This window comes from Pogona vitticeps, chromosome 1 (assembly GCF_051106095.1).
Source record: "Pogona vitticeps strain Pit_001003342236 chromosome 1, PviZW2.1, whole genome shotgun sequence".
NCBI classification, from domain to species: domain Eukaryota; kingdom Metazoa; phylum Chordata; class Lepidosauria; order Squamata; family Agamidae; genus Pogona; species Pogona vitticeps.
Window position 1 is genome coordinate 303,641,628 of NC_135783.1, and position 103,379 is coordinate 303,745,006.

Sequence of the window (103,379 nt, forward strand, 5' to 3'; positions counted from 1 at the left end):
GCAATGGGGTAGAATTATTAAATAATTTCTTAAATACATGACCATATAAATCACTGTAATGAAACCGTATAAGAAGAACCAGTTCAACAGATTGCTTTAGTTCGTATCCTACCGCATGGAAGGATACTTTAGAAGGTATCTGAAGTAACACGTTTTGTCTTGTACAGCCATGATTGGTGAACTACTATTTCTCCTCATTGCTTTGAGGAGACTTCTCTGAGTTTCTTTCCACATACAGTATGCTCTTTGCATTGCTGAAGAGACAAGCTGCATTTCATGGTAGTTCGTTCGTTCGTTCGTTCGTTCGTTCGTTCGTTCGTTCGTTCGTTCGTTCGTTCTTTCTTTCTTTCTTTCTTTCTTTCTTTCTTTCTTTCTTTCTTTCTTTCTTTCACACAGTTTTCCCATGAGCATGAGAGAATTGTTGCCTAATTTATAAGCAGTGTAGATTGACTTGGCCAAAATTGTGCCATGAACTCTAATCATAGGGATAGCAAAGAGCAAGTTTTCTGACACTAACAGACCTCTGAAAAATGATGTGATGCCTAACTCACTCAATGGTCTGGCTTCCTATGAATGTTCACCCACCAGCCAAATTGCTGTATCTTTTAGACATGATGCAAGCAAATCTCGTGATGCCCAGCTGTTCAGAGGGAACACTGCCCTCTGGTGCCCCACAAGATTTCCCCATTCAGATGCACATGGTGCCACAAGAGTGTAAGGATTTCACACACAGGGATTAGCAAAGAGGTTCAATCCTGCCGGAAGGTGAACGAAAGCGGGGAGAGGAGGACACCCTGGCGCTCTGACTGCCTGCCTCTGCTTTCGTCTGTTAGACAGCCGGAGCTTTTGGCTGGGAGCCCAGAGAGGGCTTTTGTAATCAAAACATGATCTTGTATGCTGTGCAACCAGTACTGAGACAGGCCGACGGATGGCTCTCCTCTTTTAACTCTGCTGTGGAATCCACCGAGCTTCACCTCTGATGTCCAAAATGCACCGACCTGTGAGTGCTGCCTTTGCTGTAACAGGGAGGGGGTGTTGGGGAGTTGCTTCCAGTATTCAGGAAACTAGGAAATGATTTTATGTTTTGATTTTAAAAACTGCATTGTCGTTTGGGGTGTTTTGCTTTTGGCCAGCAGGTGTATATCTGAATGACAAAGTAGGGGGAAATGGTTTCATGCCACAGGTCAAGAGGTAACTGGCTTATCCTCTAGTTATGGGTAAAGGAAGTAGTCAGAGGAGCTTCCCTCCCTCAAGGAAGGAGGGAGGAGGGAATTAAAAAGCAAAATACAAAGCAAAACCCCCGAGTGCTGGGTAATGATGGACGTTTGCCATGCTAAGACCCAGAGCCCGGAGTTGCTGTCTCTGTCGGCTCTATGGCTAAAAAGGCTTGCTAGTGAGTTTGTGTGTTGGTCTGCACAGCAAAGTGTTGGGCTGAGGCCTTATCCTTTTCTTTGATTCCCCCCCTCCCACACACACACCCAGCTTTTGTCTCTCTTGTGAATCTTGCTCCCACCCTGCTCCTCTCGGAGTCTTTCATAGCATAAATTGCTGCCATGAAAAGCATGCGGGGAAATGCTGGAGCCAACACGATGAGCTGGTTAAAAAAAAAACCCCATACGCCTAAAGCTGATGGCAGATGGTATCAACTCCAGGGGACAAATGCACAATATGAACAGTTTCCACACAGCTTCTGTTTACTCGCCCCTTGTTTTGCTGACTCTTTTTCCCCCTGGTTGACTTATACCAGAAAAAGATCCCCATGTCTCTCTCTCTCTTTCCCTTCCCCCCGCGCTGTGTCTTCACACAACCAGGCATGTTTCCTGATTCACAGGCACTGCACGTTTGCTCAGCTAATGCCATTTATAACCTCCTTGCTCCCGCTCAGGTGCCGTGCGGGTCCCTGGCTCCCCGAGAGAGAGCTGTATGCCAGCGGGGTGGGGGTGGAAAGGAGCGTCACTTTCCATCCAAAGTGGGAGCAGAGGCAGCATTCTTTCCGGCAGCTTGGCAGCGAGGATCTCCTCTTGTTCCCGAATGCCTGCAACGCAGCAGCAACAGCTAGAAAGGGAAATGCTGACTGGGCTTCAGCATGCCGCTGGACAGTGTTCACTGGGGGATCTGGGTTAGGCTTCAAAGTGCTGCTTTGCAGTTCTGGGGCAATTCATTCTGGCTGTTGCGGCCATTGTGGTGGTGCTAGGAGTGGTTCCAATGCCATGCTCAAATAGGCAGAAAGAGAGGAGAAGCATGACCTCTTGCACTTTCTTGTTCACACCTGAATTCCGCCTGTTTTTTTTTTTCCGAACAGCAGCAACATGTGAGATGTGCAAACCATTTTGCTTCACAAGGGGACGGATAAGATGGTATCTAAACAGCCTTCTCCACCATTGAGTCATGGGCTAAAGTGGTTATTCATGGGCTAGAGTGTTATTTCAAAAGTGCAATGGGAGAACCCGATATACTTTAACATTTTTATTAATGACTTGGATGAGGGAATGCAGGGAACAAATTTGCCGAAAACACAACATTAAATGGAATAGCTAATGCCTTGGAAGACAGAAACAAAATTCAAAAAGATCTTGATAGGCTTGAGCACTGGGCTGAAAACCACAGAATTAAATTTAACAGGGACAAGTGCAAAGTTCTACACCCAGGGGAAAAGCAAATGCACAGGGGATACTTGGCTCAATAATACTATGAGTGAGAAGAGTCTTGGAATGGTTGTAGATCACAAGCTGAATAGGAGCCAACAATGCAATGTAGCTGCAAAAAAGGGAAATGCAATTTTAAGATGTATTAATAGAAGTATAGCCACAAAATCCCATGAGACACTAGTCCTCCTCTAGTCAGCACTGATTAGGCCTCACCTTGAGTACTGGGTCCAGTTCTAGATACCACACTTCAAGAAGGATGCTGACAAATTGGAACAAGTTCAGAGGAGGGCAACAAGGATGATCAGGGGGCTGGAAACCAAGCCTTATGAGGAAAGGCTGAAAGAACCAGGCATGTTTAGCCTTGAGGAAAAAAAAGACTGAGGGGAGATGTAATAGCACTTTTCAAATACTTGAAAGGCAGTCATACAGTGGAGGGGCAAGATTTGTTCTCAGTCATCCCAGAGTACAGGACATGTAATAATGGACTCAAGCTACAGGAAACCAGATTTTGGCTAAATATCAGGAAGAACTTAACTATTAGAGCAGTACAAAAATGGAACCAATTACCCTGGGAAGTGGGAAGTGCTCCAACACTGAAGGCATTCAAGAGAAAACTGAACAACCATCTGTCAGATCCGCTTTGATTTGGATTCTTGCATTGGGCAGGGGGTTGGACTTGATGGCCTTATAGGCCCCTTCCAACTCAATGATGCTATAATTCTATGAATGCCCAAGCAAACAACAGTTTTGTTCAGTTGTGCAATAAGTGACAAGAAATCTTCCTTCAGGCAAGGGAAATCTCTCAACATGCTAAGAGTAGCAGTCAATGAAAGATAGATGGTTACTTAGGGATACATGGATTGATGCTATTACCAGGGCAGTATGTCATCCACAGGTAAATAGTAACAGCAACAGGAAGGGCACAACATTTAACTGGAGGACAGGACAAGGTTCAATTATGACCATCACCAATGAACATCTTGGCTTCCTACTCTTTGTCTTGTTTCTCTCTTGTGACCACAAAGACAGTGACACAGAAAATGTCTTGTGCACCTCAGTCTTGTCTTTCCTTCAGACGTGTCCTGCAGAAATATTGTTTATTCTCATTTTGTCAGAGTGCAGCACAGAGAGAACCCAAAGTGCAACTCAGATAACTCCTCTCTGTGAAAGAGAGGAGAGGGAGTAGAATGTGTGTTGTGAGATTATATATGTAATTATTTGGATTGGTGTCCCTCCAGAAGCAGGAGCAGCTAGCTGGCATGTCAATACAAAGCTTTGTTTCTAGAGGAAGCAAGAAAGGATGGCCAACAGGGACATAATGGCTGTGCTTTGTTTCTATGTCATCTTTCATTTTCTGTGGGTTTGCCATATGAGTGAATGGATTTCTGCCCCAGTTGAATTGATGGTTCCCTGTAGGGTGTGTGGATTTCCATTTAGAGCTAGATGTTAAAAATGAGGAGGTAAACAGCCCTATTTCAGTTTATGGAAAGATGATGCCAATCCCTACATGATACTGAATCAAAGACAGTAGGGTTTAGCAGCCCATTTGGATTAACCCCCAACTAAATTGAACCAATCAGGATCAGGACTGAACTGGATCAGGGTCTGAACTTGATCAGATCAACTCCCTCTTGGATTGGTTCACTAACCCACATGTTCAACCACAGTAAAAGAAAACCAGGCCCCATGTCTCCAAAATGCTGCAAAACAGCACCGTAAAAGGCAAATGCCAGGGTAAGAAAAGTGGTTGCGGGAGGAGGAGAGCTGGAATGTAGACACACACAGAGAGCTCTGGCTTTCGATCTGGAGCAAGAATCTCACGGGTACTTTTCAAACATTGTACGCAGGGCATGGTTGGTGAAGAGTATCTGTCTTGTGTTCTTTTGATTGTACTCTGTGTGCAGAAAGAACTGTTTTGAAAGATCTTTGTGGAATTTGGTGACAGTTTTGAGTTTACTAGAGATTATGTGCAGCCTTCCGCCAGCCTATTAGCGCCTAAACTGCAGTATCTTTCTTAATCCTTTCCCAAACCAGTTTCATCTTTCTTTCCTCTTTATCTGTTGTTAATTTTGCTGAATATTTTCACTGGCCTCAGTATTATTTTAACAGTAATTTTATTAGGCAGTGGTATTTTCCCACCCTAGGATTATAGGGTCCTAAACTCACAGGTTAGATTTTATTTTGATTTCAATCTGCATTGTTTCTTTAATGTGTTTTTACTATCTTTAGTTTTTCTTACACGTTCCTTACTCTGTAAGAAAATATACTGTGTGTATTTCACGTAAACATGCATGTCTATGCACATGCGCACGCACACACGCATGCACACACACACACACACACACACACACACACACATCTTAGTGTATAGCGTATACAAACTGCAGAAGCAGAGGAAAGCAGAATGCAGTGTTAGATACACTAAAGCAACATTTCAAGATGGCCTGCATAAAACCCCATAGACTTACATGTCTGCAACCAATCTGAGTTAATTTGCACTTAATGGGCCACCATCTCTCCCAAATTCCATGCATTTTTGTGAGTATACAAAACAAAAGCTTTGGCTGCAGTGAAAGTGTGATGATTCAGAATTTCACATTTTGTTCTTCATATGAACTGCAATAAGGTCATATAACATCCAAATTGGTCCAAACCAAATTGAGACCCATTCTGAAACACAAAATTTTGATACAGGTTGAATTTGGAGTCACAGTGTAGCCCTAAACCAGCTCAATGATCTCACATTATAATAAAGCAGTTTCTTATGTTCCTCTTAGCTGGTTCCTCAGCGGTTTAGGTATCTGGCTGAGGAGGCAAAGATTAGGGGTTTGATTCTTCCCTGTGCCTACTGCAAGTAGAGCCAGCCTGTGTAGCCTTGGGCAAGCTGCACAGTCTCAGGATATCCCCAGAAGAAGGGAATGATAAACCACTTCTGAGTATGCTGTACCTGGAAAAGGGTCACCATAAATCAGAACTGACTTGATGGCACAAGATGTTGATATTCCTCTTAGGACCTGCTATTGTAGGACTTCAGGAATTATCTCCATGCAAAGGTACAGTGACTCCTACAAGTATAGAATGTGGCTTGGTCTCCCCATGTAATTATTGCAACATATTACATTAAAGGTGTGTATGAGCAAGCGCCACGGTTCCAGGGTGCCCCGAGAAGAAGGGAATGAGAAACAGTTTCTGAGTATTCTCTACCTTGAAAATCCTGAAAAGGTCACCATAAGTCAGAATTGACTTGATGACTCAATTATTATTATTTTAGAATGCACATTGGCCTGATTCCATTCTGAATATGAATATTAGCTTTACATCTAATTATGCATATAGCTAAAACATCTAAAGCAGAGGTCCCCAACCCCCAGTCCATGGCCCCAGTGCCAGTCCGTGGCCTGAGCCAGACTGCGCTGCGGAGACAGACCTCCCGCTCCCCCTGCACGCACTCACCCTCTCACAGCTGATTTGCACATGCGTGCATGCTCCAGCATGCCCGTGCAAGTGCCGCACCACTGTTTGCGCATGCACATACTCATTTGGACATGTGCAAGAGCGTGAGGTGTGCCCCACCTTCTCCAGATGGTCTTCAGGGTGAAAAGGGTTGGGGACCTCTGATCTAAAGAATACATACAAATCAGTACGCACCCAGAAAATTCTAATCAAGTACGTTTCAAATCTAACTAAAACCGTTTATGCAAAATTCAATTGTCTGAAAATTCATCCAGTTGCAATACTTGCTTTAGCTATCAACCTGTACCTAAAGGAAAAGTTGGACTTCACAAACAACAATTAGAAGTACTAGAGTATGTACTCCCAGAATCTACCCTAGGAGAACTCTGTCTATTCCAGGCACCTTCTCATAAATGATCCTGGTTGCAAATGACAACAAAATTAGAGATGACAGAGTGGCAAAATTAGTGCACTGGTCATTATGCAAAAAATATAACTTTCTAGCCTCCAAAAACCCATGGGAACATCAGGTAGAGAAGGTGTCAGAAAACGACAACATTAAGATCTTGTGGGATTTCCTGATCCAAACTGATAGACACCTTGAACATAACACACCAGACATAGTACGGTAGTAATAGAATGAAGAAATGTCTGGATAATTGACATTGCAATTCTAAGGGATACCAGAGCTGAAAATAAGAATTTGAAAAAGTAATAAAATACAGAGATCTGGTAATCAAAACATCTTGCTTGCAGATGAAACACATTTCAGTGGTCCTCGCAGTCATCAGGACTTTGGGAACAACATCAAGAAATTTCACACAGTACTATAAGCAGTTGAAGATCTCAGAAATAATACCACCAGAGCTATAAAAATGGCAATATTAGGAACAGCATACACACAGTGCCAATATTTAAAGATACTTAGGTTTTTGGTTAAAGCTTGTTGTGGCGTTCACCCTAAGTTATGCATTATTCACAGGTCATATGTTAATGTGGTTGTGAGGTGGGGCCAAAAGAGCTGCTGAGAGGTGGAGCCTGAAAGAGGACGAGTCAGTTCACAGAGAGAAGAGAAGGAGTTTGGGATATAGTTCTGAATATTGAAGAAGTTGGAGGAATGTAACAAGGGAAGGGAATAGTGCTCCCCTCTTAGCATTGTTCACAGTACCTGGTTGAAGAAAAACTGAACAGAGTCAGAATTGTGTTCATTTGTGCAATTGTGGAAGGACTATCACACAACTGTCCCCCACCCTCCACTTCAGGAGGTTCTCCTTCACCTGACCAGCCGCACGCTGCTTGCAAAGCTGGGCGCAAGACCACTTGCATGATTGATAGCATGAAGGACAGCTGGAGGGAGGGAAAAAAGCCCCACGGTTTAATTGTCTTTGAGCATGTGATTTTTTTAAACAGAATTTTGTTCTAGACTGTATTATTCTGTTCCCCTTGCTGTGTTTACTCTGGGTTAAAGTGCTAGACCTACTTCCCTTGCAGGAATTTTGGCCTTTCCCCTGCTTTTTAAAATATATTTTTGTTAATAATGATAATAGCAGCAGTAGTAACACTGCAATATTTTTGGGGTTCTTTTTAAAACCAATAATCAATAATCGTGAAATTAATGAAAAAGAATACGTATGAAAGACATGCTTTGGCTTAGCAGTACTGTATACAAATTGCTCATGGTGCAGTGGTTAAACTGCTGTACTGCAGCCAAAACTGTGCTCAGGACCTGGGGTTCAATCCCAGGTAGCCGGCTCAAGGTTGACTCAGCCTTCTATCCTTCCGAGGTCGGTAAAATGAGTACCCAGCTTGCTGGGGGGGGGGGCAATGTGTAGCCTGCATAGTTAACTTGTAAACTGCCCAGAGAGTGCTTGAAGCGCTATGGGGCTGTATATAAGCAGCACACTTTGCTTTTTTTGCTTTATTATTGTTGTTGTGACATGAAAGTTAGGTTACATTTAACAAGCCTGTTCTTATAAAAAGAGTTTTTAAATTTTCACACCCCACATTATCAAAGTAAATATTACATGAAATAAAAGAAATAACATTTCTTTTATTTCACATAATATGTACTTTGATAATATGGAGAGTGAAATTAAATTAAAGAATAACAATAGGCTAACCATTTGTTATCCCCTCATGTATGATAAAAGTCTCATATTTGACTTATGAATTCTCTTTGAGTTTCCATAAATCAAAATAACTGATTAAAGAGTAGTACCCAATATTTTATAGATTTATATCATTTCTTTTAAAAGTTGCTAATTGAAAAAACATTATTGTTAAAAAGATTGAGTTTAACAGATCTTTTGTATTTATTTTTTCATTACTAGTTTTAATTTAAATAACACCCTAGTCTGTTCAAAATAGGGTGCTGAAGTCCAATTTTAAAAACATTGTACATAGTTTGTAATTGGCATGCATCTATCGCTGCCTTTGTTCCTAACAATGAGAAGAGGATAAAAATTTCTGTAGGGTATAAAGCGCCTTTGGAACTCTACTAAAGCTTTTTCTTTTGTAATATTAGGATGCTACTGTGGATGATGCAATGCTGCGGAAAAAAGAGCAGAAAGATGTCGAACTGGATAAGAAAATAATGGCTTTAAGGAAAAAGAATGAAGCTCTTATGAGACGATATCAAGTATGTTTGACTCTAGTCTCTTAGATAAATGCGGGCCTTCTCTGCTTCATTTCAGATCCTTCTCAGCTAAACTTTGAAGTCTTTATTATATTACAAACTTGATGTTAATTTGTTATTGCAAGTTTGCTTCCAATATGCACATTTGTTTAATTGGCAGCAGTAAACTGAAATATGGTTCCTGAAACAGGATTTATGTAAGGGATGAGCATTTCAAATTGAAATTCTTTTAATACTGCTCTACATGAAAAAAAAATTAGAAATGTGAAAAGTATTTGTCAGCATCACACTTCTTGAAATCCAAGCAAGCAGGTTCATGGGATTTCACCCCCTCCTCCTTATCCATATTTACAACAGTACTTACAGTAACTGGTATGATCACACAGTAAAGGGTAAATTTGGAGTAGATTCTGGAACTGATAAGAGCAGCATAGATTTTTTTTAAAAAGTCATCCTCGTCTACTCGTTTAGTCGTGTCCGACTCTTCGTGACCCCAATGGACCAGAGGACGCCAGGCCCTCCTATCTTCCACTGCCTCCTGTAGTTGTGTCAAATTCATCTTGGTTGCTTTGATGACACTGTCCAACCATCTCATCCTCTGTCGTCCCCTTCTCTTGCCGTCACACTTTCCTAACATCAAGGTCTTTTCCAAGGAGTCTTCTCTTCTCATGAGATGGCCAAAGTATTGGAGCCTCAGCTTCAGGATCTGTCCTTCCAATGAGCACTCTGGTTTGATTTCCTTTAGAATTGATAGGTTTGTTCTCCTTGCAGTCCAGGGGACTCTCAAGAGCCTCCTCCAGCACCACAATTCAAAAGCATCAATTCTTCAGCTTTCTTTATGGTCCAGCTCTCACTTCCATACATCACTACAGGAAAAACCATAGCTTTGACTATTCGGATTTTTGTTGGCAAGGTGATGTCTCTGCTTTTTAAGATGTTGTCAAGGTTTGTCATCGCTTTCCTCCCAAGAAGCAGGTGTCTTTTAATTTCGTGGCTGCTGTCTTCATCTGCAGTGATCATAGAGCCCTAGAAAGTAAAATCTGTCACTGCCTCCATATCTTCCCCTTCTGTTTCCCAGGAGGTGATGGGACCACTGGCCATGATCTTAGTTTAGTTTTTTTGATGTTGAGTTTCAGACCGTTTTTTGCACTCTCCTCTTTCACCCTCACTACAAGGTTCTTTAATTCCTCCTCACTTTCTGCCATCAGAGCGGTATCATCTGCATATCGGAGGTTGTTGATATTTCTTCCGGCAATCTTAATTCCGGCTTGGGATTCCTCCAGTCCAGACTTTCACATGATGTATTCTGCATATAAGTTAAATAAGCAGGGAGACAATACACAGCCTTGTCGTACTCCTTTCCCAATTTTGAACCAATCAGTTGTTCCATATCCAGTTCTAACTGTTGCTTCCTGTCCCACGTATAGGTTTCTCAGGAGATAGATAAGGTGGTCAGGCACTCCCATTTCTTTAAGGACTTGCCATAGTTTGCTGTGGTCCACATAGTCAAAGGTTTTTGCATAGTCAATGAAGCAGAAGTAGATATTTTTCTGGAACTTTCTGGCTTTCTCCATAATCCAGCACATGTTAGCAAATTGGTCTCTAGTTCCTCTGCCCCTTCGGAATCCAGCTTGTACTTCTGGGAGTTCTCGGTCCACATACTGCTGAAGCCTACCTTGTAGAATTTTGAGCATAACCTTGCTAGCGTGTAAAATGAGTGCAATTGTACGGTAGTTGGAGCATTCTTTGGCACTGCCCTTCTTTAGGATTGGGATGTAAACTGATCTTTTCTAGTCCTCTGGCCATTGTTGGGTATTCCAAACTTGCTGGCATATTGAATGTAGCACCTTAACAGCATCATCTTTTAAGATTTTAAATAGTTCAACTGGAATGCCATCACCTCCACTGGCCTTGTTGTTAGCCAGGCTTTCTAAGGCCCACTTGACTTCACTCTCCAGGATGTCTGGCTCAAGGTCAGCAACTACATTGTCTGGGTTGTCCGGGATATCCAAATCTTTTTGATATAATTCCTCTGTGTATTCTTGCCACCTCTTCTTGATGTCTTCTGCTTCTGTTAGGTCCCTCCCATTTTTGTCCTTTATCATGTCCATCTTTGCACAAAATGCTCCTCTAATATCTCCAATTTTCCTGAACAAATCTCTGGTTTTTCCTTTTCTGTTATTTTCCTCTATTTCTTTGCATTGTTCATTTAAGAAGGCCCTTTTGTCTCTCCTTGGTATCCAATTTTCTGTAACTTTTCCTATGTCCCTTGTATTTTGTTTCCCTTCTCCTCTCTCCTATTTCTAAGGCCTCATGGACAGCCACTTTGCTTTCTTGCATTTCCTTTTCTTAGGGATGGTTTTTGTTGCTGCCTCCTGGACACTGTTACAAGCCTCTATCCAAAGTTCTTCAGGCACTCTGTCCACCAAATCGAGTTCCTTAAATCTGTTCTTTACTTCCACTGTGTATTCATAAGGGATTTGGTTTAGATTATACCTGAGTAGCCCAGTGGTTTTTCCCACAAACTGTCTTCAGTTTAAGCTTGAATTTTGCTATGAGAAGCTGATGATCAGAGCCACAGGCAGCTCCAGGTCTTGTTTTTGCTGACTATATAGAGCTTCTCCATCTTTGGCTGCAGAGAATATAATCAATCAGATTTTGATATTGGCCATCTGGTGACTCCCATGTATAGAGTCGCCTCTTGTGTTGTTGGAAAAGAGTGTTTGTGATGACCAGCTTTTTATCTTGACAAAACTCTATTAGCCTTTGCCCTGCTTCGTTCTGAACTCCAAGGCCAAATTTCCCTGTTGTTCCTTTTATCTCTAGGCTCCTTACTTTAGCATTCCAGTCCCCTAGAATGAGAAGAGCATCTTTCTTTGGTGTCAGTTCTAGAAGGTGTAAATCTTTATAAAATTGTTCAGTTTCAGTCTCCTCAACATTGGTGGTTGGTGCATAAACTTGGATTATTGTGATGTTGAAAGGTCTGCCTTGAATTCGTATTGACATCATTCTATCATTTTTGAGATTATATCCCATTAGAGCTTTTCTCACTCTTTTGTTGACTATGAGGGCTACTCCATTCCTTCTACAGGATTCTTGCCCACAATAGTAGATATGATAATCATCTGAGTTGAATTCACCCACTCCTGTCCATTTTAGTTCACTGATGTCCAGGATGTTGATGTTTATTCTTGCCATCTCCTGCTTGACCACCTCCAGCTTCCCAAGGTTCATATATCTTACATTCCAGGTTCCTATGCAGTATTTTTCTTTGCAGCATTGGACTTTCCTTTCACTTCCAGGCACATCCACAGCTGAGCGTCCTTTTGGCTTTGGCCCAACCACTTCATTAGCTCTGAAGCTACTTGAACTTATCCTCTGCTCTTCCTCAGTAGCATGTTGGATGCCTTTCGACCTGAGGGGCCCATCTTCCAGTGTCATATCTTTTAGCCTTTTGTTTCTGATCATGGGGCGTTCTTGGCAAAGATACTGGAGTGGCATTGCCAGTTCCTACTCCAGGTGGATTGCGTTTAGTCGGAACTCTCCACTATGACCTGTCCATCTTGGGTGGCCCTGCACGGCATAGCCCATAGTTTCTCTGAGTTACTCAAGCCCCTTCACCATGACAAGGCAGCAATCCATGAAGGAGTTTTAAAAAGTAGGAATGGTCTTATTTATTAAATTTAGACCAAAACAAAAAAATAATGTTTCAGTGCCTTTTCTTTTCAAGTGTTTGCTAAAATACCATCAGATATAACTTTGCTTTGCATGGTACTTGCTTTTGAGTAGTCACAATCAGAGGTTCTAGAGACTGAGTCTAAAAGTGGAACTAAGTCTGCACGTCATCCAGACCTAGAGCCCAGCCATGTATTATTCAGGGAAAATTCAGCATCTTATGATTGAGTGTCTATGCAAATTTATTTCTTAATGTTTCCATAGGGCATCCAACTCTTTTAAGATTTACTCGACTCGATTAGAAACTGCAAAATAAACAACATTATGCTGGACAAAGCTTTCCACATTATGTCCACAGAACATAAAGGTGATCTCCTTTAGACATCACCAAAAAGAAAGTCAAGAGAGAATAATGATTTTCATAAAACTCTATATGCTGTTCAGATACAACATTAGGAAGAATTCTTATAATTGAAACAGAAATATAGTGCAGAAGATTGTGGCAGGGGGTCTTTCAAAACTGCCGTAACTGTTCTTGAGATGCTGCTAAATGTGGTTGGTCTTGGTCTCCTTCCTTATGGTCCTTAAACTTTAAAGCAGACATACCTAAATCCTCCCAGAGGGAGGGATACCTTCAGAGAGAGGGTTATCATCTGGTAAGTCTTCCAGCGAAGGATCATCTTTCTTTAAAAAGGACATGTGGCCACCTTGTTTCCATTAGAACAGACAACATGGACCAAACGCTACAGGATTAGTCATTTCAAAATGTTTCTTCCAGCTGAGGAGTCCTTCAGTGGCGTTCTAGATCCAGACATGATAGGAACTTCTCTGTAGTGGAACCCTGGCTTTGAAATGGTACTGTATTCCATAAAAGAGATGCCTGGTGCAAACACTATATTCTTTTTGGTGTCAGGTTAAAACCTCCTTGTTTGCACTGACATTCCAAATGAATGAATGAATGAATGAATGAATGAATGAATGAATGAATGAATGAATGAATGAATGAATGAATGAATGAATGAATTCTTTCAATTTTCTATTGTTAATCTTAAGGTGACAGAAGGAATTCTGAGCCTCTTACTGTTTTATGTTTCTGTTTGTAGATGTTATTTTAAATTGTGTTGGTTTTTAAATTAGTGCTGGATGTTAATTTCTAGGTACATCACCCTGCAATTTTATCTCATTAGAGCATAAGATAATTTATATGAAAGTTTAAATAAATGAATAGATACATAAATGACATATATAGAAGTCACTAGGATATATTACTATTGTGAAATCGAGGGATGGTAACAACCCTCTGCTGATGAATGTCCATTTTCTCCAAGCTTCTCTATGTTTCTCCCTTTGTTTCAGACAAATTGTTCTGTTTTTAGCTTTCAGCCCATTTTATTGTTATGTTGTAAGCGGATTTGATAGAGGCTCCGGGTGTCACTTTTTCCAGGAAATAGAAGAGGACAGGAAGCGAGCAGAGCAGGAGGGAATGGCTGTTACCTCAAGGAGAGTCAGGCCCGATGGTCTCACCATTACTATCACCAAAGCCCATAATGTAAGCATTTGTTTCCTTTTGCTTCCAAGAAAGCAGTTTTTGAGCAGTCCCATTCTTAGCAGGTCAGAACAATGTCTCAAGCTGAAGTGGATGGTTCAGCCTTCCAAATCTGGTGCCCTCCAGAGGTTTTGTCCTCCAGATGTGTTGGGGGTGTGCCGCTCCCATAGCCCTCAGCTAGCATAACTATTGGTACTATGCTGCTTGGGTATCAAGGGAAGCATGCCTATGATATGACCACTACTTGTGAAGAATTATTTTAAAGTAATACTAAAAATCAATACTTACAATGTGTGTACCCACTGTCCCGACCAGTGTCTCTCAACCTGACCCACCTCACAGGGTTGGTATGAGGAGAGCACTCAAGCTTAGCACTGTGTCAGATAAGTGTTGCACAGTTTTGATTTCTCACCCTTTAGAAATCAATTTGTTATGTGAAAAACGGGGATTTACACTTCCCAAGATATGCAATTAAAGCCCTGATGGCTGACATCCACAGCAGCTAACCTGAGAGGGCAGAGGAAGGAGGCATGATAAAGGGAGGGGTGAGGAAGAGGCAGTATTAATAGAATAGGTCTATAATTCCAGGGGGAACCCTAGTATGTTCACTATAAGTAGGATGCCATTTTATGGCATATAGCACGTAACAGGTAAAGTGCCCATTCATATATACATGAATATTGAAATGCCACAAAACAGTACTTTGGAAGATAGATGGCCCATGATTGAGACAGGGGCTGCCCCCTCCACTCCACAAGCTGCTCCTGCCAGGGCAGACTAGAGCTGATGAAAGGCATCTGCAGAGCTGAGGGCATTAATTGATTAGATCAAAGCAGACAAGAAGAGAGAAATTAATTGCTCTTGTCTCTGTGTGGTCCAGAGAAAAAGCCCTCCTCTGAAGCTAATACATGCTATGGCTTCCCCTTCTCTGCCTCATGCAAATACAGAAAAAAGATTCAGTTCTATTGTTAAATGTTAAATACCTACTGCAATCCTGATCATTACTAACCCTATCTCACCAGATGATTCCAGAGATACTGATTTCTTATTAATTAGTTTTCAGAGGAAGCATTTATCAAAATGTATTCTCAAAGGCTTTCACAGCCAGGATCTGATGGTTGTTGTGGGTTTTTCAGGCTCTTTGGCCATGTTCTGAAGGTTGTTCTTCCTGACGTTTTGCCAGTCTCTGTGGCCGGCATCTTCAGATGACTGGAGTAGGAACTCTGTCCATGCTCTGATGCTGTTTGTTGGATAGCTGAGTATTTATAGCTGTGGGAACAGCTTTTTGTCCTTTTCAGGAGTCAGGGTGATCAGTGTGTTTTTGTTGTGATAAGGGGGAGACATTATCTGTCATTGTGATTGATGGGTATTGTTAGCTGGTCTTTTTTGTGCAATGATCCCTGGTCCTTGTGGCTGGGTAGAGTTCGTTGAGCTTTTGTAGGCTGTATTTTTCAGTATTGGAAGCCAGGCCTTATTTAGTTTTAGGCGTTCTTCTTTTTTGTTGAAGTTCTGTTAACGTTTATGGATTTCAATGACTTCCCTGTGCAGTCTAACATAATGATCATTATGTTAGCAATCATTATGTTAGACTGCACAGGGAAGCCACTGAAATCCAGCCACAAGGACCAGGGATCATTACACAAAAAAGACCAGCTAACGACACCCATCAATCACAGTGACAGATAATCTCTCCCCCTTATCACAACAAAAACACGCTGATCACCCTGTCTCCTGAAAAGGACAAAAAGCTGTTCCCACAGCTATAAATACTCAGCTATCCAACAAACAGCAACAGAGTATGGACAGAGTTCCTACTCCAGTCCTCTGAAGATGCCGGCCACAGAGACTGGCAAAACTTCAGGAAGAACAACCTTCAGAACACGGCCAAAGAGCCCGAAAAACCCACGACAATAATCATTTATCAAAATTCTCGAATTTCCTCATATTCAAAACAAACTTGAGATGTTAACAATTTGAGTGCAGAAGAAAAGCAAACGGGTGCTTTGCCTTTCCTTAGGGTTCATTTGAATCATGTTGTCATGGTGTCTTCCTCAGTGTCTTAAACTTTTAACATTTAAGTAAAATGTCAGCTTCATAAGCATGTGATAACTGCTAGATAGCCCAGTGGTTTACGTAGGTCTCTGGCTGTGGAAGCCAAGCTTGGGAATTCAGTTCCCCACTGTGCCTCCTTGACTATGGCTGGACTCAGTGATCCACTGGGTCCCTTCCAGCTCTGCAGTTCTAAGATTCTTAGAACACACACACACACCAGTTGTATGGGTTGCTCTGCACTTTGGACAAAAGGATCCGTTGTTTTCCTTGGAAATAATTTTATGGAATTTGTGACACTGATCCATCCCCCCAAAAAGTCTATTGCCATAAATTGTTTCTTGAATTTTTCACAGCTTCTGCTCTCTAGTTATTGAATCTGATAAAAGGACTTAAATGAACCTTGCCACCCTTTTTTCCTAAGCCAGGCGTGTCCCGTTTTCCAGGAGAAAAGAGTTGTGAATGAGAAATGGGGAAGCTCTCCTGCCTCTAGTTTTGGGATTGGGAGTGAGGAAGAGGAAGAAGAAGCTGACCATCTCTTTACATTCAGGATGGGGAAGAGGGTCCAGCTGGCAGTGACCATGGACAATAAAACCAAGGTGAGTGCTTTAAAAAAAAAGCAAGGGGAAGGGAGGTAAAATCTCTGGAAATGATATCACAAAAAAGAAGGCTGAGGAAAGTCTGTTGCTTTCTTCCCCTCCAACAAAATGGCAAAATTTTAAATAACATTATTCTCTTCACAGCTCATTAATAAATTAGTTACTAAGAATGTCTGTTATACAGTATATTGCAGTGGGCAAAGCAGAGGTCTGTGGAGATTTTGGACTGCAACTCTCATAAGCCTCAGTCAGCATAATTAATGGTGAAGCATGCTGGGAATTGCAGCCACACACCCCATCATTGTGTATTAATAAAGATTTGTGGTTTTCACTTCCCATGTTTGGGTGTTGCATATTCAGAACAGCCACTGATAATCTTCCTTCCTTCCTTCCTTCCTTCCTTCCTTCCTTCCTTCCTTCCTTCCTTCCTTCCTTCCTTCCTTCCTTCCTTCCAGCTGTTTAATGCTAAAATGTCTTCTCTCCTGCTTTTCTTTCATCAGCACAGCACTTTGCCGTCCAGCCTGTGGGATGTTGTCAGACTGCAACTCCCAGCATCACTTCCTATTGGCTAGGCTGGCTAGGGCTGATGGGAGCTGCAGTCCAGTTACCCCTGGAAGGCTGCACTCAGCACCTCTCTGCTTTGGAGAAGGTTATCTTAACGCAAGGATTAGAGTCTTGCATTTATACAGATTCACACATTAGCATCACATGTAAATCGTAATAGAATTAAGGAGAGATTAAAAAAAGCATACATGGTGCATTTGAAAGACTAACTTTCAAAGACTAAAACAAGAATTCTTTTGTTATTGTGGAGTTTGAGGGTTGTAAGTGTAAACACTACCCAGTGTAGTGCTCACACTTTTTTTTCTTTTCTTTTCCCGGCCTCTGTAGTTCTGTCAACATGCTGAAAAATATTAACATGGTGGCTTCTTTGGAAAGTGTGAATGGGGCTGCCAGATCAGCAATTCTCTGGCATTTCACAACCAAAACCTGAAGGGGGGTGGTGGGAAAACTCTTGTGTATCAATCATAAAATGTGGTGCCTGTGTGAGAGAGAAAAGAGAAGGAATGTGGACTCCCTGAAGTACTTCCCAAGGAAAGACCGTGTATGCAATACAACAAATACATTTGTGCTGAGGCAGTGAGCTTAGTGTCACTTGGGCATGGGGAGGGTATGGGCAGCATGCAGGCATGAAAGCCACCAAGCTGACAGTCCAAAAAAGAGCATCTAGGAGCAGGATCTGTGGATGTTATTCTGGTGACATACTAAGCTAAGGTTTATGTTTTGGACAGCAGGAATACCCACCCCTGTAATCTTCCTCCTAGTCACCCAGAAGTACCTTTTGAATTTTTTTTTTAAACAAACAACTAGATCATCTATGCATGGACAAAGGGGGGGAGGGAAGAGAAATCAGTATGAAATAGAAACAACTCCAACGAACTAAAGCAGGCTATGTTTCTGGGATATGTGTGCATGTGTTTGTGCGTTATGGAGAACTCACGGAGAAAATTCTCCTTTCCTCCTTGCACCATGCAATATTTTAAAAAGCCCACCGTCTCTCGGCTCTGGTGGGGATCAAACCATATCAAATGGAGGGGGCCAGTGTGAACATTTGCATCAAAACAATCTACAGCCTCTGTGTGATCATCTGGTCTGAACAAAAGTGTAAAACATGCTGCAAATCAAGCTGCAGTGGCATCTCTCTGATTTGACTTGCTAGTGTAGTTGCAGCCTCAGTAAACAGTTCCAGTTAGGTTGGTAGGAGATCAGTTAGGTAAGGGAGACAAGAGTGTTGAAGACTGGGGATAAGAAGCAGAGAAGAAAGAAATTTTGGGTTGGGATTTGTGTTCTCATTCTGGCATGAGAAATCACTTCCACATAGGAAGTGATTTCCCCATGCCAGGTATTCGGTTATTTCTTACAGCTGGGCTGCTTTTTCTGAAGATGAATGCTTTGTTTCAACAGTGCTTTCCATGTTCTTTAGGACTTGAGAAGCTTCCCCCATCATCTGCAGAGATGGGTCCTCTCTGGAAGGGCTAGGTCCTGCCCCTGAGTCTCTGAGAGGGGCCTTCAACCTTGGAGAAACACTCTGCTAGGCATAGAGTAACTCAGAGATTAAAATATACCCACTCTGTATAGTTGTTCCAAATTGTTGCTTCTACTGCTGTTCAAAATTGTTGATTTTATTTAACATTTTAACGAACACAGACTTAAGCTATTTCTGTTAACATTTTTTAATATTATATATCCCCTGAGTATACTTCCCTACAGAAAAACAAACTCCAATATTGTTGTTGTTGCCGCTGTTACAAAATACGTGGTATGATATAGTACTAATAAAAATCACATCCAGGGTCAGATTGCTTTATTCAGCCAAAAGGGCATGAGCCTATGCCAGAGGGGAAGAGATGGTGACTCTCTCCTCACCCGACCAGATAGGCGGGATATAAATAAAATAAAATAAAATAAAATAAAATAAAATAAAATAAAATATAAATAAATAAATAAATAAATAAATAAATAAATAAATAAATAAATAAATAAATAAATAAATAAATAAAATACATATCGTTGGGCTCTAGCTTCAATCACTCCCAACTATTAGCCACATTAACTGGAGTTCATAGAGGTGGAATCCATGATATCTAGAGGCCCACAGGTTCCTCTCACCTCTGCCTTAGGGTGAACCCCTGAGTCCTGTAAGAAAATTCAGTTGATCATAGAGGGACTTGTTTTAAAGCAAATGTGCATAGTATTCCATTGTTAATAAGTGCTTTGACCAGTAACCATGAGATGCAAGCAGTTTTTTTGCATTTGGTTCTCCATACCCAACCCAGGGGAAATTCTCAAGGCCACCCCAATGAGTTTCAGGTCTGGATGGCTACTTCACTGGGTTCTCCCAAAGTTGCAATCCAGCACAATTTCCAAGGCCACCCAACTAGCTTCTTGTGCAACCAAACTTTTTCATAGTTCATATGCCCTTTATTCCATAGTAATTGACCTTTTTACTAATTCCACATTATTATTACTGCTGAAGAAATCAGGATCTGCATGGCAGTCTTTGTGAGCATCTTCCTTCTAGAAGCTGCATATTCCTTCTAGAAGTTTTCAGCCGGATAGAGTCTCATTGCCATGAATAGTCAACCCTAGCAATCCAGTGAAACAGCATGCACTCAGACTGATGTGACTCTTCAGTCTTTTACTGTCAGATCAGATTGAAAATTCATTTCAAGTACTTCAGAAACCTCTCTAGACACATCTTTGGGGATAGCTTGTGGAGGACATCTGCTCTGTTTCACAGCCGCAGTCAAAACACTATATCATATTAGGCAATGCTGACATATGAGCAGAGAATTATATAAGTGTATCGGAACGATCTTCTAGAAAAGGATGGCAGTTCCTTGGCATGTTTGGGGGCAGGTATCTAAGGATCAGAAGTGATAAATCAAAGACAAGAAATACTAGGATAACAGAATAGAGAAAGATGGGGTGTGGCTTGAACACACACACACACACACCCAGGCTAGGCAAGGAAGGGCTAATCCCTGCCCACTCTCCAAATATAATAAGACAAAATTGGACTGAAATTCCTGTGTACTTGGATCTGCTCATAAATGAGCCATTAAAAGGGCATTAAATGATTAAAGGCACACACATGAACAAGCACATATGCATGCACACACACAAACACACATATGCACATACACACCAGTATTGTGTTCAGGTTACCACATGAACAACTGCAGAATGCAGAAGCGGCTGCAGTGATGTCGGGAGGTCCAGTTGCCTACCTCTCTGCCTACCTATGTGGCTTCTCTAGCACCCAATCAGGCCATGCAGTCAGGCATCACTGCATCCGCTTCTGCATTTGCAATTGCATGTATGGTAACCTGACGGGTATATTGGCTTGTTGCTGTTTTGTGCTGTCAAGTTGGAACTGACTTAGAGCAACCCTAACAGAACTTTCAAGGTAAATGAGATATTTAAGGAGTGGTTTTTTTCCAGTTCCTCTCTCCCAGTGAGTTTCCATGATCAAGGGGGGCGGAATTGAAACCTGTTCTCCAGAGTCCTAGTCCATTACTTCAACCACTACAACACACTGGGTATCCCTTATTGTCTTAAAACTGCTATTGTACTTGAGCCCAACCAAGAGTAAAGCCAAAACAAAACTAACAAAAACTAAGACTCTGAGCAATCATTGTATTGGTTTAGCTCATCAAATAATCAGTTGTAAAATGCCTTTGCAAGGAGGCAAAATTCACCATGACTTGCCTCCAGTCTTGCACCTTCTCCACTTAAAAAGAGTGCTAGAGTTCTTGGACAGCGTGTCCAACTTCCTGTAACTTATATTTTTTCTTGGAGACAATCTGGCCACAGAAAGAGTTCAGGGGCTGGGTGCTCACAGCCTTTTCAGGCACAATAAACGCTGGTGCTCTGAACACTCTTGGAAAGGAGAACCTAAGTCTTCCACCTCTGTCCCAGTCTTCCTGATTTTGGTGCTACTTCTGAAGCAGAGGAGGGTCCTGCTCACATTTAAGGTCTCTACACACAAGCAAGAACCCCAGTTTTCCAGGGTTCTTCCTCACCTACACGTGAGCAGCAAACTGCCCTCTTCATGGGGGTTTACTTCGATGAATATGAAACCATGAAGAAACAACTACAGGGTGTATTGCGCCCCCCCCCCCCAGCTTCAAAATGACAAAGGAGAGAAGGAATAGTCACTGTGCCAAGATAATTCAGGGACATTTCCAGCCTATTTGTTGTACTAACTGTGCCTAGTGTGCTCCCAAAGAAGTTTGTCATCAGACAAAAATAGAATGCATATCCCAGTTTGTTCAGTGAGGTTTACTTCCAATTTCAATTTAGACATGAACAAACATAAAGCTCCCTTTCATAGGTAGTGAGTAATGTCATTTGCTGCACATCCGTGATCTTCAGAGTGTGTTTTCTGAGGCAGCCAACTGGCTCTGCCTAATATTCTGCCAAAGTTGTGTGCAACTGCAGGGATGAAGCCTTGATCCCAGCTCTGAGTTCAGGAGGCGACTTAAGACTAGATATGTTGGGCTACGCTTTGGTTGTGACAGAGCGTAGAGTTTTCTCCTCCTCCAGGGCTGGTTGCCATGCTGGCGGTGGGATCCTGAGTGTTGCAGTCCAGAGATGTAACTTCCCCACACTTTTAAGTGGTGTTCTTTGTGCTTTAGAAAGGGCAGGGCAGAACCCAAGCTCGGAGATATAAAGTACACAGTGTGGACTTTTGTGGTTGGTTGTTTAAAGCTGACCTTCTGCCAATTTCAACTGAAATGTTTAGTGACAAAAGAAGGTGAAGGTCAAAGAAAAAGTGGCTTGGGTTTGGGGTGTCCATGCAGATTCCATGGGCCTAATGTGATTTGTGTGCTGGCTCCAGAGCTTAGCATTGTTTTCAATAACATGGAATAAACTTCAAATTCTGTTTTTTTGCTTAATAATGGTTTCATCCAGAAAAAATGTTTCAGTGCAAGTAACATTTTGGCTTGAACACAGACAATTCACCAGCCCCGATAGAAATCTGCTGACTTTTGCACTGCCATAGTAGATGCCTAGATTAGAACGAGGAAAACTATAGGCTGATGAAAGACTGCACTATAAGTTTCAAACATACCTCGTGATTTTAACGCGGCCTGATTTTAAAAGTCCTCTTCAAATCCATCATTTCAGATCTCTGAAAAAAAATGATCTCGACCTCTCGCCAAAAGGAGGGAAGATGTGTGTGAGAGAAAATGAGAGAGCAGAGGTGGGACAGAGAGAGAGGAAGTCTGAGAGTTAAGGGAGAGGGAAAAGGTGGTAGTGGGAGGGAAGAAAGGAAGGGGGTGGTAGAAAGAGCGGAGGGAGGGAGAGGATGATGGGGCAGAGGCATAGAAAGAGAGAAAAAAATCGAAAGAGTGTGGCCAAAAGAACGGAAAGGGATACCAAGCCAGCTTTGCCTTTTGCCACTAACTGCTTTCATAAATCTCCTGCAAATTAACCCCTGATGGAATGGGGTGCTACAAATGTACAGTGCTATGTGGTACTATATGCTACATGCATTTGTTTACAATACAGCATTTGTTGCAAAATTATTTGTCCTGCAGAATAAAATTGGGTATGAGCAGTCAGCAGTGTCAAGTACTACATGCCCAAATTCTAGTTCTATCTGTTACTGGGGTTTGTTTAGCCCTAAAGGCAAACCCTTATCCTCTAAGTGCTCATCTGGATTACCCAGGGCAAAAAATATGAGCTCCTGTTTGTGTCTTCCTAAGAACGTGCATCTGTCATTCTGCCTTTGCTAGGGAAAGCGGGTTGTCAGTGAGAAGCGGGGATCTGAATGTCTCGTGAGCCCAGGAGAGGCTCCAGATATCAGCGAAGATGAGGTGGAACAGCTGGTTGCTTTCCGCAGAGGAAGAAGGATGCAGATTGCTATTACAGTGGACAACAAAGGCAGGGTGAGTGTTTTCCAAAATGGCTCCCAAGAGCTGCAACTCACTGACTGGAGGACTGTTGTTTTCTTTCCATAGTGTTGCTTTTGTGTATGTTTTCATTACATTTGTATATGCTTTTCCTCCAACGAGCTCAAGGGAATAGTCATGGATGTACTCCTCCCCGCCCTTATCCTCTGACTGGAGTTTAGAAGTAGCTCAAGACTAAATAATTTGTTCAATGTTCCTTGAATCCCTGACACCAGTACGTATTGCGCACAAGGCTGAAATAAGTCTCAACAGAATCAAAGTGGGATAACAAACCTTGCTTTCGGGATCTGAACATGGTGCGTAAAATAAGGAGGAAATGGACGCAATTTGGCTGTGACTACGTGGTCAAATCCTGCAGGATTTTCTCTGTTTATAAAATAGATGAATTTAAATTATTTTTTACTGATCACATGATGCAAAAGCCGATTCAAACCAGGCTGGCCTTTTTTTGCTCCCAGTGTAGCTATTTTTTCTCTCTTGCCACTGGGGGCTTCTAATGTTTTTCAAGCTGGAATGATTCATACTGATTTTTACCATGTAAATCAGGTGATCCATTCTTATAAACATGGGGGCATGTCTGTGGGTGGTGTTTTGGTGATATAGGCAGTTGAGGAGTGATGTTCAAGACCGTGGGACCATCTCTCCCTGCGTGATGATTCACCCTCTGATTTTTAATTTTTTTTCATATATGAGATTAGTGCTAGAATAGATGATCACATTATCAATAACTAGTGTTGATATACTCGTCTAGCAATAGACCACCTCTGGACAAGAACATTTTTAATCCAAAAGCAACCCAGATGAAAAAAAAGTATATATTATCCATAGTATGTAGTATTCTGTACATTGAGAAGAACCTTGGAGTGCTGTCACCTTTTCCGAAGCCCTCTACAGCCCTTTCAAAACCAAGCAGCTTGACAACAAACCTTAAAAGCATCCGCAGAGATGGGACCAAAGGAAAGAAGTAGCACTGTGGATTGAAATGATTTTGTAAGCCGCCCCGAGTAGACACTGTCTAGGGGGGTGGCATATAAATCGAATGAATGAATGAATGAATGAATGAATGAATGAATGAATGAATGAATGAATGAATGCATATTGAACCTCATTGAGTGTGAACACTAAACTCCTGAATCAATCCACAGCCCCTGTGTGAGTGTCGACTACGAATTTAACCACAATATGGGCTGAGAATTAAAATCGCAGCAAAATTGAAATCGGAGTGATTCGGCTTGCCAGTATAGTGCCAGCCTCAGAATGAAGTAGGCAGGAAGTTGGTGGAATAAATAGACAACAGGGGATAATGATCCATGTTACACATCTGACCTCAGGGAGCAATTCTGAGAGGGTGTGGACTGGCAGTACTAGGATGACCTGAAGCATTCCAGCGTATCTAGCAATTATACTCTCCATTATATGGATGCTAATACTGGGATCATCCATTCAAGTCTGCCACCAAATAAATAAATACCAGGATGACCCTAAACAAGAACCAGATACAACACCACAATGTGGACGAGCCTTGCTTTTCTAATAAATTAATTTATGTTTTGCAGTAAGAAGCTGAGATAAAGTTATTGTTATCATTGTGCTGCTTGTAACAGCCGTGATGATAACTTACTACTTTTCAATGGAATGAGAAGTATTAGGTGGCAACCTAATACTTATTGTGGGGTGGGAGCGTGAGAAGGAGAAAGAATCATGGGATGGGCTCATGTAGTGCTGCTGCCTCACCTGCCTGGCATTGTTAATAAGATGTGCAGAGAGTAAGGAGCAGATGAGGGTGACAAGAACCAGGTCTTTCTCCCAGGCTGATGTGGAAGTTTTGTTTTGTTCTGGTTTGGTTTGGTTTTAAGATTTTTGCATTGCATTGCCAGTATTCAGAACTATACCCCAAAGCAAATCAGAATCTTTACTTTAAGGAGTGGACAGTTAATACCCAGACCTCTAGGATGAGAGGGGTGTGTGATGAAAGACTGAATTCAAATCCTGTCATGTATACTGGGAGAAGCCACACACACACGCTAAATTCAAAGGGATTTGTTTCTGTACAGATAATAGGATGGGATGGAGTGTAAGGGCTACCAAACCCACAAGGTTGTGTGAAGGAAGTTCAGGTGCTTTGCTCATCTTTGCAATATTTTCTTGAAAAGCAGTATCTCGACACTTGCTGGGCAATACAGTATTGTAAGACAACATCTACAGTATTTCATCTGTTAGTTTCTTAATTTTTAAATTCATTTATGTTGCTAACAATGTATGTATAACCCATTCTATTAGAGATGGGAAGAGGTGCTTGAGGGATTTTCTTCAGGGAACTGCTAAGCATTTTCCCTGCCATTTTCTGTGGTGTAACGATAAAGAAAACATGTTCACAACAACTTTCCTGAATGGCAGCAAAACTCACAATAAAACTCACAATAACAGCCTGAAGTACTCGTAAATAACGAGTAACTCAATGGATTCCTTTTACAAAGTAATACTCCAAGCTCTGCCTCCAACGAGCCTGTGAGGTAGGTTAGGCTGACTGAAAGAAAGAGAGGGTCTCCACCAGGATCACCCATTGAAGTTTACAGCTGAACAGGCACTTCTAACTGTTCCAAACTGTGGTCTGCAGTGAAGTGCATTATTTTATCCTTTCTGGGCCAAGACTTTTAAGTAAATTTAGAGCTGAGCTTCAGCAGCTCCAATGGGCAGTGCCCAAGTGATGTTGTGCAGGCAGAGGCAGGTGTTAACAGGAGAAGAACAGCACAGCCTGTGCTTCCTATTCAGTCAGCGTCAGACTGCAGGTCAGCTGCCAGGCCTAGTCTCTGCCCTGCTGTTATGAAGGGAAGTAAAGAAAGCCTATTGTTGACATGGTGATTGGAGGCATTCAAAAGTTTTACAGTCCCAGATGGGGAAAGGCTGTTTTCTCAGGCAAGATGGATGGTGGGCCTACAGAGAACACATGGACACATTGAAATGGAGAGTGTTAATCATGCTGGGAAAGGCAGCCAACGCGGCAAGTTCAAGGCTCTTGTCTCACAGCTGACACTTTCCCAGTAACAGTCAGCCATTGTCCTCCAGTCCAGGGTACTGCAAGGCCTCCCATTGCGTGTGCGCACGTATGAGCCTTGAGCTTGGAAACTGTTTCAATAGCCCGTTTGGCAGAAAGGTCCCTTTTTTGTGTGTAGACTTTGGCACAAGGTGGATGCACATAAATGAAACACAGAAATGGCAGTGACTAAAGTGGGGAGGGGGGAGTGATTAAGTGATAAAGTGGGGAAAGGGCAACAACAGCCAGCGGAGGGAGGTGATTTCCTGTCTGTATCCTAAGTGGGATTCTGGTAAATATCCTAAATAACAAATGTTTCTATTTGGGACAGCGTGTTCCAGAACCCCCCAAGCAGTACGGCTACTCAGTTCTGTCTGGGGGATTCTGGAAAAGGTAGTCCATGGAAGTGACTTTTCCAGGCCCTGGGACTCTATAACCTGCAGTAGAATGAATCTACAGGGGCATCATCTTTTTATGAGAAGGATGCCGTGAAATGACCTTTCACTTTTCAGTCTAGGCCAAGTTTCCACACAAAAGATGTCCTTGGGATATTTGTTATGTGACTCTGAACAGAATGACAAGATGGCACCCTCTTCCCCCATGTCCACAGATATTGACTATACCAGTGGTTCTTAACCTTTGTTACTCGGATGTTTTTGAACTGCAACTCCCAGAAACCCCAGCCAGCACAGTTGGTGGTGAAGGCTTCTGGGAGTTGCAGTCCAAAACTCCTGAGTAACCCAAGGTTAAGAACCAGTGGACTATACAATCACTTGAACACTTACAATGAGATATCATCCTTTTCACACCTGAAGGCAGCAAACTAGCTTTGGGGATGGGAAATGAATCATATGGCTCACACAACTCTGTCCACAAACTAAAGGAAACAGTACAGAGAAAGGGTGAGAGTCTCTGGCTCTCCTGGGTCTCCAGTATCTTCCTCCTGAGATGGTCACATTTCTCTTCCTGATAGCAGGGCTGGCACCGTCCACAGATATAATGTGTGCATCATGGAATTCTTCTGCCCTAGAAGATTTAATGTGCCGTCGAGTCAACTACTTTTAGCAATCTGCATTATGCATCTGGTGTCTCAAGACTGCATTGGAATAATACACTCCTGCCCAACAGACTTACGAACATTTGTGCTTGTACAGAACAAAATGTGACATCCAAATTTAGGGAACTATAATTTTGTCAAGATGTAGTTAATAAGAATGAGCCAGGATTAGACTCTGGTTTCAAGATTCTGGCTTCTTAGAATCATATAATCATAGAAAAGGGAAGTTGAAAATGGGCCTACAAGGACATCAAGTCCAACCCCCTGCTCAATGCAGAAATACAATCAAAGCATATCTGCCAGGTGATTATGTAAGTTGTTCTTTAATGCCTCCAGTGTTGGAGCACTCACCCACTCCCAAGGTAAATGGTTCCACTGTTGTACTGTTCTAACAGTTAGGAAGTTTTTCCTGATATTTAACTGAAATCTGGCTTCCTTTACCTTGAGCCCATTGTTGCGAGTCCTGCACTCTGGGGTGATCAAGAACAGATCCTGCCCCTCTATATGACAGCCTTTCAAACTTTTGAAAAGTGCTATCATAAAACAGTTTCTTCTAAAATCATTCAAGCAAACCACAATTAACCAGATTTGGACATCATAGGAAAGTATGATGGTGGACGATCTTTGGCTCTCCGGATATAGTTATAATACAACTCCCATCATTCCTTATCATTGGCTATGCTGGCTATGGCTGATGGGAGTTGCATTTCTACAATAGCTGCTGGGCCACATTTTCTGCATGCCCAATTTAAAAGCAGAAGTGACTGGTTCTGATCTTCTCTTTTGCACACAGATGAGGAGAGATGGTTAACTTAGGTGGGCTCATGCATCTAGCAGGGCTCAATCTTTTCCAGTATGTCTTTTCCAGGTCATCATCACACTGTGTAGGCTCACTCTGGAGAAAACCACCTTCCTTGCCAATGCAAGCTTGTTTTCTGACTCCTGAGAGATTGTGATGTCCCCACAAAGAAAAGAACTAGCTTGAAGATATGTGGATCCTCACCAGCTAGAGAACAGAAGCCAAGTAATTACTGTGTGAAAAACTGATGGTCTAGAAGGGCCCTGATGAAAACTCTAGGCTTGTTATTTGTCAGTAATGAGGTGTCATGCCATAATCTCAAAAGAGAGCTAAAGCAGTTGAGCCAAAATATTTGGAAATTCAATTTTCTTCTGTTAAATTGCTGTGTCACTAAAGTACCCGCTGCTTAAAGGACTCAGCCAATCTGATGTTGACATTGAGCAGAGTTGGCAAGTGGGAGGCTGAGGAAACAAAAGATGAACAAGACAGATATGCCAATACTTTCAGCTGAAGTTAGAAGTGAAGGGCTGACAAAGGTAAAAGTAGACATGGTCTAGAGGGGCAGGGTATAAATTAAATAAATAAATAAATAAATAAATAAATAAATAAATAAATAAATAAATAAATAAAAGTAAAGGTAAAGGTTCCCCTTGACATTTAGTCCAGTTGTATCCTATTCTACGGCATGGTGCTCATCCCCGTTTCCAAGCCGTAGAGCCAGCATTTGTCCGAAGGCTGTTTCCGTGGTCACGTGGCCAGCGTGACTAGACATGGAAGGCCATTACCTTCCCACTGTTGTGGTACCTATTTATCTAGTCGCATTTACATGCATTAGAACTGCTAGGTTGGCAGGAGTTGGGACAAGCGACGGGAGCTCACTCTGTCACGTGGATTCGATCTTACAACTACTGGTCTTTGCCCTCCCAACCCTGGAATAAAACGCGAGACAGTGATATGGGTTAAATATGGGCCACACTTTATTAATATACATTCATACTCAAAATTGCCATTCAGAAGGAGGGGACCTGCTGTAGTGTGGAAACATTTAAATGACATGAGTATCTAAATACTCCTAGATCAGTGAAAGGGCGAGTCCCCGACCCCCAGGCTCCAGCGATCTTAAGGATAGCAGGAACCTGGCTGGCCGCTAACAAACACCCCCAGACCTCGATCCCCTTTTATTCGAGGGTTGCTAGTCTGGACGTGGCCCAGCTCATCTTCCCACCACAGGCACTGTAATCACACAATCTGCGGTGCCAGGCAGTCATATGTACTGTTGGCTTACTTCAAATTACAGCGGGACCCACTGTAAATACCTGTTTTTTCCGCACTACCTGCCAGTGTGACCGAAATTTTAATCCACCAAATTGCCACAACCCTCTTCTAGCGTGGGATAGGCAAAAAACTCCCCCATCCACAGGCCAGTCAGGATGAAGGCCAAAATTCCTATCCAGCCCCATAACAGCAGCCAGAATAACTCTCACTAGCAATAGGGAGGGCAGGTGGGTGCCCAAAAAGAAGAGGGTGTTCCAGAGAGGAAAGCCTCTTTAAATACCCTGGCTTTCCCCTCCCATCATGTGAGACTAATCCGTCTCGCGATATCCCGGGTGGAAGGCAAGGCCAGCTTCGCTGTTCGAGGTCCAGGGACCTTCCAGCAGCTGGATCATTGGACCCTGCAGCACAGAGGCTTCTGCAGTTTAACCCACACCAAAGGATTTCACCAAAAATATGAATTTTGAGGACCACTGTGAAGGAATATAGGGAAAACATCACTAAAATCATTTATTAATTGTTTTTCAGTATTTTAATCTCATCCACTAGTAAAACAAATTAAACAACACATTCAAAATAATTAAATTCACCAATTGTATTATTTGTTTGTTTGTTTATAGCCAACCCATTTAATGAGCATGCCACTGCTCTGGGAGGCTTATAAAATATTATAAATCATACAACTGAAAATATTAAAACTATATAAGACAGGGGTCCCCAACTTTTTAAACCCCTCAGACTTGTGCTTGCGTGCATGCGCAAACAAGTGTTCTCTCACATGGGTGCACGCACACTCGTGCACATGCATGAAGGAGCGGGAGGTTGATCATGTAGCCAGGCTCGTGCGCATGTGCAAATGGTGGCATAGCTGCTTGTGTGGGCACTAGTGCACATGTGCAAAAGGGTGTTGGCGTGCCCATGCATACACAAAGGGGCTGTGTGGGGGGAGTGTTGCGGGGTGGGTGGGAGGTCTGTCTCCGCAGCCCAGTCCAGCTCAAGCCACAGACCAGCACCAGGCCGCAGACCAGGGGTTGGGGACCTCTGATATAAGACATATAAAGCATATTAAAAGAAAACAAACAAAACTCTAAACCCCCCCTCCCAATAAAATCACCCACCTGGGGCATAAGATGGCAGACAATGGGTCAGCATAATTATACAAAAGAGTGGTGCTTGGGAAGACTTGGTAAAAAGCCAGGTTTTAATTTGCTTGTGGAAGCTCATGAGGTTGGGGCCAGTCGCACCTCCACAGGAAGAGAGTTCTGGAGTGGAGGGGCAACTACCAAAAAGGCCTGCTTTCTGGTTGATGTCTTCCCGGCCTCTTTTGGAGTGCCCACTCGCAATATTAAAGACTGGGAGGTGTGGGTGGGATGTGAAGATGACCTAAGGGAGAGGTGCTCTGATAGGTAGCAAGGTCCTAAACCATAAAGGGCTTTATAAGTTAGCATCAATACTGTACCTTGAATTTGGCCCAGAAGCATACTGGTAGCCAGAACAAGCCAGACAGGACAGACGCAATATGGTCAAATTTAGATGTATCGGTAACCAGTCTGGCTGCTGCATTTTGCACTTGCTGCAGCTTCCAAGCCACCTTGAAGGGCAGCCCCATGTAGAGAGCATTATAATGGTCAATCCTTGAGATTAGCAATGCATGAACCAGTGTTGTTAGGGATCTCCTGTTGAGAAGGGGACGGAGGCGTGCAATCTGCCTCAAATGGAAAAAGGCAAATTTGTCCACAGCCAGGATCTGTTTCTCCATCGAGAGGGCCGGGTCGAGAAGCACACCCATCTAGAACAGCATAAAAAATTAGAAAGAGATTTAAACATCAGCAATCAGAATCCTCTTGAAGGGATCATATGTGAAAACTTGCTGCTGCTTCTGCATGCACAGCATCCTGCTCCTCCTCCTCATCATCATCTTAGAACTGCAGAGCTTGGAAGGGAACTTGGCTGCCCATTGCAGAACAAAAAGAAGTGGGCCTGGTGTTTCCTAAGACAAAACATGTGCATATGTTGTCACAGAAAAGTACTGTGAGAGTCTGACCTCTAGAGATGGCTGGCAGATGTAGAACAGGGTGTCAGAAGGAGACCTAGAGTTTGGGCAGATTTGTATACAGTATAGGAGGAGCAGGGAATGTGTGTTGATGGACTCTATCAGGGCTAGCCAATATAGCCAATGATGAAAGAACATGGGAGCTGCTCTCCATCTTCATCTGAAGGGACATGTATTGTCTACCCTTGATACAAAGGAAGCGTTCTTTGGATTCATTTTGTCTTTACAAGAACCCACAAGACCAGGGCGAGAGAGAATGACAAGGCCACCCAGTGAGGTTCATAACAGCAAGCAGAATTTTGAAGCCAGAAAATCTCTTTCACTCATCTCTAACTTTCTGTCCCTTTACTCTAGCATATTGGTCACTGAAAGCAACTATACAGTACGTGATGCTTAATGCAACACTTATTAAAATATATCCCTGGCCGATACTTGTTCATCTGATACTTGTAGTCTCTCTGCAAACCAGTGAACCAAGGAAACCTCTCAATCCATCCATCTCTCTCTCTCTCTCTCTCTCTCTCTCTCTCTCTCCCCCCCCCCCCCCCTGCACCCTTTGCTTCAGCAGAGACTGAACAGAACTGCTGTCTCATTTCTTATTTCCCTAAAAGGTGATAAAGCAAATCCCACGGCCCAAGAAGCAGAAACCTTATTGCTATAATATCCTGCACAATTTTATTGCCTGCCCAAGATTTTCCCCTGACACCAATATATTTCTTTGTCAACAGAGAGTTGGGTAATTTCTTTCGTTCTGGGTCTTTCAGTGCCATGTCCTAAGAGACCTCTCTGTATGCAGGTGTTTTTGTTTAAAGTCTGTGCTTAATGAACCTACTTTTATGCAACAGAGTAGTGCCTTTGAACTTCATGCTTGGGTATCTGGATTCAGTGAAGCATAATAGTTAATTAGTATCCCATAAATCATCTTTAACATCAGACAACTTACATGGTTTATATTGGCTTTTTATGAGCACAATTTATAGAAATAATGTGAGCCAGTGTGTGAAGGAGACAGAGAAATGGACTAAGACACTGGAGACCATCAGTTGGATATGACGTGGTGGAAAAGAACACACACCCCATGAGTTAATACACAACAGGTTCCCCATTTAAAGAAATAATTATCACTAGATGGTAAGGATGTAATAAAGTTGGAGTCTGGAAATGTTATTTTAAAAAATTCTGCTATTTCCAGAATTTCACAGCCAGCATTATAAGTGAGCTCTGATGATGATGATGATGATGATTTAAATTTTAATCAATTAGGTAGAAAAGAAATTCCCTTTCGAAATAATTTTCAATGAGGAGACATTTTGGAGAAATTCTTACAGGTGAGGTTCAAGATTCTTGTGCTTTTCTTACTTATTAGGTGGCTGAAAAGTGTGTGTGTGTGTGTGTGTGTGTGTGTGTGTGTGTGTGTGTGTGTGTGTGTGTGTGTGTCCTATCTTTTATTAAATATTGCAATTATCTGTGTGGCAGCCGGCAGCCTCCCTAGTTTCCCCAATTTCATAAAAGTCCAGAGGAAGATGTCATAAGGAAATTCCTTCCACAAGGAGGGACACCAATCAAGAAATGTGAGCAGCTAGGGAAACTGTGGAGGGATAACAAGATGTGTAATAGAAAGGGAAAAAATTAATGCAGCACTCTGTGTTGTTGTAGCAAGCTCAAAAATATAACCAAAATAAACTCTAAAAGGCCCTCAGAATGAGGCAGAAAAAGAGAAGGCCTGTTCATGGGGCGATACTACTTTGGGGATATTAGAGTACAGAAGCAGCTTCACCTTTTTACTTGAACTGGACACAACATAATACACCTTCATATCGATGACTGGGCTTGCAAAGAACAAGATGTATTAGAAGCAACAGTGTGGCCAAATGGCACCCAGCCACCAAATGCAATATTTGGAAGACTGGTGAAAGCGGTGAATTGTGGCTCCATGAGTGCGGAGACACAATTCCTCTGAGGGCATTTTTCTGCCCTAGAAATGTTCTGAGATTCTTTGCTTTACATTCCTAGAATTAAAAGGCCATTCCAATGTTTCTCCACCACTGTCTCCCCTCCACCCCCACCATGACTCAGAACAACACTAAATAGAAGGCATTGTGGAGGAAGCGGAAAGGGGTCCAGGGTATCAGAAACTTTTCAATACCACTAGCAGAGCCGGTGAAAAACTGAAAATCCTTTGGAGGGAAAGGAACAAAGGTGTGCTACTAGTGTGTTAACAGTGAGAAATCACACATAAATTGTCACAGATAAATTCTCCATGTTCAGGAGAAATTCTGTGAGCTTGTCATTCCTCACCACAAGTTTTCCCAATAAACAGGGTGGAGAATTTTGAAAGGCCATTTGTGCACAGCTTACCACAGGATTTGTAATCCAAATGACAAAATAAAACAAAAATAAAGATATTGTAGCACTTTAAGAGATTTATTTTGCTGTGAGCTTTCATTATGGGCTGCAATACCCAGTAAAGGTGCCATAGTAAAGGTAAAGGTAAAGGTTCCCCTTGACATTTTCAGTCCAGTTGTGTCCAACTTTAGGGGGCGGTGCTCATCCCGTTTTCAAGCCGTAGAGCCAGTGCTTGTCCAAAGACAGTTTCCGTTGTCATGTGGCCAGCGTGAGTAGGGAATGCCGTTTCACCTTCCCACCGAGGTGCTACCTATTTATCTACTCGCATTTGCATGCTTTCGAACTGCTCGGTTGGCAAGGAGCTGGGACAAAGCAACAGGCGCTCACTCCATTGCGTGGATTCAATCTTACGACTGCTGGTCTTCTGACCCTGTAGCACAGGCTTCTGTGGTTTAGCCCACAGCGCCACCACGTCCCTAAAGGTGCCATATAACTTCCATTTTTATTTCATTTTGTTTTTTGTTATACATTCTTATAGAGACTATCATTTACCACTTTGAAAGTTGCTGTAATCCCCTCCAAAAAAAATATTTTGAATGAATAACGTTGGAGTCTTTGGCTGTGTTCTGATGGCTCTTGTGATTTTATTCATGGAGTAGCCATTTTCCTGTAGGTCCCAATTCAGATGGTTGAGTTCGGTGCTGAGAAATTGAGCTTCACAGTTCCGATTTGCATGGTCTACCAGTGTTTTGATTACGCCTTTTTTGCTGTGGGTGGTCGTTGGAGTTTTTGTGTAGGTACCGGTCCGTGTAGGTGTGTTTTCTGTAGACCTTGTGTCCCAGTCGGAGGTCAGTTTTGTGTATGAACATGACATCTAAGAAAGGGAGCTGGCCATCTATTTCTTTTTCCATGGTGAATTGTATATTTGGGTGGATGCTGTTGAGATGGTTGAGGAATTCTTCCAATTTTTCTTCACCGTAACTCCAAATTGCAAAAGTGTCATCCATATATCGGAACCAGACTGTAGGTATGAAGGTTGCCGAAGCCAGGACCTGTTTTTCGAAATGCTCCATGTAGAAGTTTGCTATAAGCGGGCTGAGGGGGCTCCCCATGGCCACTCCATCTGTCTGTTCATACAACTCCTTATCCCACTGAAAATAGCTGGTCATTAGGCAGTGTTGGAAAAGGGCCTTGATGTGTCCTGGAAATATCTCCTGGAGGAGTGTCAGGGTGTCCTTTATCGGTACTTTGGTGAATAGGGATACTATGTCAAAGCGGATCAGTCTGTCCTCGGGCTTAAGTTTTGGGGTGCTGATCAGGCTTATTAAATGTTCTGAGTCTTTGATGTAGGGTGAGGTTTGTCCAATGTGGGTCTGTAGGAGGGTAGCTCTGTATTTTTGCTAATTCATATGTCAGGGAGCCGATGGCACTTACAATGGGCCTGAGTGGGATTGAGTCTTTGTGGATTTTGGGGAGTCTGTATAGTCTTGGTGGGATTGCTTCTGTCTTGCAGATTCATTGAAAGATGTTGGAGTGCAGGGAGGAACTCCTGCTCAGCATGTTTGTTTGTTTTGTGATTTTATTGGTTGGGTCGAGTTTCTGTGGTGGGGTCTAGAAGTTCCCTGATTTTGTCCTTGTATTCTTCAGTTTGCATGATTACTTTGTCTTTTGGCAGAATGATGATGTCCAGATCTGAGTTTAGGGACTTGATAGCATTTCTCTCCTTTCTTGTTATGTTGCTTTTGGGGGTTTTTGCTTTTCGTCGGATCCTTGTCACTACACTTCTTATTTTGTCTGCTTTTTCTTCTGGAATATGATATAATGCTGATTCACGTTGGCAATGATGTATTCCACAGGAATTTTACTGGGTGTAACTGCAAAGTTTCCTCCCTTGGCTAAGACCAAGGTTTCTTCCAGGGAGAGTTGCCGTTCAGATAGGTTGATGATGATGTGCGAGGTGTCTAGTGTATGTTTCTGTTGGCTTGTTTGGCATTTGTTGAATTTCTGTTTTTGTCTGGCTGTGTGGTTCACCATTTCTTTTTCTATCTTTCTGTAGGAGAGGGTATCAATCTTGTCCCAGTCTTGACTTCTCATTTTTTGGCTAATCCAGTTGTTTAGCAGTAAATTGGGGAGAGCAGATGCTCATTATAACACACCCATAACTACTCGCCCCATAAGAAGAATCCAAACATGCATGCAGTTGGATTGATCTATGTCAATAAGTGAATAACAGATACAGTATTTTGTAAGGCTAGTGACTATCACCCATTTAAGACTAAGTGTTCTCAAATACTTTGCATCATAGCATTGATAGCTTGCAATAGTATCCTGTTCCTGGGAAAAATTTATTACTCTTCCACCTACACTGTGAAGGTTGTAGTTAAGCTCAGATGGACCAGGTATGTCTGGGAGGGGCAGATGATGTAATAGCCCCTCCTACACAGAAAGTCCCAGTATTTTAACTCTGCCAGTCCAAACTGTGCTATACTGTCACCTTCTCTGCCATTAATATTTGTAGAAATCAGCAGGTAAATGTTCAGCAGCGTAGAGCTCCTCGTTTATCAGTAATTGTTAATACAGTATCTACAGATCACTCTGCTGTTAAAAGCATGGGAAGAGAACACACGGCAGGTTGGAAACCGTAGGCCATAAATAGAAACGAGGAAAAACTTCTTAAATCAGAGCATTAAATGACTTTACATTTATCTGTGTATCTAATTTATTGTAAATATGTTTCTGCCCTTTGTACTTCAAGAAATTATATGTTTTTGAAATAAAACAGACAAGCACATAATGTAAAGCATCCGTGGTGAAATCTGAACTTCCAATTCATGCAGAAAAGGGGAATGTTAGATGTCACCCTGATATGAAGAATGTGCCTGCGCTCTTTCTCTGTGTATCGTATCTCTGAGTTTTGATGTGCGACTGGAAAAGGCCCCAAGCAATTAGCAGGAAGAGCGTCTGCTCTTTCAAGTTCAGATTTGCTTTCACAGCATTCTCGGTTTCTTTGAACACCTCCAGGGAATTGGCTTCTTTGTATTTGAATCCTCTCTTCCTGTTTAAAGCTGGGAAGAACTATGGATTTCATGCCTAAGGTGTCATTTTCCAAAGATACAGCCTTCAGAAGACATAAAATCATCTCAGAAAGGCACCTTTCTATCTACAGTATATCACAGAAGTGAGCACACCCCCTCACATTTCATAAATATTTTAGTATATCTTTTCATATACAACAGTGAAGAAATGACACTTGGCTACAATGTAAACAGTGAGTATACAGCTTGTATAACAGTGTAAATGTGCTGTCCCCTCAAAATAATGCAACACACAGCCATTAATGTCTAAACCGCTGGCAACAAAAGTGAGCACACCCCTAAGTGACAATGTTCAAATTGGGCACAAAGTGTCAATATTTTGTGTGGCCACCCTCTTGGGCATAGAGTTCACCAGAGCTTCACAGGTTGCCACTGGAGTCCTCTTCCACTCCTCCATGATGCCATCACAGAGCTGGTATATGTTAGAGACCTTGCGCACCTCCACCTTCCATTTCAGAATACCCCACAGATGCTCAATAGGGTTTAGGTCTGGAGACATGCTTGGCCAGTCCATCACCTTTACCTTCAGCTTCTTTATCAAGGCAGTGGCCATTTTGGAGATGTGTTTGGGGTCGTTATGTTGGAATCCTGCCCTGCAGCCCAGTTTCTGAAGGGAGGGGATCATGCTCTGCTTCAGTATGCCACAGTATATGTTAGCATTCATGGTTCCCTCAATGAACGGTAGCTCCCCAGTGCCAGCAGCACTCATGCAGCCCCAGACCATGACACTCCCACCACCATGCTTGACTGTAGGCACGACACACTTGTCTTTGTACATCTCATTGTTTGTCACCACACATACTTGACAACATCTGAAACCAAATAAGTTTATCTTGGTCTCATCAGACCGCAGGACATGGTTCCATGTCCTTAGTTTTAGTCTGTTTGTCTGCAGCAAACTTTATGCAGGCTTTCTTGTGCATCATCTTTAGAAGATGCTTCCTTTTGTGATGACAGCCCTGGAGACCAATCTGATGCAGTGTGGGGCATAGGGTCTGAGCACTGACAGGCTGACCCCCACCCCTTCAACCTCTGCAACAATGCTGGCAGCATTCATATGTCTATTTCCCAAAGCCAATCTCTGGATATGACGCTGAGCACGGGCACTCAACTTCTTTGGTTGACCATGGCAAGTACTGTTCTGAGTGGAACCTGTCCTGTTAAACCACTGTATGGTCTTGGCCACTGTGCCGCTGTTCAGTTTCAGAGTTTTGGCAATCTTCCTATAGCCTAGGCCATCTTGATGTAGAGCAACAATTCATTTTTTTCAGATCCTCAGATAGTTTATTACCCTGAGATGCCAAGTGGAATTTCCAGTGACCAGTCTGAGAGAGTGAGAGTGGTAACACCTACTCCCCCTTCACATCTGAGACTTTTGACATTAACGGGTCTCATGACACCAGGGAGGGAAAACGGCTACTTGGGCCCAACTTGGACATTGTCACTTAGGGGTGTGCTCACTTTTGTTGCCAGCGGTTTAGACCAGGGGTGTCAAACTCAAATTCATCGGGGGCCGCATCAGCAGTTTGGTCCCCATCAAAGGGCCGGTTGTATCTGTACTGATGGCCTTGCAAGGACCCCATCCGACTTGGTGGGAAAAGGAAGGAAGAGAAATTGTGTGTGTGTGTGTGTGTGTGTGTGTGTGTGTGTGTGTGTGTGTGTGTGTGTGTGTGTGTGTGTGTGTGAAGGAAGAGAAAGTGCCTGTGTGTGTGTGTGTGAGAAAGAGAGATACAGGAAGAGAATGTGTGTGTGTGTGTGTGTGTGTGTGTGTGTTTGTGTGTGTGAAGGAAGAGAAAGTGCCGGGTTCTGTGTGTGTGAGAGAAAGAGAGAGAGAGAGACAGAGAGAGTTACAGGAAGGAAGAGAATGCGTATGTGTGTGTGAAGGAAGGGAAAGTGCCGGGGTCTGTCTGTGTGTGTGTGTGTGTGTGTGTGTGTGTGTGTGTGTGTGTGTGTGTGTGTGTGTGTGTGTGTGTGTGTGTGAGAGAGAGAGAGAGAGAGTTATTTAGTATATGCAACTCTGCTTGGATCTCGCAAAAAAAAACGCCTTCTTCGGTCCTTTCAAATCCTCAGGCATTCCAATCGAGCAAGAGTGAGAACGGAACGTCAGGGAAGGGAAGGGAAGCGAGCAACCAGCCAGCCCTCCCTCCCTTCTCTCCGCGGCTGGGTCGAACGGCCGCCTCCGACATTACCCAACCGGGCCGGCGCATCGCTCCGCGTTCCCTCTTCTCTCCCTCTCCTCAGGGCCGCGCTGGCCGCTGCCTCCCGCGTCCCCCCAGCATCTCCTCCCTCCGCCTCGGAGCCCGGCCAGGAACTCCCACCGCTCCCCTTCCCTTCCCTTCCCCTCAGGGCGACAGAGGCGGCGCGGAGCCCCCTCCTCGCGCGGCCTTGGGAACGGCTCTCGCCTCAGGCCGAGAGCGAGCGAGGAACAGGCACGGGAGGGAGGGAGGGAGGGAGGGGGAGCGGGGGGCGGAGGGAGAGGAAAGGAGTGACAGCGCCACAGCCTTCAGCTTCTTTATCAAGGCAGTGGCCATTTTGGAGATGTGTTTGGGGTCGTTATGTTGGAATCCTGCCCTGCAGCCCAGTTTCTGAAGGGAGGGGATCATGCTCTGCTTCAGTATGCCACAGTATATGTTAGCATTCATGGTTCCCTCAATGAACGGTAGCTCCCCAGTGCCAGCAGCACTCATGCAGCCCCAGACCATGACACTCCCACCACCATGCTTGACTGTAGGCACGACACACTTGTCTTTGTACATCTCATTGTTTGTCACCACACATACTTGACAACATCTGAAACCAAATAAGTTTATCTTGGTCTCATCAGACCGCAGGACATGGTTCCATGTCCTTAGTTTTAGTCTGTTTGTCTGCAGCAAACTTTATGCAGGCTTTCTTGTGCATCATCTTTAGAAGATGCTTCCTTTTGTGATGACAGCCCTGGAGACCAATCTGATGCAGTGTGGGGCATAGGGTCTGAGCACTGACAGGCTGACCCCCACCCCTTCAACCTCTGCAACAATGCTGGCAGCATTCATATGTCTATTTCCCAAAGCCAATCTCTGGATATGACGCTGAGCACGGGCACTCAACTTCTTTGGTTGACCATGGCAAGTACTGTTCTGAGTGGAACCTGTCCTGTTAAACCACTGTATGGTCTTGGCCACTGTGCCGCTGTTCAGTTTCAGAGTTTTGGCAATCTTCCTATAGCCTAGGCCATCTTGATGTAGAGCAACAATTCATTTTTTTCAGATCCTCAGATAGTTTATTACCCTGAGATGCCAAGTGGAATTTCCAGTGACCAGTCTGAGAGAGTGAGAGTGGTAACACCTACTCCCCCTTCACATCTGAGACTTTTGACATTAACGGGTCTCATGACACCAGGGAGGGAAAACGGCTACTTGGGCCCAACTTGGACATTGTCACTTAGGGGTGTGCTCACTTTTGTTGCCAGCGGTTTAGACCAGGGGTGTCAAACTCAAATTCATCGGGGGCCGCATCAGCAGTTTGGTCCCCATCAAAGGGCCGGTTGTATCTGTACTGATGGCCTTGCAAGGACCCCATCCGACTTGGTGGGAAAAGGAAGGAAGAGAAATTGTGTGTGTGTGTGTGTGTGTGTGTGTGTGTGTGTGTGTGTGTGTGTGTGTGTGTGTGTGTGTGTGTGTGTGTGTGTGTGTGTGTGAAGGAAGAGAAAGTGCCTGTGTGTGTGTGTGTGAGAAAGAGAGATACAGGAAGAGAATGTGTGTGTGTGTGTGTGTGTGTGTGTGTGTTTGTGTGTGTGAAGGAAGAGAAAGTGCCGGGTTCTGTGTGTGTGAGAGAAAGAGAGAGAGAGAGACAGAGAGAGTTACAGGAAGGAAGAGAATGCGTATGTGTGTGTGAAGGAAGGGAAAGTGCCGGGGTCTGTCTGTGTGTGTGTGTGTGTGTGTGTGTGTGTGTGTGTGTGTGTGTGTGTGTGTGTGTGTGTGTGTGTGTGTGTGAGAGAGAGAGAGAGAGAGTTATTTAGTATATGCAACTCTGCTTGGATCTCGCAAAAAAAAACGCCTTCTTCGGTCCTTTCAAATCCTCAGGCATTCCAATCGAGCAAGAGTGAGAACGGAACGTCAGGGAAGGGAAGGGAAGCGAGCAACCAGCCAGCCCTCCCTCCCTTCTCTCCGCGGCTGGGTCGAACGGCCGCCTCCGACATTACCCAACCGGGCCGGCGCATCGCTCCGCGTTCCCTCTTCTCTCCCTCTCCTCAGGGCCGCGCTGGCCGCTGCCTCCCGCGTCCCCCCAGCATCTCCTCCCTCCGCCTCGGAGCCCGGCCAGGAACTCCCACCGCTCCCCTTCCCTTCCCTTCCCCTCGGGGCGACAGAGGCGGCGCGGAGCCCCCTCCTCGCGCGGCCTTGGGAACGGCTCTCGCCTCAGGCCGAGAGCGAGCGAGGAACAGGCACGGGAGGGAGGGAGGGAGGGAGGGGGAGCGGGGGGCGGAGGGAGAGGAAAGGAGTGACAGCGCCACAGCCAATTGGAAGGAGGACGTAGCCTTGTTAACTTGAGCCATTTTTTCATTGAAAAAAAAAGGGGGGGAGGCTGCAAGGCTGGCGGCGGCTCCACGGGCCATCAGTCGAGGTCTGGGGGGCCGGATTTGGCCCGCGGGCCTTGCTTTTGACACCTGTGGTTTAGACATTAATGGCTGTGTGTTGCATTATTTTGAGGGGACAGTTAGTGAGAAATAACTCACCCTGAAACATTTGTGGGGGAAAGGGGGGAAAGTTTCATTGCTTACAGTTGTGAACAGATCAACAGCAAACTAACAGCCAACAGATGAAAGAGAGGGAAAGAGAACAGTTGGCAGAAGGGCTCTCTTTGAATGCAGAAGAGGGAAGAAATGATTGGTTAGTGATGGACAGATTGGCAGTTACCCCCAGCCCAGAAAGCTCCCTCCCAGTCACACCTACTAGAAGCAGTATGCAAGGTTTATTTCTCCTTGAAAGGATCCATAGAATAGTGAAGTTGGAAGGGTCCTATGAGGCCATCAGGTCCAACTACTTGATGAAAGTTGGCTTACATTATTTATACGATATTAAGGCCAACAACAGTGACTATACAAATACTAATAAGGATCAAACAAACACCATTAAAAAAAAAAACAAAAGTAACACCAAAACATATTCAAATCAGTAAGGTACAATAACCTATTTAAAAATGCTACTCAGGCAGCCAGCCATTCAGGGAAAGTTTGCCTGAGGTTATAAAAACTCCAACAATATAATGTATTTTTAGTTATATATTCACTAATATAATCAGTTAATCTTCACTTTCAAATGTACACTGTATGTTTCTTCTGTGCATTTTTTTAATATTGAAGAATTTCATTGCAAAATTTGGAGAGGAGTGAATTTCGACAGAGAATTGTGTTTTGGTTAGTTCAAAGGTGCAACATTAGGTAGATCTCGATTAAAATGTGACTCCAACAAATCTGTCTCTCATTCTCTGCATTTTTGCTTTAGAATGTGAACCAAACAAATGTCTTCCTTTCCCCCAAAGTACAATTCCACTGAGTAGATCTACATGGGATGCCTAGATGAAGCTCATTTACAACGAAGCAGCTCAACGCAGATTGCCCATTGGACTTCTTTCGTCCTCAGTGTTTATGAGAAGCAAAACACAGCCAGCCTGGGGCAATTTTGTGAAGTAAATAAATGTGTTAAAATGAAAATTAGAGGAAGAGAGGGATAGTGGTGGATGATATTTCTGAAAGCTCTTGAGAAGGCTTTTGCTTCTCACTTACTGTTCTGTCTCTTCTGATGAGACACTTTCCTCCCTGCACAGCTGTTAAATACTGATTCTTTAATCAAGTCACCAAATTGCTTAAGCCTCTGCAATGTGCACTTACAGAACTGGAACCTAACTGAAGTAATAAACAGCAAGCAATAAACAGTCTTGGCACTCAAAGTCCATGTGTTGATAGGATGCTGCATGAATGGATAGAGAGCGTGATATGCTACAATTCCCTGAACCTTCCAACCAGCATTCTGGCAGCTGGGTTCTGGGAAGTGTGAACCATAAATTTAATTTTTTTTTCTAAGACCTAGACAGGGGCCAGTACAGTCAAGAATGAATGCTTCAATGTACATAGCATGAAGGACAGTTTTCAGAAGTTCGATATCAGAAAATATAGTAGAAGAACTCCCTTTCCAATGGGTTTTTCTCCCATGAATTTCAATGAAAATAAAAAGAATTAGGTTTTCATAGTCCCCAATCTGTCGTTATTCATTTGGGATCATTTGTCATTGGTTCCCTTCATTCAATGCAAGTAATAACTTTTCAGCTCATTAAGAATATTGTACACATTAAATAATTACAGTATAGACTTTCTGGAGCTGATCAAAACATCTGTTAATGTGACTTCAGGTGGGCATATTCATTACTTGATTAATATTTATAGCACTAGTGATCAATATTGCAGTTCTTTGTTAACGGCTCACGAGAACTTAATCATCAGTAAACGTATGTACATTTGGAATCCATGAAATGTATGGTTTTTTGAAATTATGTTTAAACTTAGATTAGAAGTGACACACGGAGTTAATTGCTTTTTTTCCTCTTTTTAATCAAAAACAGTTATTTTTATTTTTAAATGGTTTCATAACAATGAATCAAATATGGAAGGATGCATAAACACTCCCATTTTACCCATGATAGCAAAACCATTATGTTGGGGTTTGTATGTGTGTTATGTGCTATCAGGATGGAACCAATTTATAGCAACTCTAATAGGACTTCCAAGGTACGTGAGATATTTAAAGAGTGGTTTCACCAGTTCCGCTCCCCCATGACCAAGTGCAGATTCAAAGCCTGTTCTCCAGAGCCCTAGTCCATCACTCTGTCCACTACACCAAACTAGGAAACCATGTTGTGGTTCAGCTCACCTGTTCTTTGACCTTCTTTGTTCAGCCTGTTCCTCAAAGGTGGTCCTTGAGTTTCTGTGGCAGGGTCCTGTGGTCATTATGGCGTGTACTGAAGCTTCTTGGATCCCTTTCCATGTCCTTATAGGTGGAGGAGAAGAGAACAGTGGAGAGGAGGTGGTCAGAAGGTGACAAATACTCCGAAAGCGCGCTCATCAGAAAGGTGAGAGCATCTCTACTGCTCCTTGGCTTCAGCAAATTGGGGAGAGGATGGATTGTGGGCTAAGGACTTAATTGACTAAATGCCAGGGATACCTTTGGATATCCACAGTTTACAAGAGAATACATTTACGCTGGAAGCAGCGAATCTGTGAAGTTAGGCAGACAACTTTTCTGTTTTAATATTTTTCACCAGTTGATAATCCATGAACTGTCAATTAAAGTTAGTACCCAGTTGTGCTACAGTTGTGCTCATATAATCATCATCATCATCATCTTAGAACTGCAAAGCTGGGAAGGACGATATGAGTCATGTAGCCCAGGCCCTTAAGAAGGGGGCACAGTGGGGAATTGGGCTCCTAGTCTCTGTCTCTGCAGCCAGATCTCTAAACCACTGAGCAATCCAGTAGTTATGCATGACTGGTGGTTTAGGGGGGGGCTCAGTGCCACGGGCCAAAAGGCCATGGATTTTTTAAAAATAACAGACAGAAAGGATGACTTCATCTGCCACTCTCCGCTGGCTTCCGTGCTCCCTCTAAGCTTAGCTGTAATCCTCATAGTAGCTGAAGGAGAGGTGGGGGAATGGAGTTCTCACCAAGAGTGTATTGTTTTGAGCTATTCTGGTATTAATTCAAAATATTTACAGTCCCAGTGTGTGCAACACCTACCAGAGCTCCAATGATAAAAGGTGTAATTGGATGACAACCCCCCCCCCCCAAATCACAGGAGAGGGCCTTGTACTCTGATTTGCAACAGACTATCCAGGCACAGTTCTCACACTCAGTTGTTGGCCCAGCTTTTGCCACCAATGTCAGCAGGCGAAAGATGGGGGAGCTACATGTTCTACCCTCTGGAGTTGTGACCAAACTCTCATCTGTAACCAGACACAGCAATTTTCATGTCCTTTTCCCACCTGCACCAGTGACTTGTAGAGAAGAGTCACATGATCAGCTCACTACACCGATGTTGCTGTCAGAGACGGAAAAGGAATGCCAGCAAGAGCTTGGTGGCTGGCCAAGACTCTGGTCCTGAAGACCAGCTGTCAGCCGGGACACAGTGCTGATTAATTCAACTTTAGTGGCATGCTGTTGCTTTGTTGTTCAGCACACAGTCCACCAGAGGGCACAATAAGCACAGCCTGGAACCAGGAAAGGCATTTTTTTAAGCTTTTCACACAACCGAAGGACACTTCCTTACTGCTCTTAATTTGACAATGCCGGAGCAAAGCTCCATTTTATTTGAAGTGAAAAATCAAGCCACGCATACCACTGGGCTGGAGGTTTAGCATATTTGGGTGTCATAAGCCACCAAGTGGCAACATAAAAGCTGGTCACCTGTAGCTACATCACAGTCTTTGTGAAGTCTTTGCCTGTTTTTGCCAAGCCATGTGACAAAGATCATCTGGAACAAGTGATTTCACTTTCACTGTTGCGATCTCTTTGAAAAGGACGGGGGAGGGTATTTTAGAGGGCTGATCCAGAGGCTACTAAATGCTGATGCCAGCAAACTGAAATGAAAGTTTGGAAAAGTTGCTATTCTAACTGGTCCTCCTAGAACTGCCCAGCCAGCACAGCGGATGGAAAAGTTACTTTTTCCGGACCAACTTCCAGAATCCTCCAGCTAGCATAGCTGGTGGCAAAGTTATTCTTTGACACCACCTCCTGGAATGCCCCAGCCAGAATGGCCTGGGAGCCGGAATGAAAGCAAACATGCTTTCTCGAGGGGGTAGCTGTGACCCACCACTAGTAGCTTAGCACAGACCCAGAAGGAAAGAAGGCTTGCTCCCTCGAGCCAACACATGCTCTTAATTAACAGAGCATAAATTGAATCAGCTTCTCTTTCCCAGTGATACAGTTCATTAGGCGAAGACAGATGAGTTCCTTTGCGTTGGCCTCAGCTGCAGCCCAGGGAGCACAGGGGGACTGGCTCACTTCACTCCCTTACGGGGATGAGAAGCCCAGCTGCCGCCAAGCTAAACAGATCCCCAAGGCAGAAGGGTAAACAGCTTCCTGCCTGATTGGTGACGATTATTTGCTGTTCCCTGAACTGACCGAAAGCTCAGGCCTCAAAGTTGTTGATATCTCATATTGCCCAGCAGATCTGCAGCTCAATGGACTACCTGTTCAGAAGGATGGGATCCCATCCCCATTCATGACAGTTTTTTAGTTTTATATGAGACTTTCATGGGGGTGAAAAGTGGTGGAAGAAACACAATAATTTAAGATATGCAGATGGCACCATCTTACTGGCAGAAAGCAGAAATCGCTTCTGATGAAAATGAAAGAAGTACCAAAGCAGGACGGCAGATGAACATTAAGAAGAGAAATATGATGACTACAGAAGAGCTAATCAACTATAATGTTGACAATGAAGAAATTGAAATAGTGAGGTTGTTGTACACTTTCATTCAATCCAAGTGGAGATTGCAGCCAAGAAATCCAAAGAAGATTGAGACTCAGAAGGGCAGGAATGATGGAATTAGAAGACCATCTAGTGTAAGGACGTGTCACTAGAAAGCAAGACCAAGATCATCCACACTCTTGTATTTCTGATCACTAGCTATGGGTGTGAAAGCTGGATGGTAAAGAAAGCTGGCATAGAAAAAAATATTTGTTTGAAATATACGGTAGTGCTGGAGTAGAGCTTTGCAGATACTCCAGACTGCGAGAAAGATGAACAAGTGGGTCCTAAAACAAACCAAGCCTGAACTATCTCTGGAGGTAAAATGATGAAACTGAGGCTGTCACACTTGAGCACATCATGAGAAGGCAAGATTATCTGGAAAAGACAATAATGCTGGGGAAGATTGAAGGCAGCAGGAAAAGAGGGAGACCAGATATGAGATGGATTGACTCAGAAGTTGAATGGGACTCAGAAGACAGAACAGGGCATTATGGAGGTCACTCAATCATAGGGTCACCATAAATTGGAGAAAACAATGACAACATATGTAACTATGTGCCAATAGCAACAATGAAAAAAATATGTAACTATGTACCAATTTACTTTTAGGAGCAGCTTCTACAATCTACCAGCTGGCTTGTGGATTTTGGCAACTGTAGTCCAAATCCATCCATCCAAGTTCTGTGATCTGTCCTGGCAGCAACATATCTTAGAGTCAGTTGGCATAGCAGGAGTTCTGCCAATTCATGTAGAAACTTTAGCTAACAAATCCTTAGTAAAGGATTACTCTCACAACCATTATTTAGATGAGTCCACAATATATAAGAAATGGCAGTACAGCCCTGTTGAAAGTTCAAACTTATATCCCCATATATTTAAATTAATCTACTTCTGTTCTGTGGTATCCTCCATGCGCAATATATCCCATTAATAACATTGCCACATTTCAAAGTCTTGGCTGAAGTCGCAGGGAATTGTTGAGTTTCTGTGGGTCTCCAGGCAGGAGCACAAATCTCAGGGCAAGGAGCCATAATGAAAAAGACAGTTTAATTCTGATGTGCTTGGGTAAATATCATCCACTCTTCCCTTGCTAGGGTGACTCGATGTGAAGGTGTTCATGTGCATGCTGCTTCTAATTGTGAAATGGGCTCACATGGATGTACTCAAGAGGTTCTCTCTTCAGTCCCTTCTCCCCCTGACCTTTTGTGTGCTGAGACTGTATCCACTGTATCATGACTCATGAGCTTTCTTGTTGACCAATTCCTGGTAGCAGCGACTCAAAGCCTGGGAGAATATGCATTCCTTCCAACTCTTATCTAGGATATCATAAGACACCACTATGTGTTAGCCCCTAGATTTAGGTTTTTGCCTTGAAATCTCATGGAATGAGATGTTGTTGACCTATCAACCTGACGCAATAAAGTTTTAATTATTATATATTATTTCTTTCTTTCTAAATCCCATTTCTTTCATGCTACCGGGGAAATCATACTGACATGATTATAGAGCCTTAAGGGAAACGAGTTAGGGACATGGTGGCACTGTGGGTTAAGCCACAGAAATCTCTGTGCTGCAAAGTCAGAAAACCAGCAGTTGTAAGATCAAATCCACATGGCGGAATGACCTCCCGTCGCTTGTCTCAGCTCCTGCCAACCTAGCAGTTTGAAAGCATGCAAATGCAAGTAGATAAATAGGTACCACCATGGTGGGAAGGTAATGGTGTTCCGTGTCTAGTCACACTGGCCATGTGACCACGGAAACTCTACGGACAAAGGGCTGGCTCTACAGCTTGGGAATGGGGATGAGCACCACACCCTAGAGTCAGACATGACTGGACTAAATGTCAAGGGGAACCTTTACCTAATGGCGCTTCTCCCTCTTAATGCCCCATATATGCTACCTAAGCCTAGCCAAGCTTTTGGCATTTCCAGAAGAACATCTCATATATGACTCCCAAAGACATGGTAGTAAAATCTAGGGTTGTAGCTAGGGTAGAGCAACCAAGACTTTGCTCTCACATACCAGATTTAGAGAGCACATCCCTCCCCCAGACTTCCAAGATTGAATCAGCAGCCTGGTCTCCCGCTGTAGGAGGAAAAAAAGAGATGGCAGTAGATCCTGCCTCCAGGGTGAACTGGAAAGGTGGTTGGTATACCAGGCCCTGTTGAGCCAGTGGAGGATAGGTATAAGGGCTCAGTAGACCCAGGGCAAGCCTACATGAACCTTGATAGACCAGGCCTCTAGGCTGGACAGTTCAGAAAGTCAGCTTATTAACATTAAGCTAATCTGAAACTGACTCTCTCTCTTTCAGTCTTTCTTTCTCTGACATACCTTTAGTTTGTTTCTGTACTCTGGACAGTGTTGCTGATCCCTTGTGGTGCAGGGGAGATGTTAACAAAGTGTCTGGTGCTGTAATTACTTCTTGTATTATATTCACATCATTAATTGTTATGTTGATTTGGTGGCACATTTTGTCCTGCTTGCCTTGGGTGCCAGAACTGCTAGTGACAGCTCTCTTTAAAGCATCTGAATAATAGACTGGTAACTAATTATTTGCTGCCATTTCACCATAACGTAGAACTTGCTGCCTAAGGTGGCTGCCTCACCTTGCCTCATGGTGGGCCTGGCCTTGTCTTCTGTATGTTCCAGATGTCAAACACCAGAACAGAAGCTGGAATGTCTTAAAAGCCAGCATGGCTGTGAGGTGTAAAGACCTGATGCCCAGGACAAAGGCCAGTAGGGCTCTCCTGGTTGCCCATAACAGAAGCCCTCGTCTCTTGCTTCTCTGTCAGGCCCTTCAGCTCCCTTTGGTAAAGAAGTAAAGACTTGTTGTTCCTTTCCTCCTTGGCCCACCCACACAGGTGTGTCTCCTTGGAAACAGGTTTCTCAGTCTTTAATTTTCCTTCAGTCTATTTTCATCTGCAATGAAATGCCAAGGAGATTAATTCTTGTTTGGAGGAAGGCAGGTGGTCCTCTTTTGAAGGAGAGAAATATGGAATATTGAATTACCCACAGACAATTAACAGTGTAGGACTAGCTGTACATTCAGCTGATCTGATGTGGGGCCTGCCTTGATACTGGAGGAGCTACAGGTCTCCCACCTCTAGTGGATTACTCTAAACTCTTGCTGCATTTGCAGCTTTTCCATTTTGTTCTGAGTGTGCATATCCCTTATTGTTTGTTTGTTAGTTAAGGTCTTAAACATTCAAGCAACACTAGTGTTCAGCTGTTAAAAGCACAGGATGGAACAATAAATCAGGAGGCTGCAGGCAGCGAGCACAAACTATTCCCTGTGCAGAGAACATTGTTCTGACTCGTACACTTGATGCTTATTAAGCAGGTGGGTGAACTGAACTCACTGTGCTGGAGGGACTAGTTTGGCAGGCACGTACATTTAAGTGGAATGGCAGAGTGGCAAACCTGTGAAGTCCCTGGTTTATATCTATTCTCTGCTGGGATTTCATGAGGGAACCTTAAGTCAAGGTTTTTCCCTTCACTGCCACATCCCCATGTGCTGAATGGGTATAATTATGCTGACCCGGCTTACAAGAATAAGAATCCCTGCAAAAGAGCTTCTTCCATTCCAATAAGGCCCCCAGGAAAGGCTGTGGTGAGTGTTACTGCTAAGCAAAGTGAGATGCCTGCCTTTTGGCTACTGGCTTGGGGTGATATAAAAATACAGTAAATTACTTGGAGTAGGCTTTTTGCATTTTTGGCCTCAAGTGAAAAGAAAAGGGGGAAAAAGGAAAAAAAGACCTCTCCCCAATTAACCAGCTTTGGGTTATGCACGTTGGCCAAGAAGAGAGCATTCCGTTTGCTGATCTGCCTCTAGTACCCCACTTTCTTGGATCAATGCTGGTTAATGACACAATGCATGTAGAGCACATTTAATGCTTTAAAATGCTACAGAAATCTCATTTAACAAATCCCACCACAATAGTGTCTAGAATTGTGTTGTTTAGTGCAGTAGGACCATTTAATTACTCTCCCGTAAGTTCCATTGATTCAAACGAGTCTAGTGCAATTATTGTCCTAAGCAACAGGATTTCAGCCATTAATACTGTTTTAATTTAACTGCTCATGCAAATGGGCAAGCCAAATAGATTATTAGCCACGTCTACTTACTGTGTAACATTGCTTCATCTTATGCAGCCAGGATAGGTGCCTTTTAGAACAGAAGGAGTCGAACATTAAATGAGAAGTCATTCAAGCATCCTTCCATGGGATGAGGTGGCTACAACATAAAAAAAAAACACAACTGATCAAAGCACAAATTCTGCACATCTTGGGGAGTGGGAGATGACTACTACATATGAGTTAGCTGCTCTTTTGTTTCAATTAGGAGAGAGGGAAATCTCCCCAGAAGAATCCAGGGGACAAGGCTTGCACCATGACTGGAAGAGAACGGTCAGAATATGTGCGATGGAAGAAAGAACGGGATCAAATTGACTTGGAGCGCCTGGCACGCCACAAAAATGCAAGAGGAGAATGGCGTCGGGCTTGGGATGCAGAAAAATCAGAGCGCATGTAGGTTACCATCCACACAATCTGATTACAGTAGCCTGTGCTAAGAGGGCAATACTAGGTATAACATCCCAGTGGGATAAAGCAGATAAGAAGCAATATCTCTAATGACACTCTTGGGGCAATGTGTTTTATGTGGCTTGGGCTTGCGAGAGAAAGAGGAGAGTACATCAGTGTGTCTCCATCTCAACAGATGAATCAGATTTCATGACCAGCTGGGGAGCCATTATAATGGCAGGTATATGCAACTAATAGAGGAAGGAGAGTTCTCAAGTTCTTTAGAAAAGAGCCTTTTAAAAGACATCAAAACTTACTTTCCTTCTGGCAGGAAGCCAGTCCGATGTATTATTGAATGACTTTCTGCCAAGAAGCCAGTCTCCCTGTATTAGTAAGTGACCTCCAGGCCATCATTCTGAGGAGGTATGGGGTTTTTTTGCAATCAGAGCTTGGTAAAGTTATCTTTTTGGACTACAACGCCCAGATTCCCCCAGCCAAAAAAGTTAGTTTTTCCAAAGTTTTTGTTACACAAACCAAGTGGACTTGGCTAGGGAGATAAGAAGTTCAGCTCATGAAATTGGTTAAGCCCCTAGAAAATTCGGAAGAGACAAAAGCATGTACTTTCCACAAAATCCAGAGTTAACCTGTAAGTTGGAAGTGCACAGTACTATAATTGCCACTGCCATTGATGCAGTTTCATGGAGGCATGATAGTGAAACGGAATATCCATATTCAAAAGCAGTGTACCTCTGAAAGACTACTGGTAGAAAAACAGAATAGGGGAGATTTGTTGCCTTCCTTGCACCCTTGTAAGTTTTTCAGGAGCATCTGATTGACCATTATCAGAAACAGAAAGCTGGCCTAGAACCAGCAGTCCCCAACTTTGGGCTTTCGGACATTGTTATAGTATTATTTCTGTCACCCCTGAGCCTGGATCTTGGCAATTGTCAGGAGCTGGGGGTGGTGGGTGCTGCAGTTCTACAAAATATAGAGAACCAAGATTGGGACCCCTTGAAGATACCAACAATTGTCTGATCCAGTGGGGTTTTCTTTTATTTTTTTAATAGCAAGATTTCCTAAATACTTTTGCTTTAATCATCTCTGTATGTTAGTTAGGCTTTTTGGAAGAAGGAAAACACTGAAGGTACAAGAGAGAGAAGTTAATACAAAGCTATTTGTTAATAATAAACGAGGTTATAACTTTTAAAATAGATTATTCTATTGCTTACCTGATGGAAACAATCTCAGACAAAGGGTAATTTCATGTCATTCGTATATGTCAAAATCCATGTGAACAAACTTCACAGTAGTCTTTCCTCGTGGTTTTACTGCTAAAAGTTTATTCGTCCTCTTCTCATTTGCAGGTTTGAGGATACTAAGGATGGGGAACTAGCCTTGGATGGCCCCCACAGTAAGAAAGGTCAGAAAATGGACTTGATGGTTTCTTGATCCCCTTATATTGATGTTAGTTCTGATGGATTTTTTTAATTTCCATGTTATTTTTGGATAAGGAACAGTTCCAAGCAGAGTTAAAACAGAAATAAAACAATCATTTGCGTTCTGCAGTATTTAAAAAAAATGTATAGCATATCTTGCTTACGTGTTTGGCTCACATTTGTGTTTTATTAGATTCCTTTGAGTTGGGAGACATTTTCTGCAGGTCCATTCCAATCGTATATAGTAGCTAGCACAAAAACAAGTTCAAACAAGTTGCCTTCATAGGATAGACTTAGAACATATCTGTGGTAACTATGTTCAAACTTGGAAAGTTTCCTATTTAGAAAAAAGACAAGATATACTGTACAATGCCCAAATTATGTGTTAATTTGTCCCCCCCCCCAAAAAATCAATTTATTACATTATATTGAAAATATATTTGAAGGCGATATTTCAAGAAAGCTTGAAGTTTTTGTACTCGGCATGTACAGTATACATTGTACAAAAATGTGTTGTCAACCTCCCCCCACACACATTAATATTATACTAAATACATTCTCAGTTCGCTTTGCCCAATTTGTACAGATTTTCTTGTCAGGTGATGGAACCAGCATGGCATTTGTATATACACCAACTGGGTGCCCTCTGGATGTGTTGAACTACAACTACCATATACAATCCATCATGACTGGACCACAGCACCTACAGTCCCCAGGCAGCCTGGTCATTGGCTGTATCAGCTGGGGATGACTGAGGCTCTGTTCCAGCACTACTGGATGGGGCAAGATGAGGGAAGATTATAGTACATTCCTTTGAGTTGTCAGAGATGGCAAATTGTACTGTGCTGGGGTTTTTTTTAAGAGGAAGGAGCCAGTGGAGGACTGTGGCATAGAACCTTTCCCAATCCTACTGTTTTTCATGCTTTGTTCTTTCAAGGTGGGAAAAATACCCGGAAGCCCCAGCATCGACCAATGCCTTCTGATGGAAAAGGTGAGCACAACCTGGGAACAATTCAGTTTGGCTCTAATGTGCAAGTGTACTTTCTTTTGTAAAAAGCCTTGTGAAAAGACAAGCATGCTTTTCTCCAAGACCAAATATGAGAATGGTTCCTCTTTATTAATACTACATCTCCTAGAATGCCACAGGCAGTGTATCATCAAGAAAGGAGAGTAACTTTTCCCACCTCTATCAAAATGGGAATGGAGATATTGCCACACTGTCAAACATCTACACAATCCCCAAAAGAACAAAGACATGGATGGGTCTCAGACAACAACAACAAAAGTATCATTTTGATCAGCTGTTGGGAAATACTATTAAAATCTACATTTGTTAGGATTCTGAAATTTCTCCTTTTTTGTTCATTTTTCTAAATAGTCACTATTTAAGGCCCAGAGTAACTACCATTTGGTAGCAAAATAAGAAATAATTCTGTTTTTTCACACTATCTTTGATGGATTTCTGGTTGCTTCTCTTTCCTATACTTATATTGCTCCTGCTGCTATACCCTTCTGTGAAAGCACAATTTGATGGAGAGATTTGCAATACTGACGTCAAGAAGGAATTATGAGTCCCCCCCCCCCACTGGAATTTATTAAGCCTGTGCAGACTTGGTTTTTTCCCTGTGGAAGCATAGCTGGGCTAGCAGCCAAGGAGAAAGCTGCTGAGCATCACAACAGAAACCATGAATATTTAGAGGCACAGTGGGTATGGGATTGTAGGAGAGGCAATGTGGTTGCTGTACTGGATCATAATTTTCAGGCTGACATCAAAAGAAGGTGTAACCCCAGAAACACTGCTGGGCTCAGTAGAAGAAATGGATAGTACAAGAAGGTGGCACTGCCTGGGTTTTGTAGCTGAAAAGTACACACAGAGAGAGGTAAGGCAAAATGGCTATAAGAATGATGTTTGGATAACCAAAGTTATTGGTAAGGAAAATACCTAGGTGACTAAAAAAACTGCTGAAAATCATCACCCTATAGTTTGACTTTGGAAATTTAGTTGTGATGTTTATAACTAGCCACTAAACTCCAGTTGATAGTTGTGAGATGCTCAAGCAACATCTTACCTAGGTAGTACTGACTAGAATCAGACCTATTCAGTGTCAGAAATATTGTAGCACAGCTATCTCTAGAGGTTTTCAGGGGACTCCTATCAGCCCTAGCCAACCTAGTTAACCTTGAAGTGTTCTGGAAGATGTTGTCAAAATATTACAACCTAAAAGTTGATGTTCGTCTACTTCAACAAGTCTTCCTTCTCACCTCCCAGTTCCAATTCATTAATTCTGAACTTCATTGCTCTTGGGCACTGATTCAATCACGGAGCTTGAGCCTGTAAAATAAAACTATCCTCATGGCCTGTTCCAAGATATTTTGCTGCCTGATGCAAAGATGATGCCCTCGCTCCCATTCCACATACAAAAGTTGTTTGGAACACTGGCCAAATCTTACTTCAATACTGCCAATGGAATGACATTCTTGATCACATCTGCACAGTGCTTTGAAAGATTACTCTTTTTTTTCAGACTGCAAGTCTCAGAACATGCCAGTCCAGTTGTAGTACAAGAAAGTAACTTTTCCTGATATAATAGTTGGATGATTTAGGGAATGAGGGCAGGCTATGTATCATACACAGTCCTGTCCTCAGAAGAGAGGAGTGGTCAGGAAGCTCAGGAAGAGCAGTCAGAAAACTACTTCTGCTTCCCTTCCCTACAGCATTCACTACCTGAGATGGTTGCCTTACTTTGCCTAATGGCAGGGCCGGTCTTTGTTGCTTTGTCCTAATGCAAGATGGACCCTGCTTCTATCTCTGTGTATAGCAGGGATAAGCAACCTGAGTGTGTCTAGAGGCGGGCCACATGGAGCTCAGAAATGTCAGGACATGTCTTGATTTTTATTAAAAAAATGGAAAGATTGAAACCCAAAGTGCTTGGACATCCCCTTCTCTTTCAGGGTTACAATTTTGTGTAAAAACTGCTGCTACCAGAAAAGTTCAGGAATGGGAAAGCGCATTCTTTATAGGGGGCTATAAGAGCTTTGAAGCAACATGAGGCCTACACTTTGCCCACTCTTGATGTGTAGCATGTTTTCCAGGTGGAGGACAACACAGAAGAAGCACAAGTGAGTCTGCTTCTAGAACCCTGCCAGTCACGAGCAGTAAAGCCAGAGGGAAGGACAGATTGACTGGCAGAGCTAGAAGGTAAGAGAACTGCAATAGATGGCGTGTTGCAGCCTCATGAAAATATTCTCTGCCTCATTTGAAAACAGAATTTGGGTGCCTCTTCTGAAACTGAGTTTCAGCAGGAATTAGTAATCTTTATGTATTTGTCTATTTTTAAACACACTGCTTAATGACTTAGAATAATATCACAATTGAGATTAGTAAAGATAATGCATGCCTGGAAATCATGCAATGAGCATTTCCAGTATTTCAAAGTATAATAGTTTTGTGATGTTTGTTTACTTATTTAATGTGTTCCTACCCTGCCTTTCAGGACACATTGCCTTCATAAGGTAGCTTACAAAAAAGAGAAGGCTTAAATCATAAAAAGCAGCAACACATAATACATACTATAAAATATAATTCAAAGGTAAAGAGTAGATTCATTCCAGCAATGAATCAAATGCAGTCTGTCTTCTTTTTAAAATACAGTTATTTTAAAAGCAAGCAATGGTATTGGTGAGCCACCTTGAAACTGGAGGGGCCATAACTGAGAAGGTCATATCGTTGGTGCCTGCTGATCAAACAGTTCTTATTGGCAAGTCTGAGAGTAAAGCTGTTAGTACTTATTTTGTAGTGCAAGTAGGCTCATATGAGTGCAGGTGGTACTTCAGATAAGCCGGCACTAAACAATTTGAAGTTTTAACGGTCAAAACGGCTGATGGAGGCATGAGAAAGGGCCTTCACTGTGGCAGTTCCCATGCCATGGAATGCTCTCCCACAGGATATCAGGCTGGCCCCCTTCCCTTTTATCCTTCTGCTGACTTGTACTGCAGACAAAACTGTGCTCACGACCTGGGGTTCAATCCCAGGTAGTGGCTCAAGGTGGACTCAGCCTTCTATCCTTCCGAGGTCGGTAAAATGAGTACCCAGCTTGCGGGGGGGGGCAATGTGTAGCCTGCATAATTAACTTGTAAACTGCCCAGAGAGTGCTTGAAGCACTATGGGGAGGTATATAAGCAGCACGCTTTTTGCTTTGACAGCTGAAGATTCATCTTTTCAGGTAGGCTTTTAACAATCATGTTATCAGTCCCTGAGTGCCTTTTAAAGTTAAGATATTTTTTCATATATATGTGCTTTTTATTATTCAATTGTATTTTAATTAGCATATAATTTTTTAATGTTTAACTTATGTTCTTAATTCTGTTCTTTTTAATATTGTAAGCTGCCTTGGGTCCCCTTATCAGGAGAAAGTTGGCCTATAAATAGAACAAACAAACAAATAAAATAAAACCAGTACCTTAAATTGCACTTCAAAACCACCAGCCAGCCAGTGCAACTGAATACAGAATGAGTGTAATCTGATGCTAGTATTTGTCTCTCACTTGCATTGCAGCTGTTGTATTCTGCACCACTTGTAATTTCCAAGCCACCTTCAAGGGCAGTCTCCCATACAGCACATTATTGTAGTCTAGCCTGACCTTGGGTTGGTATCATTAATGAGAGAGGTGGGGTTGGGTTGTGTTGAGTCAGGCTGACCTTTTCAAATTATCTGAGAAATATTCTGGCAATACAATACATTTAAGATTAAAATTAGCCTGGAGAAAACATTGCAAGTCAGATACAAAAGGAAGATTGTAGCGGGGAATAAGGAAAGCAAGCGAGGGACAATATTTACCTACCAGTCAAATGAAGGACATTCTACATGCAGAGAGGGAGAAATGGACACTGGAGGAGGGACCAAGTCGTGTCAGAGAAAGTACTGAGGTGCAGCTATACTCTCTGTAATCCTCCAGCCTTATAAGTATGGTCCATAGAGGCAATTACAGTTTTCTGTCCCAATCGAAATTAATGTCCCACTAGCCCTCTCTAGAGTGCATGCACATGCCTTCATATCCCCTTCCACCATCTCCAGTACATGAAGTTTCTGATGCATTGCTTTCACAGAAGCAAGGGTCTATTCCTTAAAAAGTCACCAATTACAATCTCTGTTGGAGTTGGTTGGTAACTACTAGTTTCAAGAATAGACTATATCACTGAGGGAAATATATATAAATTCCCCAAGGCAACAATTCAAGGAAGCTGAATGCAAAAACATAAGTACATGTACTTTCTCTGGAATATACAGAGAACACGGGTTCAGCCATATGAGTGATTATCTGTCAGTTCCGTGGCTATTATGAAATGGCAATCTTCAAAAAGTCTAATGGAGTGCGGCAGTTGTTTCATTGACATTAGCTACAATCAAGTTTATATCACTGATTATAAACTATGCATATGTTGATTTGTTCCAGTTTATGCTGTCTTAGAGGAACTCCCTCTTTTAAAAAAAAGAAATGGAACCAGTAGCTCTGCATCCTTATTGGAAGAGCCATAGTTTGATGGTAGACCACATGTTTTGCATGCAGGAATTCACAGTTTCAGCCATCAGCGTTAAGTGGTCTGCTGAAAGCAAAGCTCTCCAAGGCTGGTGCTGAAGGCCAAGAGAGCCATTGTGAGTTAGGATGTGATCAGAAGAGGAAAGTACTCGCATTCTGTACTGCTTGTGGCACAGTTCAGTGTGATCTACTTTTGATGATCACAGGACATACAGCAAGAGCATTACAGCCTGACCCCAGCCCATACCCAAGCTGAATCTTGTTTGCTGTCCTCTGAAGATGCCGGCCACAGAGACTGGTGAAACGTTAGGAAAAACCACCTTCAGAACACGGTCAAGAAGCCTGAAAAACCCACAACAACCATTAGATCCCGGCCGTGAAAGCCTTCGCAAATACATTGAATCTTTTTGCTTCAGCTACTCTTTTCATGAGCTGGGCTGGAGTGATTCCCACACAGGCAGAAGGTTTGCTTTAAGGGAGATCACTTCCAGCAAGGTTACCCTTTCTGGTGCTATCAGACACAATAATTTCTCAGAGAGGAATAGTCTACAGAGACCAATGGTCTGATTCCACAGAAAGTATCAGTTCTGACAGTCTAAGATGCAACTCAGCAGCTCATTCAGAGTCTCTGATTACAAAACTAGAAAGAAATAATTTGTCAGTGTCACCTTGTAGTTCAAAGTGTTGAGAGATCCAGGTTCGAGAACTCTCTGAGCCACGAAACTCACTGGATGACTTTAGACTAGTCATTGACTATCATGCTGATCTACCTTACAAGGTGGTTCTTGTAGATATACAAGCCACATATGTCACCCTGAGCTCACTGGTGGAAAGATAAGGTACAAATAAAACAAATAATTAATTCAGGGCTTGGAGGAGTAACTTTTCTAGATTTTAACACCCAGAATTCTATAGCCAGCATAACCACTACACTGGCCATTCTGCCTAGGTGATTCCACAAATTGTAGTCTAAAAAGTAACATCCCCAAGCTCTAAAATATAAACAAACAAGAAAGAAAGAATCATAGCTGCTGTTTTTTTTTGTTGTTGTTGCTCAGACTTGACAGCTGAGAACTTTGAATAGCACATATTCCATACCCCACTCTTTTTAGCAATCAGAATGCAGCATCACATATAGTTGCTTTGCAAAATCCAAAGTCCAGCCTAAGGCATCTGTTCACAGTTTGTTCTTCAAGTGCCCTGGCTTTATTGCCACCTGCCTGATGTGACATTTAATCTTAAAAATGTCCTCAGGTGGACAATAAAGCAGCTGCAATGTATTGCCATGGCCACAGCAGGAGCATTCCACTGATACTGCGACAAGCCATCATTAGGCATGAGAAGTGGGATTTGTTCCAGGAAAGCAAATGTTACTGTTGGGTTTCTGTGGCCATTAGATGTTGTCCAGTTATTCTACATGTTCCTGCTTGCCTATTTTATTTTATTTTAATCATTTGTATGAGTAAGATGTTAAAGCAAACAAAAATAAAATACAGTTACTCAAGACAATTATAAAACATTTAAAACAACCACAACAGTCACAAAATTACAGGATATTTCTTAAAAACAATGCTATTCCAGCAAAAACAACAAAGAGACCTGTAGCATCTGAATGACTAACATGTTTTTTTTTGGGGGGGGCATAAACTTTATGGGTTCCAGTCCAGATCCAACAAAGAGGGCTATGCTAATAAAACACATTACTGTAGTCTTCAAGGTGTCATAAGCCTATTTGTTGTTTATTCTAGAAGAGAAGCTTTCAGAGTGGGTTGAATACCAGTTACAATTTATTGGAGATACTTTGCCCATTGCCTTGTGCTCAGGCTGAACCCCATCCTCTTATCAGTGTCTGTATTACCAGTATTGCTGCTCCTCATGTGTCAGCCCATAGACGAGTTGTTATAAATAGTTCACTAAATACTACATTCAAATACATTTGGTTAGATTTGTAAGCTCATTATCAATTACTGCTATTTTAGAAGAGCATAATACGGTAATTGACCTAATTCCCCAATAACTCTTGCTGAAATAAAAACAACTATGAAAAAGCTTAAAAATGGAAAAACACGAGGATGTGATGGCTTCACAGCTGACTTTTATAAGATATGGGAATATTTTGTTGCCATAAACCTTTTAAAGATGAATAATTCAATATTAACTGGAGAGTCCTGGAAATTGTCTAGAATAATAGCCATGCTGAAATCAGAAAAAGATCATACTCTCCGATCTGCATATAGGCCAATTACAATATCAAGTTCCTTTTTCCCATCTATTTTGGCCCAAAGGTTGAATAGTTTTATTACAAATTAATCCACAGAGATCAATATGGCTTTATGCCAGATAGACAGATGTCTGAGACAATTCATAGACTACTAAATATTGTACTTATGGCTGCTCTAAAGAAACAGAAAGTGGCAATACTTTCACTTTATGTGCTGAAAGTGTTTGATTGCATGGAATGGAGGTATATGTTAGACCTTATGGAAATGTGGGGAAACAGTTACTATGGTTTAGCATACTTTTATTTATTGAGAATCTATTTAAAAATATAGAACCATTAAAATAAATATTTGAAAAATGCAGAACCCTTTTAATAGTTAATTTGTGTGTGTGTGTGTGTGAGAGAGAGAGAGAGAGAGAGAAAGAGAGAGAGAGAGAGAGTATACATCTTTGTTTCTCCCATTTCTCCAATACGGTCCTTTTTTAATATCCTAATTTTAAATTTCAAGATAAAGATGCATAATTTAAATACTGAAAATAAACTGGAATTTATAGGATTGGATATTTATTTATAAAAGGAAAACAACTTCAATTAGACAGTTAAAAGAAAAAACTCAAATAAAAACTAATTTGTTCCAATTAATTCTAACAAAAAAATTTGGAACTCTGTATAATACTGTACTTCATGTCCTCCTAGAGATTAGATTAGGCATCCTTCAGTCTCGGGAGACTATAGTAACGTGCTCTGTAAAGAGAATTTGGAACAGTGTCTAGTGTGGCTGAGAAGGCCAATTCAAGACTGACAATCCCTTCCACACTGAAGACAAATACAATCTGTTGAGGTCCATTCCTAAGGCCTTCAGATCCCACTGGCAGATATCCTTGTATCGCAGCTGTGGTCTCCCTCTGGGGTGATTTCCCAGCACTAATTCTCCCTACAGGAGATCTTTTGGAATCCAACCATCAGCCATTCTCACAACATGCCCAAGCCAACATAGACGTTGCTGTTTCAGTAAAGCTCATTCTAGGACTACTCTATTTGAAACTTTGTCCTGCCAGGGGATACAAAAAATGTGTCGGAGGCAACACATATGGAACGCGTTCAGCTTCCTCTCATGCCGTGCACAAAGGGTCCAGGACTCACTGCAGTACATGAGTGTGCTTAGGACACAGGCTCTATAGACCTGGATCTTGGTATGTGTCGTCAGCTTCTTATTGAGCCATACTCTCTTTGTGAGTCTTGAGAACATGGTAGCTGCTTTCCCAATGCATTTATCCAGCTCTATGGATAGATTACCACTGGCTTCCATTTCTTCTGCCACTACAGGAAAGAGGGTATAGCCAATGAAAAGGACCATATTCAATCCCCAGCATCTTTTGGAAAAACTCCTGCTTGAAACCAGTTGCTATCAGTCCAAGTTGACAATACTGGGACTGAAGGACCAAGAGTCTGAGTGGAAGGCAGCTTCTTGTGTGTGCAACTTCTCTTGATGAGGCATATTTAGTTAACAATTTATAATAACCCATCTCCGTGCTGACACACCTGGGGCAGCAGTACTAGCGTTAGAGACACTAATAAGGGGATGGGAATCAATAATATTGGCTGGGTACCAGCAGTGTTAAAACTATTATAAAAATACTTGACAGGCATACGTGACATGAATATAGGAGCAAAACAACAACTGCTGATGAAGCAAATGAACAGGAAAAGCACCAGGTCTTTAACATAACGAATAGCACAATGTTTATTCATCTGTCTTTTTAATGGCACCAGCAAACCATCTCTTTTCATGATTTATAACCGTCACATTGATTCTTCTTTTTAAAAAAATCCAAACAAATCAAGCTGCCTTTCTCCTGAAATGTGAGAAGTAAATAAACTGCCCTGCCATCAAAGGGGTTGCATATTTGAAACAAAAACACATTTACCTAAAAGTAAATTCCATCAAATTCTGTAGGACTGCCTTCGGAATAGAAATGCATAGGAATGCCCTGTTATACATAAATAACTCATCTATGTGAAGCATTTGTTCTATTTTCTTTGTACCCGTGATAGCTCTATACAATGCTTGGCTGAAACTAGTGCCAACAGTCCCCAAGGGAGATTTAAAAACAACAGCAACCAAACCCCACCTTCTGAGGTTGTATACACCACTGCCAAGCGGTGGTGTGTTTCTGTTTTGATTTGCTCTGATTTGCACCAATGTAAGATTTGCTTGGGTGGGTCCTAGTTCTGTTCCATGCCAATCTGCACACTCTGTGGATGTGTATGACTTGAGGATGCTCTTTGTAGGAATTTTCTCAACCATTCCATACTGTGTAGTTAGCTGAAAGAAGAAGGGATGAGAAGAGGGAGTGAAGCAGGCAGGAGGAGGGCAGGGGAAGATAGGCAAAAGGAGACAGTAATCTACATTGGGAGTGAAAACACAGAGGACCATTCCAGACGTGTGTGAATTGTACCAGCCGATCTAGCAACAAATACCTTCTCCATGTGTGGATTCAAATTCTGGGATGATCGGTTCAAACCTGCAACAAAAAAGTACCGGAACAACTGGAGACAACACTTCAGTGTGGATCTCAGCCAAATAAACTAGGAAACACCTAGCTGGGATCTTTATCTCTTTACCTGATCATTTGGACAATACTTGATTGTCTTAACCAACCTGAACCTTTGTCAAGTACAGTGGTGCCTCGCATAGCGAGGTTAATCCGTTCCGGATTAACCTTCGCTATGCTGAAGCATCGTTTAACGGGGCAGGGATTTCCATTGGAACGCATAAAACATGGTTTAATGCGTTCCAAATGGGCCAAATACTCACCGTTCAGCGAAGCTTCTTAATGGCCGGCAGCTTAACGAGGGCGCGAAAACGCTGCGCGCGGCCATTTTGGGCCATTTCCGGGCTTCCGGCTTCGTCGGGCTTCGTTTTGCGAAGATCAGTAAGCGAAACGCTTACCGGTCTTTGCAAAGCGAATTTAGCCCTATTTAAAAAACGTTAAGCGATCGCATTAACGATCCGAAAAAATGGATCGCTATGCGATTTAGTCGTTATGCGGTGCACTCGTTAAGCGAGGCACCACTGTACTTTGAAGCATTAAAAAGGTATACAGCACGGTTGGAAAGTGAGTGGAGCAGGGGCTCAACATTTTAACTGATGGAGTTATGGATCTAGATTGTTTCTGTAGATTGTTTTTGTTTTATTTTTGCTTTTGTAGAGTACAGAGGTAACCGTATTGGTTTTTAGTGTGTTTGTTTCAACTGAGCGGTTTTAATGGGTGTTGGAAGCCACCCGGAGACCCTTGCAGGGTGCGGGCGGCATGCAAGTCAAATGAATGAATGAATGAATGAATGAATGAACGAATGAAAGAACAAACAAACAAACAAACAAACAAACAAACAAACAAACAAACAAATAAATAAATAAATTGGACTCCCATCAGCAACGGCTAGCATAGCCAATGGTGAGGGCTCCTGAGAGCTACAGGTCAACATCTGAAGGGGGGGGCACATGTTCCCTACCTCTGATGCTGTAGGCTATATCCAGTTCTGTCCTCTAACTAATAGAACACATGGCCAGATTTCCCTCCCTCCCTGCTGATCACCCGCCCATTAATCTAAAAGACTGGCGGATCTCCTCTAAAGGGGAAGGCTGCAGTTGCAAGCAAGGTAGGAGAAATATCCATTGCAGAAATGTAACACTGTTGGTGGTGATGGCAATTCGGTCTCTTGTGCTTTGGAGACCTGCATAAAAGACAGAAATTCAGCCAGTGAACTGCATCTGCACATCAGTAACAGACAGGAAAATCAGAAAAATGATTTCTGCTTGTATAGTTTAAAAGCATGAACCATCCCACCCATGTACATCCTGCATACAGTGATCTGTTAAATAATGTCCTGTTTTACTAGAAATACAATACATTATTAATGGCTGTTCCAGGCACAGAGGTTTTGCAAGGACAAGAAGTGAAAACTTGCTCATTGCTCTTCTCTTTCCTTGTGTTTGGGTGTATGCAAAAGAGAAGACATTCAGGAGTACGTCCTCCTCAGAATTAGTTCTGAAGCTGTTGAAGATGGCTGCATGCAAATGTTCAGTAAACGTGCAGTAAATGTGCATTGGCAAAATGACAGATGCCTCAGAACAGAAACAGAGTGTTATGGTTTTTATTATATTACAGTCTAAATGACCTGTTTGTTAAAGATTAATGGATTTGGTAAGCTCAGAAATTAAGAGAAATATGCTGTGTATATCAGCAACTTATTGAGATCTGGTTCATTTAGAGTACGACTCCACTGCAATTTGATTTGCAGCCTCTATTATCTTTGAAATTTCAATCAGTGCTCACGCAGGGCCTGCACGTTGATTTGGGAGTTCACTATTCATACTGGTCATGGTACAAGTCACATTCCAGCCTACATTTTGTAGAAGAAAATTATCAGCCACACAAGCCAGGAATTTCTTGGAAAGGCTATCTATGGCAGAATTTGTCTCTCAACAGATATCAGGATAATTGAACAAGATTAAAAATCCTAACTCACAGAGTTATGTTCTTTATAGTCTATGTTTCTGCTTCCCAGCAACAGGACAGCTTGGTAGACTGCTTTTATGCCTTATGCCTATGTTTCTTTTCTTTTTGCAAAATCATCCTGTTATGGTTGTCTGTGAGGACATTATAGTTTTAGATTGTTGGAAGCTGGTGAAGGAATCCAAGGTAATTTCCAAATTATTTTAAAAACAAGCCAACTATTAAAAGCAATTAAACATTTATCAACCTGGGAACAGTCACTGAGAAGTCCCTCTCTTGTGGCCTCACCAGATGTGCATACAAGAGATCTGAGGTGGGGGAAAGGGTGTCCCCTGAAGATCTTAAGAGCTAGGGAGGTTTATATTCCCTTCACAGTTTGAGACCATGTTTCCTGTCAGTGCATTGTTTCCTAACGTCATCCACCCGACCCACTAGGTCCTCCTAGGTCATGATTCTCCAGGTAGCCTGGAGGCCAAGAAATCCTCCACAAGAAAAAGGGCTTCAATGCCATGGAATCAGCTGCCCATGGAACTGCTCCGGGCCCCCTCCCTCTGAACCTTTAAAAGATCTTTGGAAACGCTCTTTCAAGAGAGGCCTTTTTTGGCAACCATGCCTGGTCCATTCCTCGCTGCTCTATATGTTGGTTGGTTTGTTGGTTATACTTAAAAAGAATTACACAAGTACAGTGGTGCCTCGACTTACGAACGTAATTGGTTCTGGGTCTCCAGTCATAACACAAAATGGTCGTAAGTTGAAGCACATAGGAATGCATTGAGATGCAATTAATCTGTTCCGGCCGAAAGAAAAAATCAGCAGAAAACCCCACAAAAAAACACTGCAAGACCCATTGGAAATGCAATTAATCCATTCCGGCTGAAGGGGGGGGGGGAAGAAAAGCAAACAAACAATGCAAGACTCTTCGGAAATGCAAAAAAAGAAAAGCAAACAAACCCTGCAGGACCCTTTGGAAATGCAAAAAAGGCAAAGCAAAAAGCAAACAAACTCTGCAAGACCCATCGGAAATGGGGGGGACCCTGCAAACCCATCACAGCATAGAAACATAATCCCACCACCCAGCCCAAAACCACACTGCAAAACCCACCCAGAACAGTTTTTTAAAAATAGAAAGCAGCACCTTACCTTACCAGGCAATTTGAAGCCTCCTCTGATCGCACACACTCTAACTGCTGGTGCGAAAAAGCTACAAAGAAGCAGCCTCTTTGCCACCGACGGTTAGCAATTTGAATTTCCCGCCTTCCCCCCCCTGCTTTTTTGTGTTCGTAACTGGAAGCTCCGCTGCAAGTTGAAGCAAAATTTTGCGGCCAGAGCTGGTCATAGCTCAAAATGGTCATATGTCGGGACGTTCGTAAGTCGAGGTACCACCGTATGATATTAAAATGGTAACTGAGATCAATATTAAAACACATCAAAAGAGCACAACAGTCCATTTAAAGCCCCTCTAGACCACCAGTCATTAAGGAAAAGCCTGCCTAAAGAGAAAGGTCTTAGTCTGCCTGCTGAGGGACAGCAAAGATGGGCCAGCCTAGCTTTCCGTGGGCGTTCCAGAGTTTGCATACCCTGTGCCACATTTTATTTGATATTTCCACCTCTTGATGTGTTGATTCTTATTTTTTGTTTCATTTTTATTTATTTGTATTGTTTTAATTTATTGTAAACCACCTAGAGTAGTGCATTGAGCAGTATATAAATTTAATAAATAAATATAAATATAAATAATATAAAGGAAGAAGCAATCCTTCAAATAGCCATAACCAAGCCACAGGGTTTCATAAGAAATAGCCAGCACTTTGAATTGGGCCCAGAAATGGAGTAGTAGCCAGTGAATTTGTTCCAACTGGGGAATTATACTCTGAGTGTAACTGGTAATGGACATGTGGTTAGACTGTTTTGCACCAAACCTAGTCTGTAGTGTGGGACAATGGTACCAACAACATCAGGAAGTTCACACATTCCTCATCCCTAGTGCATATAATGGTAGGTGAGAATATATGTTTTTCTTATAAATAATGAACATTGCAGTCAATATATACTGGCAATTTGCTGTATTGAATTTTGGCACCCTGTAGTTCAGCTCAGCAGCTGAACTACACATATGTGGAAGGATTTTGCTGTATAGTGAACTAGATCAAATCAGCTAATCCCAAATTTTCTAGGGAAAGTTGTTTTCTTGAAAATGTGATTACTTTCCTCAAAATTCCCCACTCCTGAGTTAGGCTAAAAATATATTCTTCCACAAATACCAGGACTACCCAATGTGGTGAAGTGGATAGAGCAACAGACTAGGACTCAGGACACCTAGGTTTAAATCCCCTCTCAGCCATGGAAGTTCACTGGGGTGTGTGGAAGTGATAAAAAGTAAAGGTAAAGGTTCCCCTTGACAATTTTTGTCCAGTCGTGTCCGACTCTAGGGGGCGGTGCTCATCCCTGTTTCCAAGCCATAGAGCCAGCGTTTTGTCCGAAGACATTCTTCTGTGGTCACATGGCCAGTGCGACTTAGACACGGAACGCTGTTACCTTCCCACCGAGGAGGTGGTCCCTATTTATCTACTTGCATTTGCATGCTTTCGAACCACTAGGTTGGTGGGAGCTGGGACAAGCGACGGGCGCTCACTCCGTTGCGTGGATTCGATCTTATGACTGCTGGTCTTCTGACCCTACAGCACAGGCTTCTGCGGTTTAGCCCGCAGCGCCACCATGTCCCTCCCGGAAGTGATAAAACTATTCCTCAAATATTTCACTTACCTTGAAACTCCTATTAGGGTCTCAATAAGTCAGTTCTGACTTGAAGACACATAACAATAACAAATACCTTTCTGGCATCAGAAGATGTGATCGTCCCTGGGTTTTGTTTTCTGTCTCACAGATGGGATGCAAAGGAAGGTGAAGAAGTGCCTTTTGTGAAGGATGAAACTGAGAATCAGGTGAGTCTACTGAATATTTGTTCCCATATCAGTGAAGTGGTACTTTCAGGCTCATCCCACACGTGAAAACTACTAATTAATTTAGAAGAATGACCAGTCTTGGCCTGGTTCCAGCCTCTCATTCCTAATTTACTAAATTAGAGTGGAATCCTCCACTGATTCAAGGCAAGATTTGATGAGATCTCCAACTGCCTCATGATCCAGCTCCTGATGTTCAGGGAAATTTTTTCTTCTGCTTTCTTGTTTTTTAACTGAAAGATAGCTACCAGCAGCTACCCATCTGATTTGACATGTTGAGTGGCAGAAAATAAGATCTTTAGTCCTTTCACCTCAAATGATTTTTCTGTTCAGTATCTCTCCCTGCTGTTTTCCCATGCATGATGCAAAAGACACAGAGACCCTCTTCTATCTTTTCTGGCTGAACAGATCCAAACAGAATGTGCCCTTTGAATAGCTGTGCAGAAAATGCAAATTTAGTGGGCGTAGCTCATCATGCTGCTGTAATTCTTTCTTCTGCCCAACTATTAAAGGTACAGGAATTCTCTTTTGCATCTGGCCGCCTTAATTTTTTCTCTTATGAGAAGGATTGCAGCTGCATCCTGTAATTTTCATTAGAAAATGATCCAAGGAGACATTTCCCCCCTCCTCAGATGCCATTGCTCTGATCAGATTTGTTGCTCCCAATAACTACATATAATAAAGAGAGTGCCGGTGTAGTGGATAGAGTGATAGACTAGGACTGGGTTCAAATTCATGTTTCGCCATGGAATTTACCAGTGATTGATGGTAGCACTAGTAAAACCACTCCTTAAATATCTCACATACCTCAGAAACCCTGCTAGCATCACCCAAAGTTGGAACTGATTTGACAGCACGTAACACATAGCATAGTTATAAAGCTCCCAATAGATAACATTCCTTATGGATTTTTTAAAAAAAGAGATATTCCAGATCACATAGGTCACTTCATTTCATTTTGAAGCAAAATATATTAAAAAGCTTATCATTAAACCAATCTGATTACAGGTGTGATTTATTCCTACATTATTTGCATAGCATGAGAATCACTGCCATGTGGTCCAGTCTTATGTCACACCAGTGCCATTAACCAACAGGGTTTTTGTGAATCCAGCAAATGACATGATTGTTTTCTACATCAGTGTGTTATTGTAGTTATAATGCTGGCGTAGGACTAAGAAGACCCAGGACATAAAGACTCACTAGGAGAGCTTTGACTAGTCTCTGTGTCTGAATCTAATGTACTTCACAAGGTCATTGTGGGCAAAAACTGATAGGTGAGAATAGCCTGAGCAACTTCGAGGGAGGGTGGGATAAAAATGGAACAGATGAATAAAAATAGAATCCAGGAAGTATCAATGTTAGTGTGAGAAGGAGCCATGCCTTTGTGTATCCTTTGTGCTTATGAGATACAGACAGTACCAAAGTATTCTGAGAGCTAGCTGTACGGAAAAGGAAATGCTGTTTGCTTCAATGACATCGGAGTCAGTCTGAGTGGGTGATTAAATGAGATGTAGGCATAACTATTCTTACTCCATGCTAAGTCATCGTGAACATGACCTTTAAAAGAGATAGGTTGCTGAAGTTGTGTGCATGGCATTATGCAGCACATGATGTTGGAGGATAAGGTGCTCTTCGATGTGATCCTGTCATGAGGATGCTTTGTGAGATTCTGTTGCTGGACTTGGCCAGAATTTGCTGGAATGCTGGTGGAGCGTATAGCTGAGCCAACTGATATATTGATTCTCAGAGTTTGCAGAGGCTCTTGGAAACACCAGCAGCTCCGAACTGTTTCCAGGGTTTGCAAACTTGGGCAAACTTGGGCAGGAGTCTCTGCTACCTATCAGCCAATCTGTGGCAGCTTTGAAGGTGGAAGGTGAGCTACCAGACCAGGGAACCACCTCTTGAGAATATACAGGACAACTCCTTGTACAAGCTTCAAGCACAGCTTGTGCAGTGAAATTATGTGAGCACAATGTTCCTACAAGATCTCAGTCCTTGCGTGTGCTCCCACCAGTAAAAAGGAGATGGTGGCCACTTCTAAAAGTTAGCTACTGGTACCCATAGCCTGTACGCATTATCTCTTTTTTCCTTAAATGGGGGTGGATAACTTGTGGGTCTCTAGATATTGTTGGTCTGTAAGCCCCTTAAATTCTTATCAGTATAGGCAAGGATGAGGGGAAATGGGAGTTGTAGCATAATGACATCTGGAGGACCACAACCTGCCAGCTCCTGCTTTTGAATTAGTAATTTGACAAATATGACATCAATTTTTGTCTTTTATTATGTTAGAGGTCTGCTGACAATGAACAACTGAAAAACCAAGCTCTGGCCAGTGAAACAGTAAAGGAAGATCACAGCCCAACAGGATTAGACAAGGATGTGAAGCCACAGGAACACAATGTTTCTATGCCACCAGTCAAAAGTGACGCAAGTCTATCTGCAGGTGAAGAGGACCAGGGGATAAATGAAAAAGCCAGAAGGCATTCTATCCAGGATGTCTCTGCAATCAGTGTGGATGAGACTGAGTCAGACCGCAGGCTCAATAACAAGATAAGTCAGGATGCTCTGCTCCCCAAGGTTAATGGTGTGACTAGCAACTCTTGCCATGAAGGTAACCTGCCTGTACAGGATTCTGAAAATGTTGCCAAGGAAATCAGTTCCACAGTCTATGAAGATGATATACACCAAAATGCACATTCTGAAAGAAATCCTAGTGGTGAAGGCTATGGAGAAAAGGACCAACTCAAGGCAGAAGTAGGTGATGGAAGACAGGTACAAGAGGAAGAGACCCAGATTGCTGGCCTTGAAAAGCAAATGATCCATGAAAAAGAAGGTGATGCCCCTGCGTTTCTTGTACACAGGGAGGAGTCCAGGTCTCCTGGTAAAGAAATGCCAGACCAAACTAATGAAGCTGCAGAAGTTACAAAAATGATGAGCAAAGAACAAGACCAATGTCAACCATGCAACAACCAGGAAGTAGAAGGCTAACAACAAGTAGAATGCACTGGGCTTCCAAGAGGCTGAAGGTAAGTCAGTTCTAGTTACTCAAGACAGCAGATATATATACTGTGCTATTTGTAGATTTATAGCCTGCCACATCCTAGGTTTTCAAGGCTTGTGACCCATATGTAGTCAAAACATGTAGGGTGTAACCACCTAGGAAGTTCTTCTGCCCAGATGCTGTTGAAATGAATGAGCAGTACAAGAGCATGCTACTGCTGCCTCCATTGACTACACCACAGCTTCAGCAGGAGAACATCCTGCTGGATAGAGGCCCTGGTTGTTTCTTCGTTAAGAGCTCTGCTCAGTCTTAAGGGAGGCTCTGTTTTAGTGTTAGTATTCAGTCAAAGTAATTCCAGATCTCCTCATGGTTAGTTGCTGGTGATCTTTTTTAAAGGCGATTTAACTGGGGCAATTGTTTGTTTATTTAGGAGGCATCTCCAAGGATCAACAGGTTATAGAGTTCTGCAGGGATGCAGCAGTTTCTATGAGAAGAATCCCGAGTGTATGAAGAGAGCTCCCCTTTGCTGCTGAGGGTTGCTCCATTCCTTTCAATGGAGAGAGCTGATTTCGCATAGGTGCATTTGTGCATCCTATCGAAATTAGCATGCTAGAGACTAATGATAATCTTAAAAAATATTATATTAAATAAGATTATATTCAAAATATAATTAAACCAACTAGCATGTTCAAGAGAAATTACAAAGCTTGAAACAAGTTAAAACACAATAGTGAAGCTATTGCAAGACAGGACTTCCTAACCCACCCCCCACCCCCCAACTAGCCAGAGTCAGGAATCTGGCTGCAATGTTTGGGGCCAGCTGATGTTTCAGAAAAGTGGTCAAGGACAGCCCTACATACAGCATGTCACAGTAATACAAGTGGGATGTGCTTAAGGCATGTGTCATCATAATATTTAAAATATAATTAAAGCAACTATCATGTTTAAAGGAAATCAGGAAGTTTGGGGAAAAAAAGTGACAACAGGACATGGAAAACAAGAAAAGTCCAGTAACTGGACTTTTCTTGTTTAGAGTCCATTCCCTAGGCAGCCAGTTAGTTCCTAAAAGTATATTTAATTAAAAAGGTCTTTGCCCGCCATTGGGAAGACATTACAAGGAGGGGGGGCAACTTAATTTCTTTTGGAAAGGAGTCCTAAAGCCTAAGAGGTACCATCAAGAAAGCTATCTCTCTCTCTCATGTCCCCATCAAACATACCTGAAAGGTTGATAGGGCTGAAACAAATGCCACCCTGGAAGATCTTAGAATTCTGGATTTAGCCCTTCAGAGAGCCAGAAACCAGCACACATCTGTCCACCCATGGCCTCTGTCGTACTCACTCTCTCTTTTGCATCTGCACATGGCAAATTATGTCGGTTATGGTAAGTAGGGCAGAAAGTAATGGGCACATTTCCTTACAGAGGAAGCTCCTCTAAGAATGGACTTCCATTCCATTCAGGAACACTGATCAGCATTCCAGATATTGAAGAGTTGCCTGGAAATTCCCTGCTAAAAACCAAACATGCATAGTACCTCACACAATTTGTCCTCTGGAAACATTGCTGTCCTCATGGTTCTGGTCTTCTGCTTCAAAATAACTAGAAATAAATATTTACCATAGTTCAAGCTTAGTATCTCTTGCAGTATTCTTAGCGGCAAGCCAGGGAAGTCGACAAAGGAAACAAACCACAGGCACTTTTCATTCGGTTCTCTCAAAACTCTTAACATCAGTGTCTGCTGCGAAAGTACAGCTGAAGTGCTGACGTCAAATGTTCTCCTTGACGTAAACAAGAGCAGCACGGCCGAGGTCTTGTTCTGGTCTGAGAAAGGCATCAGAGGTCTGTTTCATAATGCAAGGCAATGTTCAGCAAGACTGAGGAACATTTACATTCTCTTTCCTAATAAATGCATAGAAAATAGATTCTTCTCAAGCCTTGCCCTCTTGGTTTGAAAAGTTGTGGACAGGTTTACTTATACATAATCAGTCCATCTAATCCAGTATTTATACACACACACATACACACATGTGCATGCATGCACTCTCTCTCTCTCTTTCACACACACTCACACACACACATGTGCGTGCATGCACACTCTCTTTCACACACACACATCGGTGTGCATGCACGCTCTCTCTCGCTCTCTCTCTCTCTCGCTCTCTCTCTCTCTCGCTCTCTCTCTCTCTCTCTCTCTCACACACACACACACACACACACACACACACACACACACACACACACACACACACACACACACACACACACACACACACACACACACCAGTAAGCAGGAAAGGAAGTGGTGATGTATTTATTGTAGTGGTGACAGATTCACAAATTCAAAAATCATTTCAAAACCAGATTTTTGTAGGAAAACCAAAGTGACAGCTGTTCCATTCTTCTCATCAAAATTTTTGCCTCACCCCTAAAGTATACTGAAACAAAACAAAATCAAAAGCCAATTGCAAAATGAAATACTTTGGGGACAGGAAGTCTTTCCCATTCATATCAGCTCTATATTGTTGTACAGCCTTCCTTAACCTGGTTTCCTTCGAATGTTTTGGACTATAACTCCAATCATCCTTAGCTCTTGATTATGCTGGGTGGGTTAAAGGGAGTTGTAGTGCAGACCACCTGGCAAGCCTCACTTGGGAAGGCTGCTAGAAGGAATGCAAACATGGCAGACTGCGGCAGTGTCCTGAAGGGCTACATGCTCAGAGTCCCACTGAAGTTACGTGAGACGCACGGCCAGGTAAATCAACAGGACTGTAGACAGTAAGCGTAACTCTGAGCCAAGTTGACAGCAAAGTGAACAGCAGAATAGCAGATAGGAAAGGCAAGGGGATAAATATGCACAAATTAAACCAAGGACACCAGTAGCACAACTGCAGTTATACAGCCTTTGGGATGATTTCAACTGGGTGCGAGGACTTAGTATTATAGTCAAGGAGACACACTTTCCAGAAGCAACCACCAAGCAACGTTTTCATTGTTTAATTAGAAAATACTAATTTAGGACCCAAAGGGATTATTGTTCAATGTTGTTTTTGTCTGCATTTCCATGTGCCTTTGCCCTTTAGGTTTTCCTCCACGATCACTGTGATCTTTCAGTATTAAAACTCTGTCAGTAATAGGAAAGTCTATGCATTTTGACCATGGATGTTCTAAAATGCTATTTCATTCAGCCATTCTGATAAAGACTGTAGTATCCAGAGAATTCATATTTTCTCCACCATTGACATTTTCCAATTCCAAATTAATAAACATATGGCCTCCTGCAGGGGTGTCCCCATGTGGCCCACCTGGGACATTTTTACAATAGCTTTTTCCAGAGAGCCCTATTTCAAAAATAATAAATGGGGGAGAGCCTTATTTGTTTCTAGAGGGCCTAGAGATGTCGTAAATATTTCTCCAACCCACCCAAGAGATCTAACTGGACATGCATTCATATTTTCAATTTTCTTCAATTTTGTTAAGTACTTGGTTAATAATTCACAGTTTTATAGTCTGTAACTTAGTGTTGCACAGTCAATTGTCTTGAAGTGCATTTGCAGAAAGTGATGGCGGTGGAGAGAAATATTTCAGATAGATTGAGTAAACAACTAGAGGTATATTAATTTTAATTTTCAGAGACATAGCCATGCTAATCTATGCAAGCATATCTAGGCAGAAACAAACCAATTTTTTTTAAAAAAAATCCAAAACCTAGTGACACCTTAAATTCTAACTGTTGTATCCCAGTGTAAGCTTAGTCACACATATCAGAGTGAAGAGAGGCCATGTGTATACACCGGGTAGGCACTGGAAGGTAGCAACAGTATTACTGACGCAAGTAATGAACTGCAAGAATGATTGCATACGTATCTTATAATGAACATAATGCTGCCTTTGTGCCTTATAAACTAGTGCGAATCTGTCCACCAAAACCAGGATACTTCCCTGTATATATACCTGGTCAACTCACAGTTTTACTCATGAACAGCCAAACTAGAAAAAAAAAATAACAAATGTACTAAAGGGTGGGCTTCTGCTAAAGTACAGGAGCTTTAACACTTTGCTGCCTGTTAGAACTCTGACCTAGATCAGGAATCCTGTGCCTGTTTTCAGTGAAGTAAAATTTCCCATTCCCCACCCCCCATAGAAACAGAAGGTGCAAGATCACAGTGTGGAGCAAAAGGTTAAAGCGCCACTAATCCTCACCAGCATTTTTACCTTGACAACTTCCCTTCTGCCTGCAGTTTACCATCTAGAAGCCATGCAGCGCAGCTATTAAGAGTGTGAATTACTTCCCACCCGTACCTTTGGAGAAGTAAAAACCCAAGGAAGATGTCCTAGGGAGACCCAGAGATTGGGCTTAATCTGTTTGGTTTGTGTTCCATTTTGATTTGAGAAAACTGCGTTTTGAGTCACAGCAGGCTAGTTACAAAACGAGACAGATCAATGCCAAAGACAAAGCAGATCACTCAGGGAAGGTAGCAAGGTAACTACAAGGTCATCTTCTGATGACTTGTCAAGATGCTTCTTCTCTTTTATTCTGCTGTGTTCCTAGGGAACAGACAGCAATAAAAGACCCAGGGCCCTCTCCGAGTCTCTGTGCAACATAGTTTAGGAAGAGAAGCATAAGAAGCAGATATTGAAATGTAAACCCTAGGAGGAAGGCTGCAAGGAACCATGAAATGGCATTAAAAGACTTTTCAGCAGCATTTATTACTTGCTGTTTTAGTTTTCTGCAGATTGTAAACTATCTTCTAGAACACTATCTCACAGTGGAAAGGTGAGATAGAATTCTAATGTTATGTAAGGATCATATTAATAGTATCCACCATGGTAGAAAGAAGAACGGATACTATATTATGCTTTGCACTAAATTAGAGATGAAAAACAAAATCCCACCTGCCAAACTTTTTCTGCTATAAAATTTAATTAATCTGTATGAAACTGAGGGTGTGACTGTATGATCAAATACCACGGGATTTGCTGCGGTTATGGCATCGGCCAATTTGAAGAAATTTTTTTCTGGTCATATAACAGCACGAAAGCCAGTTTCAATTGGTCTGGCCCTTTTTGCTCCCAACATGGTATTTTTTTTTCTCTGCCACTGGGGACATCTACCTTTTTTCAAGTTAGAACTATTCAAACCATCTCTCCCCCCCCCCCCCCGTGATCATTTGATTCATTCTGGTTAAGACAGGGCATGCGTCTGTGGGGTGGTGGTTCGGTGACATGGGCAGTTGAGTTATGATGTTCAGGATGTTCTTTCTTCTCAATTGTTCTCCAAATTATAATTTTTTTGGTTTGTTTACATATCGGAGATCGGAACTAGATCTCCTTATCACTGGGACTAATATACTAGCTTAGCACTAGATAAACTCTGGATGAGGGGGAAAAAATTATGAACAAAACAGAAACAAGCCAGATTTTTTAAAAGACATTCCTGTGGTATGTGATATTTCTGTACACATTAAGAATATTGGAACACTGCCACCTTTTCTGGAACACTGTACAACCCTTTCAAAACCAATTGGCTTCATAGCAAACGATGAAAAGATCAGCAGAGGTGGGACAAGAGGAAGGAAGGGACAAAGGTGGGGCTGTGAGCTGAAATGCGAACTGCATCACATTGAGTATGAACATTGAATGGCCAAATCAATCCACAAGTCCTATGTGACCACTACAAATTCAACCGTAACATAGACAGTGTGAATCAAATCTGAGCAAAGCCGAATTGGAGTGATTTGGCTTGGCAATGTAGTCTCAGCCTGAGCTGATCTTTGCAAACAAGAAAGTTATTGCAGGAATCTGAGATGTGGCTCATAGGCAACAAAACAATTACATGGAATATGGTTTGCAAATAGGAAAGCTGGTAATAATGGCACTCACTCCTGAATCAACATGAATGAAAATTAGCTTTGTATGCTCGGTAGGAAGAAATGCACATTGTTTAGAAATACCCCTGATTTTATGTACTTTGCTTCGGCTTCGTCCACTCTGGTTTTGGTTCCATCCTGCGCCCTGTCCAGTGCTAGAACATGATTTGAAAAGAGCTTCCTCAAATTGGAATGTGGCACTAAGTGAAAAAAATATTACCACTCATGTTCCAAATTCATATTGTTTTTTTCCATGGGCTGACCCAATATGCCAAGGCTGACCACAGTTTCCTCTTTACTGATTGGGAGTCCTGCCATCTAGTGACAGAGGGTAGTACTGCACACTATTGAACTTAATTTTAACAATCAGAGAACTCTAAAATGATCAATATAGACCCTCTTTGAATGCATGCCAAATTTCAGATGTTCAGTATCATAGAGCTACAGCAGAGAAAGATTTAAAATCATGTAACTTTTTCAGCCCCTACACGGATTGCTGCCTTGTCCTGGTGAAGGGGCTTGAAGAATTCAGAGAAGCTATGGGCTATGCCATGAAGGAACACCCAAGATGGACATGTCATAGTGGAGAGTTCGGACTAAACACGATCCACCTGGAGCAGGACCTGGCCAAGAAAACCCCATGAACAGAAACAAAAGGTTAAAAGATATGATGCTGGAAGATGAGCCCCTCAGGTCGGAAGACATCCAGCATGCTACTGAGGAAGAGTGGAGGACAAGTAGCTCCAGAGCTAATGAAGTGGTTGGCCCAAAAGGACGCTCAGTTACGGATGTGTGTGGAGGTGAAAGGAAAGTCTGATGCTGAAAAAAAATACTGCATAGGAACCTGGAATTTATTTATTTATTTATTCTATTTATACCCCATCTATCTGGTCATTTCGAATGTAAGATCTATGAACATTGGTAAGCTGGATGTGGTCAAACAGGAGATGGCAAGAATAAACATTGATATCCTGGGCGTCAGTGAACTAAAATGGAAGGGAATGGGCAAATTCTATTCAGACGATTACCATATCTACTATAGCCCTCATAGTTAACAAAAGAGTGGGAAAAGATGTATTGGGATATAATCCCAAAAATGATTGAATGATTTCAATATGAATCCAAGGCAGACCTTTCAACATCACAGTAATCCAAGTTTATGTACCAACCATCAATGCTGAAGAGGCTGAAATTGACCAATTCTATAAAGACTTACAAAACCTTCTAGAACTGACACCAAATAAAGATGTTCTTGTCATTATAGGGGATTGGAATGCTAAAGTGGGGAGTCAAGAGATAAAAGGATCAACAGGTAGGTTTGCCCTTGGAGTTCAAAACAAAACAGGGCAAAGGCTAATAGAGTTTAGTCAAGAGAACAAGCTGGTCATCACAAACACTCTTTTCCAACAACATAAGAGATAACTCCACACATGGACTATACAGTCAGCAAAAACAAGACCTGGAGCTGATTGTGGCTCTGATAATCAGCTTCCTATAGCAAAACTCAAGCTTAAACTGAAGAAAGTAGGAAAAACCAGATTTGGTGGACAGAGTGCCAGAAGAACTATGGATGGAGGCTCGAAATATTGTACAGGAGGCAGCAACAAAAACCATCCCAAAGAAAAGGAAATGCAAGAAAGCAAAGTAGCTGTCCAACGAGGCCTTACAAATAGCAGAGAAGAGAAGGGAAACAAAATGCAAGGGAGATAGGAAAAGTTATAGAAAATTGAACGCAAACCTCAAAGAATAGCAAGGAGAGACAAAAGGGCCTTCTTAAATGAACAGTGCAAAGAAATAGAGGAAAAAAAATAGAAAGGGAAAAACCAGAGATCTGTTTGAAAAAAATGGAGATATTGAAGTAACATTTTGTGCAAAGATGGACATGATAAAGGACAAAAATGGCAAGGACCTCACAGAAGCAGAAGACATCAAGAAGAGGTGGCAAGAATACACAGAGGAATTATACCAGAAAGATCTGGATGTCCCGGACAACCTAGATAGTGTCGTTGCTGACCTATAGCCAGACATCCTGGAGAGGGAAGTCAAGTGGGCCTTAGAAAGCATGGCTAACAACAAGGTTGTGGCATTCCAGTTGAACTATTTAAAATCTTAAAAGACGACGCTGTTAAGGTGCTACACTCAATATGCCAGCAAGTTTGGAAAACTCAGCAGTGGCCAGAGGATTGGAAAAGATCAGTCTACATCCCAATCCCAAAGAAGGGAAGTGCCAAAGAATGCTCCAACTACCGTACAATTGCACACATTTCACACGCTAGCAAGGTTATGCTCAAAATCCTACAAGGTAGGCCTCAGCAGTAGGTGGACCGAGAACTCCCAGAAGTACAAGCTGGATTTTGAAGGGGCAGAGGAATTAGAGACCAAATTGCTAACATGCACTGGATTATGGAGAAAGCCAGAGAGTTCCAGAAAAACATCTACTTCTGCTTCATTGACTATGCAAAAGCCTTTTACTGTGTGGATCACAGCAAACTGTGGCAAGTTCTTAAAGAAATGGGAGTCTGACCACCTTGTCTGTCTCCTGAGAAATCTATACGTGGGACAGGAACCAACAGTTCGAACTGGATATGGAACAACTGATTGGTTCAAAATTGGGAAAGGAGTACAACAAGGCTGTATATTGTCCCCCTGCCTATTTAACGTATATGCAGAATACATCATGCGAAAGGCAGGACTGGATTAATCCCAAGCCAGAATTAAGATAGCCGGAAGAAATATCAACAACCTCCGATATGCAGATGATACCACTCTGATGGCAGAAAGTGAGGAGGAATTAAAGAACCTCATAATCAGGGTGAAAAAATGGTTTGAAGCTCAACATTAAAAGAACTAAGATTATGGACACTGGTCCCATCACTCCTGACATATAGAAGGGGAAGATATGGAGGCAGTGACAGATTTTACTTTCTTGGGCTCCATGATCACTGCAGATGGTGACAGCAGCCCCGAAATTAAGACGCCTGCTTCTTGGGAGGAAAGAGATGACAAACCTTGACAGCATCTTAAAAAACAAAGGTCCGCATAGTCAAAGCTATGGTTTTTCCAGTAGCGATGTACTGTATGGAAGTGAGAGCTTGAACCATAAAGAAGACTGACTGCTGAAGAATTGATGCTTTGGAATTGTGGTGCTGGAGGAAACTCTTGAGATTCCCCTGGACTGCAAAAAGAACAAACCTATCCATTCTGAAGGAAATCAACTCTGAGTGCTCACTGGAAGGACAGATCCTGAAACTGAGGCTCCAATACTTTGGCCATCTCATGGGAAGAGAAGACTCCCTGGAAAAGCCCCTGATGTTGGGAAAGTGTGAAGGCAAGAAGAGAAGGGGACGACAGAAGACGAGATGGTTGGACAGTGTCATTGAAGCTACCAATATGAATTTGACCCTATTCCGGGAAGCAGTGGAAGACAGGAGGGCCTGGCGTGCTCTGGTCCATGGGGTCACAAAGAGTCAGAAATGACTTAACAACTAAACATCAAACTTTTTCAGCTTCACCTTAATCCGTAGTTGCAACTTTTTCTGATGCTTGGTGGAATTTAATTTAATGTACCATTTTTAATCTAATAACTTGTTTAATTATTTTACAATATTTGTTTCCTTATTGATTTTAGCTTTTAAGTATTGAATTTTTATTATGCAAACTGCCCTGGGACCATTTAAGGAGAAAGGCAGATTAAAAATATTTTAAATAAATAAATAAGTTATAAAGATATTCTCTGAATAGTAATTACACAGAAAACCCTGAAGACAATCTACAAAGAACACAGATCAACATCCAGCTCAACAGAAGGAAAAAAGAAAGTAAACTACTAATGCTAAATAAAGCTCCCTATTGGAGGAACATTTCATGGAAAACATTCACAACAATCAGAAGAGAACATTGTCCTTGGGGAAGGACATGAGCACCATATTCTTGGCATGAGCTCTCAGATGTTCCCAAAGCCCATAAGTGAAACCGCAGAGAGGCCACAAAAAGAGCACAGTAATTTGGCCAAGGTCATTCAGTGCGTCAATGGGGAGATGTGCTCCCAGATGTCGCTTTTCTGTCCTTTAGACAGCACTAGCTCCTGGAGGTACTCAGTTACTATGGCCAGGATCACAGTAGGAACAGAAAGCAGTTTTTGATCATTGGCTCCTTCTAGCATCACATTCAGAAGAACTAACTTTCAGAGGGAATGGGAGAAGAACAGGACAGATTTCCACCTTTGTCTTCTGTTAAGACAGTACTTCCCAACCTCGGGTTCCCCAGATGTTCTTGGACTACAACTTCTTGTAGAAGGCTTCTGGGAGTTTTGGCCCAAGAACATCTAGGGACCCAAGGTTGGGAACCACTGTCCTAGATAATAAACATCTGGCTTAAATTTCCTTGGGTGAAATCATGGCTGGGCAAAAGAGTTCACAATTACAAGTTGGTTGACACTTTGCATTTATTGCTCTGCAGTCTCTCACAATTTTTATTTTGATGTTGCTCTTGTTTGTTTGTTTTCCAGGGCTACAAGCTAATCAGGAAAGACTGATTAGCAAAGAAGATGAGCACAATCTCACCCCTCACCCCTCCATTTCCTACCGCCTTGGCCTTCGCCCTCCAGTTCTGGAATCAAGACACTACGCACTGCAGCTAACACCCGCCCCCTAAGCTTGGGAGCCAGCTGGTCTTGAAAGTTTCTATTTGGTTTTTGGCATCATTCCCCCGCCCTCAAGAGCACATCTCTGTGCCAAAGGACATAGAAAATCAGGAATAGGCAGGTTCCCGGGGAGAAAGGAAAGGAAACACTGACACCTTTATTTTACTAACTTTGATTTTTTTTTGTGCCCCCTTCCTCATATAAGCATGTGACAAGCCATCAGTTAGCTACTTTATGCACTTTATTTTATTTAATAAATTCATTTACTAATTTAAAACATGGGGGAGGGAGCTCTAGCAGTATATCACCTTCTTTTTCTCCTGCATAAGTGGTTGCTTCCAGAATGAAGAAATAAGCCTTGCAGAACATAGTTGTACTTGAATTGTAAGTGGCTGGCCAGTTCAAGAAAATTAAGGAGTTGCCCAGTTATAAAAGTCAGAGAAGTGGTAGTGTGATTTTGTTCAAGTGTGACAGAAGTAACGGTACTGGTAGAGCAGGATTAAAGCTACTGTTTTATCATATTTTTCTTTCCCTTCCAGAGTTTGAATTTGTTGACTATCATTTAATGCAAGAAACAGTATTGTTAAATCTTAAGTGCCTCTTTCCCCAGGCATTGCAGCATAGCAGAGCTTGGGGGGGGGGGGGAATGACTTTTTAAAATAACAGAATCTCCTAGCAAACATGGCCATCGATTTGGCAGACTGGCAGATTCTAAAAATTAACATCCAAAAAATAACTTTTCCAAGCCCCGCATGAGAGCAAGTGGATGGCCATATAAGAGATAGTGTTGCACGGAGCAGCATGGTGTGGCTGTACAAGTAAAGTATCAGTTCAGTTTCTCGTCTGCATGGCACCCTCTATTTGCAGTGTTACCTTCCATAAGGGTGCACAACTTTTTTGGTAAGACTGTGCTCCTGCTTTAAGACTGTCGTAATGACCACTAATGCACAGATGTTACAAAGCTGCACTAATGCACAGTTACAAAGCTGCCTTATACTGAGCCTTGCCTTTGTTCGATATAGCCCAACATTGCCAACCTCTGGCTGGCAGGGTTTCAGGTAGGATTCTTTCCTAGCTTGACTTGACTGCATTCCTCTAAAACAGTATTTCTCAACCTGAGGGTCATGACCCCCCCCAAGTGGGTCACAAAGTCATCTAGGACAGTCTCCACCACCACCATCTTGTGGTAGCAAATCCCACAGTTAAGCAATGCAGCATACAAAGAAACATTTCCCTTTATTTGTCCTGAACCTCTAGCCAGTTAGCTTCATGAGAGGGTTCTGGGCCAACATTATGGCAGAAGTAGCAATGGTGCATAATTTGCTACCTTTCTGTGATGTCCTCCCTTGCTTCCCCCTTCCTCTGAAAAGTCCTGTATGTCACAGCCTTGTTCCCCAGAAGACATCCATATACATTTAGAACAGGGGTTTTAAACTCAATTTACCTGGGGGCCGCTAGAGGAACAGTCTGGGTGAGGCTGGGCCACATCAGATTTTCCGCCAAGTGGAGCAAGAGCCCGAGGAAGCCGCCCAGGAGTTTCCTTAGCCGACAGACAGGTGGGCTGGCTGGCAGGCTGCAGTTCTGGGTGGAGGGTGCAAGAGGTGCTGTCTTGGGAGAAAGCTGGCGACCGAGGCAAGGTTTTTTTTTTACTCTTGACAGCAGAGGATGTGTGGGCGCTTTGGGGCGGCAGGCAAGGCGAGGGCCACAAACTATCATCTGGGGGGCCACAAATGGCCCCCGGGCCGCATGTTTGAGACCCCTGATTTAGAAGCTAAGCAGGGTCAGGTCTGTTTTGTTTTCAGACCAGTGGTTCCCAATCTTTCTTGAGTCATGATCCCCTTTTATAATAGCCAAGTAACCTGCAACCCCACCACGTTAACATAAAAAGGCATAAAATCATCCCTTCCCAGAAAATACAGGCTTCTTTCTCCCCCAAGGGTCTGGCTTCTCATACATACACATATAAGCTAATTTTAATATCCCGCTCTGAAAGGTCAAGGAAGAAGTTATTTAACAAGGCAGCTGATACCCCGCTCCAGAAAATACTTTGCAACCCCTTTGGGGGTCATGGCCCCCAGGTTCTATCTAGCCCAACATCTAGACCACCCTAGATGACTTTAAAGGGGGGGGGGAGTGAGACAAATTTATAGAAGGCAGGGCTTTCTTTGTGTCAACAAGTTATGACGGCTGTTTCCTTCTGGGCTCCAGTCAGATCTGTCCATAGCAGATAGAACAGTACAACACTGATATAAAAACTCTCAAAAGAAACATTAACTTTTAGTGAATGCATTTTGTCAAAAAAAGAATAACCCACAGCCTAATGTTGCAGTCTCGAAGAGCAGTGGGGCCTCAAGTGCTCTGCTAGTGGTCCCCCACAAAAAGTCCACTGTGGCAGTTTAATGTTATTTACTTAGAAATCATATAATAAATTGAGTGAATATTGAATAACGTAGAGGTAGGCAACTTGATTCCCAACACAGGTTTTGATTTGAAATGCCTATAATCTCCAGCCTGCAAAGCCAATTGACAGTTGTAGTTTTGAATGCTTTGAAAGATCACTCCTTTAACATCCTACTAAGGATGTTACATGGGGAAAGCAGTTTGCTTCTAATAGATTAGCAGAAGGCACTGTCTAAAATATATATACTTATAAATCCGGGGGGACTCAGATAAGGAGGAAAGTCACTTTCACTGTATAAATTATATATACAGTTATGAGTGAGCCTCCAGTTTGCACATATCAGAAATTCCTACTTTCATCACTTTGTAAATTCAAACTTTCTCTGCCTTTTGGTACTGTAAGGCAGTTTCAGTGTCAGTGTTCTATTTCAATGGCCAGAATCTTATTGCTTATGCCTGTTGGTGTATTGGCATAAATCTCAGCAGCAAATTGCTGCTATTTAAGCAGACACCATAAGAATCTCATATACCAGCTGTATTACTTGCTTCATGATGACACTAAATGTCTACACTGACTTTTTTAATTTGCTGCTGAAATGTAAGGCAACAGATTTACACCAGTGTAATTCTTCAGTTACTAGAATTATTTTTCTGGGATTAAGAAGAGCTGGAAATTTACTCTCATGTCTAGCCGAAGTGTATTCATCTATAACTCTAAATGGCCCTAGACCTATAAAGGAAGTAGAAAAATTAGCTTTACAAGGTTTTTTGTTTTTTATTTTTGCAAGGAACCGAAACTCTGGACCCTCACATTGCTCTGATATTCTGTTCTAAAGCAAAGGAACATGTGTTGAATATGTATATAGAAATAGTTTCTTTGTTTTCCAGTAACAAATTCTACTAGCCAAAACAGTAATCACAAGTGCCAAATTGTGATTCTGGCAAAAGTAAAAATCCCATATTTGGTTGTTTTACTAAACTAGTACTGTAAGTGCACAGAATTGTTTTGTTTTTGTTTCCAGTTTGAATGCAAATTATCCAGATGGCATCTATTTTGGAGAATTCATTGTTAACATTCTGTTTAGGGATACACTGCTAACTCCCAAGACAATATGTTATCAAGAAAGCATTTGATCTGTGTGCTCTTTATTGAGGGAAATATTAATCTAAATTGAAGGTTGGAAAAAGTGGAAGGCAGCAGGAGAAGAGGGAGACCAAATATGAGATGAACTGACTCACTAAAGGAACCACAGGACAGGGCATTTTGAAGAGCACTCATTCGTAGGTCACCATGAATCTGAGACAACTTGACAGCACATAACAATAAGATGAAGACAATGATTGACTTCCTTTGGAAATAAATTAAAAATTACTTTCAGGTTTAAAGATGTTCTTGATCTGAAAATTCTCAATTTTTGTACAATAATGTTCAGTATATATTGGTTAGTGACTAACATAGTACCCATAAGCAAATATATACAGTTTTTTTCAACTGGACTGTAATATTGCAAAAATTCAGTCTTGAAATATTATTGCCCAACTGAAAGAAAAATAAGCACAAACCACATGTATTGATTTTCAGTGCAATGTAATACACTAAAGTACTTTTGGATTGCAACCATTGTTGGTAGATAGAATTTTAATCTATTGCTTAATGTACTTCTGGGCAGGATTTCAATTAGTTGTCCACCCAGTATAACAGGAAATTGTATAATAATGCTGTGTTTAAAGCCTGAATCCACTTTGTTTCCTCATTTGTGGAAGTAGAGTTATCTTCCTTTCTAATATCCCCCTCTAAGATCCGTGATAGCTTAGACTTAGTTATGGGAGGTGAATTCCTAGTCAGCCTTTTGTCCCTGAAGACCAAAATACTGTAATGTAAAAACAAGAAATGAGTAGTGTGTTGGTAGGATGACAGCGATGAAAGGCAAGAGAAGCAAAGATATTGTCTACTGAACCAATACCCCTTGTTAAGTTTACATTCAATTTTTCTTCCAGTGTGCCTACACTAAAACGGCATATCAGTCTTATGCTGGTTTGTCATGGCTTTTTTCAAACAATGTGGTTTGGTTTACTAAAGATGCTGAAAATTATCTATTAAGGATTGTTATTTCTGCTTCCCTAACAAGCACAAACTACAGTGCCCTGGCAAAAGGAAATGAGTGTCAAATAATGGTCGATACCATTTTTGAAGTGTCTGCATTAACTTGGTTTGATGAAGATTTTGAGAACCCACAATTCCACTTGTTTCTTGTTTACAGGATGGCAGAGCAAGATGGTTGAGAGACAAGTGAGATGTTGAAAAATGGAGGGATTATTTTTATTAAATAAATATTTGAGAAGAAGATTATGTGTGATGCTTTTTTAAAAAAAATCCTTTTGGGAAAGGTTAGCAACAGTTACATTCTGAAGCTAGCGCGTAAAGTAAGACCCTGTTGAAATATAGGTGAACAACTGTCTGCCATAACAAGATTAACTTCTCAACACACGGAGTTAAGTTCTTTATAGTCTATGTTTCTGCTTCCCAGCAACAGGACATCCAAAGCATCTTCTGTTCAGCAGTTCAAAATGAAATGAGTGATTCTCTTCTCAGACATCTCAGAGCCAATTCTTGATAACCTTACAATTTTGTAATTTTGTTTATAATATAGGCAAATTTCATACGGGATACCTCCATATGGAAGACAGAGGAAAGTCCTCTGCAAGGTAAGACACACAGCCACCTTAATTCCAGTCTCTCACTCAGCCTTCCTTCCTTGCCTCATAGAGCTCTTACGAGAGTAAAACTGAGGCAGCAGGAGGAACCTTGCAAGCTTTCTCGAACCCCTTAGATCAGCAGTCCCCAACCTTGGGCCTCCAGATGTTCTTGGACTACAACTCCCAGAAGCCTTCACCACCACTCTGCTGGCCAGGATTTCTGGGAGTTGAAGTCCAAGAACACCTGGAGGCCCAAGGTTGGGGACCACTGCCTTAGATCAGTGGTTCCCAACCTTGGGCAGGCCAGGTGTTCTTGGACTGCAACTCCCAGAAACCCTGGCCAGCACAGCTGGTGGCAAAGCCTTCTGGGAACTGCAGTCCAAGAACCCCCTGATTATCCAAGGTTGGGAACCGCTGCCTTAGAAGAAAGGTGGGTTAACAATGTAATTAGCAACAAAATATACTATACATAAAGCGTTGATCCAAATATTGGGCTCCATGTGTCTGGAGAAATGGATTACAATTCACAAAAGCTTACATTGAAGTAAATATGTTATTCTTACAGGTGCCACAATACTTCTGTTTTTGTTGTTGCTGAAACAGACTAATAGGAGTCAAGCTACCTCTCTGATAATAAAAGGCTCCTGCTGCCACCAACAAGGATTGGAGTTGTGTGCCTCATTGCCCCCACATTTCCTCTGTATTGTGTAGTGCAACCATGTACTGTTGTCAGGCAGATTCAAGGACCCATCATCACATGCTTTTCTTTAAATCAGATGGGGAATAGACAAATAGGGGGCACCTTCAAAAAGAAGTTTGTCCTCTGACAGCTCTTCAAATAGTAAAGAATGTTGCAGAGATTAGAAAAGTTATTTGTCTGGACTATAACCCAATGTGCAAGCTGGAGAGGTCTACGAGCTGTAGTCCCAAAAAGTAACTCTTTGAATCACTGCTGTCTCTAATGTAACATACATAACCTATTTTGACTTAACTCATAACTTGTGTTGCATTAAAGTTCCACAGTGTTAATCTGGGTTGAACTACACTGTGTTGGGTGAAGCATTACCACTGTCAAAGACCAAAGAGTCAGGTTTTACTAATTTTAGCAGAGTGTTATTAATCCTCAGGAAAAAGGGAGAACGAGACATAACAGCTACAATTTTCAGCAGCCATCACATATTTTACACACTTTGGAGGTAGGGAACTGGTGGCCCACCAAAAATTCAACTATAATTTCCATCATGTTTCACCATTGTCAATGGGCAATTTTCACAAAGGAGAGAGGTGAAAAGCAGTGTGCCCCAGGGATCTGTCCTGGGACTGATGTTTTTCAACCTGTTCATCAATGACCTGGAGGCAAGGATAAGCAGTGAGGTGGCCAAGTTTGCAGGTGACATGAAACTTTTCCAGGTGGTGGAGACCAGAAGTGATTGTGAAAAGGTCAGAAGGATCTCTCCAAACTGGGAGAATGGGCGGCAAATGCATTTCAATATAAGAAAATGTAAAGTAACGCACATTGGGGCAAAAAAAAATTCAAAACTTTATTCATCAGCTGATGGGTTCTGAGCTGTCTGTGACAGATCAGGAAAGAGATCTTGGTGTGCTGGTGGACAGCTCCATGAAAGTGTCAACCCAGTGTGCGGTGGCAGTGAAGAAGGAAAATTCTATGCTAGGTATCATTAAAAAGGGGATTGAAACTAAAACAGTAAACATTATACTGCCATTGTACAAAATGCTGGTAAAGCCACAACGGGAGTATTGCGTACAGTTCTGGTCGCCGCACCTCAAAAAAAGCCATAGTGGAACTGGAAAAGGTGCAGAAGAAAGCAACTAAAATAATAACTGGGCTGGGGCACCTCCCTTATGAGAAAACATGTCACACAGCGTTTGGGGCTCTTTAGGATAGAGAAAAGGCACCTCAATGGTGACATGATTGAGACATATAAAATTATGCAGGGGATGGATAAAGTTTAAAGAGGGAAATTTTTTCCCCTCTCACGCAATACTAGAACCAGGGGACATCCACTCCAATTGAGTGTTGGGAGAGTGAGAACAGAAAAAAGAAAACATTTCTTTCCCCAGCGTGTTGTTAGTCTGTGCAACTCCTGGCCACAGGATATGATGATGGCATCTAGCCTAGTTGCCTTTAAAATGGAATTGGACAGATTCCTGAAGGAAAAGCAGGTTACAAGTCATGATCGGTTGTGTAATCTCCAGGCTTAAAAGGAAAGTACTTCAAAATGCCAGAGGCACGGCAGGAATATCGAGAGACAGGTATCTGGTGGGGCCACAAAGGAAACTGGACTAGATTGGCCCTTGGCTTGATCCAGCAGGGCTTTTCTTATGTTCTTACGTTCATTGACCAGGAGCAGGCCGGGTAGGTGGGGCTCGTCAGCCCTGGAAGGCAGCTCATTTAGGAGAAGGAAAACTCCGATTTCAAACCTCCACTGCCTTGTGGCTATATCCACTGATGGAAACAGCTTCAGGAGATAACCTTGAGGCAAAATCCGGAGTCAGAGTCCCGGAGGCAGTCCATGTCATTCTGGCAACTCCTGCGACATCACTGGAACCAGTTGTATTGGCTCTTGCCTTTCCACTGGACTATTTCAGCGACGTGGAGAGGGGGGATTTGCTGCTTGGGTAACAGCCTATCCTCCATATTATTTTACCCAGGCTTCGTGCTCTGGAGGGGACACCCCAGCCTCAGCCACACTAGATGCTGTTCCAAGTCCTCTATACAGAGCACGTTACCATAGTCTTTCGAGACTGAAGGATGTCAACAACACATTGACCAGGTTATCTAAGATGGATGGGAACTGGAGTCCAACATGATGTGTAGGGCCATTGGGTCCCTAACCTAGTCTAATTTCAAACTCAAATCTCTCATGGCAAGAGGAACCTACCAAACAGTAAAAGAGTTAATATACACTCTAACATATAAAATGCCCCAGATTCAGTACCAAAACTGTTAACCTTCACAATATGGTTGATTCAGATTCTGAGATGCTATAATGAACTCTCAAACAGATAACAGGCAATATCACATCATTCTACTAATGAACCAGGAAGCAACCACAGAAACATCTCCCGCTGGTGATACAAGCTGCACAGAGGTGTTGGCATCTAGCATGGCCAAAGTCTCTCAAGAACCAAGTGAAGTGACTGTTCCAGCCTACGGAATTTTAAATCAAACTGAAAGCCTATGAGAGGCAATGCTATCAATATTTACAAAATGGAAATCTTACCTAATGATTTCAAGTATGAAGCAGAAACAATGTTAACTTCATATACGCTTCTTCTTGAAACTCTAAAGCTTTTGTAAAATAGCTCTCTGTTTGCAGTCAATTGAGTGCAGGATTTTGTTTTCCTCTTAGTGACTGAAAATTTGTTGCTTAGTATAGTAAGTTGCGACTAGAGTGGGCTCACTGAATCAATGGGGATCTGGTGAATCAATTCCTCTATACTGTACTATATGTTGATTCAGTGGGCCTTCTACAGTTGCAACTTACTATGCTAAGTAATGGGATCCACAGTATTAGATCAGGAAGGTAACAATAACACAAAGAGATTTTGCAATTGCACATGAAGAACAGACGCCATCTGATCAAACAAACCTAATGCCGTCAAGAACAGCATGGTACAGGATGGCTGTAAGGAGCCTTGGGTCCTTTTCTAAGGGGTAAAAATATTTTAAAAGAATAAATAGTGCCATGGAGATGGCCGTGTGCCTTACATTGTAAGACAACACATCCATCTCAATGCCACTGCTGCCACTAGGGCTTACACAGCCTTTGAATGGTGAGTTGAAAGGCAAAATTGGAGTGAGGGTGGAAGAATAATTTCAGTGCTTATGTATAAAGAAGCACTTTCCAGCCATTCCCATGCATGTTCTGTTTCAGTCACTGCCATAGCAGTCTTTAAACAGAATGCATTCGCCTGCAAGATTGCCTAGATGCATGGTGTTATCTTTAGATAAGTCTACAAATAATAATACTGTTGATGGTAAAACTATAGATGGTGAGAGAAATCTCATTCTAGTGTGCCCGTTCTGTGCAAGAATCCAGAAGGGTAGAAAAGAAACAAATGGGCCAACCTGGAATCAAATTGCATAAATCTTGAAATAGGCCATTACATCGGGCACCTTCCTCCCCCTTCATGACCTTCTGGATACTAACATGTCACACAGAAGTTCTGGGCACACCTTGCCCTTTATCGGCAAACCATCTCTAAAGGGTTGAGTTGTGACCTGCTGTAACACTGTGACCCATCTGGATAATGGGATACTTCATCCTTTGGCCCCTCAAATGAACCGAGAGTCCTTTGGCCTCCTTTGTTTTAGATTTCAGCTCCCCCAGTTGGCCATGCTGATGGGAACTGTGAGCCAACATGTCTGGATAACACAATGTTCCATCCTCCTACTTTAAACGTGGTTTTGAAAGGGGCTTCCTTTCACTACATTATATGGCCCAATGCATACATTTTGTATTAATATGTCCATGGCACCAGTATTTTAACGCATCTCCTCCCCAGAAACTAGAAATAGCAGCACAGATGAAAAAGTCTTTCTGAAAATGAAATGCCTCAAAATTTACACTTCTAGCCTCCCCTAATCTGATGTCCTCAAGATGTGTTGGACCGCAACTCTTATCATCCCTGCTAGCACACCCAGAAACCATGCCATCTAGGGACGATGGGAGTTATAATCCAACACATTTTCTGGAGGGTACCAGGTTGAAGAATGATGTCATATAATATAGACCGATAGTTCCACCCACAAAGCTTCACGGTTTTGCTTCTGATCACAGTTAATGGGAAGACACATTGAGTTACGGATACCGGTGCTGCCCCCTCAGAGTTGTTTTCTCTGAGAAGTGGGTGTTCCCTTTCACAATATTGGCTGGCAGCCCAATAGTTCTTGCTGCTCAGCCTTCCAGGCTTTCTCTAAAAAGAAGAATGCAGCAGAGACTGTACGGAATGGAACAACAGGGAACAACATGTTATTGGTTTTGGCTGTTCAGAATTGATGCACTAGCTCTATTCAGATGTCCTTTTACTTGGGTTCAGCAAACACACAAGGAAAGAAGTGCACTAGCTCTGCCTTGCTCCATTATCATTCTTCTTGTGGGAACAGCAATGGTTTGAAGAAGAGAAGCTCTGCTGAGCATAGAGGCTCTCCTCTTCACAAAATGACTCGTCACAAAAGGAGAGTGTTAGCAGGGGGAAGATGAGCATCCTCTACACTTATTTACATTACATAGATAATGCCTGATTAATGGGATTGGCAGAATCCAAGTATGCCAGTTCTAATGTTGTGAAATAAATCAACAGTAAAGGCAGGAGGACACAGTAATGAATTTCGCAGCTTATCTCTTTCTCCTCACAATGACGTTTTTCTTTGTGTGATTTTTTTTCCTTAGGGAATCTTGCAGGAAATCTCATAGGATTTCTCAGAAATTTTGTGGTCATTTTTTTTCTCTGAAAGAAATGCCAAGATGCCTGGGATTATTTCAATTCCTGTACAGAATGGTATTTTGCATGCTCAGAATTCTCCAGAAAGCGCCTTAAGCAGTACAGAATTTGGCAGTTTCTTATGCAGAACCATAGTGAAGAAGAAAAAGAGGAGGAAGGTGCCAACAATGAGAATCTCCTTTTCACAACATGCTGGGAAATCACACAGGTGTAGGATGAAATCCAGGCAGAATTGCAGAGAATTGGGAATGTTCAAGTATTTGTCATACTGAAGCACCATTGCTAGAAGAACAGATTAGATACAGGCAACTAGCGAAAGAAGAACTTCAGTCAAGGTGTTGAAACAATGAAAGTACTCCTCTTAATTTATTCAGAACAATAAGTGGAACTGGAAATTCCCATCAACTAATAGGTCAGATTACCAGTGTGGTACAGTGGAGAGTGATGGACTAGGATTCTGGAGAACAGGGTTCAAATCCCCACTCAGCCATGGAAACTGACTGGAGGAATGGAACTGGTAAAACCATTCTTAAAATATCTCACTTACCTTGAAAGCCCTATTAGAGTCACTATACGTTAGTTTTGATTTGACAGCTCAGAACACACACAATAGTTCCACCAGACTGCTCAAGGAAAACGGCATAGGCTTGCCTATGTGCATTTGATTTGGAACATAATTCAATCTTCTGCTTTTCAAACTTCATTCCATGGAATACTCACATTCCTCAAAAGCTTCGCAGGATTTCCTCAGGGATAGGATCATTGATGGCAAACAGACTCCTTGAAAGGCCATTTGCCCTTCTTTGTTGATCCAGAATCAACAGAGAGCAAATGCATAATTGCAGGACATTGTGAAATTTGTATTACAGCACAAATAGTACTCTAACTCCAGAGTGATCGATCTTGCCTGAGACTTAAAAATTAGTTAATGTTTAATGTTGGAAACAGGAAGAGAGGTTTTCCTCTGGACCACAGCATTTATAGGGAAAGATGGTTGTTGTGGGTTTTTCGGGCTTCTTGGCCGTGTTCTGAAGGTGGTTCTTCCTAACGTTTCGCCAGTCTCTGTGGCCGGCATCTTCAGAGGACAGTAAACTGTGCTCCCTGAGCACAGAGTGCTGTCCTCTGAAGATGCCAGCCACAGAGACTGGCGAAACGTTAGGAAGAACCACCTTCAGAACACGGCCAAGAAGCCCGAAAAACCCACAACAACCATTAGATCCCGGCCGTGAAAGCCTTCGCGAATACATATAGGGAAAGAGCTTTTCCCTCGGAGCTAATGCCAGAGGCGGGTGTGTGTGGGTGGGTTTGAGTGATTTTTGTGGAGACGTTATTATTTTAAACACACACATACATAATAGCAAGCCATGCATTAAAGTGACTTCTAATTTGGCTCTCAATTGATGTGAACCAACATGTGAGGCCTAACAGTCTTCTTTCATGTGAATGGAACATACTGGTACATTGTAGAACCTCTTACCCAGAATCCCTTTGCCGCCTGCATGAATTCCAGAGTCCAACTGCCCTCCCCAACAGAGAAATCAGTGTCAAAAAAAAAAAATCTGTTATCCATTTTACGTATTTGTACCATTCCATTGCTCTGAAAGTGAGTCTTTTATGGAAGAAAAGCGGATATAAATTGAATAAATAAAAGGATTAAATAGGTATGTCTATTCTAGCAAGTCAAAAGACACATGATAGCTGTATTCATCTACCATGTTCTTTCCCATCCACACCCCTTAGAAAAGCTACATTTCCTCCCTCCCACATGTTTCATTATTCACTACCAGGAGAAATTGAGCTTGTTCAACTTTTGCCAGTATAAACATTAATAGGGGTTCCCAGTATGGGAATAAGCTGCCTAGAGTGCTTGCAGTGAACAGATAGGCGGGGTATAAATGGAATGAATGAATGAATGAATGAATGAATGAATGAATGAATGAATAAATAAATAAATAAATAAATAAATAAATAAATAAATAAATAAATAAATAAATAAATAAATAAATAAATAAATAAATAAGAATAAGCAAACCACTGCTTTCAAGACCAGACGTTTTTATTTCAAAATACAGTCTGCCTACAAGCAAGAATTTATTTTCACTTGTAAGGTTTTTCTTAAAAGTACACTTCATTATTCGGTGGCATGTTTTCACAAGTTGGCAAACAGACTGGAAGCCAAGTACTGTATGGGGATTGTCTTGAGTACATTGTTGGAAGTTATGTATGTTTTATCCTGGTTACTGTCCATCTGGTCTCAGATTCAAGCTCCATGTAAACCACTTAGGAATCTTTAAAGAAAAAGTGGGATATATATGTAAAGTAAAATAAAAAATAAATTTAAAAAGCCACCCTCATTAGATGCTCCAGTACAGGGCAGCATTTAAACTAATATGAAGGATCCGCTAACCGACTTACACTGTGCCTTTACAAGAGAGATGATGCACTGAACAAATAAATCAGTCAAATTCTGGTAAGCCGTGAGTAAAAGGAAGATACAGTGTCAAGTGTAAATTCCACATACACCTGCAATTGGTTGAGAGACAGATATTATGTGAATTACAATGTAATTACCACATGAGTATACAGTAGTTGGAAGGCCTCGAAAAATACTGCTTTGGAAACTCTGAGCTCTTCAGACTAATCATCAGTTTAGCTTGTAATCCCCCAGCCAACATAATTACTAATCCCAAAGCCAAAAATGTTACATTTCCAAGCTTTGATCTATATACACAGTGCGCTAACAGAATTCACATACTTCATTGCTTTGGTACAAGGGAAAGCTTCTTGCTGTGTCATCTCACCTGCCTACTAGATTTTGCTATATATTAAATGTGGCCTCTCAGTGCAAGTATTTCATTGCAATCACGGTATTAAATCATTTTCCACACCAATTCCTTCCTGAACAAATGGACAGTAATTAGTTTGCAAGCCTGAAGGAAGTTATAAAACCTTTTAATTAAAGGAACACGTCAGTATTTAAATGACATAATGTAAAGCTTAAATAAAACATGCAGAGGGTTTATTTAAAGCTAACTACCCAGCACAAAGCGTGCGTAAGGACATCTTCATACCCCATTTTTTATGTAGCCTTCACAAAGTAGAGGCCTGGCAGTAATTCACAAACCACTCTGTCCACAGCTACTCTGGTCAAGCCATAAAGATCCTCAGTATTCAAATATGATTTGCTCTTGGTATTTTGTCTTTAGGTTTACACAGCTGTGTTCATGTTCTATCAGATACAGAGGATGCATGATGAATCAGATGGCTGTGTAAAAAAGAAGGCAGGAAAGAGATTTGAAGGAACAAGCAGGAAAAGATCAAGCCACTCCTTCTGAGCTTTTGTTTTCTTCCACATGACTGATGGGAGACCCCACTCTTCATCCCCAACACACATCCAGAGGCCAGCTAGATGGGCATAGAAAGCTTGGGAAACTCCTTGCCAAGGGAAGACAAATTGGCTTCATCCCTGTTGAATGGGCCCTGGATACCTGAAGGACCACCTCCTTCCATACGAACTTACCTGACCACTGAGATCTAGCCAGAAGGCCCTCCTGAAAGAGCCGTCCCTCAGGGAGGTGAGAGGGACAGCCTGTAGGTGGAGGCCTTTTCGGCAGCTGCCCCCGGTCTTGGAATGCCCTCCCAAATGACATCCGACTGCAGCCGACGTTACTGACATTTCGGCATCAGGTTAAAACCTTTCTGTTCTGGAAGTTTTTTAATTGAAAGTTTTTAATTGAAAGTTTTAATTTTATAGAGTCATGAATCTAGATTGTTTTTGGAGATTGTTTTTGTTTTTATTTTTGCTTTTGTAGAGTATATTGGTTTTTAGTGTCTGTTTTTAACTGAACTGTTTTAATTGACGTTGCCAGAGACTCTTGCAGAGTGCGGGCGGCATACAAGTTGAATAAATAAATAAAATAAATTGAGTTTCTGACCTAGCCTTCCAAAACATGATTTCTAAAATGGCTTTTTAAATTATTTTAAATAAGTTTTTTAAATGATATTTATAATGATCTATTTCTTTGCACATCTCTTTGAGAGACCTGCAGGCCAGAAAGGTCTAACATACAATCCTTGAATTTTGTATTGCAATATTTGAGCTTGTCAGAGGTCACTCCTATTCTTAAACAAATACGAACAAGCACAAGCAGAAGGAGCCATGTTGGCCATTAAAACACTTTTCAAAATCCCAGTTAGAGTAACGTATATATCAAGCCAACCAAGATACAAAAATGAATGCCAGCTTTTCAGATCTTCAGATGTCTTTGCTAGGCAAGATGCTATTTTAAACTAAAACAGTGAGGTTTGGGACAGAAAAAATCCTTAAAGGATAGTCAGCACCGTTATTACTCAGGATTCTCAGGCATATTTTCTGGACCTGAACAAATGAGGCTTTATAGTAATTGTCACAGAAGTTGGGCCTATAGAGCTTGAGGGAATGAAAGGACACACTGGAATTCAAACATCTGCTAGAGCATGTTTTGAATATGTGTAAAACCATGCAGAACTTGAAAAAAATGGGCCATTTTTTTGGGGGGGGGTGTTTCCTGAGAGTTTCAGCCTATAAAAATATGCAGTCCTTCCACCCCCACCCCCCACATTTTCCCCTTCAAACTTCATATCTGCCCGTAACCTCTAAAAAATAGCAACATGGTTAGAGGTTGTCTAATGATGTGAAGATGATTGTTCAAAACGTAAGGTATTTTGTGCCTGTGCCTTTTCATCTAACATGAGAAAGGAACCCATGGAAATCAAGTCAGCAAATAACAGCAGTATCTTACAGAGGACAAGTGAACTTTTTCTCTGAGCATGGATCTTTCTATAGGCAAAAGGGCACCATCCACATACAAGGGGTAGAAAGCAAAAAGATTGCAGAATTTAAAGGTTTGCAGGAGTACGGAAAAAAAAACCTTCATGGGGGGGAAGGAGAGCCCTAAAAAGCAGAGTGTGGGTGGGCACAGAAATCTCAAAAACAGCCAGATGATGGAACATTCTGTGCCTGGAAAAAAAGTCAAAAGAAGTGATTCTTCTGAGTTCTTAATCGCAAGCGGATGGAACACTGGCACTGCTAAAACACTGAGCTCATTTAAGTGTCACAAGAAGGTTACCGTGTAGTTGTGTAATTGTGACCAAGGCCTGTAAGCAATGATTTATGCAAATCATTCATCCTCTGAGTACAAGAAGACACAGAGGAACTTGTGAGCTATTAAACTGCCCATGCATCCCATATAGTTTATACATTCAGTTCATGTCTCTTAGACTGAAAGATAAACCTGATGTGTTAAACAGTTAATAAACAGATAAACTATTTTAATCACATTAAGTGCTGCAACATGCCCCAGGCTCATTAAAACAGCTTGCTTTATAACAACAGTGAATACCAAGGTTTTTTGAAAAAAAAGTGTACCAAAACTGTTATTCCTGACCACATTCTTCCAAGGAAGGGTTGCTACATCACAGGTACGAAATCACTGATTTATATCAGAGAGGAAAAGATAGCCCAGACAGAAGATAGGTATGTCTGCAGAGTCAACAAAGCTTTAAATCAATTAGATCTTCTGAAACAGGGATACTGTACTAGGGATGATATGGTCAAACCTGCTCAAAAGCCAAACAGAGACAGAACAAAGCCCATTTTCTCCCAGTATCAGCAGCTCAGGAAACAGAGGCAGGTTTATTACACACAAGCCAAATCTTCTACAGTTAAGAGGAGCCTGTAGGAGTATTTGTGCTGTATGGTTGTTTCAGTTTGCCACCACTTCAGATAAGGAATCCTGGGAATTGTAGACATGTAGAATTTTCTGCTTGAATTCATGGCAGTACCCTAGCACAGATTTCTGAATATCTAACCACATTACAAGTCCCACAGTTCTTAAAATTGCAAATTTTATATACCTCATTAAACCACAAACTCCAGGGTACCGTAGGATGGCATTGATGCAGGTAAAGAAGTAGTATAAAATGAATGTATGCATTGCAGGAATACGGGGGGGGGTATTTTTTTCTCCTCTCTCTTTGACTAAATTTAAACTTTTACACAATGTGCATTTATGGAAATACAGTAGGACCACCATATCTGTTTGGAACCGATCCCCTGCGAATATCACAGTCCTCCTGTACTGGGGCCTCTTAAATTTGATGTGCCTTTAGAGTATCAACATGTCTTACCCCAACCCGGAAGGCAAAGGAAGGGAATACTGCCTAGGCACATGAGCCTAGGCAGTATTGCCTAGTAGGGTTCCAGCAAATTAAAAAGCTTTGGTGAAAGCGATGACAACCATATTGACTTCTAGCTCCAATTCTCTAACATGGCAATTACTACACTTTGGTATGATTTAATGAGCCACACCAACCTAAAGATTCTCAAAAATAAAAATACCAACTTTCCATCAGCCATGCTTCTATCATTAAGTAGCACAGACGTATGGGAAGAGAGTCATTTTCTCCCTGAAATCCATTCTGTCAAAATATAGAGCTTATTTGTCTTTGGTGTGTCAAAACCAAAAGTTGTTTCTGCTTGTGGTTTAAAAGCTTGCACAGAATTTTATGCCTTCTTAGTTGGTATAATAAATGTAACGTTAATAAAAGTAATAAGGTAACAGCATGGAGCATGCAATACAGCCAAATCAGCCTTCCTGGCAGTTTAAAAATGTAAGTGCTGACCTGTTCATGAGGGGTCAAGAGGTTTCTTAGGTCAAACTGTTCCGGTGTTTCAGGCAACCTTCTGGGAAATGCTTTAGTCTGAACATAGAGTGAAAAAACGATCTACCCTACAGAGTCATGACCAAGTGGAAAAAGAATATGCTAAGGAACATTGATTTAATTCAATTCAGTTCTCCTCCCCTTTCAGCAGCTCTATCCAGCAGTCTTTAGAAAGCCACTAGCTGTAAGTAAATAGAATACATAAATGCTCACAAGCTGATGCCTCACTCCCAGCGAAAACCCCCAAGCGAATCACAAGGCACTCCAATGTTCAGAAGGTTCCTGTCTCGCTTTTGAAAACATATACTTCAAGAACACAAAGCAAATGGTTAATTAAGTCTGTAGCATGACTTCTTAAGTCACATGGGCTCTTGGGAATTCACATTCCCCCTAAATTGTTTCCAGCTCAGAGTGTGGAAGCTGCTGCTTCTTTTCCTCCTCATCTACCAGTCTTGTAGTCCAAAATGTTAACATTTCCAAAGCTTGTCCCAATCATGCTGAACTGTCACCAACTGAACTGGCTTCTTTTTCCCCTGTGTGTTCCCCTTTGAAAGCAGGCAAGTATGTTATTACTGTTGTTGTTGTTGTTGTTGTTGTTGTTGTTGTTGTTGTTGTTGTTGTTGCTGTTGCTGTTGCTGTTGCTGTTGCTGTTGTTGTTGTTGTTACATGCTGTCCAATCAGAACCGACTTATAGTGACTCTAAAAGGGCATTCAAGGCAAGTGAGATACTTAAGGAGTGGTTTTGCCAGTTCCACTCCCCCAGTGAATTTCCATAGCTGAGTGGGATTCAAACCCTGGTCCCCAGAATCCTATCCCATCACTCTGTCCACTACACCGCGCTGGTGTTTCTCCCTTTGAGAGCAAGCACAGATGACTTTGGGTTATTTAAACCAGCTTTAAAACTATTGTTGTTGTTGTTGTTGTTGTTGTTGTTGTTGTTGTTGTTGTTGTTGTTGTTGTTGTTGTTGTTGTTGTTAATATCCTGCCCCTCTAGTCATTCGACTACTCTGGGCGGCGTACAACATACAAAATAAACAATTAAAATAGCATCATTATCACAATTAAAAAGTCATTCAAGATGAGGGGGAAAATAAAGAAAATAGATCAAATAGTGCCCAGAGGGAAGGCCTGCCTGAATAGTCAAGTTTTTAATTGGCTTTTAAAAATACCCAGTGAAGGGGCCATACGGATCTCTGGAGGTAGATTATTCTACCTCCAGAGATCGAGGAGTGACTGCCGAGAAGGCCCGGTTTCTTGTTGTGTGCCTATCTAGTGTGCTTATCTGTTTTAAACAATGCTGGCTCTTAAAATTGATTTTTAAAAATGGAATTTTATATGAGAATATCTTTAATCTTTTTGTTAAGCTCATCCAGACAGGGGGAAACCTCACTCCCTTTCTCCTGGTTTATTCCTATTTTTCCAAAAGAAGTGTGGGATTTACCAGGATTCTAGTCCAGACCACTGTCCTGAACTAGCACATTACCAAGCAAGCACGCAGGCAGGCAGGCAAATGTAGGCCCTGCTCCCACTTTGCCTCAGTGAAGTGCTTAGACAGATATAACAAAAGATAAGACAGAAAAAAGGAAGACAGGTGAGCAGGTTAGTAGTAGCAAGGAAAAGGAGCAAAGCAAGACAAAGACAGATGGGTTGCACACACCTGGCATTTGTAGCAGAAGCACCAGCAGCTTCTTATACCAAATCTCAGCCTATCCTCACACCAGCCGGTGTGTCTTTCCCACAAGCACAGCACTTTGGCTGCACAGCAGAAGAGAAGCGCTGCAATGGGATGAGGAGGTTGCTTGCGCTTTCAAATATGGGTGGAGAGCAAACGGGGGAAAGAAGACAGGCCTCTTAATTTTTTAATCTTAATACTGTAAAAAGAAGGGAAATGATCCTTTGACATAGTGCTAATCTATACTACCTTATAATATAACTAAATAAAATAACATAAGCATTGAGCAGGAAGTTGGACTTGATGGCCTTGTAGGCCCCTTCCAACTTCACTTTTCTATGGTTCCATAAAAATAACATTAACCAGAACTGCTGAATAGCTCAAGGGTTTAGGCATCTGGTTGGGAGTTCAATTCCCCCACTATGCCTCCTTGGCAGGGGCTGAAATTGATTATTCATGGGGTCCTTTCCAGCTCTGCAGATGATTCCTTAAGGCTTGCGAAGTCATGGATTTTGTCACTGAAGTTACTAAGGCAAGCCTTACATCACGTGGGCAACAGGAAAAATACCATCTGCTACAAACTAGATCCAAAACGGAGAACAAATGTACCACTTAAAAAGAGTCTGTTGTTGAAGTACTGTACTGTTTTGGGAGCCACTGTGAGCTAAGAAGCAGCAAATAAATACCTTTAGTAAATAATGAACCAATGAATGAAAAAAAAATCTGTTATCACACATGCAGGCTTTCCCAATAAAATTGTTTCTACCACCAGCTTCAGAGTACCAAATTGAACAATGGACTAATCCCATTTATAACACAAACAGTAACCAGTTAAGGCCCCTTTCACATGCCACCCCTGGTACAAGCAACAACATGGATGTAAATAAGGATGGTGACTGATTGCACACACTCCCACTGGAAAGCAGCCGTTTGCTGCCACACAAAGAGGCACTACACAAACAAATTTCAGTTAAATCGCACACTTCCCTACATAGGGAAGTTAAATCGCACACTTCCCTACATAGAAGTGTTTTCTGCAAAGACATTTTTACAAAACATGACACTGCTACATCTTCAAGATTCTTCAAAGATTAAAGTCACGCAAAGTGTGTGGGAAACCAACAGTAACTATGGAGGCTCTGATCCACAGAAGGCTAGTTATAGTTTGGAGATGGGTAACCTTCGGGCCTTCTAATGATTCCTCCTGTAACTTCCAAAAGGCCTGTTTAGATTGGTCAGCAGTACAGAATTTTGGGAACTGTAGTCCCAACAGCTGGAGAGCCAAGGCTACTCCCAAGCCCTGCTTTAGCACCAGTTACAATTAATTTGTTCAGCTAAAAGCAGTGAAGGCTGTTCAGTGTTACAGCCTTCTATCCACTGAAATGAGACCAACACATCAATTGTATGAACTAGTATCTTAGCATCTTTCTCTCTCTCTCTCTTTTTTAACTGAGCCCATAGTCTCCATTATGGAAGTCAGTGAATGTGTAGAAACCATGATCTAGCCCAGTGGTTCTTAACCTTTGTTACTCGGATGTTTTTGAACTGCAACTCCCAGAAACCCCAGCCAACACAATTGGTGGTGAAGGCTTCTGGGAGTTGCAGTCCAAAACTCCTGAGTAACCCAAGGTTAAGAACCAGTGATCTAGTCAAATTTTCAGACTTTTTCCTTATTCGCTATCCCCTAAATTTTGTACCATTTAGCCTGAAGAATACACAAGTCTCATTTTTGTTTTAGAAGAGATAACTGTGTTAGTTTGTGCTACAGTATCAGGCAAAAACAAAAGAAAAGCAAAAATAAAGAATACAAAAATGTGGCACCTTAAAGACTAACTGCCGTATTTTAATGTCAGCTTTCGTGGACAAGTCCACTTCCTTTTAGTGCATTTTTGTTCTCTCCCATGGATCACACAGCTACTGTTTATTTATTATTGTGTTCAGTAGAGCTGAAGTGCAACAATCTCTGAGATTCTCTGCTCACAAACCTTGGATTTTCTGCTCTTTGGAAAAAGTGCCACCAATCACAAGCCCTCTTTGTGGTAACAATATTTCAGTGTGCCTATTTCTATGTCAGTCTGTAGTGATGCATAAACCAAAGTGTTGGTTATGAGATTAGGGATTTAAAAAGTGAATAGTTTTCTCACCAAGGGTGAAGTTGACAAGTGATGTCCCACTTCCTGCATCCATAAACAGGCAAGAATAAGTGTCTTCAAATGAATGAGGCTTAAAACAAATTTTAAAAAGACGAGCCTGAAAACATATTAGTTTTAAGCAGAAATCTTTCAATGTATTTTTTTAACCTTAAAAATATTTTTTTAAAAAATATACAGAAATTCTGAATACCGACATAGCTTACATGGCTGAATTAGATATAGACAACATTAGAGCATGTTCACAATTTTAAATCAAACCAATTCAACTCCAGCATTCCTCAATAACCCTACCGCCCAACATTCAAGCGATGTTTTTGTTCTTTTCAGGACTGATCATTCAGAACAGCACTTCTTTATTTTTACAAAATATTGGACTAATAGTTTTCATTATACAATGTACAAAAAAAATAAATAAAACAAAAACAAAAACACCCAACCCTGGAAATCCCTTTAAGGACACACATTTTGTTGGGGTGGGGATACTTTGCCTTTAACCTCCCACATGTCATACTCCTCTGAGATCTCTCTCACGCTCTTTGTTTGCAAATTTCAGGGTGTCCCCCACCACCACCTCTTCCCTGGTTCACTGCTACTTCAGCTTCTGGATGCAATTGAACAGAAGGGAGAAGCTTGCAATCTTGCTTCATTCAGAGCAGGAATAAACACAGTCAACAGGACACTGAGCATCAATTAAGACAGCATGCTGTTCTGCTGCTCCCATGGAGCAACATGCTGTTTTCAGTGCTTACAGCCCTAAAGGCTGCAATCCTATATACCCCTCCCTTAAAGTAAGCCCCACTGAAGCCAAAGGGCTTGGTTCTGACTTGACATACACAGGCTTGCTCTGTATGTTTCCAACCTCCCATCTGCCACTGTGTTGTGGCTTTAGGGCTCCCTCTTTAGTAGAAACCAATCTGCTGCATGCCCACATAGCAGAAAGTGCAAGCATACAACAGCTACCTAACCCAGAATATTCACAGTAGGCAAGACACATCCCAACGCACACATTCCAGGTAGGCAACCGTATCAGTCAATTCCAACAAAAACAAGGGAGTCTTGTGGTACCTTAAAGACTAACCGATCAATAGTGCTGTGAACGTAGGCTTCACTTGCACCTCAGAGGCCACAGCATTCAAGAACAAAACTGATCTGTCTGCAGAAAGTAGCCATGAAGAGAGCTTTACAAGAGTCCACCACTTCTTTCTGATGGAAATGGTCAGACTGTCCTCAAACAGATCTATCGTGTAACAACCTTTTCCCAGGAGAGAAAAATATTTTTAAAATAATATGGTTAAAAACAACAACACGGTGTAAGTAGTGGGTGTCAACCTTC

At 42.1% G+C, this 103,379-nt stretch overlaps 2 protein-coding genes and 1 long non-coding RNA gene across 6 annotated transcripts in view; 1 reads left to right on the top strand and 2 right to left on the bottom strand.

Annotated features, from left to right (window-relative positions):
- The first annotated feature begins 626 nt into the window (after positions 1–626).
- Positions 627–82,152, top strand: CCDC9B (coiled-coil domain containing 9B). 4 transcript variants are annotated; one of them, XM_072986282.2, is made up of 13 exons: positions 627–1,000; positions 8,626–8,739; positions 13,856–13,960; positions 16,435–16,605; positions 22,911–23,063; positions 43,773–43,847; positions 50,589–50,773; positions 52,132–52,187; positions 53,141–53,194; positions 55,297–55,402; positions 67,367–67,424; positions 69,735–70,471; positions 80,819–82,152. In XM_072986282.2, the coding sequence occupies exons 1-12, from the start codon at positions 980–982 to the stop codon at positions 70,431–70,433; spliced, it is 1,797 nt and encodes a 598-aa protein (XP_072842383.2). In that variant the 5' UTR covers positions 627–979; the 3' UTR covers positions 70,434–70,471; positions 80,819–82,152. The 4 variants fall into 4 exon arrangements, with proteins under 4 accessions (XP_072842383.2, XP_072842384.2, XP_072842386.2 ...); XM_072986283.2 differs by having other exon boundaries at positions 665–1,000; positions 16,453–16,605; XM_072986285.2 differs by lacking the exon at positions 22,911–23,063 and having other exon boundaries at positions 665–1,000.
- Positions 30,900–52,118, bottom strand: LOC140703192 (uncharacterized). The gene is made up of 4 exons (XR_012082565.2): positions 51,997–52,118; positions 50,372–50,480; positions 43,649–43,765; positions 30,900–31,038 (listed from the first exon to the last, which is right to left on the bottom strand). It is a non-coding gene; the product is annotated as an uncharacterized LOC140703192 (long non-coding RNA).
- A 20,002-nt stretch (positions 82,153–102,154) lies between the features above and the next one.
- INAFM2 (InaF motif containing 2) overlaps positions 102,155–103,379 on the bottom strand; it is a gene marked incomplete at its 5' end in the record, with an annotated part of 3,834 nt that continues 2,609 nt past the window's right edge. The window contains one exon of the mRNA XM_072986277.2: positions 102,155–103,379. This exon is cut by the window's right edge and continues 2,609 nt beyond it.

Bases quoted from the DNA above. Each gene is read 5' to 3' on its own strand.
- CCDC9B (XM_072986282.2), top strand. From the start codon at position 980: ATGTCCAAAATGCACCGACCT. The intron at 50,774-52,131 runs GTAGGTTACCAT...TCTCATTTGCAG, and splicing joins GCAGAAAAATCAGAGCGCAT to GTTTGAGGATACTAAGGATG. The intron at 67,425-69,734 runs GTGAGTCTACTG...TTATTATGTTAG, and splicing joins AGGATGAAACTGAGAATCAG to AGGTCTGCTGACAATGAACA.